Here is a 144,179-nt window from a genome sequence, read left to right as displayed (position 1 = left end):
AGATTTTGTCCCCAAGGGTGGGAACAAAGGAATTGCTAAAAGCATCAGCAAGCCCTCTGTGCATTAGGCTGGGCCAGGAGACCCCAGCAAGCTGGCCCAGCTCCCCTTGACTCAGCAGCAGGTCACCAAAGGCAAGTCCAAGTCAGTAAACAGACTTTGGCTAAACAAGAGCTTCTGGCTTGCTCAGTGTCAGCTAGAGGATGCATGCATGTGTCGAGTCCCGAAAATATCAGCAGAGAGGCCAAGTGCAGAAATCTGTGCCGGAGAGTTTCTTCTTTTACAAGAAGAATGAGCGTTTGAGGCACTCGGCCAAGGTCAACCTGGGACTGGAAGGCTGCAGCTATGCTCGGAGGAGCCAGGGCCAGGGTGGAAAGCTGCAGGCGCTGGGAGGACACGGACAGGGCAGCTTGAGGAAAGGGCCAAGTGTGGGAATGTTTATTGGAAAGAACGTGCTGGGGAGAACCCAGCCCTCACACCTCGGGAATCTGGGAACTGGCCGGCCTTCTGCATTGGAACGCCCTGCCAGATGAGTTCAGCCATTTCCACTCCATAAAGTTCTTGGTGCAAAAGTGAATGCAAAGCCACCTATGAACGCAATTTCTCAACGAAAACAATCGAAACCAATCTGTTCTGGCGGTCTGAAGGGAAAACGCTGGTGCAAAGATCTCTGGGCACTTGCAAACATCCCTGTCCCGCTCAAAGAGCCACTGTGTTTTAAGGGAAGGGCAAGCAACGGAGAGCCATACTTGCTAAATCTTTTCACCAGAAAGAGAAGGCAGAAATGGAAGCCTAAATTAACCCAAGAGTTTGGATCTGGTTGCCAGGAGACACGGGAAGACTGGCACGGATAGCAAAAAAGGAAGGAACATTTATTCATGATCCTGAAACAGCATGACGGGACTGCCCCTGGGTGATGGAACTTCAAGCAGACATTAGACAGTAGCTCCAGGACGGACGAGACATGCTGATTACCTATCTAATTGGCTGTCATTGTCTTCCTGACGTCACACACATCACTGTGGTTTTCCGGACCCCTCTTGACTCCAGATTCTAGAGTCTATTTCCCTCAAGGACTCAGTTTGAATTATTTCCTGGCACTGGTCCTGTTTCCTTGCTTCCTGTGGGCACTTGATTTATTTTTATTTTACAGATGCCCATAGTTTTGTGTTTTGTTTTTAATTTTATACACTTTATTATGAAAACCTTGCAAATCAATGACAACATCACACATGTACACTAGACAGCCCCAAAGCTGATACAACCCAGTGAACCTCTATACAGTTAGAGATGGCAATTGGGCAGAAGCTGTGATGTTTCACACCAAATTCCACATTTTCAGTGTTGAATATATTGTACGCACTTATCCACCACCCAAAACAGAAACTCCATAACAGAATTAGCATCCAGAAAAACAATTATCTTTAGATCCTTATTCATAACTTGTGTCCATATCTGTGCTCAGTCCTTCCTCACGCCCTAGTATTAGCCTTTCTGTTGTCTCTTCTTCATGTTATACGGTACCTACACATGCATTTGTTTACCTATACACACACACACACATATATATATATATTTGTGTGTGTGTGTGTGTGTGTGTGTGTGTGTGTGTGTGTATTTTCCTCATATGAGATAGAAAATGTGTTTTGGTTTCTTTCTGAGTTTTTTTTTTTTTGCTTAATAGTATTCATTCTATGTCCTTTCTTTTACTTTCCTATAAATTCTTTAATCTCATTTTTTTTTAGTGCTGAATAGTATTCACACACACACACACACACACACTTTTCACTATCCATTCATCTGTTGATGAACTATTAGACTGATTCCAACTCTTCCATATGGTTAACAGAGCAGCATTAAACATGGGGTGCAAATATCTCTATGACATGCAAGGGGCCCTCTGGGCACCTGTGCAGAAAAGAAATAGCTGGGTCATATAGTGGTTCTATTTTTAATTTTTTAAAGAAACTTCCAAAGTGATTTCCACAATGGCTATCTTAATCTGCACCCCTCAACAGAGAATGGGGTTCCTTTTCTCCACATCCTCTCCAACATTTATTGTCAGGTTTCTTGATCACAGCCATTCTGACTTGGGGAGTTGCTATCTCAAAGTAATTTTAATTTGCATGTCCCTGATGGATAATGATATTGAACACTTTTTAAAATAGTTATTAGCCATATATATATATATATATATATATATATATATATATATACTTTTTTTTTTTTTTACGTATTTGCACATCCAGGTTATTTGCCCATTGGTAGTTTTAGAATCTCTGTGAGTAGCAGAATGTAAGAGTTTGGGTAGGAGTGCTATGAGACCATCCCCCCAACATGACCTGGCTGTTTCACATGTGAACTCACAAGAGCTCTGGTTACCTACACAGCTCTAGCAAGGTTGTTGGGGCTAACCCTGCTGGGATGGACACCCTTGGGGGAGCACCAACAACACAGGCCCTGGGAGTCAGCGAGGAGCAGAGTGTGCTGCAGACTCGTTTATTAAGGACGTTAGAGCTGCCTTTATCCCCCCTTCCCAAGGTCCTATTGGCTCAGGCGGCTGACTCTGCTGCATGTCCTTTCCTCCAGGTCAGGTACCTCTCCATCAGCATCTCTGCATGTTGAGGCAGGCTTGGTGGCTTGGGTCAGGGAGGAAGTACCTGCCATGCATATGCATGCTCGTGGGGGCTGGCCTGGGCACCAGAGGCAGAGCAATTGCAGCTTGGGTAGGCTGGCTGCAGTCTCTTCTATATCTAGTAGACTCAATAGGGTCTCTGAGTAAACAATTACATAATCTACAATTGGAGATAGTGTGAATTCTTCCCTTCCTAATGTTATCCTTTAATGTCTTTCTCTTGTCTAATTGCTATAGTAAGACTTCCAGCTCAATACTAGATACTGGAGGGCAGACCGTCCTATCTAGTTCTTGATTTAGAGGAAGTGCTTTCGGCATGCCTTCATTTAATATAATGTTGGCTATAGCTTTGCTGTATGCAGTCTTTATTTTGAAGTATGTCCCATCCATTCCAAAAGTCTGAAGCTCTTTAATTTATTTTTTTTTTTTATCATGAAAGTGTGTCCCAGACGTCTTGAGAAATTATTCATGCTCCTTATTTTTTCCATATGCATGTATATGGGATATATATAGTCTTGACTTTGTCCTCCAAACCTGAAATTCATTTTTCTGCATGGTCTTGTCTGTTGTGGTTTTTATATGATTGGCCATAGTGATTGGCCATACCTTTCATTTTAAATATTCCTTCTTGGCTATTTTTCTATGCTTCAATCTCCTTGTTAAATGTTTTTCTAATTTCCTCCAGTTTATTAGCAATTGTTCACTCACTTCAGAGACTGTCTTGTCAAGGTCTTGGATGTCTTTCTTAGTCTATACATCTGCTCATTCTACATGATCCTTGCCTCTTCGGAAAAGTGAGACTCTAAATTCTCTCTCAGGCACTTTGGCTATTTCTGTAATTTGGGCTCCCTTGTGTAGGAGTTAGACGGCTGGTGTTGACTCCAAGCTGGTGTCATGTGCTTTCTACCACTGCATCACGTTTAGGGAATCTGTTGGAGTAGGTATGTTTAGACTTCCTCTTCTTCCAAGCCTGTGACTCTTCTTAGAGAAATATCTACATGAAGTGAGCTTCAGGGAGGAGGATTGATAAACTTGGGTAGTCATTATTGAATTACTGAATGAGTTACTGAGGTGATCCAGACTAGGCTATGTGCCAAGGTTATTAAGAGTCAAAATTCTGGTCACCCCTGGAGTCTATGAGCCTTCTTGAGGCAGAGGACCAAATTTCAGACCCAGGGGAGCCTTTGTGTTATCAGAGGGCTGTGGTTATAGCCACAGACCCAAAGTAACCTCTGAGACTTCAGAAATAGAGACTCTGGGCCCTGGAGTAGTCTTAGCACTCTAGATATCAGAACCCCACATCCCTAATGCCCACAGAAACCCCTGGAACAAAAGTGCCACCTCTCAGGCTATCCTAGACACACCAGAGCCACCATACTGGGGATCTACTCACACAATGTTCTCTAGTCCTGCAGAAGCCAGGGGCCTAGTTGCCCACAGCTCTCTCTTCTATTGGCATGGATTCCCACATTATTTCCAGGTTGTCTGCCTCCTTCCTGACAAAACTTCCAAATCTACTGGAGTTTTTTGTTTGTTTGTTTGTTTTTGTTTTTTTTTTTCTAGACAATGGGGACCTCTGGCCTTCTTCTCTCCTGGTCATTCGAAATGATATCACCAACTTGCCTGGCCTTACTGCTTCTGGGGTATACAGCTATAACCCAGCCTTTACTCCTTGATGTTTCTTGCTGCTTTGGGGGTTAAGATGAATGAAGTCATCATGATTGCTCCTCCAAGTGTAAACAATTTGAGAAATGAAGTTGTATGGGGTCTTGGCAGGCAATCCATTTGAACAAGAAGTACAGTGGCCATCTGGGGGCCAGTCTTTTTATCCCCCCCTTAAATAGATATATATTCAAGTTGCTTTGTTAGACTTGTGTGTGTGTGTGTCTTCCTAGATTTCAGCTTTATCCAATTACTCCCCAATCTTCCAAACTGACACCGAGGAAGAGCAACTCAAAAGGAACTGCTTTGAAGATTCATTGTATCCACATCATTGCATTTTTTGCACTTTCTGGAATCCACTCGGTCCTCCTAGACATTATGTAGCAATCTTGCTACATAAAATAAAATTAAATACATTATAAAAAGTCTTGAGTAGATGATACTATCAGCATCCCTAGACAATCTTACTGGACTTTCTGCCTTGTATGTTTTTCACTGTGAAATTTATTTAGTATCAATCAGTGTCCCAAAAGGAGGACAGGGCAATGCCATGGATCTAATTAGGGACAGGGGATGGGCGTAGGCTTGTAAGTTGTTCATAAATACAAGGGTGATCTCTGGAGGGAAAAAAGAAAGTTGATAAATTAATTATCACTACAATTATGAAGAAGTTAGGAACACTCGCTGCAGGGAACTCACAGGCATCTGTAGCTCCAGGCCACGAGAATCCAAAACCCTTTTCTGGCCTTCTTGGGTACTTTCAAGGTTGCAAAACACACACAGACACACACACACACACACACACACACACACACACACTTTTTAAATCTCTTAAAAATTTGCCCATTTCTTCAACTTTGAAAATAAAATCATTTGCGCATTTCCAAATCTTTCACCAAATAAAAAGCCTCATCTTGCTAACAATAAGCAGCATTTCATTCTCCTTCCCTGATGCCTTTCTCACACTGCAGGAGATGGCAGACCGAGTCTGCTGCTGCCTGTGAGGGCTGTGCTAAGGAGTACTTTCATCACTGAGGGGGCTCCTCCTCTGTTGGAGGTTCAGTGCCTCTGAAACAGTGAGTGCCCAACACTCCATCACACAGCCAGTGTGTCAGAGAGGATGAGCGTTCATCTCTAGTACAACCGTGGCTGCAGTGTAGTGACCCTAGTGACAAGCCAGCTCTGCCACTTTTCCCAAAAAGCTCCGGTAGCTCCGATGCTGTTTGTTGTTGCCCTAGGAATCATCTTATTTTGAACCAGATTTCAGTGAGTGAACATTAATTGAGGGAGAGTCAACACTTTTCCAGTGTTGAGTCTTTCTATGAAAGACTCCCAGTTCATTCAGGATTTCAGTTATAGCAGTTAATAAAGGTTGGGCTTTCCTAATACAAAATTCCACAACATGTTCCTATCACTGACTTGAAGCTGCAAGTGAAAAATCCCCTCACTTCATGTGATAGGTCACATTCAAAATGCAGGTGCATTAAAAATGTTGTATGAACTTACCTTCAGGCTCCCCTTTGAGGTGCATATGATACACAAATGAATGTTACATTGAGAGTTATAACTCAGTATTTCACATTCCAACATGTTTCTGAGATCTGAAAACATCTGGTCCTAGGCATTTCTGATAGGGGTGCTCAACCTGTATTATAGTTTTCTGCAGACAGATCTTGATAGATTCATCCCAGTCTTGCAAAGAGGGTCTGTTCCCCTCTATGGCTTCCCATCACCACTGCACAGTCCAGACACTCAATGCCGGGTGCCTTCTTCAACGGCTTTGCCTACTCAAATGCTTTTCTCACTTTGTTTCCTTGTGGAGTGTCTAGGTACACAGGGGTCTCTCACTTTCCAGTCATTACCATTTCTGTCTTTTCTTATCTTATTGGAGCATCTAAGCCTGGCTGCAGAGTAGCACGGTTATAGGGCTGCTGACATCACTGATGTCACTGCTCCTGTTTCCCAGGCTGTCCCTATCTCATGTTTACCAGCAGCTCCTCTGTGTGGAGTAAAGAGAGAACTTCTTCATCCTAGTATTACTGGGATTTCATCATAGTAAAGTTGCTGGATTTTTAGCAAGTGTAAAATCCATCACATTAACGTCATGACGACCATTGCGAACTCAGAATAAAGTTCTTTTCTTTTTTAACCACAGCCTTTATGCTTCTGCTGCATTTCCAAAGTATCTATGCTATCTATGCTCCTTGGAGAAAATGAGCCTTCACCTTAGCATGTTGGTATCTCATTTTTATGATTATGAATTATGAAACTTGAGAATGAATTTTACATAAAGTCAACAACAACAAAGTTAGCAATGAAAGTATGAGAGCCCTAACCCAAGATACATGCTTAATTTTATGTACTGTTAAAGAGAAGAAAAATATCAGATTGTTTTTTAAATTATTACATTTATCCACCCGTGTGTGTGTGTGTGTGTGTGGTGTGTGTGTGTGTGTGTGTGTGTGTGTGTGTGGTGTGTGTGTGTGTGTGTGTGTGTGTGTGTGTGTGTGTGTGTGTGTGTGTGTGTGGTGTGTGTGTGTGTTGTGTGTGTGTGGTGTGTGTGTGTGTGTGTGGTGTGTGTGGTGTGTGTGTGTGTGTGTGGTGTGTGTGTGTGTGGTGTGTGTGTGTGTGTGGTGTGTGTGTGTGGTGTGCGTGTATGTGTGTGTGTGTGTGTGTGTGTGTGTGTGTACATGCACAAACCATGGTATATGTGGAAATCAGAAGACAACTTTTGGGGTTTGCTTCCCTCTTTCTATCATGTGGGTTCTAGAGGAGGAACTTAGGTCATCAGGTTTTCAGGCAAGTGCCTTTACTGACTCTAAAATCTTTGAGTCCTACTTTTAGAGATGTGTTGGTGTAGACCAGTGCTAGAGCTCTTGCTTCTCACATGTGACATCTTGGGTTCAATCTGAAACACGCCCCCCCCCAAAAAAAAATTTCCCACTTGTGTAAGTGCAATGCAACTTTCTCATCCACCCTCTCCTCGCAGTATTGTTTCCTTCAGGCTCCTCCCTTCTGAGCTGTAGACCAGGCAGAAATAAACACTGCGGTTCTCTTCCACAGCCAGGAGTCATACTTCACTTAAAACAAACAGTTGGTAAAACTCCAGACCCAACAGGACAGGACACTCGACAGCTCTGCCTTCATGTGGAGAAGGGGGTGGATGGGTTGTTGTAGAGTGGGGACCAATATTGGCCGATGTCTGGAAATGTCAAAATGATTAACATGAAATGTTAAACTCACTGGAAATCAGGGTTCCAATGGTGTGACTCCCAGGACTAAGAAAACAGCCCTCACGTGTTTTACAACAGTGCCCTCTTCCCAGCTGACCCTGTGTGTTTTCCAAAGTCCTTAAGCCTGCCACTTTCAGCGTCCCTGTCCCTGCAGATTTATGATGTGTTGCTAATATTATTACTTTGCCTGCCCCCACCCCTCCCATCCCCAGTATCTTAGGCATTGTAAGGAACACGTTTCCACATAAGGGTGCTGAAAACCCTAAAAGCAACATCTCTCGACCAGAGGAACTGTAGGTAAAGTTCCTACTCGCAGCCTAACTTGTACCTAGGGAACCATGAATACCGATGGCGAGGGTATGGTGGGGGAAACAAGGAGCTGCAAAGACAAGGGAAGAGTACTTTCCCGAGGAGAATAGCCTGTTTCCACCGACATGGTCAGCAACATGATTGGTGCCACATAGCTCTGACTGTAAGAGAACTTTTCCTACTTTGTCAGCCTGGGCTACAGAGAGACAGCCTTTTGGAAAGTCTTTCCATCAGTTGAAAGAAAGATACAGGTTACAGGAAGGCATGCCCTTAGAGGGGACAGAAAGACTCGATCTTCCTCCTCCACATGCTCCTGTGACTGATATTCATCAGGTAACAGTGTCAAGGGGTCCCTTTGCTGATCTATGACATACTAAGTCCCAAAACTGTGAACTAAATAAGCTGGACTGCCTCTGTTATTTTGTTACAGAATTTGAAAACAGACCAATACAAGGGTTTATTTATTTCTATTTGTTAGCCTTTATGCTGCCATGATACCTCCACTCTAAAAGAATTTATCTACACTAGCTATTGTCACAATAATGTTGCCTAGCCAGCAATGAGACATTCAAAAATACCTGCCCCTCACACACACACACACACACACACCTATAGAGATCTAATGGCAGTTGGACTTAATCACAGCCTTTGGGGGAGCTGCATAAGTTGGGCTTTGAATGGCTTCGCTTCACATAAGCTCCCTGTAAGTCTGGTCCTCGGTGTAGGTTGGGGGTTCGCTTTGTGATCAACTGAGAAACGAGGACTTTCCCTAGGGAGGTCTTCTTATCGCCAGTGTGGAAACAGTAGACTAAGCTCTACAGTGTAAGTGCATTTCAAGGTTCTGCTTGGGCTATATCTGCTAACATGTCACTGGCCAAAGTGAGTCACATGGCCAACCCTAGACTTCAGGGCTTCTCATTATAAGGTATGCCATTTTCCAGGTCTACACCAGAGTGGTTAAGTGATGGACCCCTCCCCCCCCCCACAGATGTAGGAAGGAAGGAAATGGTGGCTGAGTCATGTGTCTAATAGGAACCTTCCTCCATCTAGTCCCAACGGGGACACACATAGCTTGAGGATTCACTTTTTAGCTTCTACCTCAAGGGAAATATGTGTTTCAAGTCCTACCAAGTCCAGTTGTTTCTCTCTGTCACTGGGACACCCCAGCCTCCATCTTGTACTTGTCCTTGTGGCAGACAAGACCACAATAAATGACTAGAGCTGCACAGGTAGATCGCTTTATTCAAATTAGTTAAATTCCACAGACAGAAGCCAGAATACAGGTAAATGAATCAAACCCACCGGGGCCAGAGGGATCCACACCTGCCTGCTGTGTGAATCCCCCCCACACACACACACCCTGCATCTACCCTCTCCTGTTTCTTGTGCCCAGCTGTTTCTCAAGATTTGCCTTCAGCCTACCACTGAAACCTCTCCAGTTCACACAGGACAGCCCTGCCTGGGTGACCTCTGTGAGAAGGCACACTAGCAGCCATCCACTCTTCCACTCAGGGTTCCTTCTGCTGTGGACCAACCTCACGGTACCTATTTCCCTCTGGTATCTAGTCATTGGCCTCTCTGATATCACTCTAGCTTTCCATCACACACACACACACACACACACACACACACACGCACGCACGCACGCACGCACGCATGCACGCATGCGCGCGCGCACACACACACATAACTTTTGACTTGACCAAGAGCCATAGCCACCCAGGCCACACACTGGCCACTCTGGCAGCCAAGCTGCTGGCTCTGACAGATGTCACGCAGGCTGCCCTGGGGCCTCTCCCGGGTCTGTTCTCTAGAAGAGAGATTTATTTCCCTGATGTTTTAGGACAGGAAAAGGCTCGTTTCTTGGAGGCTTGCCAGGGAGGGGGTGATCCACCCAGGAAATAAACAAGACCCCTTCCTCTCTCTCTCTCCGCCTTTCGTCTTCCCTGCTTCCCCGTGTCAAGTCCTCCCAGGACAGCTCCCCCTGAATGCAAGGAAAGCTGTCAGGATGAAAGGGCCTTGCTTGTGATGAACAACTGCTGGCAGGACCCATGCAGGCAGACCAAGAAGCAACTTAACTCCTTGTTCCCAGCCAGCCAGGGGAAGACTGCGTCCAGACTTCCGAGGTCACATCTCTGAATGAAGCAGCTTTTTGTGAACAGAGAGCCATGCTGATAGACTCAAAAGGCCACAGAATTTCCCCAGAGCAGCTCCTCACCTCCTCCAGGCTGCACAATAGATGACCTAACAGGTCGACCCCAGGAAGCAGAAGGCTCAGACCTGGGGTGGGCCGCTCTCTCCGGGCGGGCGGTGTGGCGTGCAGCACTCCCTAACTGGGGGGACCCCCGAACAGCCTGGCTGCAGCTCATTCTCCATCTGTACACAGAGAGAAGGATGGCAGACATCTGTTGGAGGTGTGCAGAGACCTACATGGTGTCAGGCCAGTGTGTGCAATAGCATCCCAGAGCTGCCTTGGCTTGTATGGTCATTTCCATCGTTACTGGGAAGAAACAGACAGTTGCTCCTGTAAAGACATGCTACAGACATGTTGTGTGCAGTCAGAAATCCCACAGGCAGAGTGATTTTAAGGCTTTGGGTTCTGTCCAATTAGTGCAGGAATGAGTCTCCGTCATGTTTTCCCACGAGACAAGAACGTGACCATTTCCTAAAGGGAAAAACGAGGCCCGGTCCAAGCTAACCAGTGGGATGGGCAGAAGTGGGCATAACTTTACACTCTGCTCAGCCCCAGACATCCCCCATAGCATCTACTGAATGCACTGGCTCCATCCTACAACAGGGAACAGGATAAGGGCATCAGCTCATAGGTGAAGCAAATCTACACATTGATAACTGTACATTAATTGCAGGTGGTGCAAAAGCCAGAAAGAACCCTTGTGAACACACCTTACCGGAGAACAGTTTCCTCTTGGCTTACGGTTTGAGGGCTCGGTCCTGTAATCACGGTCCCATTGTCTGTGGGCTGCGGTGAGATGGAGCACGTGATGGCTGTCTCTGATTATCAACTGGACAGGGCTACCCTTAGGGCACATATCTTTGAACATATCTGTGAGACGTTTCCTAGAGAGGACTGACTAAGAGGGCAAGACCTCTGCGTGTAAGACAGACCATCCCCTGATCTGGGGACTTGATCTGAATGAAAATGGGAAAAAAGAAAACCTCCTGGGCTCATCACCTCCTCCTCTTTTCCTGGTCCACTGACATGTAAGCCTTCAGCCTGCTGCTCCTGGCGCCATGCCTATAAGTCACTCCACTGCCTTCCTGGCTGTGACAAACTATACCCTCAGACCATGAGCCAAAACTAAACCTTCTCTTTCTGTTTCTTTCATCATTGCTTAGAAACACTCCACTTATAACACTTTGCATCCTACTTCAAATAAAGCTGGCAATTCCCCTCAGAAGTTTAAGAACTTTAGAGAAAGTCACATGCATTAAAAATAACTCTACCAGTGAGAAAAGCTACATTTTCCGTTCTTAGAGAAGTATCTGACGATGCCTGTTTCATTTCTCCCGTTTCTAGGCTGCTGGTGTAAGGAGCTGAAAGCAGCCACACTTTTTAGAGTTGAATTTTTAGCAACAGAACTCATATGAAAGGGAAAGTAAGAGCACTCTTCTTCCAAGTGTCCCAGGGACCAGGTAAGTAACGTCAGAAAGTTGGGACCCTTAGTGTCACCTAAACGAATAAATAAGGAGCCAAATTTTTACAGTTCTGATGTCCAAAGGAAATTCAAGGATGAAAGAAGATTGATGTAAAATTCGGAAGAAATTGGTACTCAAAAAAAAAAAAAAAAAAAAAAAAAAAAAAAAGGAAGAAAGAAAGAAAAAAATCCATTTAGAATGTAGAAGTGTTCACTCTCATGATGTCTCTCTAGGGTCGAGAAAAGAAGCAGTATCAGAGATTAATAATACAGTAACTTTAGAAGAGTTTCCATGGGGGATATTTGTTCTGGTTCCCTTCGGAAAGCTGTCTCCATGGGCCAGTTAGAGATTGTCCTGGCTGGTTTTATGTTAACCTTCCACAAGGTAGTCATCAAAGGAGAGGGAACCTCAGTGGAGAAAGTATCTCCATGACTTCAGCTGTAAGGCATTTTCTTAATTAGCAATTGATGGGGGAAAACTTGGCCCTTTGAGGGTGGGGCCATCCCTGTGTTTCTGGGCTCTGTAAGAGAGCAGGCTGAGCAAGCCAGGGAAAGCAAGCCAGTAAGCAGCACCCTCCATGGCCTCTGCATCAGCTCCTGCCTCCAGGATCCTGCCCTGCTTGAATTCCTGTCCGTCCTGACTTCTTTCCGTGATGAACCATGATATGAAAGTGTAAGCCAGATAAGCCCTTTCCTCCTCCAGTTGCTTTTATCATGGTGTTCCGTCGCAGCAATGAACACTCTGACTATAAAACACTGGTCCAAAAGTGTACACCCTCACCTAAAGCAAAGATCTCCTTTTATTTCAGCAGTCACTCACCGCTCAGCACAATGGAACCCGAAGTGAAGAGGCTACTCTTTGAGAATGCAAACTATTTAGAGTTGGCTCTATAAGCAATTTTAGGGGTTTTAAATTAAAATATGGGTTTGAAGGTAGCAGAATAATTCACGGTTCACTTCTGCTCCCATTCAAAACTTATCCTGAAATTAAAAGAACAAACAGAGAACCACAGAGCCTATGTTGGAAAGCATGGGTAACCTCAACAGACAACTCAGGTGCAGAGAAGCAAAGCAACGCGGTAGGTCAGAGACCTAAGGTGTCATCCAAGAGCCTTTAGAAGACGGCAGGGCTGAATGGTGGCATAAAGGCTGGTGTGATGGCCAGGGCACTCAAAGGGCAGGGCAGGGAAGGCCACTGCAAGTTAGAGGCCAAGCTGGTCTGCGCGGCTAATGCCATGCGGGCCAGGACTACATAGTAGCCCCCATTTCACCACCGTCAGTAAGTACAATTACATCAGTGGTAGTCTGCAAGAGAAACATGTAATTAGCAGCAGCCAGTTTGCCCCGTAGGATTTTCCTTTCTTGCAGCCAGAAGACAGGTGTTGAAAAAATGTGGGAGACTGGCTAAAAAGACTTAATAAAAGGAACCTCCACCCAGCAGTATGGCAGGCTTGCTGAACTAAAATGTTCTTCCACCAAGAAGCAGACGGAGTCAGCAAGATGGTTTTGATGCGTGTGGGGAGGTACCACCATTGCTCCCCTTGTACTCAGATAAGGCCTAGATGAGTTTCAAGCACACAACCATGACAGCAAGCAAATGTCAACAAAAGCCTCCCTAGCTTCGTTGCTGGCGGGGCTGTGTGAGTAAATACATGAATAACTGAACCTATATCGGGAGACTAATCTCAGGTGACCCCAAGAGGAGGACATTAGGGACCAGCCGCCCTGCTGCCCAGCGGCCCAGCCACACAGATACCCAGCCAGTCACAGAGTAAGAGGGAAAGTAAGGTATGCATAAGTAACAAAGATAAAAGCCCAGAGGAAAAAGGTACATGGGATAATTTAAAGTTAAGAAAAACTGGTTAGCAACAAGCCAAGCTAAGGCCGGGCATTCATAACTAAGGTAACTAAGAATGAGCCTTTCTGTGTTTGATTCATTTGGGAGCTGGGTGGTGGACCCTCAAAGGGACAAAAGGGTAAAACATGGAACAGAACAGCACAAGGGAGAGGGAATGGGGTGGGGGAGGTAGGGGGTGGGGGGTTGCCTGTGAGGATTATGTTGATTACATTGATTGACTGAAGACCTATCTTAATTGTGGGGCTGGACCATTCCCTGGGAAGAGGATCCTTAACTATTTAAAATGGAGAAAGTGAGTACCAGTTTGTATTCATTGCGACATGAAGTATATCTACTAAGCCAGATTTTCTTGAAAACGTGGAATTGAATAATTCTAATGAATACTATGAGAAGCTCACATGCAGAGGGAAAAGAGGCCGTGTACAAAGGAGCAGAGTAAAGATAACCAGAAAGGAAAGACCGGTGTGAGAAGTGCTGGGAGAAAATATCAATCAAGTAAGAATTACACATTAACAGTGAAAACTGCTTTTAAGAATGAGAATAAATGAAAGGTGTTTGTTTGTTTGTTTGTTTTTTAAATGTAAAAAGGAACAACAAAAAGGAAATAGAGGATTTATCCGTGTCTTAGTTAGGGTTCCTATTGCAATGAAGAGACACCATGACCACAGCCACTCTTGTAAAGAAAATGGTTTACTTGGGGCTGGCTAACGGTTCGAAGGTCAGGTCCATCGTCATCGTGGGGGAAGTACAGCAGTGTGCAGGCAGACACGGTGCTGGAGAGGAGCCGAGAGCTCCACATTCAGATCCACAGGCAGCAGGAAGAGACTCTGGGTCCTGCTTGAGCATCTGAAACCTCAAAACCCACCCCCCAGTGACACTCTACCTCCAACAAGGCCACACCTCCTGCCAGTGCCGTTCCCTATGGGCCTAGGGGGGCCATTTTCTTCAAACCACCACAGTCTTCAAGAAGTGACAGACCAAAGAAACTTCCAAAATAAATAATAAATAACATTTAAGATTAAGAAAAAAGCCCTAGTGGGTGGGTGGGCGGGGGATAAGAAACAAAGGGATTAATGAACACCAAAATTAGTGAACATGTAGAATATGCCATCATTGTCTCTCTGTGCAATCAGTATGATTAATAATATTCATGCTTTAGGATAAGGAAATCAGGAGAACTCAATTTCCATCATTAGACTAAAGTGAGAGGAAGATGGTCAATGTCAACGCACTTAGATTGTAAAGTCATTCAGATGTGAAATGTTAGGTATTAGTCATTCATGGTAAATTCCAAGAGAGAGAGGTCGTGACTTCCAGATTAGAGAGAAAAGGAAGTAAAAGAAAATCATCTTTGAAAAAAGAAAGCATCTAAAGAGCAAGAAAAATAGGAAGTATGAAACAAAATGGTTAAGGCAAATAACAATTAAACAAATAATCCATATAAGTGTAACCCATATAGACACACACACACACACACACAGTAAAGTTCAATGCAAAAGATGAATTAAAAATACCTATCTATGATCATGGGTTAGAAAAAATTAGTACTGTTTAAATGTCCAAACTACTCAAAGAAATCTTTACTTTCAATATTACCTCTATCAAAATTACATCAAGGTTTTTCAAACCTCAATCAAAACTACAATGGTGTTTTCAAAGAAATAGCAAAAAAAAAAAAAAAAAAAAATCCAAAAATTCATATGGATCCACAAAATTGCAAAGCAGTCTGAGCAAAAAGAGCTAAGTTGGAAATGGTGAATATTAAACATTAATATATCCTACATGGTATTAGAAGTAGAGTATTGCATACATATCAAAACACTGTACTGATATTAAAAACAAACATTTAACTCAATGGGATGGATCAACAGTCCACAGTAAGCCCAAATACTTATGGTCAATTATTTTAAGATAATGCTGTGGTAAATCAAAGCCTTTCAACAAATGATGGTCAGTGATGACTATCCACATGGAGAAGAACAAAACTGATCTGATAACATTTTGTCATGACATAAAAATCTGAGGCAAGAAAAACAAAAATAGACAGAGAATATTTGCATCAAACTAATTCATTGCTGCACAGTTAAGAAAACACTCAAGGTCGTCGTTAGTGGCCCACAACTTTAATTCCAGCTAGGTAGGCAGAGGCAGGAGGATCTCTGTGAGTTCGTGGCTAGCCTGGTCTAAAGAGTGAATTCCAGGACAGCCACGGCTACATAGAGAAACCCTGTTTTGAAAAACAACAACAAACACTCAAGATAATCAGAAACTAACTTATAGAACGGTGAAGAATATTTGCAAACTACAACTTCCATGAGGAATTATTACACAAAACATGCAAGACACTCAGCTTAATAAAAGCAAACCAATGGCCACTCTAGCTTTCATGGGGGGACTTTCTCAAAACAGTCATGAAAACACACTCTTAAGGGAAGGCGTATAAAGAGTGAATGGATGAGTGAATTAACCAGTTGACCTCAGGGGTTGGAAATAGGGCTTGTAGTTAAAAGAACTTGCTACTTTTGCAGAGAACCTGGGTTTGTTCTCAGCATTCACATGGTGGTTCAGCTCCAGGACACCTGACACCCAGTTGTGGCCTCTGTGGGAACTGCATGCACACGGTACATTTACATATATGCAGGCACATACAACCCAAATCATTAAAGCAAATGTGTCTCACATTGCTACTCTTTAGAGAGATAGAAGTGAAAACCACAGTGTAGCAAGAGCTCCTGTCCGCTAACATGGCTACTACCCAACAAGGTAGACGACAGCGATCATCAGTGAGGACGAATAAAAAGAGAACAAGTCACACGATTCATACTGTTATGGGAAACAGTATGTAATTCTCTCTAAAGTTTAAAAACAGACTCACCAAGTGGCCCAGCAATTCTACTTCAGCAAAGGAAGCCTAATCAGTTCATCTAAGATGCTGTAGTCCCAGTGTTAGTATTCAGGCATCTGCACTGGCCTGCCCTCGGGGTCCTGACAGGATGCGCCCTCAGCTGCAGCCATTGAGAGCACCACCTGTGCACATTCACTACGTTCCCTTTCAAAAGGGCTCCGCCCACCTCCCATCCTCCTCTCCCTCTCTGTCTGTTTCTCTCTCTCTGTCTCTCTCTCTGTCTCTCCCCCCCCCCCACTGCTCCCTGTCCCCAGAGGCCTTTCCCCTTAATTAAAACAAAACAATGCAAACAAAAACCCTCCACTTGAATTCTGTGGCATGGTGTCTTTCTGTCTCGAGCCACTCATTTAAAATTATAGCTCCCATATCACTATAGTATCACGCACAAGAATCAAGTCACAGAATCAGTCTAATGTCACCGTCAGGTAAACTCGAAAGTTACATGTGTTTAACACACAAAAAACAATACTATTCAACCCTTAAAAAAAAAAAAAAAAGGATAAACTCTGCCTTTTCCAACAACAAGTAGATGAATCAGGATGGTGTTATGTGACAGACACAAAATGACAAATGTGATGTGATCTCCCTTAGAAAATCTAAAAGTGTTGGGCTCATAGGAACAGCGGTTGGCAGGGATTGATGGGGGTAGGGAGCAGGACACAGGTTGAACGGCATGACGTTTAGGCTTCATACCATTATAGAAACCAACCGAACCACACAGGGGCTACAATTGCTAATACACTGTGTACTTGAAAGTTGCGAAGAAAGAAGATTTCTGTCTGTGTGTAGTTAATACACACACAAATTGTATCAGGTGGCAGATAATAACTTTTGTATATACCATTATTAAGCAATATAGATCATATAATTAGATACAAAATATTTGAATTATATATCACATAAAGTCATGGGCAAAGATACTCCTGTTGAAGTAAAAGTAACCTATACTTAGAATACCAGAAGAAAGAGAGGGGGCTAAAAGAAAGGGTATTTAGTCTTTCTAAGCCCAAATACATTGGACATCAAAATTCCCTCAGATGGATCAGCAGTCCTGTGTTCCCTCTTTCAGGACTTGGGGGGCCAAGCACCAGGGGATCTTGAGGGAAACCCTTGTAGGAACAGGTACCAGAAAAGGAAGTCACAGAAGCAGAATGCTACCATGCAACAGAGTGAAAGAACAGCAAGTTTCCGGGCATAACTAGTCCTCACAGAGTTCTACTCACAACTATGCACAGACAAAAATAAACAAAAGCAAGCTCAGTCTAAACTAAGATTAGAATTCCACCCGAGTCATCCATGTGGTCCATAGAGCTGGATGATAATCGCACGGAGTGAGAGATGCTATCTGGATTGACTCATTGCTTCTTCCTCTCCTTCAAGAAGTCAGTGAGTGAGACAAGGTTTTCCAGAGACTGTGGGGCCTACAGAGGGCAAAGGAACTGGAGGACAGCACCCAGCCTCCCAAGCACCTCCTGTTCTTCACAGGAAGGCGACTCCATCTCATCTCAAATGAACCTGGTGGGAAAGCCAAGGCTAGACCATCTGGGGTCCAACAACAACAACAAAAACATTCAAGGACCTTAAAAGACAAACAGGTCTTGATGCCTACTCTCTATGTCTACCTGTGTTGGTGCCTGGCCGGGGCTACCCAGGAACAGGGTATCCCAACTGCACATCCAGGCTTTCTGCTCCCCCAAAGTGCTGAAGGAAGTCCCGCATAGCTCAAATTGCCTACAGGACAAGCATTGAACTTACACAAAGACCCCACCCAAAGAGAAGAATGACCTCCGAAATTAATTCTGGCAGAGACTAAGAGGTGATTGTGCCTTATCTGGGAGTTTAACGGAGCTCTGTGCAGCATCCACTCCCGTTGCTAGATTCTGCTCAGGAAGGGAGACAATGGCCGATGAAGCTCAATTCTCTCAGACACCAGAAAGTGGCTGCATCATTCCCAGAAGATGAAGAGCACTTCATAGACCTTAAACTCACACCAAGGAGGCTCTGCCTCTGCAGGAAGTAAGCCTCCGTTATACTTTTCTACTGATCGAAGCAGCTGCTGTCATCGATCATGAGAACTTCATCTGCCCTTGGAGCATTGCTGCAAATCTGTCCACTTGAATGAAAATAGTGCCACTAGTTGGCCATGGAGTATGTTAGTAGCCAGCTTGATCAGACTAGATGGGACTTCAGCACTCATCAGGCAGTTCAGCCTGATGGTAGAGCCAGGTCAGTGATCTTTCTAGATAGCAGCTTCTAGTCAGATGCCCCTCTAAATCCTAATCATAAGCAGCAACCCAACCACCCACCTGTCTATGGCCGCCATCAGCTGGCCCGCCCATATTCAAGCTAGATTAATGATGAACACTCCCACTCAGAAGAACACCCATTAAAGCCAAAACAGGTGTCTTTTTTTTTTTTTTTTTTTTTTTCCCTTACAGGCATCAATGTAAGGATGGAGGAATATGAAGACTTAGATCACCATGGCAACTCCAAAAAGAACTAACAGAGTTCTGACAATGGCCCTGAAGGAAAGAGAGATGCTTGAAAGGACACACAATTCAGAATAATGTTCCGGAGGCAGGTGGATCTCTGTGAGTTCAAGGCCAGCCTGGCCTACAGAGTGAAGTCTAGGACAGCCAGGGCTACACAGAGAAACTCTGTCCAAGCAAACAACAATGCAAAATAGTGTCTTAAAGAAGTTCAGAAAGCTAGCAGAATATACATGTTAAAAAAAAAAACTAAATGAACTTTGTAAAACATGAACATCCTAGAGATAAAAATAAAGATCCTGGATAAATTTAATGAAATAAAAAAAGAAGCAACAGAAATGTCAGTAATAGACTCAAGTTGAAAAAGATAGACCAATTGAAAATGTCCAGTTTTAGACTCAAATAAAATGGAATAAACAAGAATGGAAAAACTCTATGAGGATAATGAGGAACCGCCAGGAGACCTAATCTATGCATCACAGGGGCTCTGCCACAGTGGGTTGACCTCACCTCCTTTGGAGTTAGCAGGAAGGGAGGAGCCTGGAACAGGAGCCAGTGTGACAGCCCACATAAACTCAGAGTTAAGGCAAGGACTAACAGGAATGGCCCTACCGAGGCTGCCTTCTCCTTGGCTGTGTGGGCACACCAACAAAAGACAAAGGGGGCTGCTGAAGCCTCTCCAAGGTTCTTCTCTTCCTCCTCCTCCTTTTGGATCTCCCTTAATTTATAAAATAAAAATGGAAAGTGTAAATTGCAGGAGCTGGGGATGAAGCTCAGGAGGTAGTGTTTACCTCAAATGCACGAAGCCCGGTTCAGCCCCAGCTGCAGCCTACACTGATGGTGGGAGCACTTTGCTTGTAGTCCCCACCCCTGGGAAAGGGGAGGCAGGAGAATGGTTCAGTGGCACTCTTTGGTGCATCGTCAGTCTGAGGCCATCGTGTCTGAAAGAAGGAAAAACAAGAAGAATAATAAGTCAACAGATAAATACTGTGCACATCCCTCTCTGAAGACCTTGGAAAACTTGCCAAAATAAGGGGTCTATTTGAAAAAAGATAAGGACCACACAAATCCCTAGCAACATTCCTGGATCACCTTCTTTTCCGCATCGCTCTCCATTTCTATCCTATCTCAAAGTGGAACCTTCCATCTGCCACTCTCTCTGCTCCATCCTTTTCTTAGAGACGCCATAAGTCCTTCTTCCCACTAAGCTGTCCTGTGGACTCACACATCTTCCCAGCCTCTTGGGACACACTGAGGTATGTGCAGTGAGCTGCACGGCTGTTTACTCAGATAACGAAGTCTTGGTCTGTCTCCCTGTGCTTAGCACTGTTCGGTTCCCAGTAAGTGTTCAAGACTGGTGCATTGAGTGGATGGATGTTGCCCATCCAAGGTGAATAAACAGGAGATGGGCAGCAGTTGATTTGTTCACAGATTTTGTTTTGTTTTGATATGTTTCACTGCTAATGTGAAGCTCAGGGTTGTACCTGGGGTGGGGGGAAGCCTAGCCTTTGTAAAATGTTGGTATGTTGTGTAATCCATATTAGAAATTTGAGACTTGGTACTGGAAAAACTGGTGGTAACTCCAAAAGATCTCTATTTCCACCCTAAAGTCTAGTGTCTTTTCCCCCAGGGCATAAATAGGAGCCCCGGGCAAAGAGCATCGGGAATCCCTGCCCGTGCTTAGGGAAGAGACCCCTCCTATGTAATTGGATGTTAAAAAAAGAAAATCTCTTTAAGTCAGACACAGGATTTTGGCTGAAGTTCAGCCACATACCTAGTCTAAGCTGAATTTGGGTATAGCCCTAATAATTACAGTTACTCTTTAGAGAAACAGCCCAAGAGGTTTACCTGGAGATTCGTTCCAGATGTAAGCAGGTATGTGAGGAGCTTGGTAATGAAGATGTAAACCGGATGAGGCCATTCTGTGCCCCACAGCCTTCTCTGCAATCGCTCGAATGCTAGGAGATGTTCCACAGCCATCTAACAAACACCAGATGCCTGGCCAGTCTCACAGGCTGGAGTGTTAAGGAGAAGGGGGGGTGTGGGGGAAGAACCCCAAATCTGGATGCCTTCGCAGTTATCAATCTGTTACAAATTGTAATCAGACACAATTAATTCTCTTTAGCCCATCGTTCCTGGGATGGACCTTGGTGTGTCCCATACTCTCAAACTCTCTCTCTTGTGGCAGATTAAGATTGATCTAGCAGCACTGGTAAGGGTACCCATCCTTACTCCATCACCAGGAAAGATTACTGGGCCAGCTTTCACAGGAAGGGAATGTTTTGGTCATATGTATTTCCGGCGTCACCTCTGTTCTTCCTCTTTTCCATTTATGTTCATATGTGGCTCACTGTTTCCTGTAGCAGTCAGAATTACAAGACATACTCAAGATGCCCCTGGGGCAGGGGACACAGGGTTTGCTACCAAAGCGCAAAACTGCAGTGTACCTAATGAGCTTCCTCTGAACTAACTGTCACACCACAGGACATGCTTGGGAGGGAAAAGCTTTTCACATAAATAAATGGCTTAAAATTTCCAACTGTGGGTCAGGTCTACTGACAACTGAGCACTATGAAAAATTAGTAAACTGGGCTTTGAGGTCACGTGAACTTGAGCTCCATTTGTGATTGGCGATGAGTGATGTATCTTGGCCATGAATTATTGAGTGATGTATCTTGGCCAGGTATTATGATGAGTGATGTATCTTGACCATGGATTATGATGAGTGATGTCATGTGTTTTGCTCTGATATCTAGTGGAACAACTTTAAGGGGACCACACATGTCCTGTTGGAGGTAATGAAGCAAACAGTTATTTACCATTTGGTACCGTTAAGGTGAAGAAGCACTCCTACATTGACACTGAAGTCCTTAGGATGAAAACCTCAAGCGGACCTTTCTCATCCTTACAATTCCATTGAGCTATGTAAGACATGGAAACTTTCTTGCCTTACTTTGTTACACCCATTTCTGTATCTTCACCCTTCACCCCGTCATGAGTGCTGAATTGAGCACTAATAATTAGTCCCTGCATGAACTGCTCTTGTTTATTCATGCTTGTGTTTGCTACGGGTATCACATTGGACACAGCAGGAGAGGCCTTGCAAGCCTTCAGATAACAGAGGCCCCACGGCTTCTGTTCCCCAATCTGACACCCTTATTGTCTATAATTGGATGAAAAGTCTGGAAAACTGCATGTGGGGTGAGGCTCCAACTTGGTGTCTATGCTGGTGAGTTTTATGTCAGCTTGACACGGACTAGAGTCATCTGGGAAGAGGGCCCGTGGGCAAGTCTGGGATGTGTTTTCTTAATTAGTGAGTGATGTTAATTAGTAAGTGCTGTTAAAGCCCACTTTTACAGTCCACTGCTGGTGGTCTCACCCCTAGACAGGACATAAACCCTTTCCTCCCCAAGTTGCTTTTCATCATGGTGTTTTATCACAGCAATAGAATCCCTAAATAAGCTCCCAACTCGAAGGTCTCTATGGCTTTGACCCATAACTATTCCAGAAGTTTTCATGGTCACATGATAACCTTTGTGATATTTGGGGTTGGGAGGCCTCAGAGCTGCCAGTAAAGGGCTGGTAGTCATCACCCAGCTGATCCCTTTCAAGACTGGCCTAGGGCAAGACCAGCCTCTGAACGAAGAAAACCAGAGTTCATATCAGAATATTCTTTGGTAGCACATGGCACTTCTTCAAGCCCCACGTCAAAATGATGAACTATCCATCAGCTTTGACCAATACAAGAAGCAATGCCTAGGATCAGTACCAGGTACCTTTGCGACTGTCCTGTGGTCAGCTTGTAAATTTAATCTTCAAGGGACACCAATTGTCTTAGTTATGGCTTCTATTGCTGTGAAGGTGCACCATGACCATGGCAACTCTTGTAAGGAAAGCATTTAATTGGGATGGTTCACTTACAGTTTCAGAGGCTCAGTCCGTTATCATCATGGTGGGAAGGATGGCGGCATGCAGGAAAACGTGATGGTGGAGCTGAGAGTCCATTATCTTGCAGGCAACAGGAAGTTGACTGAGACACTGGGTGGTGCCCTGACACAGGAAACCTCAAAGTCCACCCCAACATTGACACACTTCCTCCAACAAGGAAGACCTCACCCACTCCAACAAAGCCACGGCTCATAATAGTGTCACTCCCTACGAGATTATGGGGGCCAATTATATTCAAAATCCCACACCAATATTGTCTATAATTAGTCATTTTGTTACTAAACTATGAAAAATGTTATCTATATATGACATTTGAATAAGAATGGCTCCATTGGCTCATATGCTTGAATATCTGTTTCCCAGTTGGTGGACTGATTAGGAAGGACTAGCAGGTGAACCCTTGTTGGAGCAGGTATGTCACTGTGGGAGATTGAGGCTTAAAAAGCCCTTGTCATGAGCTCCCCCCCCATCTGCCTGTAAATCAGGATGTAACTGCTCATCTACTGCTCTGACAACATGTCTGCCTGCCACATGGAGCATGGTCTAAACCCTCTGAAACTGTAAGCCAGCCCCCAACTAAATGCTTTCTTTTAGGGTTGGGGGTTTAGCTCAGTAGTAGAGCACTTGCCTAGGGAGCACAAGGCCCTGAGTTTGTTCTTCAGCTCTGGAAAAAAAAAAAAACCAACAACTTTCTTTTATAAGCTGCCTTGATCACAGCAACAGAACAGTAACTAAGACGATATACGCATATACATGTGTATGTGTTTATATATACATACATATACATACATACATGCATGCATACATACATAGAACCTTTGAAGGACTCTCACACTGTAGCCCGGGCTATATTGGAACTCACGAGGTAGTCTAGACTGACTTCAGTGATTCTCCTGCCTCAGTGTCCTAAATTCTGGGATTGCACAATGCACCGCTACTGTCCCATGACTTTTAAATGTGAAAACTAATCTGTGAGCTTGGGGACCTCTGTCCTTCTTTTTCTGGGGACCGCCCCTAGCCTGTGTAAGTGTTGGGCATCTCACCAGAGCCCAGGCAGCATGACAACAGCCTGCAATCTCACATCTGCAGTTACCACAGTGGCAATTTCCGAAGCATGTTTTAGCACAAGCCTTGAGGACTCTCAAGGCCTTCCCTGTGACTTGGGGTACAAGGACCCCCCAAGTTCCAAAGGCTGGAGCGGAGGAGAAACCTTTTAGGGCGCAAAGAGCAGATGGCTGGTAGGGGTAGTCTACTTCGTCATTGTGCATGGTGGGCAGCCATGCTGGAAGGTAGCCAGGTCTTCAGGAGTCAGAGAAGAGAGACACTCTTATAAAGAAACTTTATTACCTAATTTCTGTATACAACAAATATAGGAAAAGGCCTTTCAATGAAGGTTTCATGTCACTTTCCAAAAGTTTTAAATTACTGGGAGAAAAGTTGTTAAAAAGCGCTCTAAGTCAAGAGTCATACACAGCCTTCAAAACAAATGGTACTAGCTCTCTTGGCTTCTCATATTGAAAGCAAGGCATTTTAAACAACACAGGGAGGCTCTGTCCCCCATTGCTACGTCATTTGCGTTGAGAGTTTAAATACACAAAAGTGAAAAGTTTGAGTACATGAATACAACTTATGCTGCCGCCTCCTTCCAGTCTCTTCGGCATGCTCATATGGAGACACTTCCTGCCTTCCAGCACATCTCTGCATTGCCCTGCATTGCAGTGGGAGCTGGGAATGGGGACAGAGAAGCCAGTGTGTCCCTTGTGTTAAAGCACAGAATTCCCATGGATCACATGCACCTCGCCATACTGCCTCTGTTCCCTGCACGTCATATCCTTTGACAGTAGATCTGGCGCTTGATGGCTGATATTATTGCTCACTGACATTTTAGCAATATATTTCTTTAACATAAGACAGAAATATAATGAAATCTGATACCACTTAAGCCCAAAAAGCAATCTGGAATTAAACCAAGTGCACATATCTTTCTTCTTTCCTTTCTTTTCTCTTTCAATGGATATTATATATATTTTTTAAAAGTTGGTGCTGGAAAAAGCTGGATTTTATTTAAAAAGCAAAACAGTAAAAGTTAGAAAGCAGGGTTCCTGTGTGTGTGTGTGTGTGTGTGTGTGTGTGTGTTTAATGCTATAGTACTGTAAAAATGAAGGAAGAGCAACAGCCCAAGTCTCTGGGGAGGAAGAAACTCCTGAATTATTTTCTTTGTCTCCTCCAACACTAGGGCTCATATCCAAGGAGCCCTGGGGAGGCCACCACACAGATGGGAGTGTGCAGGAAGGGATGTGTGTGTCTCTGAAGGATGGATGTCATGCTGTACCAATGCCACGTGAGACCCGTGTCTGTCCTTAGCCACCGCACATGGGATCATTCACGGTGCTGCAAAGACTCCTACAGTGGTCTGGATGCCCTGGGTTAAAATTTCCTCTTGTTTCTAGAGAAGAGCAAAGCCTGTGAAATCCAAAGTGGTCCCAGGCTTGGTTGGGTGGGGACTAATATTCCTTCACTTTCCTGTGTGTCCATGTTAAGAGCATGGGTGTCTCTAGAACCGTGTGGTGATGAAGACTCACCAGAATGCCAGGATCTCCGGGAGGAACCCTGGAGAAGCCCAGAAGCTTCCAGACATGGTTCTCACCTTCGCTTGTCCAGCTCTCTGTGCTCACTCCCCATTGTGTCTACAAGTGTTGAATGTCCCTTCTCACCATTTGTCTTTAGCGCTTATGAGGAAAGATGCCAGTCTTCATTAAAAAAAAAAAATTAGAGACATAAATATCTTTTAAAGGTGAATTTCAGGATCAGTGTTCAAAATCACGATGCTTATTTGTGAGACACGATACTCACCCTGGTTACAGCGCTATTAACGACTATCTCCCTTGTTCAGCTCTGTGAAAATCTCAGGCAACCACGCAGAGCCTCACAAGCAAAACCTGCCATTTTGCTACGAGAAAAAAGTCTGGCTTTTGGTCCCTCTGCGTCTTCCCTTTGAGGACACCTGCTCTGTGGCCTCTGAGGTGATTAAACCAGAGCAGTGTGATTTTACAGCACTGATCTAAATTGTATAGTGATATAGTAATTTTGCCCTGAGAATACCAATATATCTTATAAGAGTCCTATTGTGTATATGAAGATATAGGCACAGTGAGGTTAAATGGCTTGTCCCTTGTACACACAGTGAAGTGTGGAACTTGACCTTGACTCTTCTGTCTGAATGCCCAATCTTTCCACAGGCATCCTGTTGCTGTGTAGGAATTAGGGTTAGGTGTGATACCTGTAAGATTTTTCACAGCATGGGATTATTTAGTATTTGAGACTTCAAGAAGACTTGGTCTTCTCTGATCTTTCTCTTTTCTGCCCCATTGATGAAGTATGTTGTCCCTAATATTTTATTTTGCACTGGGGAATCTTCCAAAATGCTCACCCAGATGTAGTTCTCACAAGGTGTAGAGAGAAAGGCTCACAAAGGCAACAGGCAGGCGGTCTTCCTTGTGAGCTTTGGACATGAGGGGGGGGCAGCATTTTACAGTTGTCTTACATTCCACTGTTTTCAATGGAAAGTAATATAAAATAAAGACCTGCCCACGAGGTAATGTTTACGTCTCTGCGGCAACCCTCAGAGAGCCCTCTCAGATCTGGTAACAATCTAACATAAGGAACAACTTTAAACCTTCACACCCTTTCAGTGAGAAAAAAACCTTAGCTCAGACTTTCGGCAGAGACCAGAAATCTAAGACATCACTCCATCTTTATCATAAGGCCACATGTCTGGATGCCCTGCCTTCTCCAGCTCTGCTCCCTGCCCCTGGGCACCAGCTCTCTGATTCCCCCTTAGGAGATCAAACAGCTTCCAGCTCTTAGTCAAAAGGGGAGAGAGAACCCACAACAAAATTGAAGGGAGGTCTGTGCCCAGAGAAAACAACACCAAGGCTACTTAGAAGCTTGTGAAAGAAGGCCACAGAGCTGCCTCCATTTGCAAGGCCTACACACAGTTCTTTACCTAGTCAACAGTAGAATACATGAATGGGCAGAACTCCTGGGAGAGAGAGAGAGAGAGAGAGAGAGAGAGAGAGAGAGAGAGAGAGAGAGAGAGAACGATTTCAATAGCACAAGCTGCCCTTATAGCTTCTGAAAATATACCTCTGTTAAGAAAAACCTTTTTTTTTTTGGTTTGAATTTTTTGTTTGTTTTTGTTTTCAATCAGCTGTGCATTAAGAACACTTGGTTTCCCCCACTCTCCCCGATTCTACAGCTCTGCTCTGTCCGCTGATGCTGGGCTGCTGCTCGGTCTGCCACCGCCTCCTTCTGCCTCACCGCTGTCTGTGGGGGTGAAAGACAAGGAGGCCGAATTGATGCAGTATCTTTTGCCGGTCGGGCGAGGTCCATCGTCAAAGATGTGCCCAAGATGAGCACCACACTGCAAGAGGAAAAGAGCGTTTAAGGCAGACACTCGCACAGAGGAGGCTCTGAAGGGGAATGCGTGCTAGGCAGTTCAAATGGATGACAGAAGGCATCCTGGACCATTTCTAATCTGTCTGTCAATAGTTGCTGAGATGGTTCCAGGCAGGCTTTGTACCACATGCCGAGAATGAAAAACACTGGGACTGTGCACTTCAGAAATCATTTAGGAGACACTGCGTGTTTTGATATGCGAGCTCTCAGCCAGCTGGAGGACCACTACAGGAATTTCTTGTATGGAATTGACCCTTGATCTCCCCTTGTAACAAACAGGGCAGAGTGAAATCTCTTCCCTGCCTGGCATGACTTTTGGCTTTGGATGGGTGAGTCTCAGATATGCAGAAGTCCACTGTAAAAGATACTGTTTAACTGGCCATGACGGGGGCCATGGTTGTTTTCATGGGCGGTAAAACTTAACATCAGCACCGGATGTGCTTGGAACCCAAAGAAGCAGTGGCAAGACTCTGGGGATTTATGTCATGGTCACCAGAGCTGCAAGTGTAGTAAGTGGAAAGTTCCCAGCCCACACAGTTGCTTTTTCCTAGCTTCCAATAGGTAGAGTGACACACTGCCCCCCCATGCCCCACCCAAATGAACTAAATATGTGGACAAGAAAGAGGCTATTCATCAAAATGCCAAGGAAGGAGAGAGGCAGAAGGAAGGACAGTTGTGAGTATAAAAGACTGGATGAATGGATGCTGTGGCTGGATGCAGTAGCTGCATGCTGTGGCTGCATGCTGTGACTGGATGCAGTGGCTGGATGCTGTGGCTGAATGCTATGGCTGGATGCAGTGGCTGGATGCTGTGGCTGCATGCAGTGGCTGGATGCTGTGGCTGCATGCTGTGACTGGATGCAGTAGCTGCATGCTGTGGCTGAATGCTATGGCTGGATGCAGTGGCTGCATGCTGTGGCTGCATGCTGTGACTAGATGCAGTGGCTGGATGCTGTAGCTGGATGCAATGGCTGGATGCAGTGGCTGCATTCTATGGCTGCATGCCGGATGCAGCTTCTTCACAAAGGCTAGCTACTGAATAAATGCTCGTGTTGTTTTTGAAGCTGAGTATATTTATAGTCGGTGACATGTGTCACATGTATACATCTCCAACTTCTCAGCCGGGTCAGGGGAGGTAACAGAGGTATCAGATACCATCTCCAACAGGCTTTGGGAGCAAAGAAGCCAATGGTTGGACTCAGTGGTTTCACAGACTTGGTTTCACAGACTTGTTTAGTTGGTAATGACGGAGTACCTGTTACATGCCAGGTGCTGTAATTTAAAAAAGTGGCGTGAGAGAAAGAGATGCCAGGTGATAGAGCTCAATGTGGAGGGTCTTTTCTTTTCCTTTTTTTTTTTTTTTCCAATCGGGAAAGGGAATGGGAAAGGGGGAGCGAGGATGGGGAAACAGGGACAACAGAAGAGAAGAGAGAGGCAAGATGGGGGGGTACGGGGGACAGAAAGGCAGGCTGAGAAGCAGAGAGAGAGGGAGAGGAACAGGCAGGGCCCTTTTGAAAGGGAACGTAGTGAATGTGCACAGGCGGTGCTCTTAGTGGCTGCAGATGAGGGCGCATCCTGTCAGGACCCCAAGGGCAGGCCAGTGCAGATGCCTGAACACTAACAAGAGACACTATCCTACTTTCAGAAGATTTGGGCAAGAATCCTGGCCTCAGAGCACTTTCCTGCCAGTAGGAAACACAGACAATACGCAAGAAAGTCAGTGGCGCAATAGAACGCAGCTAAGAAGAGAGAGGACAGAGAAAGCATCACGATTTCCGGAGACACGAGCGAGGAAGTGACCAAGGGAGGGAAGAGGGAGATGCGGGCACTTCCATACAACGTCTCTACTCCAGTCATGGAGCTGCTCGCGAAACTCTTACAAATTAAGAGGGCCATATGGACTGGCGAGGGACTGGGGTTACCCTACACCTGCAGACGGTGAGACAGAAAGCATGGAGGATGCTTATCACAACAGGAATGCCTCTAGATGCCTGGGGTCTCGCGTTCTTTTGGAAGGTGCTAAGCTCCACATGGGTGTGTTCTCTAGTTACTAACAAACAGCACCACAGCAGTGTTGGCTCCGCAGCACGTCCATGCTAAAGGTGCATCCTTGCATCATGCTATGTCCATTCACTGAAGAACAGAAAACGGACCCCAAACTGATTAGATCAGTTGCCTGGAAAATATGAAACAGGCCTACAAAACAAATCTTGCATTATTATTATTATTTTTTTTTTTTTACCACTTTCTATGCAAGTTTGGGTGATACCAAAGATGACAGCTCAGATTGCTTTTCCTTTCTATAAACAACCGTGGCCAAATGTGCAGGGATCAGCAGCTGAGATGCACTAAGAAAGCGCCCCACACACTGGCCCTGCGAACACAGGAAAACACTGCTCTCTGCCCGCCAAAGCATTCGAGGAGCAGGCAGACAGGAGCTAGCATTCCCAGTGACTGGTGCACAGTTACTGATCTCATGTGCAGACCTGATACTTGGATCACTCAGCATCTGAGAGGGGAATTGTGCGTATAAAAGCCTGAAGTGGGGTGTGTGCGTGCGCATGCGTGCGCGAGCACTTCCGCATGCATACACAGACAGTAGTTATTGAGAGAACACAGCTTGCTGGGCAAAATAAGTGAAGAGAAGAAAAGAGTGATAAGGATAGATTGTTAGAAGTTACGTGGTCTTCACTTCCTATATCATGTTTTCAGAAAAACAAATGATGGTAATTCAATCTGTTGGACCAAGTTGACTTTTCAACTTAGTCCTTTTATTTGCTAATTAGGAACCCGCCCTCTGATTAACCAGAAAGGGAAGTTCCGCCTCAAAAAAGTAAACGACAAAGGTGACATCATGGTACCTAGCACAAGATGCTCTAGCGCAGTGGTTCTCAACCTGTGGGTCACAACCCCTTTTGGGGTTCAATACCAAATATCCTGCCTATCAGATGTTTACAATTATGGTTTATTACAGTAGCAACAAAAATGATTGGATGTTTGGGGGTCACCACAACATGAGGCGTGGCAGCTTTGGAAAGGTTGAGAACCACTGCAAGGCCCACAGGACGCTGGTTCCCTGAGAGTAGCATAGGTGATCATGTCCATCTCTGCCACCGCATTGGTGTCTGCTATGCATCGCCTGTTGCTTCTATGAAAGACTAACCACCCGGCAGGCTTCCTTTCAGGGTTAGGGGCCTGGGCTTGAGAGTACACAAGACAAAGGGAGAGAGCGCACATGGAGCCCATTCCCGCCAGCTTCTAGCCAGGCCAGAGGCTGGGATGATGGATGGAAGTTGTCAGTGATGCATTGCTTCCTTAGCGGCCTGCGAGCTCTGCCTCCCTAGCCCCAGCCAATTGGCAATGCGCTGGGATCGCTCGGCACACCTGGTAGTAACTGAAACAAACTGGTTGCCTGATGAAGAAATCTCCGAAACCTGCTGTTAGTGATTTCATCCCCGATAGAATCTCTCCTGTGTGCTTCCAGAGTTTTGGTGCCTATGCTGCTCTTTATTTTACAGGGAAACACTGCACCTGAGCACTCTAGGCTTCACTCCGTAGGTGCACGTGGAAACAGTTCAAAAGGAAAGAAACAATTCTCACGGGAGTCCTTCCTCCTGTAGGCTTCCCTTCAGGAATGTTCAGGGAGAGAGCCTGTGGAGAACTCAGAGAAAGGGCATCCTAGACAAGAGACCAAGACCCAATTTAACTTGAGTCCTTAAAGACTCGCTGCAGGTCTGAACCATGGGTCTAAGGAACACAAACAGTGCATTCCCCACAGCGGTACAGCGCTGCAGTGATGGATTTCCCACTGTCCTAGAGGCCTTTCTCTCCTCTGCTACAGGACTCTTGCCCTTTTTTTAACTGTCAGTTTCCCTGAAGGGTTTGATCTACAGCATGAAGCACTTTCAAAGCTAAGCTTTTATACTTGGGCACGGAGGGAAAGGGAAAAGAGTTTTCAAAAGGAAAGCAATTTACTTTGCCATTTAGTACTGTTTCCTCCCGTGGTTCCTCAGGACACCTGTGTGCAAGTAGGGGCCCTGTTTCCTCTGCGCTTGCAATATTAATCTTTTGTCAAGGAAACGATTGTGAAGTCACCAGGTTAATGCTATGCTTTTACTGAAAGATCAGGAAGAAGAGAGATGGGTGCCTGAAGCCCCACTGTGAGTCATGGGTGTCTTTAATCTTAGGCAATATAGGAGTTGTCTGCAGAAGATTAATAAGGCTTGGAGTTTTACTAAAAATTGCTCAACTTTTGAAACATTCTTCATGTCCATTGGTATCACCTTTCTGTTGATTTGGTTAATGAGATAAATTAATAATGTTCTAAAACAAATTTGAGGGACTCTACAAGAGGGCTCGGCAGTGAGGTCAGCACTACAAACAGACTGTCACTTGAGCAATCTTGGATCTGACGGTTTCCTTCAAGATTATGAAACAAAGCGAAGTCATTTACTAGGCCTGCACTCACTCCAGATGTAGAATTCTGACCTGAATTTTTTCTGATATTACCAGGAAAGCCTGACTTCATTGGACTATCTGTTGCTAACCATGAACGCTTACCTCTTTGACTGTCTTTAAGCCCCTAGCAGAAAGCGGCTTACCAGCTGGTGGGTTGTGTGTGTGTGTGTGTGTGTGTGTGTGTGTGTGTGTGTGTGAGAGAGAGAGAGAGAGAGAGAGAGAGAGAGAGAGAGAGAGAGAAGGTGCTACTAGCCTTAAGAGAAGTTTACTGGTTACCATGTACCTACATCACAAATTTCAGAGTATCATCCTGCCTGCCTATAATATAATCTTTTATCAAAAATTTTAGATTCTTGAATAGACAATCTCAGTTGATTCCAACTTAATTAAATTTAATTAAAAATTGAATCACATTAAAGCAAATGCTGGGGAATTATGGGGTTTTTAAACATCTCTTACAACTTGGTCTTTTGTAGTGTCCATCACCCCCCCCCCCACACACACACACACACACACACACACCCCTCTTTAACAGAGTGTTCTGGAATCAGATTACCTAAATGCAAATCTTAGCTCTGCCATTAGAGCTACACAACTTTACCTAAGCAACCGCCTTCTCTGGGACTCCGTTTCCCCAACTGTAAAATGGGGGAGAACAAGGTTATTATGCTCATTAACCAGAAGAACGCTGGGCAATGATGCTGTGTAGGCAAGCAGGACAACTAGAGTTTCTGGGGAGCAAACCCAGCACACTAGAAAGTTCCACTGTCATCTTAGACCTATTTCTCAGAGTTGGGCAAACTGAAAACATGAGTTAAATAAATGATGTCTTACGATTTTCAAGGGCGAGGGGGGGGGTCCTCATACATGAAAGGTGGTATACTTAATAACCAAGAACAAATTTGTAGACAGTATCATCTACATGTATGAAATTGATAAAGCACAAATTCAGTAATAAAGAAACCCAGAAATTCATCAAATAGTCAAGTTCAAACAAATATCCTTCCCTCTTGACAATAAAAACACCACCTACTCTCTGAGAATCTTGCACCTATGGAAGATGAGAAGCTGGGCAAAGGACAGGCAGAGGAGTCCCAAGGAAAGCCCACATGGCCGCCAATCTGCCCCTGAAGATGCACAATGGTACCTTTCTTTACTCCATCCCTACAAGACCATCTTCCAACAAAGCAATCTTGGGTACCAGTAAATGTGAGTACCCCGGCCCTCAGAGCCCTTCTTTCTGGGCAAATACAAACTAGGCTATTTACTGTAGAGTATGGCATGGCTTCCTCCATACTGGCATTTCAGCTGTGGCTCTCGGTTAGCCACAAAATACCAGTGAGTTTCAGTCTCTCGACACATTCACTCCTGTCACTTCACTCTCAAAACATTTCCACTTTCTTCCATAGAGGCATTCGTTTGGGTACAGAACTAAACAGAGCATCCTTGGAAACACGGGCAAATATATGCACCAGCACAAACCCAGAAAGAGCTGCCTTAGCTTGTACTTGCCTTTAACTAGCCTACCACTAGACTTCCACTTCTGACGGCTTCTCTCCAACCTCTCTACCCAGGAAAAAGGCACGTCTGAGACCCTCTCAGACTGTGTTTGGATCACAGCCATTAAAGACATTATGAATAAAGACTGGCTAACAGAACACTGCAGAGGAGAAGCTATGCAAGGCTATATATAATGAAATCACCGTAGACCTTGCAAATGCTGCCTCATTCATCACTATAGGAGGACAAATGTAAAAAAAAAAAAAAAAATGCCCCACCTACCAACCAATGGCTGTTTAATATTGTTGAAGCCAGTGACTGACACAGGGTTAGTCTTGTTAAACACCTAAAGATGGAGGTACGCCAGGCGGTGGTGGCACACACCTTTAGTCCCAGCACTAGGGAGGCAGAGGCAGGCAGATCTCTGAGAGTTCGAAACCATTCCGGTCTACGAGAGCTAGTTCCAGGATCACCTCCAAAACCACAGGGAAACCCTGTCTCGGGGGGAAAAGAAGATGGAGGTATCGTCCAGACTTTAAACATGATCCAGCACAAGTGTCTGTCCCTCTTGTGAGCAGTCCTGTGTTCTTATCACCGCATGTGCATACAGTGAAGAGCCTCTGAAAGTGTTTGCTGCACAGAGCGAGCGAGTGGAGACCCATGCTGGGGATGCAGGTGGGGTCAACTCACCTGAGAACAGCTTGTCTCCACCCTGTGCATCCCATAGGAAAAATCGTCTGTGAGCTCGATGGCCTCAGAGCTGATCACGTCATGAAAGGAAGGCCAACCTGGAGCAGAATGGGCACATGGGCCAAAAGGGAGGAGACAAAAGCTTGGGTTAGATTCCAGTCTCGGAGACGATGAAGCAAATGAAACAAAAGCCTTAGCTGTGACTAATGCTAGGCTTCTTTGACGTGGAAGAAAGGGTCAAAGCCAGGAGATAGGATTGCATAGACGTTTAACCCTTTCGTCACACGGAGACACCGCAGAGCTGAGCTAGCGTGCATTTCCCTAGAAGGCCGGCCTTCCATCACTGGTAGTTTCTGAGAGCATCTCAGCATTTCACAGGCTCTCTGTCACCACCCTCTCTTATCTTCAGAGTCATGGCTTAGATGCGCGGTTAATCTTCCACTGTGGCAATTTCCAAAACAACCGACGGATCTGGATGTTACCTTTTCCAGCCATTCCACAGTTCTTTAGAAAATTACGCTTTTCTGTTCTTAGTTGGATGGTTACCCTGTCAACTATCTAACTTCATTCCTAGTCTAATGAAGTTACCATCTAACTTCATTCCTAGTCTAAAGTGTATCTGGTACCCAGCCTGTGTCTTGTGAGCAAACATCACTTCCTAGGAAAAGCTCAGAGCGCAGCATGCCCAGGCATCTAGAGATCACACTATCTCTCAAATAGTATCTTTCCCTCCAATTTTCATGCATTCTAATCATTTTTAAACCACATTTTAAGAAACTCTTGGTGAGTAGAGCACACTTGGAATACACAGTTGGGTTTGTTTGTTTTGGGTTTTGTAACATTTCTTCCAAAGATGCTTGAGGCCCTTAAGTGAGGAAAGAGGTTAGGAGGCAGCTGAGCGGCTGGCGTAACTGTTATTTCCTCTTTCAGGGGCCATTTGCTCCCACAGAAAGGAAATGCCACTTCAACACGGGGTGTTTCGCTTTAATATACACACTGAAAGAAAGCAGTATGCAGACCCCAACAACAGGATTTTCCCTCGGAAGCTAAACTCCTCATCCCCAGACCCCACATGAGTACAGGCTGCTTTTTACAATCATTGCTAAAACACTTCCAGTTCCTTTATGTGAACCTAGGACTCCTGACCACCAGGAGAGCCTAACCCTGAGCATCTCCACTCTTCACTGTAAGTAACTCATGACTTAGTACACTCAGAACTCAGAAAAGACCTGGACCACATGCTAGGCTGCACCTTTGGCTTTTGCAATGGCTGTTTCACACATTCTTAAATCACCCAAGTGCCGACTGCTAGCCAGGGTAAATTTCATGGTGACATTTAAGGACAGTGATAAATGAAGTCATTTATCCGGAAAAGAAAGAAAGCGTGGTGGGTTGGCCTGTTTAACCCTTCCGCGGCGGGACACATTTGAAAGTAGCTTAAGGTACCTGATACCAGTAGGGGGTGGGGTTAGAGTCTTTGGGACTTGACTCAGTAGTCCAGGGTGACAAGATGAGATGCCACCGTTTCCTGCTTCTAAAAGTCCAGACAGGAATTGAGGCGCGGATGGATGTGCCCCTCCCCCCTCCCATGCCACTCTGCTTCTTATCCACTGTCATCTTTTCTGTTTATCCACTCCTGAGATTGGCCAGCATGCTTCCGTGCCTTCCTCCTGACTAGGTGATAAGTGCTGGCAGGCAGTGTAAGCTCACAGCCTCACAGGTCAGAGTGCAGCGTGGGCACCTAGCGCCCTAGTTTCCAGGAAGCGTACAGTAAGGGAGTGAGTGAGCAAAGCACACTGCGCGCACGCGTGTGTGTGCGCACGCGTGTATGTGTGTCTGTATGTGTCTGTGTGTGTGTGTCTGTGTGTGTGTCTGTGTGTGTCTGTGTGTGTGTGTCTGTGTCTGTATGTGTGTGTGTGTCTCTGTGTGTGTGTGTGTGTGTCTGTGTGTGTGTGTCTGTGTGTGTGTGTGTCTGTGTGTGTGTGTGTGTGCGCGCATGTGTGTCTGTATGTGTGTGTGTCTGTGTGTGTGTGTCTGTGTGTGTGTGTCTGTGTCTGTATTGTGTCTGTGTGTGTGTCTGTATGTGTCTGTGTGTGTGTGTCTGTGTGTGTGTGTGTGTCTGTGTGTGTGTGTCTGTGTGTGTGTGTCTGTGTGTGTGTGTCTGTGTGTGTGTGTCTCTGTGTGTCTGTGTCTATGTGTGTGTGTGTGTGTCTGTGTGTCTGTATGTGTGTGTGTGTGTCTGTATGTGTGTCTGTGTGTGTGTGTCTGTATGTGTGTCTGTGTGTGTGTGTCTGTATGTGTGTCTGTGTGTGTGTGTCTCTGTGTGTGTGTCTCTGTCTATGTGTGTGTGTGTGTGTCTGTGTGTCTGTATGTGTGTGTGTGTGTCTGTATGTGTGTCTGTGTGTGTGTGTCTGTATGTGTGTCTGTGTGTGTGTGTCTGTGTCTGTGTGTGTGTGTGTCTCTGTGTGTCTGTATGTGTGTCTGTGTGTGTATGTGTGTGTGTGTCTGTGTGTGTGTCTGTGTGTGTCTGTGTCTGTATGTGTGTGTGTCTGTGTGTGTGTGTCTCTGTGTGTCTGTATGTGTGTCTGTGTGTGTATGTGTCTGTGTGTGTGTGTCTCTGTGTGTCTGTATGTGTGTCTGTGTGTTTGTGTCTGTGTGTGTGTGTCTCTGTGTGTGTGTATGTATGTCTGTCTGTGTGTCTCTGTGTGTCTGTGTCTGTATGTGTGTGTGTGTGTGTCTGTATGTGTGTCTCTGTGTGTATGTGTGTCTGTGTGTGTGTCTCTGTGTGTCTGTGTCTGTGTCTGTATGTGTGTCTCTGTGTGTATGTGTCTGTGTGTGTGTGTCTGTGTTGTGTGTGTGTGTCTGTGTGTGTGTCTGTGTCTGGGTGTGTGTCTGTGTGTGCACGCACACGCGCGTGTATTCTTGTAGGCCTCTGAGATGTGCCTTAATAATAACACACATACCCTCCCTCTCTCTCTCTCTCTCTCTCTCTCACACACACACAGATACCCAACTTATTTTGCTCACTGCAGGTAGGATTAAGCTCTCTGCACAGAGAGGGACCTGTTTCATTAGGAACATGGGACAGCAGAAACAGGCAGGGCATTTAGGCCACTCATTTAGCAGGACTTTTGGGGAGAGAGCAGACGATACTGACACGAAGAGTAGCAGAACCAAAGGCAGAGTCTGACAACTTGGCATTAGCCAGGGCTCCCTCCCTTTCCACCCCACTTACTCCTCTGCAGGAGGCTGAGAGGTCTTTCATTTGAATTCGCTACTGGGAAGGAGGTCCCATGCTTTATGGAATTGGTTTAATGCCCCCTGTAGATAGTCTGACCATGGCATGGACTTTGCCGCCAAAGCTGATAATGAAGGAATAATAAATACTAATCGTTTTCGAATGTCGAAACTACTCAAATGGAAAAAAAAAAAATCCAAAAGCCATGATGTGAGTCGATCTAGCATGGAAGCTATATAAATTTTTATTCATTTACTTAAACCAGCACAAAGACAGAGCAAACTCAACTTACCCTTATGCAGCAGTGATGAGGGAACTTAATTATATTTGAGTATCTCATTCAAGTGATCTGGTCGGCCATAAAGATATGCGCTTCGTCAACCTGAATTAAAGGTTCACAGAATTTTCCAGAAGGCCATATTTGAGAACAGAGCATGATAAAAGGGGTAAAATGGCATGGAGGCTCTCAAAGAAATTCCAACGGTGCTGGGAAACTAATGATGCTTGTACGGTTCGTTTGTCGTTTACTATGCTATCACATTGTGACGGAGACACTAAAAATAAATCCACAGCAACATTTCAATACTCCTCGCACTGACAGCGCCCTTGTGCCCCGTGGAAGAGATGAAGCTCTAAAAATCGGATGTTCAGTATGCCGTTCAAATCTTAACCAGGGGAAAGCAACAGGAGAAACAATGCCTGTGGTCGGTCACACGTCTAAAGAGGATGGAGGCCACCTTCCCCTAAAGAGGATGGAGGCTCCCTTCCCCTAAAGAGGATGGAGGCTCCCTTCCCCTAAAGAGGATGGAGGCTCCCTTCCCCTAAAGAGGAAGGAGGCTCCCTTCCCCTAAAGAGGGTGGTGGCTACCTTCCCCTAAAGAGGAAGGAGGCTCCCTTCCCCTAAAGAGGATGGAGGCCACCTTCCCCTAAAGAGGAAGGAGGCTCCCTTCCCCTAAAGAGGATGGAGGCCACCTTCCCCTAAAGAGGATGGAGGCCACCTTCCCCTAAAGAGGAAGGAGGCCACCTTCCCCTAAAGAGGATGGAGGCCACCTTCCCCTAAAGAGGAAGGAGGCTCCCTTCCCCTAAAGAGGAAGGAGGCTACCTTAACAAAGGAAAGCATCAGCTGTTCTGTTCTGTTGTGTCTCTCCGAGAAGTGCATTGCACCAGAAAGTGAATCCATCAGGAAGGTACCTACGTCCTTGCAGACAATCAAGCTAAAGAGGACCATCACCCAGGAATAAATTGTCCTATGACAGGGAACCCGGAGTGATGACAGCACTTTGAAAGCGGAATTCCCTCATCATGTGAAAGTATTTAAAGGAGGGACTCTTCAACTGCTGTAAAAATCCTCAAAGGAAGCCCTGCCCCCACTGCTAATAACAAGGAAGGTGCTTCAAAGGACCCTAGCCAAGGACTGAAGCAATCTGCCCCTTGTTGAGAAAATTATCTTGAGCAAGAGGGAGGGGGGAGGGAAGTGTGTTTATGTCAGTTTTGACATTAAAGAAACATCATCTCTCCTCCTTTCTCTAGGCTTTTCTCATCCAACAAAACATCATTTGTTTTGGATGTGTTCCATACACTCTTAAAAAGAAAAGTCGTAGGAAAACCCATATAAACAGTGGGCTCCCTCCACGTACACACACACCCCTCCCAGCCCACCCCTTTGTTTCTATTCGATGAGGCTGGATGTGGGCCTATTATCATTTCATTTCAGAGAACGTAGACTGCACTTTTCAGATCACAGCCTACGCGTGTCAAGAACGTCTTATTTTTAATAAATATATTCTCCCCTGGAGGGCCTCTCATCTCAAGATAGTAAGCAAACGCAGTGACTGCAGGGAAGACGGACAACTTGGAATGCAACAGTTCCGCCTCAATTTCACTGACAATCAGGTCACTTTATCTGAAGTTGTATCTTAATTCTTCTTGTGTATAAAAGGGGCAAATCCGGGACACACTCATTGAGATCTCAGACCCAAAGCAAATGGTCCAAATGATTATCACTAAGCTGTCCCTTGGTGGTTGCTGTCTACACGAGGGCAGATGTCTCAAATGACAGTAAGGCTAATTATTCCACCCGCATCCACGAGGCAGCTCGATGCAGTTGCTTCAAGTCTCTACGGAACATGCAACTCAGCAGCAGCCTGTTAACAGCTCCTCCAGCAGTGTGGACAAAGCTTAGAGTTTTCACTTCCAATTTCTTCCTAGGAAAAACCCTTCTCAATTTCCCAGGCCCATGTCCTCATCTTTCCTTTCAAAGAATTAAAAAAAAAAAAAAAAAAAAAAAAAAAACCTAACTTAAAATTAGCTATAAACAAGTTGAATGGGATGCCTTCTGTGCTGTGTCCACAAATTGTGACCTTAAGTGCGACCTTCAGTTCTCGTCTCTTAGCATGGGTGAGATGCGGCGTCCACCCCCCCCCCCCCTGCACTCTTCTCTTAGTCATCACCCAGGGTTAGACCTCAGAAAGGAGCCTACATGACCGACCAGTCAGTAGACAACACCCAAAACTTGCACAAGAATTTACTGAATTGAAGTGCAATTCCAAAAATGTTATCTGAACTCAGACTAACCTCGAACACACTGAATTCCAGCTGGGCATGGGTGATATTTAGTAATGACGACTTTTATTTGGGCACAATATTAGTTAAGATTCATATTTTTAGTGTCCACCACATCTCACAGCTCTACACGTCTAGATATTTCAAAATTTGCCAAGTTTGGGGTTTTCTATAGCCTGAATCTGGTCACCTCCCTGACCACAGTGTTCCTCCTTTGCTAGACCAAGACAAATAATAACAGGTCTCCCACTGACAAGAATTGTTTGAGGCTTAGGTCCCTAATCCTTGCCAAATTGTTCACTAGAACTGACATTTCCAGTGTAACTTTTATCTCATTGTTTTAAAAGGATAGCTCTCAACTCTCCTTCAAAGACTCCATTTGGCTGCAATCTAGTCTTCCAAAAGTATTAGTAATCAACGGAATAGATGCATGCAGCAGAAAAATCACAACACAGATGGCTCATCATGAAACGTTTCCTTTCAATCCCCCACCTACCTACAGGCATTCATGATTGATAGTTTTCCTCCTCAATTCTTTTTTTAACGGTGCTTATTCTAATATCTTTTGATTTGCCCGCTTCAAACCTGTGCTGTTTAATACAGTAGTTCCTAGCCACTTTAAGGTAGCTACCTGTCAAGTCCTCAGCAGTCAGACATGGCAGATGATGGCTGTTACAGGGGCAGCACAAACACTCACAGAACGTTCTTACCATGGTTTCCCCCAGGATGGAAGACTTCTACCACTAGACAGCGTCATTTTAGATGTTTTGAATTGATTTCTACGATGAAAGATACAGACTTGGTATCCCTGTCTTCACTAACCTGCCCATTTCCAAGTTTATATGTCTACATTATTTTTCCTTTAAAAACTTCATTTGCAGATATCTGCCCCGGGACCAGAGTATGAGTTCAATAACGTCAGGGAATTTGTTTTGTTCACCACTTAATTTCTAACCATCCAGCACAGCACGGTGCCTACTAACACAAACAGTACTCCGGAATACCATGTGATGAATGAGGAAAGGGATGTGTGGAAGATTTGTAATTTGGGGTGATACTGTTCGGTTCCCACTTTTTGAAAGGACCTGAGCACCCTCGCCCTGCACCTGCTCCTCACCCATCCCCATCACCACGTATAACCAAGCCTCCTGTGCTTCTCTTTATATGCTACAAGTTGAAACGGAACAAGCAGTGTCTGTTTGCTCTACATACATCCCCTTGCTTACGATAGAGCTAGAGCAGTAGGCTGGCATTTTCTTCCCCCAGGTTGAACTGTCAAATTCTTTTCCCTCCCATCACTGTAAATGTATGCTCTCCACCATGGAGATACAGGAGCGATACAGGAGTTTTCTATCATTCACCATTTCAATCTTTTAATTTGAAATTTAAAATGTTCTAAGCATAAAAATATGCAGGCTACTAGGTCCCTACTACTCACATGTAACAGAGTCCGGCCCTCTTCATCTGTGCCTCTTGATGGCTTGAAGACAACCATTCTATGGACTACTCCCACATTCCTTTGGATCCATGAGCGCCTACATCCACAGACGATCTCCACCTACTCAAAGTCTACAGAAGTGAGTCACATTGTGGTCTATCTTCTGCTGACTCATTTTTCTTAATATTCCTGGTCTCTGGTTGTTCTTTCTGAACAGTGTCATCTAATTCCATAAATGCAATGCCTTTCAAATATGTCTAAGAATATGAATGACAGGGTTGTCTGATTTTAAATGCCCTGAGATATGGCCCCCCGCGGCCCCGCCCCGCGGCCCCACCCCCCGGAACGACCATAATTCTGGTTTTATGCATTCATGCTCCTGGTTCTCTTCTCAGTTCTCTGTTGATCCTACAGCACAGTTTCTGTTTAAGAATGGGGGTTGGGTAAACTGCCCCACCCGCCTGATGGAGTTGCTTCTGCTCTCAGGCACAGCCTGGGTCTGTTCCGTCAGTGAGTCTTACCTCTGAAGAGAAAGGCTGCTGACAGACAAGGGTTTCATCTGAGGTACCCTCTGTACCTAAAAGGGACCAGAACCTCGGTAGCAGCCCCAACTCACCAACAGCCAGCCTAATGACATCTTCAGAGAACAGTATCCTAGCCGTTTTCCCGTGTAGATAACTGATGACCCGTCGCTTCAGATGTGGAGGTGAGGAAGACATAAAACTGCTCTGTCCACGCTCTAGGCTCTCACTCTCTCCCACCCTGTCATTTTGTTCTTGCCAGTCCTGAGCCCTGAGCTTCTTTGCCCTTCTGCTGGGCATCAACTGTTGTGCACACTGCGGGCTGCAGCTCTCTAAAATGGGGAATATCCACTCATACACATTTCCATCACGTCAGGGTTCCCTCCGTACCCAGAGGGCACCCCAAATGCTTCTCCTTCGCTTCTTCTCCAAACCTAGTTTTAAGGGGTTTCTTGGGAGGGAAAGAAATAAACATTCACCTCACTCTATCTACCTTGTACAAGGAACTGAACATCTTAGGAAATAAAATTGCAGCTTTTAGCCACAATATAATATTTTATATTAAGAAGGAGCAGATTTAAGGCCTCGGATTTTTTTTTTCTACCAACAGGAACTAGGTTTTCGTTTATCTTACTGACAAAAAATACTATCGTCTGCCCTGAGCTTGGTGGAAAAGCATTTGCTGAGTGTGTGAGGGAGCTCTGAGTTGATTCTCAGCACTGTAAAACAAAATGAATAAAGCAAGCTACAGTCAGTATTGTGGTAAGCAGCTTTAACTGGCAAACGTTCCGCCCTGTGGCGAAGAGCCGACTGCAGGCTAAGTGTGTAAGAGTAATCCTTGGAAAGTGTTTGTGTCGCCAGCTCCCTAAGATTCAGCATTCAGGACACTGTCACCGAGGCCGTGAGAGACGTTACTTACACCACTTTTCAAGTTTATGAGCTTTTAACGTTATCTGAGAATCTCTTGCATTCTTTCTTGCCATTGTAAATATAAGAACAAGAAACCCTCAGTGGAGGAACACGGGATTTCATTTCTGCAAACAAGAGTGGTCTCAAGACCCAGGTAAAAGACCCAGGCAGGACAAAGGATTAAAAACGAAGCTATGGTTTTGTCAAGTACCCCTCCCACAGTTCACCTAGCTCTATTAAATATGGTATTTAGAATACACACCTTTGAAGATATTTCTTTTTACTTATGTATCTATGTGTGCCCAAAGAGGGCATCGGATCACCCACAGCTGGTGTCACTGGCAGTTGTAAGCCAGCCAGTGTGGGTGCTGAGAACTGAACCCAGGCCCTCTGCAAGGGCAGCAAGTGCTTGTAACTCCTGGCCCATCTCATCAACCCTGGCCTGCCTGCCTTTCCAACTCTGTATTCTAGGATGACAGGAAAATATAGGGTCTGCTTACAGGCTTTATGGACTATTAACATGGTCCTATTTGTCTTTTTACAAGAAGGTTCTAGGGACATGTTATAAAGTAAGAGGGGTTGTGAAATGAATATTACAGAGGAGACTATACACCGAAACAGGGTCCATGATATTCTAGGACAGGTGGTTCTCAACCTTCCGAATGCTGCCACCATTTCATACAGTTTCTCATGTGGTGATGACCCCCTCCCCAACCACAAAATCATTTCCATTGCTGCTTCATAACTGTAAGTTGCTACTGTTATGAATCGTACTGTTAACATTTTGGAGATAGCGGTTTGCCAAAGGGGTTGAGGCCCACAGGTTGAGAACCAGGTGTCCAGCTGAAGGCAAAGGCACTGGGGATAGGGGAGGGGCCAGGGAGTAGTAAAAGAAAGCATCACTGACATCGGTGGCCATGGTCTCTGTGGGAAGACGAAGGAAGCAAACAGGACTTCAGCCTACATTACCACCTGGATCATAGCAGACGGGCACTTTCGGTACAGATCACAAAACCAGTCTCTCATGGAACTCCCTAGAAGGCAGAGTGTTATGCGGACTTGGAAGCAAAGACTAAGCCAGGGGTAGTCACCAGAACCTAAAAGTGTGGTGTGGGTAAGAACGCAGAGGGAGTGACCATGTAAGAGGAGGGGAAAGGGCCAGGCAGGTGGAAGACAATGAAGACACTTCAAGAGGCTGTGTCAGAACCCAAGGAGGAAATTGTAAGGTTGGAGGGCCTATGGCAATGACATCATCTCCACAAGGTCAAGTTTCTACACTGAACATGCTCACAGAGCCCAGTACTTTACTTTCAAATTGTGTCTCGTGGTTAGTAATGACTTATTTATAGGACTCACTTAAAACGGACAGTGTTATAGAGAGAGACGCGGTCATGGTATTTTCTGGATCCAAGGGAGTGGGAACAACTACTCTTTAATGGTTTGAAGTTTCCATTGTATAATATGAAAGCTATGGAGTTGGGTGGTGATGGTGGCTGTTGCACAACGCATTAATTTACTTCATGACGTGAATTACACACCTACACACACACACACACACACACACACACACGTGAACATGATAAATTTACATTTTACCATAATGAAAAATGTGTGCATGTGCATGCACACACACACGAATGTAGGCTAGAAGTCATTCTTCAGGTTCCACTCACCTTATTTTGTGAGACAGGGGCTGGCCTCAGGTTCACAGAATATTGTTGGGCCCAAGAGATCTGCCTGTTTCTACCTCCAGTGCCTGGTTTACCCAGCTATTTTACGTGTATGTGCCATCCCTACCCATGAAAGAGAACCCTCATCAGGGACAGAACCAGTGTCTGAGCCAATATTGGATTTCCCAGTCTCCACACTGGAAGAAATAGACCTTATTCTTTGGAGCAAGAAAGAGAAGAGGGAAAAGAAAAGGAGGGCTGAGGGGGGAGGGGAGGAAAAGAAACAAGGTGAGGGGTGAGCAAGGGGGAAAAGGAACGTTTGAATGTGTCTGTTACAGAACTGACCGAAGAAACATGGGAAACAGGCATTTTTTTTAAACAAATACCAATTAAGCACGAGTTATCTTTCCTATCAAAAAGAATGCATTTTCCAAACGTGCCCACTGATAATTTTAGATGTAGAATAATGTAGCCTTACCACCTGTAATCATCCCAAACGTTTGAATCTTTTTAAGGACACCATGAGCACAGACTGTTGGGAACACTGAGGTGTCCTTTGGTCAGTGTAAACATCTGGTATCTATTCTCTTTCAAGATTAATGACGGGCTCTGCTGCACGGGTTTCACACTAATTCCTGTAAGCCCTGCACAGCATTTTTAAATGGTTCCAAACACACACCATCTCTAATTGGTATGGATTTCACCCACGGTTTTTCTTACACTCTCAAGCCATATCTAACTCCTAAGCAAGACTCGACAGGGGCTGCCTTCCCTACTTCCCTCAGTGGAGGTAGCTTTTAACGCTATATTTTCCCAACTTCAATAAAATTACTGACCTTAAACAAATGGCTGGAGAAGGAGCCTTTACTTTCCGTGATCTGCACAGCCTCTCTTTTGCTACCTTAGGTCACAGTTAGTGTTTTAAAAGACACATCTTACACGTGTCAGCTGAAGACCTTCAGCATCCAGGGATGTCACCCACATCATATGCCATGGCCCACTTTTGCCACAATTTCTAAGTGCCATTGGGAGGGGGAGTAATGTCTCTAAGCTGGGCTTAAATTTACTGTGGACCTAGTAACCTTGACCCCCAAAACATCCACCTTTAGATGATCATTTCTGCTTTGCTTCCAAAAGCGCTCCAGTCCCGTGAGGCGTCCATTAGGAAGCTCTACAAGGGGTTTGCAGTTTGTTTAGATTTTTATTGGCTGTGCCAGACAGGAAGATGTCGATTTGGGCCGCTCGCTGAGTGAAGGTTATTTACTGTGCTTCACTGACCTCAGAAATTCCAGGAGAGATAAAACAGGGAGACTCAAAGGGATCAGATTCCGTTCCTAACAGCGTGCACTCTCGGCTGAAAGGAGATAATGTTCCCATCGCTCCCATCGAGTGCAGTCGTAAATGGGGACCATTCACTCCAGAGTGTCACCTGGTTGTGTCACACTGGAGCTTACATTCTCCAGCTTGGAGCCCATCAAAATCTCACAGTAATTCCCGCTCTGAATGCAGGGGCCTGGCAAAAATGCTAAAGCTACATTTGTTTTCTGAAAGGCAGCTGAGCAGTGAAATTCTTTTACTCATCTCAAATTTCTCCTGATGTTTCTTTTTAACTGGTCTCTCTAAACATGCAGCTGAGCCTTTGATCTTAACTCAATGATAGGAGCTTAAATACTTCAGGTTAAAATAAAATATCTCCTTGTTTTCATAAGCGCATATGATGCTTTATGAACAGTACCAAGTTTTCACGTGTCACAACGGACTGCGCCTATGGTTATTTGAATTTGTCTGAAAACCCACCTTGGGAAGAAAAAAAAAATTGAAACAGAACAGACCGCTCCAAAAAGCTATTCAAAATAAAAGTTTAGAATAAAATAATATTCTTAAGAGGTTTTATTTTGGCAAGACAAAATACATTTTGCTTCTGTAGCAGACACCTGGCAAAACTACCTGACGCGATTTGTCAAAATACTGAGTGTTTCCTAATCTATAAAAAACTTTAATAGTTTACATCCAAAAGGCATGAAGCAGGCCAGAAGGAAGTTTGCTTATTAAAGTTCCTGCCACGCATGCAGGGAAGCCCAAGGTTGGATTCCCAGCGCCCATGTACAAAGCCTGGTGTGGCAATGTTTGCAGTCCCAATGCATGGGTACCAACCACCTGGTCGAGCTGAACTATGGAGATCCATGTTCAGACAGACACCCAGCCTCAGAGAAACATGGACACAAGTCCACACAACACACAAACATCTACTCAGGCTCGGGGAGAAAGCTATGTCACATCAAGGCACACCCTCATAACTTTTAAAATTCTTCGAGGAATTTTTTTTCAAACATCCATTTCTCCATTATTCTGCTCTCTCTCTCTCCCTCTCTTTCTCCCCCCCTCTCTCTTTCTCTCTCTGTGTGTGTGTGTGATTCCTAAAAGTTATCTCCCTTTCTAATATACCGTATTATATTCCCTTTGACTCCTATTTGCATTTCCTCAATTTGAATATAAACTCAATGAGGGGAGATATAATTACTTTTCTGCCAAAATATTTCAAGCTCCAAAGTGGGTCCTATCATCCAATAATTCTTGATGGAATAAATGAATTTCCTATACATAATCCCATTACTCTGAAAACCTGGGATTTCAAGATAAAGCTTGGTTGAGATTTAAAATACATAAAGTATTTATACTGTGGTAGAATTAATTATAGAACTTCCACCATTTACTAATGTTTATTAACCATTCTGACACCCGAAAACAGTCTCATTCTCTTAGTTCCAAACTCTTGTCAACATTCTACTTGGCCTCTCTGATGGAGACACAACAATACCCCTCATGTCAAGATGCAGGAGTACAAGTGATCCTGGCAGTTCGAAAGTTTCGATGATTTTAATTCTGATCACTGGCAATTGGAAGCTTTAGAAGTAGAATGTATCACATGAAGACGTAACCTTCTTATGCACAGGTTTACCTACATGAGTGGAGCATGCACTATAAAATGGCACTGGACCTCCGAGACCCAAGAGTAAAATTCCATGACGATCTAACCACTCCCAGAATATACTTCACACTCTGCAGGCCGACATATCATTTTGTCAACCACGCAGTAATGCTCAAATTTACCTACTGCCCCAGGTGCAAGACATGGTCACATAGCATTAGTTGAAACCAGAAAAACCAGTGTGTGTGTGTGTGTGTGTGTGTGTGTGTGTGTGTGTGTGTGTGTAGGCAGCTTGTAAAAATCAGTTCTCTCCATCTACTATGTTGGTTCCGAGAATCAAACTCAGGTCACTAGGGTTGGCAGCAAGTCCCTTAGCTCACTGAGCCATCTCACCAGCCCTTATACATGCTCTTAAGCTACAACAACTCAAGGGATGAATAGAGGAACAGAGCAGTGAGACAGAACAGTAACCCAGAAAGAGTCACATGTGTGCATGGAATAAAGATGGTAGGTCAAGACATGCAGACTGCGATGCATATTAACAGTACACCATTAACAGTGGTGACCGTCTTAATATCACAGATATTTTTTGAGAAATCTCATTTCTCAAGCGTCTATACTCTTGTGTCACTAAATGACAGTTACGTTGTGCCATGGAACACTATATCGGTAGCATTCTATAAGAACATGAGAAGTCTCCAGTACTCTTTTAGTGTGTTAGCAAAACTTTCTGAAAGCTTTGGTCAGCACAAATATAAGACAGCATCACAGATACTGGGGATCTTTTTATGAATAAATTAGAATGCGATTAAAATGAATTTTAATTACATTTCCCATCCTGGAAAACTTCCTCACAAAGTTTTACCAAGGTCTGGTGCTATATATGTGTAAGGTTTTTAAAAACGCTATTTATTTAAGTTACCCTTAAGTTACCAAGGGCCAAGAAAATAGCTCTTTGATGTTTAACAGGTTTTTTTTATTCATTTTTATTTGCAATGTTCCTTTCACATAACTTTATACCTGCCAGTTAACCTCAGCTTTTCACTTGGCTCCTAGGCTACCCTGAGTTTCTAGCCTCTGAGACATCACAATGTCGTTACTTTTTAAACACCTTGTTAGCACACTCCCGCTGCTTTTGAAAAAGTCATACACACATTGTTTGTTAACCATGTAGAGATACATAAATGCAAATATAGCAGGCATACTGTATGTATAACTTTTTTCCTGTTTTATTTTCTTGGCTCTTTTCCCTTCCCATAGGAAACCTATGTTAATGACCTCATACTGGTTCTATTGCATATTTGTCTCTGTCCTAGCAGCCATATAAAACCATAAACATCTACACACACACATAAACATAAACACTCTATCAAAAACATACTCCACCGTGCAATCATCTCCCAAGCTGCAGCAATGACTTTGTTTCTAGTTAACATTTGGAATGTGGGAGGGAAACGGTGTGTGGGAGGAAGCCGAGAGAGAGTAATGAGGAGGTGAATACAATCACATTGCATTATATACATGTATTAACATCTTATAATGAAAGAGCTGAAGAGATGGCTCAGTGGTTAGGGGTGCTTGCTGTTCATCCAACTGACCCGAGTTTGGTTCCCAGGACCTACAGGTGTGCCTCACAACTGCCTGTAACTCCAGCTCCACAGAATACAATAGCCCCCATGGGTACCAACCTGCATATGCACACATAGAGACTCACATAAATGACGAAGATTTTAATTGTTATAATGAAACCCACCACTTTATACAATTAATAAGTGCTAATACCTCTTTCCTCTATGTTTTCAACAACCGTAGGGGTCGGTCTTTCTTTTTCTAGTAAATTACTGCCAGAAATTCAATTCATCACACTTTGCATTTCACTCACTGTCCATAAAACAGACAGTTCCTGATGTCTGCTGGCCATTGGAATTTAGGTCTTCCGGGACTTGTAGGTCCATATTCTTTGCTGACATGTAGTCCTTATAAGCATAGCTCTCACTCACCCTCATCAAAAGCACTCTACTTTGTAGCATGAAACCGGAGAGCAATGGGCTGTGTGATACCCTGCACCAACTGATTCACCCACGACACAGCCCTAAGCAATGTACTGTGTGATACCCTGCACCAACTGATTCATCCACCACACAGCCCTAAGCAATGGTCTGTGTGATACACTGCACCAACTGATTCATCCACGACACAGCCCTAAGCAATGTGCTGTGTGATACACTGCACCAACTGATTCATCCACGACACAGCCCTAAGCAATGTGCTGTGTGATACCCTGCACCAACTGATTCATCCACCCCACAGCCCTATGCCCAAAGCTTAGGAAACATCACATAAGGGAGGCAGACAGACTTTTAGAGCCAGGTGACCAGAACGCTGACCTACAGTGTCATCTGTATGTGACAGAAGCTGTAACCAGGAATTCTCAACCATGTGGTTGCCCACATAAGACCAGCACAATGACACCACCAGTTGACATGGTAATGTGGATTGGGGAAAACTTTACAAGGCCCCAGCCCTAGATGAAAAGCTACTGACAAATACTGGCTGCTGGGGGGGGGGGGCGCAGAAGAAGTCAGTGGGTTCCAGGGATTGAACTCAGGTTCTCTTGTTTTTATAATTTTATACATATGCACATGTATTGGGATCACATTCCTCTCTCCTTAATTTCTTTTCTCCCTCCCACGGAATCCTTTGTATAGTTGTACAGAGAATTTCTGTTTTAATTTGCTTTGTATTTAGCTCTGACTCCATCTCAACCTCCTTTCAGTATGGTAAAGCATCCCCATATTGTCTTGCATGTGGAAGAACTATGATCTACTTTGATCAATCCTTTATCTATTAGGTTTCTAGATGATGATGATGAAGATGAAGATGACTGGATTCACTTAGGCTCAGCACTAGTTAGTAAAATAATTTCTAAAAAGGCTTTCACAAGATGGCTGTGCACACCCAGATGAGATATGCCAGTCCCTGCTGAGGGAACAAGAAGATAAAACAATAAAACAAGAGGAGGCGTCCCGTATGAGGAACATGGTCGACTCGGGCACATGTCTGCTTCTCACTGGGAATGAGAAGGTTGGGTACACGAGTGCATACGCCAATCTTTACTTTTGGTGTTCACACATCGCCTTAAGTTAAACTCCTCCCATGGTCCACTATAACCAAAATCTCACCATTGTGGTCTATGACACTACCCTATGGCTCCTCTGTCCACTAAGGAAGAATTGGATTTGAAGAGTTCTTGCAAAGATTCCCACCACTGTTTGGGTCATGGGAGACTGAAACAGATAGTATAAAGATGGTAAGCTACACTCAGGACCATCACCGATGTGTGCTATTTCTTGATACTGGCTAGGTGATATCAAATGTCTTACATGGCTCTATAGTTATGTATATTACTGCTATATATAGTTACAATAGATATTGTACAATAGTTACATATTGCACATAATGTGTATAGGTACATAAAAGTAGATATAAATAAATCTTGTTCTGCTTTACAAGGAAATAGACCAGGGTTTAGAGACTGTCTTCAAGGCCCTGTTCCTAATGCTATAAACTGTTTCTGCATCACCTCAGAGGGTGGTCAAGCTGAGACAATCCGTGATGAAAAAATTAAAACAAAAAACAAACAAACAAACAAACAAAACCAGTAAGAAACTGCCAATATTTCCAGAAATCTGGAAATTAGATAGTCTGCCAGATCACTAGCTTTCTGTATTTTCTCTCCAATGGGCACAGAATAAGTCTTCATCTGTGCCCATGGTCCAGAAGAGTCTCTGTAAATGATGTCACACAGGAAGCAGGGATTATGGAATGCTTTTTGTTTTGTTCTGTTTTGTTTTTGTTGCTTTTATTGTTAATGGGTCTTTAAAGGCAGGTAAAATCTGTGAATCCACTGACAATAATCAGAAATATTTCAAGTCAACACAGTAAGATATCTGTGATGACTATAATGACATGAAAAAAAAAATCTTGTGAACTTCACTTTTTAACATTCAGGAATTTGACACTGTATGAACGTACAATGGTGATCAAAAAAAAAAAAAAAAAAAAAAAAAAAACCTAGCCAGAGCATCCTCAGGGTGGTGCTCACAGGGACAAGACGGAGGAAGTGATGCTTCCCAGCTGACACCAAACTTCAATTTCTTTATCGGTGTGCACAGCTCGCTCTTCTGATTCGGCCTCCCTCTCAGCAGCCATGACACACTGGTTCTGGCCCGTTATTTAAACCCTGTGCATGTGTTCCCTCCATCCCCCACCCCTTGAGAGCACACTCATTTTTCCTTACTGGTGTCCTGCACTAGGAACTGGTTCTTTGCTCAAGGCCCTAACAGTTCGGCCTGTTATAAACAGCATCTGGACGGATGTCGGGTATGTAAAGACAGGATGCACTGCCTTTCTGTATATGTGTAAATAACGAACAATTGCTACTTGACCACTGCTCTAAAAATAGTGTGCTAACACATCAACTAAAACACTAACTTGGTACATGTATTCTTTTGTGATTTTTAGCTATAAAACCCTTTTGTTGATTTGAATTTAAAACCCTGTGCTGAAAAGTGAGAAGATAGCGGTAAAAACAAACCCTATTGGCTTTATGGATATCACACACACACACACACACACACACACACACACACACACACACACACAGACACACACACACACACATACCAACTATACTGAAGTCTAATGAAAGGTTTCCTAGTAATTAAACTCTGAATAGTCTTCTTTGTTGTTGTTACTGTTGATGGTCTTCTAGCCCTTCATTTTCACATTCATCTCATGCTAGATGCCAAACAGCAGACCCAGACCCAGACGGCAGTTTCCTGGGCGCATGTGCCTCTGTCACTGCCCATCAGCACAGAGTGGCATTACTTTTCGAACCCACAAAGACATGCCCAAGCTTCCCCTAAACCAAGCGCCCACATTCCCTGAGCGTTTTACATTGGGAAGCACGAGAGTTTGGCTTTTCTACCTTCAAAAAGAAATAAAACCCGTCAATAAACATCAAAAGGGAGGAGAAAGGATACCCAGTGATTTTTTTCCCCCGTCAATTGCTAAATAGTCCAGTATATTTGCAATTCTGTCTCCTTTTCCACTGTACCAAGTGAGTTTTGCAAACCTGCCTGACAACAGGCGGGTAAGCTCGAGAGTCAAATCTGTGGATTCTCCACAGACAGACAAACAGCCCAAGTCAGCACAGACAGACCAAATGCAGGACTGGCTTCAGCACACGTGGAGGTGCTCTGCCACGAGGGGAACAGCTTAAATGTGTGAGAGAATTTCTGAAGAGAATGACAGGGCAAGGGCAACGTTGAAGAACAGGAATCAATCTGTGACCCGTTGCCCCGGGTATCCCAGACCTGCCCTAAGAATAGTCAGTCATTTAGGAAGCAAGGAGTCTAGCTGGGACTCAAAGACACTCACTGTATTCCAGCCAGACATGGGAAGTTCTTCAGGGAATAAAAGAATTCTATGACTCACAAGACAAAAATCTCCTGAATGCTCACAAAAGGAATCCAATGGGGCACTGTCACTAGGGAAAGAAGTTTGATGAATGTATGTGTCACGCAGGAAAATTTTAGGCAAAAACAGCAAATTGGAAGAAAAAAGAAAAAAACTTGGACGTGTTTTCATTTGTAACTTTTCCTTTCTGAATAAAACTACAGAAACACACTTTCCCACATGGCATGGCACTCTATGGAATGCCACATTGGAGACATCTAGGATCTCCAGCAAGATTTCATATTCATTAAAAATATGGGCAGGTGGTGAGCCATCATAAGATTGCTCCCGGGACTCAGCTTTAAGTCCTTTTGAGGATTCTTAGAATCAAATTATATACATTTTTTTTTTTTTTAAAGGAAAGAGCTACAAGTGAAGGTAGAGACTTGGGGTCAAGGCTGATACACATATAAGAGAGATCTACACATAGGCCGGAAGGGAGTCGGGGTTTTCCTAGGGAAATCCACAACAAAGAATGAGCTGACCGTTCATTGTCTCTGCTTTTAGACAAGGCTTAAACCCATAATCAACACCAAGAGAGCCACCTTGACCTCCAACTAGTCCCGGCTTTTTCTAACAATTCTAATTCAAAATTTTGTCTGTTCTATATTAAATTTCCTTCCTTCTCCTAACAGGTTGTAAAAATAGAGCAAGCAATGGAAACCCTCTGTTTAATCGTTCCCAGGGACAGACACAGTGAAATGTATAATATGTAACTATGAACTGGAAGGCAAATTACTTTTATTTAATTTCGTCTGGTGCTCAACTTCACCTCTGAAATACCAGTCGGCATCCTTCTATTTTGGTTTGCTTCTATAGTCCACTTACAACAGCAAATGTTTACATGGAAAGGACATGAGAATGCATGATGTATTTTAACTGTCAAAGTGTTGTGAACAGCGGCAGCTGGAAGAAGAAGGCTACTCCACTGTTCCCTGCAGCCTTGAGTTTCCACAAAGCAGCGGTTGCTCCCTTTCCTGTCTATATTAAAAGAGAGGCAGGAAAGGAAATTAACGTATTGCCATTTCTGGAAAACACAATACAATTTCTCTCATGTGTGGTCTCTACATTCAATGCAAAATTGAAGTTGGTTAGGGGGTGGACTGGTCACTGGGCTTGACGCTTTTTTGCTTTCTGTTTTGTTGTCTTTTAGAGGTTCTTGGGCCGTCCAGACACACAAGCCTGGAAGGCCCTCATCCAGTAAACTCTGCTTGGCCCCCACCCCCTCCTCTGCGCCTACTTTGGACATCATCCTAAACTCACCAGCATGTGCCTGTGCTGAAGGTCTAGCCTCAACAGACTAAACTCTGTAAACAAGTTGCTCCTTTTGCTGCTCCCAGACACAGTGACCATGCACTAATAAACCTGGAGAGACAGAGACATAACTGTCCTGCTGAGGCGATACCAGGCCCTAGGGGAACACTCTATGGTAAATACTGGATGGTAAGGACACACATGCAAAAATAGACTTCATTGTTTAGCACACTCAATTCAGGAAACATGGAGGGTTGGTCCAGCCTCACATCCCCCAGCCCCCTGTCTACCTCTCTAAGCATATTCTCGAACCACACTCCCATTATTCTGTTTCTCCAATGTATCGAGTGCTTGTGCTTAGAATGCCCATGCTCTGTATATAGTTCAGTTCTCACACTTTAGACCCTAGCTCAAACATCGCACTCACTCAGTGGAGATTTCCCTGAAATTCCAACCCAGATTAGTGTCTCGTCCCATGTTATGTTAGCATTCAGGTCGTTCCAGCCTTCCATAGTTATCAGCTGCCGCCATGTTTCTTTACTGGTTCCACCAACGGAGATTAGAATGTAAACTGTCCTGACTGTTTACCACAGTATCTCCTGGTCCTAAAGAAGTAAATATCTACCATGTGGATGAGCTTAAAATTCTATTAGAAGCTGAGGCCAAAACAAGGTGAACATATGCAGCCCCGCTCCCAGCCCCCCAAAATAGGAACTCGGCTGCTCCTCCAACCAAAGGACCCGTGAGGCAGTTCTCACTGAGCATCCTCACCAACTACTACCACATAGAACCAGAAGTCGGAAACAGAAGGGAGCTCGGAAAACTCGTGAACATGTAAAAAACGGCATGCCCCTAAACAACCAGGAATTTTAAAAAGGGAGCTTTTATTTTTAAAATCTAGGGCAGATGATAATGAAAACACACTCAAGCCTATGGGATACAGCAAACGCAGTTCTAAGTCAGAAGTTTCAGAAGAAACAAGCACCATATTAGAAGAGAAAGTGAAGTATGCTGGTACACACCTGTAATCTCCACGCTTGGGATTCGGTGATACAAAAAAAAAAAAACCACATTTCTTGTCTCAGTGAACCAAAAACACAAAGCAGTATGAATCCAATAAACAGACACCACCATTAAAATAGCATAAGGGTAACAGAACTGTGGGGTAGTTTTCAGTTCTCGCTGTTTCGTGACTCATCTTATGGTATATCTGTATGGTGTGCATTTCCGTGTCCTTAATGAACAGATAAACGCAACACGTATATGAAAAACAAGAAGAACAAACAAATCTATAAGGTAAGATGACAGATACCTTCAGAGCTCTTTCTCCATAATAAAGGTGAAAAGTTTAATAGAAAACTGTGTATTTGTGTACATGGAAAATCTTGTTGAGTAAAAAAAAAGAAAAGAACGCAGTGATATCATTTTACAAGAAGCACAGAGGAACTGTCATGAAATGGCAAAAGAAGGTTACTAAAAATAAAAACAAAAACAGCAAGCTCTACCAGGTAAATGTGGGGAAGCAGGGTTGGCACTAATCCTGTTGACCAAAACAATAAATAAAGTCAATTCTAAAAGCTTCAACTAGCATAAAAGGGGAAGTTTTAACAAAGAGCAATAGTTCACAATCTCATGACCTTCGGTGTCCCTTTACATATATCAGAGCTGAGAACTGAAAAAAACAATACTACACACACACACACACACACACACACACACACACACACACACACACTGGCAATCCTTGCTATAAGGGCTGTAAATGCACAGATTTCAAAACAACAAAGAAGGCAGTCAGTAAGAGGGCTCTTACCTAACATGGACAAGGTCAGAGATTTAATCCCCAGCCCCGGGAAGAAAATAAAGCCTTACTGAATCTCCCTATCCAGTTACCAACTACAACTACTTCTAGAGCAACAGGTCAACCAGGGGACTCCGAAATGGAAGAAACAACACGCTGAGGGGCGGTCTGAGAAATGTGGTATCAAAGAGAGCAGATTGCCAATCAAACTTAAAACCCCTCAGCTTTGGGGCTGAGGTTCAGGAGCAACATTCCAGGCTTTAAAAAATTACTCTGACTTGTGATCTGAGCTCTTGACAGGCTCTTGACAACAAGGACAGAGAAGCAAGGCCCCGGGAGGCGGGGGGGGGGGAGTGCCAAATGGGGGGGGCTCTCAACAATCACACAGAAGACCAGTTGTCTGAATTGAGACCAGGTCAGAAGGAGACTTGCCACTAACGTGACCTGTCGCTGAACTATATAATCCATGGAGTTAGAAACTAATTAACTCCATCCCTTCTCCGTTCTTTGATTCATTCTTGAGTTCAAGCGAATGCTCACCGAACTGCTAGTAAGAGCCAGTCCTTAGAGAAGCAGAGAGAACAGTGAACGAAACAGACGGCGGAGTCCTCCACTCATCTGTGATTACAGCCGCCAGTCCCTCTAGATACACACCCGAGTCGAGTGGGGGCCTTTTAAGGTCACGCTAACCTAAACTCCAACACCAGAGACTTTGGGACAATTGGTCGCCAGTGGGGCAGGGAGCTACATTTTTTAAAAAGTTCATTAGGTGACTCTGACATGTGAACAGGCTTGAGAAACACTGTTCAAATGAAGTAGGGCCTAGCAGGCAGAGTAAGGGTTGGGTAAGATGGTGTAAATCAATCCAGGTGCAGGCAGTAAGATCACCACTGCTGGAAATCTCTGGAGACACTCCTTCCCCAATCTTCAGTCATCCTCTCCTCCCCTCCAGCTGTGGGTCCCTGGGGCACACTCCCATGTTCTTTTAACACTTAGCTCAAATTATCTTTCTAATCCAACCTTTCATGATCTTTCATACACAGTTTACATAGTACTGTTGATAACTCGCCCAGGACCCTGGCTTCCTCAGACTCCACCACATCCATGTTCAATCCGTTGAACAGCTGCTGCAAATCCAATACCAATCACTTTAAACACCGCTCAGAACTCCCAGGGGCTTGGAGCTGAGTGAAGGCCCCTTTCCCTCCCACAAATGAGAAACCGATTCTTCTCATCCCAACCCGACACTCTCAATAAATCGACTACTGAAACTGTTATGTGTTGTCAAGTACAGTAGAGGCTCCAACCCTGGGACATGGGCCTTGAAGACCGCTATTTTTGCACAATGAAAATGTGTTCTAAGCTCCAAGCCGTTGAACTTCCGAGTGGACTTCTGAAGAAAACAACCCATCCGCCTCTTGGAGAGTCTGTGTATCACGTACTGGCCAGTGGGGGAAGTGACACCACTTAACATGAATTATGAACAGAGGGCAGCGTCAGAAGAGGCGCCCAGAAGTTCTAGACTATGTTTATAAAGTCGCTGATTCAAGCCTTCCAGAAGCATGTCCCTGGAAGCTTCGTTTAACCAACAGTGTTTTCTGAAGAATACACTTGTTTTTCATTTTCTGGGGAAAAGGCCAATCTACCTTACTTTCAACTAATCCATGTCTTAGCTGCTAGTTTTAATATTCAGAAAAATCACCATGAGGAAAGCCACCCAACACTGACGTGTGTCTCCCATCCTCTGGCTTGAGATTTTCGGGTTCCTGTTTCCAGCAGGGTCCCCTTCTTTCTGTTTAATGCTTCCACATCCCGATGGTGGTAAGTTCCTCTTCTTCCTCTCACAACGTTCACACAGTCCCAACAAATTCTGGTCACTGCTCCCTTGATGGGAAGCCCTTCCCCTTCCTTTCCATCGTGCACCCCAATGTTTCAAGTACCCCACAAACCAACCACAACATTCTGTGAGCCACTTGCCAGGGGAATAAGTGCTGGCGAAGGGGAGTTAGGAAAGGCTACAGATAGCTAATTGCTTCCCTTCTTTCTCCACTTATAAATGCAATTACTGTTTTTGTAAATTAAACTAGAAAATTACAAGAAACTATAAGATAATAAAGCCACCCATAATCTTACTTCACTGAAGTAACAACCATTAACATTTCGGTGTATTTCTTTTTGGGGTTTTATTATTATTATTCAGAGAAAATGTAGTGACTCGCCCCTATCATGGAAATGTAGAATATTTGGATTTCCTCTCTTCCTCCTCTCCCTGCCTTCCTTTCCTCTTCCTTTCCTTTTTTCTACTGTGATTATGAGTGTTTTGTGGACATTCTTTCACATTTGCCTTTGCATATTTTCTCTATAAAGTTTCTGAAATTAGAATTTCTGCATTAATCAACCTGCAAATTGCTTTTCAGAAAAACACCGCATCAAATTCTGTCCCCATTACTAACATTTGAGCTTTGTTTAACTATACTCTTGAAACCCTAAATTTTGGGGCAGACATTTAATAGATGGTACCATTTATATTTCTATGATTCCCAAATCGGTTAAACTTTGGAAACATTTATTGGTCTCTGGTAATTATTTAGTTCTCTCTTATCTTCTTTTATTTTCTTATTATTGTTTTTTTTTTTTATTTTATTTTAAAACACACTAAAAACCTTGTGTTCAGTGAGAAACAAACGAGACCAAAAGGGTTATGTCTCGGTTTTTGGTATTGTTGCTTTCCCACACCTAAAAACAAAGAAAGGGAGAGAAACGAATGCTTCCTCTTCCCTCGACTGGACTGATAAATCACCATACATAGCTGGTCAGAAAACCGGAAGATAGCAGAGTAATGCTTGTCTTCCAATACCTGCCGGAAATCAACACAGGCTTCCACAGAAACACTCTGCCAGGACTAAGAGGCAAGAAGACATAATGAGAGGCAGGGTAAGGTGGGACAGAACAGACACCAGCAGAAAAATGTAGTGAGACTTACTACCGGGTTGTTTGGTTTGCAACCTATTCCGGCTATAGTCTTATCTACTGTCTCCCTCCCAGCAAACCACCCCTGATCCACATCCTTTCAAAACCAAGGCTCATGGGCTTGTCTAAGGAATGGTTATCTTTAGACAAAACAGACTTCCTTCCATTTGCCATTTTATGGAGTATTTACACATAACCTCCGTGAAGGAGAAAAATGAGGGATTAGGGAAGACTTCCTCTAGGTAAATACGACAGAGAACGAACACACATTATTATCTGGGGATTAAAAAGGCCGAGTAGCGGGAGTCAGCAGGCAAACATCCAACACTCAGATACACTTGTGCCACCTAGTAAGGCACAAGAGATGCTCGGAGATGGCCTGTTTCCACATGGTGAGGATCTGCCGAGCCATAAAAATAACGTTTTTAAATCAAAGCAATCATCCCAGGTTCTTTATGCCAAGCCTAATAAATCTCAACACTTTAATGAATATATTAAAGATATCACAAAAGATGCATTTGAGTTGGAATTCATTCTTAATTTATGCTCTCTGACTAAAAAACAGGCACAATTTGATAAGGTTAAACAACTTCAAGTGGATTATAATTGATATATTTTTCCTGTACTAGCTGTAAATTTTAGGGCAGAAACAAGATAGTGGTCATTAAAAACAGAATGTGAAAATATTTTAATCTCCAGCCATTAATCATGTCAATTTTACTAGATTCTCCCACTAAGCTATTTGAAGCAGATTAAGACATTTTCTAAACCACAGCTTTCCTGTTTTGGATCATTCCATATGAAGTCCTCCTACTGCCTCAGTGACAAATTCAGATAAAAGATAAATACAGAAGCCTTCAATGTTTTGTTACATGGACCCATGGCTTAAATTGTGACACATCACACATCAGGATTCATATGAATTTAAAAAAAAAAAATACTTTAAAAAAAAATAACGCCAAAGGAGAAAAATGACAACTCTAGCAGTAAGAAAAAAAAAATGAAAAAGTTGCTGCCAATCAATTTTACACACAATCCCATTCAACATCAAGACAAATATGTATTTTGGAAAAACCACACAAGATTATTTTCAGAGAGACTAACTTAAAACAGAGTAAAATTACTGCACATTTTTAACCTGTGCCTTTAAACATTTCTGGCAAAAATGTAGTGAACAACAAAGTTGTGGAAACACAGATTCCAATTCCAAGATGCTGCAAATCACCCTGGCCAAGTATCTCTACATCTACCACTTTTGAGGAAAAGCAACCCATCCCACTAAGGAGGTTAGAAAATATTGTTACTGTAACTATCATTGAAACAACCAGATACTGGAATAGGACTCCTGTTCCTTAAGGGTAAGCAAACAGGTACAAAGTAACAAAATGTCTGTCTGGCTCTGCTAAATACAAAATAAATAGCAGGGAGAGGCAAAAATCTTTAAGCTTCACCAGGCAAGAACATCCAACTAAGTGATAGAATTTTGTTCTAAGAGTTACTTTTGTTAGACGCCAAATAAGTCTAAAGCAATTCACAGCTAGCTAAGGCAATGCAAAAACCTTGACGACACAGCTAACGGAGACAATGCAGAAACCTTGACCCTAGCTTGTGTTCAAAGTCCAGGTGGTACCGAACATGTAACTTGAACATTCAAGCTCATGAGGCTTTCGTTTTGACAGTAACATCTCCTTCTTAATTCACTGTCACTTATGAAAATTTCTTTTTCCAAAATATTACAATGTATACTTGCATATACATGAAAGAACTTCTATAGCTCTCGTGCCTATACTTGGTAGTTTACAAATTCTTTCTTTTTTCTTTTTTTTTCCCATGAAGCAATTCATACTTTTGATATAGAAAACATCTTACAAATTCTTAAGTGACATAAAGGCACAACAATATTACAAAGAAAATTTTGAGAAAGTAATTGTAGTTTATCATGACTAAATTTAATATAATTTTAAAACTTTGAGGGAAATTTTGTACTCAAATATATTTCCCGTCAATTGTTTCATATATATGATAACTCTACTAAGAACACATCTTAGCAACAATGGACAGTTCTAAGTTCTAGCCAGGTAAGTCCTCTATACCAGCTGAAAAATCATTTAATCATACAATGAAGAAAATCAATATTCTAGCAGACAATATCAACAACAAAACTCACAGACTCTCTAAAATAAGTCAGTAAAAATCACATGTCCTGACAATGTCTCAAGGAAAACTGATGACCAAAAAGTAAACTGTGATAAAAAAAATACATTGAATTAATTCCTATCCAATTTAGAAAACAAGTATGTAGGTTAATACGGACTTAAATCAAGTCACAATGTATTATGCATTAAATGGATTCCTATAAACTGGGTGGTGGTGGTATACGCCTTTAATCCCAGCACTAGAGAGGCAGAGGCAGGAGGATCCTTGTTAGAGGCCAGCTTGGTCTACAGAGCAAGTTCTAGGACAGCCAGAGCTGTCATGAAAAACAAAAAAACAAAAATAAAATAAAATAAGGTACCAACCCTTTGTCCACCCATGTTCTTAAGAAATAGTATGTGAATCTCATATATGTGTATGTATGTATGTGTGTGTTTATGTGTGTGTGTGTGTGTGTGTGTAGAGAGAGAGAAAGAGAGAAAACTCATAAGACCAGTGATTGTCAAACAAGAATTTACTCAAAATTTGTTCATATTTTAGTTCCTATCATGAGAAATTGGGAAAAGATTTTAAAAAATAGAATATACTTTTATGAAAGACTTATTTATCATTTTTAATTATGTCTATGTGTGCCTATGGAAGCCAGAAGAGGGTGTCAGATCCCCTGGAGCTGGAGTTGCAGGCAGTTGTGAGCCTGGGAATGGCACCTGCGTCCTCTGTAAGGGCAAGAAGCATGCTTAGGCATTGAACTATCTCTAGTCCCCGCAAAGAACCTCCTATAAAATGTTCTTTCCTGTAGAGTAATACATAACATAAAAGAAAAAGGGAAGCTATACACAAGAAGTTTTAAAAGTCTGGCTGAATATGTGGTTCTGTGGCAGTACATTTTCCTGGCAAATACACAGCCTTCAGTTAGAACTCCAGCACGGGGTGGGGGGGGGGGTGGGGGGGAACCTAGAAGAGTATAGTACAACTGTATTCTATATTCTCACACTTGGGACACTGTGGCAAGAAAACAGCCAACTCCACCCTGAGCTATAGTGAGCCCGTCTAAAACAAAGCAAAACCAAAAAGGGTGTTTTAAAAACACGTAGGGGAGAATTTCAGCATTATTGGCAAAAGTAATGCATAGCTTTGTTTGCGTATGCTTGTTCTTTAATGAACATATTCATTTTCATATTAAAACAAGGAACATGTTACACCAGGGTTTCTAGGTCCCATGGCATGATGAAGGTTATGTCTGCCCAGTCATGAGTAAGATGTGTCAAGGATATGAATGTTCCCAGAAAGTTTTTTTGTGCAGTTTCCTCAAGAAAGTGACCTGTATTTCGAGATGAATTCAAAGAACAAACAAAACTTATTTCTGTGGAACCAGTTCTGTCTCAACTACTTCTTTATAGCATATCCTGTGCCAATATTTTTTTCAGCAAGTAATTTTATACTGGAGGGATAATCCATATGTAGAAAATAGGATTCAACATCACTTTCAAAATTCATTCCTCAACAGACTACCAAATCTAAATACTTTCTAAGTTAGGAAAAGGTAAAAAACCATGTGCATCTGTGAAGGGAATTGTGTTATGTAGGAGTAGGAAATACAAGTAAATATATGATATATTTTACCACACTAAATCAAAACTCTAAATTTATATGGTACATAATACTGTATAAAACTGTGAAATCAAACTGCTTGAGCTCTAACCCAAGTCTATCACTGATTGACTCTGCAGTAAATAATCAACATATCTGGGCTAAGAATATGTATCTATTCAAATTAAATAAGCCAGTAATTATTTAAAACAGTATATATAGTCAACCTTACCAAATGCTATTGTTCTCTACAGTATTAGGCCCAAATTCTTTATTCTTTAATACAATACCAATTCTGTAATACAATACCAATACCACCTGGACCTTTCAACAACATTCTCTGATTCTGGTGGGTGACTTACTTACTCACCCTGAAATATATTTGTCACCATGTCTCTGCACTTGGCCCCAAATGGCTATTTAAAGTTTTCTCTCCCTTTACTTTATCAACCCCAGTTCTTGAAGACCTTCCACACTCTAAATTATTTCCCATATAAAGATTCTCCCAGAATGCCACTGTGAAAAATCAACCATGTTGCCTCGAACCTGTAGATATCATTTTTCAATGAAAGTGTAAGGTCCATTGAAAGTAAGAAGAATCACATGTCCTCCTCCATATCATGCAGGCTCTGGTGGTCTGAAAGAAAATGGCCCTCAAAGGAAGGGGCACTATTGGGTGGTGTGCCATGTTGGAGTAGGTATGGTCTTATTGGAGGAAGTGTGTCACTGCAAAGTCGGGCTTTGAGGTTTCAAGAATATGCGCTCAAGCCATGCCCAGTGTCTTAGGCCAGGTCCTGTTGTCTGTGCAAGACGTAGATCTCTCAGGTACCTCTCCAGCACCATGTCTACCTGCATGCCACCGTGTCCCACCATGATGACAATGGTGAACTGGACCTCTGAACTGTAAACCAGCCACCACCATTAAATGATTTTCTTTCTAAGAGCTGCCATGGTCAAGGTGCCTGTTCACATCAATAGAAACCCTAAGACAGAGCTTAGTACTGAGAGTGGGGTATTGCTGTGATAGGACAGACTGTGCTTTTATTTGGAACAATATGGACGTAGGGGGTTTGGGTTAGGAACGCAGTGGAATGGTTTGAGTGCTGTTTGATGTGTCATGCTGGAGGAAGACTGAAAGGCAACGGTGCTAAGAGCGACTTGAACTGTGAGAGGGTGGCTCAGGGGGTCTCGGGAGAGAATTCTAGTATGTAGCTTAGAAATTGTTCTTATGTTATCGTGGTGAAGAATGGGGCTGCTTTTTGCCCTTGTCCAAAAAAATTTGCCTGAGGCTAAAACGAAAAGTTTTGGATTAACTTCCGTGGCACAGGAAATCTCAAAACAGCCTAGGATAGACTCTGCTGTGTGGTTAGTAGTGTTAGCTCTAATGGAGATGTGTAAGGAAAGGAGCAATCTGAGCAAGGACAAATATTTGAGGAGGAAAAAGCACGAGGAAGTGACTGGAGTTAAATCCTGTGCTCAAGGAGATAAACAGATTAAGACGTGGAATAAAGGGGGATGGTGACCTCAGGGCAAGATCCCACCCAACTAAGTTTCCAACTTCCAAAGGAATTAAAGAAAACCTTAGAACCAGGAGTGGTGGTACACATCTTTAATCCCAACTCAGAAGGCAGAGGTAGGCAGAGCTCTGAGTTTGAGGGCAGCCTGGTCTACAGAGCAAGGTCAAGGACAGCCAGGCTTAGGCAGTGAAGGAAACCATGGAAACCAGAAAGCTGGTGAAAATGTAATGAATGTGGGGAGCATGTTCCAGCCCCAGCAAGCAGCAGAACATGGCAGCTGAAGCCTGGTCGTTCTGGCTTTAGGTTCAAGGGGGAGGAACAACTACATCTGTACTAGCAGTAAGAACATTTTCCTAAGCATTAATGTGGCCCCCCCCCCAAAGAACCAAAACTTCAATGTCTAAAAAGATGATATAAAATCCTCCTAGGAGTCATCCACAAGGGAGGAAATCCCTAACTAAAAAAAAAAAAAAAAAAAAAAAACTTAATTCCAAATAAGAAAAAATAAAAAGATATTACAAATTTAAAAGGTGCTAGAAACAAGACAACTTTACTTCACAGAAAGTCTCAGCACTCAGCCCGTGCTTCCTGCCTTAGCTCAGTTCATGAACGCCAGAAGAGGGTATGCTATGCTTGCTTCAACACAACCAGAAGAAGGGTTGTCAACCTTGAAGAGGAGAAGCAAATGAATGGATGAATGCTCAGGGCAGCATTCACAAATAGGCACTACCGTCTCTAGTTAATCTCTCTCCGTGCCCATCCATTGTGTAATATCACTCCTTATGCAGATGTTAGCACCATTGGGCTGTCCTCAAAAGCCAAGGAGGGAACACTTATGGAATGAAGAATGTAAAGTAAAGTAAATCTGTCCAAATTTAAAATACACTGGCTCCAGCTAAAATACCGGAGCGCCTTAAGTTACCACCTGGACCTAAAATTAGACTTGTTAGCCCTTCTCTGCTAAATACACAGAGAAATCCGGGGGATTCGTACACTCAACCCAGCACTATAACAATCTATGAGAGAAGGAATTGTGTCTACCATGTTCACAGCTACTACTACCTCAACGTCTGGGACCTAGCATGCCCAAGGAATCGATGTTGAATGAATGAACTGTTGACTAGCCAGTGTTTTTCTAGTTTTTGTTGAATGATGTAAAAATATGGATTTCAATATTCTTATAGAGAGATTCATATTTTATTTCCTCTTTCTTCATTGTCATTAAAACAAGAAATCTAAATCACAAAATTGTAAAGCTAAACTATATTGCCAACATAGTCATACAAGAATGGAAAATATTTTCCTTATTAGCATCTCTGCAGAGGGAGAAATTGCCTGATTTTTTTTTTTTTTTTTTTTTTAGCAAGTTTGAAACTCCAGCTCTGCTATGTTCAAGTCCTCCATCTAGGTTAGCCTCCTGCCTCTCATAACACTCCATTCTGCATTTCAGTGCCTCTAGGCATCTGTTGATTACATTCTTTGATTTCCTTACCCTACTGTGGAGGAGATTCCTTTTAACTACAGATCATAAAAGTGACACTAGCTGCTTTTTGTTGCTTGGATTTTTTTTTTTCCACCCTTTGGGATAATTATATTCTTTTGCGCCTTCTATTATTGCATCGCTCAGGACCTCCTAGCCTTCCACACTCGGTCTTTATTTAACAGAGTGCTCCTCGCCTCTGCTCTGTACACGAAACCATGCTCATTAGGTTTCTTAATCCTCCATAATTTGCTTCCGTGAAATCGTACGCCTTTGAGACGCTGTGTTCTATGAGCCCGTTTCCTTGGGATGTGTAGCCACCCCAAGAAACTCTGTTTGGAATGCTTGCAGGCCATGAAACTCTCCACCTTTTAACTTAGCATTCCTCTTTTCGCCCAAACATTGCCCGAGATTTTGAAAAGTACAGCATAAGCCCATAAGCAGTCTTTAGCAGAGAGTTATTCATTTGTAAGCATCGGAATAACAGTATCCCACTGCATTGCTGATTAGTCAACTCAAACTATATCTTTGCATTATCCCTAGGATTTGAAAAAGAATAACCCTCCCCCCCCCCCCCCGTTTTTACAGGTGTTCTGCAAGAGCTTGGATGATGCGCATGTCCTGAGACCTCACTGTCCCAGGTCTTGTTCAGCCACTGATCCTAGTTTTTCTCCATTCCATTCACTGACACTTCTGCTAAGGGGTTGACTCAGAACGGCCACAAAAGCACATGCTTCCCATTTTACTTCTAACTCTCTAGGAGCCTTTGTATAGAAAGGTTGCTTTGGTTTGTGGCCTGAAAGAGTTAATGAATTTTCCAAAGGTGCCAAAGCTTTACTCCTGCAAAGCTCACACTTCAACTCTGTCCCTGTTGGTTTCTGGGCCTCCCCATCCAGCTGAGGGAAAGCAAAGCCAGAGTCCTTTATTTAATTGGTTTGCATCCATGCACTGACCTCCAGGGCTCTGTTTATACAGCCTATCGTGCAAAATGCTCCACAGCCCCCTGCCCTTCAAAAGCCTGTCTCTCCTGAGACGTGATATACGACTTTCATGTTTGTCACTGCGGTAAGCTGGATGGCCTGCTTCCTCCAGCATCAACTAACTTCCCTGCTTGGGTGGTGCAGCGGCATGCACAGCTCCTCGCTTCTTCTGAATACAAAAGGAAGTCTGTTTTACACTCTTAGTAAGGTCTGCAAGCTCTTGGGCAAGAGACATCAACTAGGAACTTGTGTTAACATAAAATCAAGTTTCTTTTGAAAGGAAGAAGACAGGCTCACTCTTCTCAACTGGCGAAACCAAACTTCAGGTTGTTGAGTCATAAATCAACATGTTGTTTTCTGGTTTTGTTTTGTTTTGTTTAAGTCACTGTAAAAACCCAGGGCTTAGAAATCACAGAGACAAGCGGGAGCTCAAATCTCGTCCAGAGTCATCATGAGGCAGGACGTTTCTGTGACTCTCAGATCTGGATGAAATCAGAGCCTCTGCTCCGGCTGCGGGGTTTCCTCATTAGATGACTTGCCAGAAGCAGAATTTCACTCTACCTAAGCGTGAACACAGAAGTGAAGCGACCCTCTGATTCCTAATCCATGTGTGGCCCAAACATCTACAACAGGTAAAAGTCCTGAAAACTCAGTTACCCCCATTCAGTAGGGCAAAGCGATCAGCAATTGTCAGACTTTAAATACCATATAAAGTGTACTGTCCCTTAAAATACTGTGAGGAGAAAAAGCAAAATTAATGGGAAATTATTCATAATAGTGAAATTTAGATGATAGTTATGTGGTGCTCTCTGAAGAATACTACACCCCCTACTTTTCAGTGTGATTAAAGCTTTCAGTATAAAAACTTTAATTTTAGGGGCTGGAGAAATGGCTTAGTGGTTTAAGAGCATTTACTATCCTTGCAAAGGACCCAGGTTTGGGTCCCAGCACCAGCGCAGTAGCTCTCAACTGCCTGTAACTCTAGTTCTGGGAGACCCTACACCCTCTTCTGGCCTCTAGGGGCACTGCACACCTATGGTGTACATAATTTCATACAGGCACACATGCACATAAATTAAATAAATTCTTAACTTTAAAAAATTAACTTAAGCAGCTAAGAAGATGGTTCAGACAGTAAAGTTCTTGCCTTACAAACATGAAGACTCCAGAACTCATGCCCTGACCTATGCACACGCACACACACACACTCATGCACATACACACGCACATACACACAGATACATACACATACCCCCACACACTCATACACACAGACACATACACACTCATACACACAGACACACACGCACACGCACACACACACAGATACATACACATACCCCCACACACTCATACACACAGACACATACACACTCATACACACAGACACACACACACACGCACACACACACAGATACATACACACAGATACATACACATACCCCCACACACTCATACACACAGACACATACACACTCATACACACAGACACACACGCACACACACACATACACACAGATACATACACATACCCCCACACACTCATACACACAGACACATACACACTCATACACACATACTACATGTCTAAAAATTAGCAGAAGGTTGTCAGTGGGCTTTTTTTTATAAAAAAATAAATAAAACTAATAAGCAAAACTTGAATATTTCCTTGGTTGATCATTCGATGTGTACTCAACTAATTTTTTTTTAACTATGTGACGGCAATGAAAACCTTTCTTCCTCCTAAATCTTACTGAACAGCCTGAAACTCATCTGTGCAAACTACAAATGTTGTGTAATAAGCTCAGTGCATGAACTGAACACTTTGCTTAACAAACAATGTGTGTGTCTATACAAAATATGTATGCACACACACATATTTATATTCTTTAGAATGGTCATTGACCATCATATTTAATGTCTACTTTTCTTTAGTCAGAGTGGCACCATTCTCCAGTTAAAGATTTTACTTTCTCAAACTGTGTATAACATTACACAGTTCTGTATTCAATGAACAAAGAATCTGAACCTATTAAAGCCTCACACTTAATTGTTCCAATGTTATCTTATTCATAACCAAAATTTTCATGATATAAAATACGGACGAATTGACACCACGTTTCCTTTGTCTGATTCCTCATCAATGGTGAACGCAGAAGGGGGGGGCAAACAAACAAACAAACAAAACTACTTATTTCTTAATTTCTAAATTTACACCATAGTTGAATGCAAAATCAAAGTACAAATAAACTTTTAATTCATATTTCCCAAAGACCTGAGGCATCTCTAACTGTAGTTTTCAAAGATATGCAGATGTTGTCTTAGACAGGCTTTCAAAAACAGATTGAAGGAAAGAGCTGTGGACAAAAGTTTTAGGTGAAAAGAGCCAAATACGAGCCTGTGCAGATGTCACAGCCATTTCCATGATAAACACTAGCCTTCTGTGCATGGATTTACCAGCACACTTTAATTTGTATTAAGAATCTCGCCATAAATTACCTGGCTTTGACAATCACAGCCTAATATTTCAGTTTTATTCACTATTCCCAGCCTTCACTTTCAAAACAAAGCTATTGAACTTTTTCATTTTTAAAAGCCACATGTCGGGTCTCATATCTTAACACTATCTTGTCTGGGGCTTTTTGTTTTTGTTTTTGTTCTTGTTTTTGAGAACTAAACTATATAATCAATAAGCAACAGTTATTACCTTATTACTTGGTGACTGGCAGACAGAGAAATTTTCAAGGCATGTAGTTTTTGTGTAAAGAGTTTACTCTCCATCAGTTTATTTATTATTATATTTAGAGATTTCAACTAATAAATTTGTTTCACCCTGGGTGAGCCAATAGTCAAACAGTTGTTTCAATGTCATTTCATCATCTCCATATTGTTAATATTTTGGTGTTTTTTTTTTTTTTTTTTAATCAAAACTGTTTGTCCGTGACATCAGTGGTACACAGGATGAGAAGCCCAGAACATTCTGATTAGGAAGAGTGGTGGAAACCCCAGCATTTAAATTAGGTGAACTGGTTAGGTCACATCTACAGACTTCATCACTGAGATAAGAAGATGAGAGTCCCTCCAAACTAGAGAAACTCTTAAAGCCACACCCACAAGGACAACAGGTCTCACCAGAAAGGAAGGCAGGCTAGCTCAGTGACACTTATCAAAAGGACTTCACAGCCACAGGTTCCTCTGTGCTCAGCAAACACATTTTAGACTAAGATGAAGTGACTTTGAAATCCAACAAATCATGTAATTTTTCCCCCTGCAAATTATTAGCTCTTAGAATTGAAAACTAATGTTGATGTATTAACAATCCATCAAAGGGTATAATTCCTTGGTACCAACATGAAACAGCTTTGGTTGCAAACACTACCAGGAACTGCGCGGTGCACAGATCTCAGCAAGTTGTGACAGATACAGCCAATGCCAAGGATGATGCAACTACATCCACGATTAATCATAAGAAAGCATCAAATGTGATTGGTAGTGCTGCTGTAAGATGCAAATTCTGTCTCAATAGGTACAAAACAATAGCTTAATATGGTGATTTTAATTTGCTATCAGCCCCCCCCCATAAAACACAAAAAAGCCTATGTTACAGATGAGTTTCCATCTCTATTGTGTACACCCCCCAAAATCACTTGTAGAGACTCTTCAAACATTTGAGATGCTTTGTATAGTTGCAAAGTAATGTTCTGTTGAGGGGGATAAGCCAGTGTAACAGCCTCCCCTGTTTCTGAAAGGGAAGTCTCCAGACACCAACATTTAATGCCTATTTCAAAACCATGAAAGATCCTAAAGTGATCTCAGATCATGACTGGAAGCATCCCATAGCCTTGCTGTGAGGTGGGGCTCATGTTTTGAAGGGAGGTTGCTCAGTCGTTTAAAATCAAAATGGCTCTTGATGTACTGAATCACTTTTCAGACAACAAGGTTAAAAATTAAATAAAACCAACTCAGAATAACACTATTAATGTGAACATACCTGAACCAGAGTCAAATTTGGTTTCTGACCTGCAAAGCAAAAGAAAAAAAAAAAGATAAATAAATAAATAAAATTAAAATTGTAAAAAAAATAGGTCTGAGGTAGAGAGGTACAGTAATGATATATTTGTATATAATGGTCAAGAAATAAAATCATTTCCTTAATATAAAGCTATATTTATGTCAACCTTTTCAATTGAATGCATACATTAATTCAGATTACACAGTAAGAAAAAAAACCTCTCAAAGTTAGTTTTTCAGAGAAGGGGTTCCAGTTTTCAAAATGGCCAATCTTCCTTCACAGATAAACTTTCTCCAATCGTATTATGGAATGATTAAAAAAAAAAAAATCCAGTCCATAATTATGCCTTTTATTATTAAAGATGTTTAATTACTTAACAGCAAGTAGACCCTTAGCGCGCAGCAAGTGAACTGAGTAGCCCTGAACCCTTAATACGTGGGAAGGAGAAGCGGTTCCTTGTGGGAACGTTACGTTTCAGATACAGGTTAACACTGGCTGCAAATCCAGAAGCCTTTGAAGCCGTTGGTCTGGCTGTGGGAAAACTGCTCCTGGTAATTACTCTCAAGATGCCTCTGATGCTCTGTCAAGCAGAATTAACCCCGTGACTGGGCCGATCCACACAGCCCACTATAAGACAGCATTGTCTATATCTAGCTCTCAAACCAATTAGTGGGCATGCTCACTCGGATTCATATCACACATTAGCAATCAATGGCATATACGTTCACAGCTGCCACAGTCAGACACAAGAGCCGAGCAGCAGGGCGCCTGTCAGGGATGTTACGTTGACAGAGGAGATTTTTCCCCCCTCTGTGGAAATGCAGTTAACTAACTGGGTGGGAAAGGGGAGCGCTTTGAAATTAGGCCAGAGTACCAAAGCATTTTGGAAGGAGTGGCTTGCCTCACTTAAACTAGCTTCGGAAGAACTCGAAGAACAAAGCGGGGGAGAAAAAGGGGGCTTCTTTGGTCACAAAAAAATTCATTTTCTCAAGTGCTCTCAAATTTTAGCTTATTTCTAAACAAAATCAACAATTTTCCATATACATATTATATGTAAGCATAAACCATATATACATACACAGATATGTGGATCTGTCTATCTGTATGCATGTATGTATGCATGTGTGTATGTATGTATGTAACTGCAGATCTGGTTTTGCAGGGGTTTTCTCTATGTGGTGGTAGGAATTGAACCTAGGGCTCACACATGCTAAGCAAGCACTGCCCCTAGTTCAACCAATCACGGTTTTTAGCAGCCACCTCAGAATGAAGACCCAGCTTCTTCCCCAAACCCAACCCTCATCTCTGTCTTCCCTTCTATGCCCGCCCCCCATTTCCGGTGCAAACTCACGTCATTCTTTGAGATCCCCGACTCTGGAATGTCTTGCTTCATAATGCACCATCACCCCGCTGACAACCCAAAGTCTCTTGTATGTCTTCCAGCTTCTTGCCTACTTCCTCCCTAGACTCCGTTATGACTTATTAACCCTTGTAGCCACAGCACGTAAATATAACCTGGTGCGTGTACCCAGATGCCTCTCAAGGGAGAGTACAATGACAAAGACCTTGACAAAACATACATTTTGAGATGTGAAAAAGTAGGTCAAAAAAAAAAAAAAAAAAAAAAAAAACCAAGAAACCTTTCCAAGAATCTTACCTTGTCCTGAGACAGCTGGTCAATGTGTAATACATACCAATAAAATGCACATAAAACATTTTCACAAACCAATTAGTCCCCCAGGCATCAATTAAAAAGTAGAAAACATTTTCATAATCCTCAGACACAGTATTAAACATTAAAAAATACATTGTGAACAATTAAAACATGATCATAAAAGTAATATGGTCAGATCTGGGGCTAGGGGAAATTGGTCCTATGACATGTGTTCATTCAAATTCCTATGAGATTTTACACACTCACATAACCAGAGAGCTGTTGCGCCATGCTTTATTCTATCATCTGCTATAATAATATGTCCATCAATGCTCTTTGAGAGCATGAGTGAAGTAGGGACAGGAACAAGCAAGGGCATGCAGTGGCATTCCAAGCACATTCCTTGCAGGCTTACTTCTAGTAGTAGCTATACTAGACACCAGAACAATAATAACAATAACAATAATAATAATAACAACAACAACAATCACAAAGCAGGACATAAAATAGATAACATCACGGTGTTTCCAAAGACACCCATTCTAGTCCTAAAGTCAAAATGTTTGCCTTGGTTCCTTCCTTCAGTAATCACTAAGAGAAAGTGTTTGGTGCTGTTACTGCATTCCAACGTACATTCGTGCCTTTGTACCTTCCAAAGTTTTAAATAGGCACACGGCTGCGCTGTGTAGGTGAGATAATACTTCCGCACCATTCAGCATCTCTCTAGTGGCTCATTGTGACCACGTGACCTAATTACCTTGCACCAGGCTCCATCTCTTAAAGATCCAGCACCTGAGCACATCGCACCGGGGACCAATGTTCCCGCTCATGAACTTTTGGTGGGCACACTGCACCCATAGGCAGACCACAGTCAGGCTTACGCTAGCTAGCTTTTACAAACGTCTGAGTGTGAAAATAAAGGTCTTGTGAATTGGAAGCCAGAGAGAGTGACAGTAGAAAACTCAATTATCATTACAATTTCTAAAACAATTTAAATATATAGCATCTACGTTCTTTTTATAGCAAAATAGCAAGTTTTCAAGAGAGGGAAGATTCGATCGTGGAGAAACAGAAACTACCACTCTTCTATTTACACAGAACATTCGATGTAAGTCAAAATAAGAAGAATTGCAGCAGAGGATGTAGTCTGGTTGATGGAACTGTAAGACCTGGGCTGGATCCCTAACCCTGTATGAACTGATTGTGGCGACACAGGACTTAGGAGGTTGAAGCAGGAAGCCAAGACCTTCCTCAGCTATGTAGAAAGTTCTAGGCCACCCTGAGCTACATGAAAGCCTGACAATACAGAAGAGGAGGGAGGAAGGGGAAGGTAGGGAAGACCAAAGGGAGCCATAGTGTTTCAGGGCAGAAACTGGAGTAACTCAGGGTCCTATCTACTAGCCTCAGAATTTCTTTCTGGCCCTTAGAAGTAAGGCAAAGGCCTTTCTCAGACAGAACGTTAAGAGTAGTGGGCACTCATATGTCCTTTCAAGCAATACGGCTGCAGTATGCTTCCTCCATTGGGATATCCATCCTCCCTGCTACCTAACCCCGGGAGTCTTCTGCACATATTAGCTTCACAGTTAGTCTTCTGAGAAATAAACTGACCCCATGGCATTGCCACTCCTTCCCAGCCCTCAAAGTTATAACTCTACAACATATTTCTCCATACGAAGTTTTCTTATACTGTATCTTGATGGGGTTTTTTATAAACACTTATTAATTGCATATTAATTATGGATACAAGTAGGCTTTACTGGGGCATTTCTACACGCATGTGCACTGTTTTGTAATGGTACCTAGCGATCAACAATGGAAGGGGACATTACTAATTGCCTGTCCGATAGCTAGTCTCTCTTTTTCCCCAATAACAGAACTGCAGTTTCTGGTAGGGGCTAAGACGCACCCGCTGCAGTAACGATCTGTGTGTCCGTTGATAGCTGAGTCAAGGATAGCCCCTTAGCCCAGCTGAGTTCTGAGAGGCAAAGTCTGTCGGTGAGTGTCCTCAGAAAGGCCATTCTTCATTAAAAAAAGGAGAAAGGTTATTGAGAGTGAAACCCTTCCTCAGGCCCTCTGCACCTTTCCTGCCTTCAAAGTTGATTCGTGAAGACGCTGGCTCGGAACTGCCACAGTGTCTTACAATCCCAAGGGAAAGGCCAAGACAGTCATAGAGATGCAGCTCGGAGCCTCAGCATCACTCCATCTAGACCAACTAAGTCAGAGGCATGCCTAGAAGCATGGGCATTGCTTTTATTTGGGAACTTCTATTCGAAATCAAATACATTCTGTTTCTTTTGAATCAAAGCCCTAATAAATTATTCATCCTCTGTCCCTTTGTTTGAAATCTGTATTTTGATAACAACGCTACAGCTATAGACAAGCCACAAAACACACAAAAACAAACCACAGTCAATGTAAATGTTTAAATACACATAGGCTACCACAACCAAATCCCAAGGATGCTGGAAGGTCTACTGGCTGCATAGTTGTTTTGTTTTGTTTTGTTTTGTTAATCAATCACAAATGCCCAGAAACTTAGAAATGAAGATAATCATTAGTAAAAGAACAGAAAGAATTGAGCCAAACCACACTGTAAACAAGATGCACTCCCAACCACTGTGATGAATTGTGCAATTAACAACATTTTGCACTGTACATCTTTCCCTGCCTTATGAAAATCAGATTTGCGGTTACTTAGGAAATATTGCTAAATGACAGCGTGCCAACGTCTTAACATTTTGCAAATACTAATCCCTCGGCGTATATGCTATGGTTGTGTAGCTTGGGGTTCTTCTGGGACCCCTAACAGTGGGGATGGTGGTGTCACTGACCCTTTCGTCTAATCTGGGGACCCTCTTCCTCCTGCTGGATTGCCTAGTCCAGCCTTGATATGAGGGTTCCGGCCTCCTCTTCTTGTACCTTGCTATGCTGTGTTTGGTTGATATCCCTGGGAGGCCTGGGGGGCAGGGGAGGTGGGGTGGGTGAGAGGGGTTGGAGGGAGGGGAGACTGTGGTCAGAATGTAACATATGAGAGAGGAGCAAATTTAGAAATTTGCAAATATTAAAAATGAACAAAACATGTTCCAAAGGTAAGCCTAAGTCCACTACAAAATATTAATATCTGCGAGAACAAATTGAGACATAAAAACAAGATGAAGGCAAGGAATACCACCTACATAACATCTGCTAGGAAGCCTATGGGTATTTCATGAATTCAAGGGACCAGAGATGCTAACAGACCCTTCCTTGCACAGAGGGAACCATGTAGAGGAGACAGTCTGAAGCCACACCCCAGCTCTTCTACCCAATGGCCCCATATGGGTCTGTTACCCTTGCAGGGCTGTTTTACTACCCATAGAATGGAGTAGCAAATTTACTCTTAAAAACTTCTGTGTAGATTAAGATGAGCCTATGCTCATGTCCTGGTATGCTTCCTACGCAATAATCCTACATAGAATTAACCTGGGACAACAAGCTCTTTTAGCCATGTTTCAGCTAAATAAGAACAGTGCTGTATTATATAAACTATTGGTCTAGTTAAGATCTTATATGGGTGCAGTGTGAAATGATACAGGAAAGACACACACAAAAAAGGATAGGAATAAAATAAAAATAACTGGGAAATGGGGCTGTTTAAGAAGACAGGAAGGAAGGCTCTGTGTTAACTTCGGTTTCTGACAAAATACCTCACGGAAGCGACTTGAGGAGAGGTTACTTCAGCTCACCCTTAAGGACATCGTCCATAATGGAGGGAGGTCAGGGCCCCTTTGCCCATGCCAGTGCGAGCTTCCAACTTAGCAGATCAGCAGGTGAATAGGTTTAGCCTATCCCCGGGGATCTTCAATAGTCAGGTGGGCCCCGCCTCTCAAAGCCCCACAAGGTCCTCAGACCATACTGCCAGCTAGAAACGAGGAAGAACTCAACCACATGACCCCATGGAGGGCATTTAACATTTAAACTATAACATTCTGCCCTGATCCCCAGAGGCCATCTCATAATGCAAAATGCATCTGGTTCAACTTCCCTGTTTTTAACCGTCCTAACACTGCTCACAGCCCCAAGTCGGTGGCCTTTCCCGAAACGACAAAGACCTGCGAGTCCCTGTAAAACAATAATATTTAAAGTTACATATTTCTAATTCCCACTGGCACATTCCCTCCCCAAGGAGGAGGAACGGGGCAGAGCAAGGAGACACTGGAACAAAACAAGAGTGAAACCCCCCGTAGGACAAACAGTAAACCCTGTAGCTCTGTGTCCACCACCCACAGTTCTTGGCAGCATCAGTGGAGTGACCGTAGGCTAGGGTGAACCCGCAGCTTTCCCTAGCAGCTTCCGTGCGTTCCTGGCATCACCAACATCCTGGAATCTGCGCCGCAATTTCTCATCTTCACAGCATCCCCAAGCCTGCTCGGATGCGCCACGTAGAGAATTCAACCTCGCTAGCCATTGTCTGTACTCATAAGCTTTTCTTCTGACCTCAGCACAAAGCCCCAGGACCCTGCCAATGTCATATTCTAAATGCCAGCACAGTAAGCGCCATGTAGATGGCAAGGTCTGCTTCCAACTCAAGATGCCATGCCACCTTGAGCCGCACCTGCAGCAGCCTTCAAGGGCCTGCGTGGCTGAACCCAGGGAAGCGCCCCAAGGTGGCTCTGCACAAGTTAAGTACACTGGTTCTTTCTTTGCAATAAAATCCGTCTGTAAGATTGGTCTCTGGGCAAGCCCGTAGGGCGTTTTCTTAATGAGCCATTGATGCGGGAGCGAAACGGAGGTGGGCTGTTTCCTCGCCATCGTTGTTAAGACCTGGTCGAGCGCACTGAACCGCCAGTCCCAAAGTCCTGTGTCAAAGACTCCAGAAGCCACCACGGTCTCCAGCTCACGCATCGGGCTCTTGAAAAGCAGAGCCAAGTATGAAAATGCATGTCTGCCCGTTCTCCAAGCAACCCTGAGACCTGCTAACTGAACTGGCATCCCTTTAACGTGAAGAAAACCTCTCTTATTCACATTTTCAGAGCTTTGGCCTTCCTAACTGTTCCAACCTGTTTATGTTAACTAATTTTCAAAGTAGCTTTTTGCTCAATGGGGAACTAAAGAAGGTCCCCCCACTGCTATATGAAATTGCACATGGAAAATATTTTCCATATCACTGTAATAAAGTTATCTTTATGGGAAGCACTGAAGTAAATGGCAAGCAAGGAGAAATCTGTTGGAAAAGACCCAGTCCCTAGTGCGTGCATGCGTGAGTGTATGTGTGCGTGCATTTGTGTGAGTGTGTGTGTGTGTCTGCGTGTGTGTGCATGTGTGTGCGTGCGTGTGTGAGAGTATGTGTTTGTGCCTGTGTGTGTGCATACATATATATGTATGTATATATGTATATTATATATGCTCACCACTTTCTTAGTGAACTTATTAAAACTATTGTTTTATTGTATAGCTATTGTCTCTGAGAACATGACTCAAACAATGGCATCTTGAAGTACAAGGACCTGCACTGGCCAGCAAACCACCTAGAATGACTTATCAATGAAAAGACAAGTTTCGTGAAGTCAGTAAAATTATATTCCATCAAAGCCCCAAGCAAAAACACATATGAAAGACACAATTCCAGAAGCCTCCCCGCCAATCTGGAAACCAGGCAGAGAAGTTCACTGGAAGGTCGAAAGACACACTAAGTCACAGTTGAGAGCATTTATGGAGTGCTTACTATGTACAAAGCACTCTATTTGAAAGAGGAGGCCTTCGATAAAGTCGCCGTAATTCAACCCGTAAAAGCCCTTTATAGTTTAAGATCAATCGCTTGAGCCTCCTTGAAGAGCAAGCGGGTAGTGGGTTCATACCGAAGGAAGCGGGTGTAATTGGTCAGTCCGTGGTGAGTGGTGTCTCAACTTGAAGGAGACTTCGCAGTCTACGTAAATTCCACATTCTGGGTGGTCCTTCAGAACATTCCCAAAGAAGGCACACCAGAGGTAGCAGAGTTAATTTATGGTTATGCAGACTATGAGTCATGGGACTGCCATTAACACTATACACTTAACTAAATGCACGGAAGTAAAACGTGCAAATCCCTAGCAGTATAATGCCAATTTTCCTTACAGCAGAAACCTTGCAACTGGATGCCACTAAAAACCAAAGCAATCCACGAATTTTTAAAAGTGTGTTTTGTTTCGAGGACCATGCCAGCTAGTAAACATAAAATATGAGCCACAGAAGGGACCGGCCCATTTCCAGCTGACTCATGATCGGGGGAAATCAGCACTGATAAAACAGTGACTGGTTTGAAGTTGCTGCATCTATTCATTCCCTGGTGTATGAGGCAATGGAAACAACAGCAACATTAGCAAGAGCTACCAGGCTCCAAGTCCTGCTCTAGGGCAACACTTGCATGCACACAGCAGGGAAACTAGCTGATATAGAGTAGCCTTCCCGGGATAATACACCCAGCAAGAATGCACATGATAATTGAAAGAGAAAGAAAAACTTTCCACGACATAAAAAACCTACAACAAACTGTGCCCAACAAACCACACGTAAAGAAAATACAGGAAGTATTATTTTAGGCTGAATAGAGGATTGAGCATGGCAGAGGTACTGTGGAAGGAAATACAAAGCCATCATTATCAAAATACAAAATACCATTGAGAACACAGACAATACCCAAAATCAACCATGCCATGACTACAACCACACACACATGCCAATAAAAACCTTAAACAGTAATGGCCTCAGTTTCCCGTTCAAAAGGCCCAGGCTGGCTGAATGGATCAGGGACAAAACCCTACCATCTGTGGTCTACAGGAATCAGATCTGAGCGCTGACACTGGCACCACCTTAGAGTAAAAGGATGGACAAAAGTACCCAATCCAAGGGGACCAGGAAGCAAACAGGTGTCACTACCCTAGTATCTGACAAAATAGATTTCAAACTAGAACTAATCACAAAGAATAAAGAGGGACATCTCATTTGAATGAAGGGAATAGTTGCCCAAGAAGATATAACTATCCTAAATATATGCACACCAAAATCAGGGCACCCAGCCTCATAAAAATGTCCTATTGGGTGTAAAGATGAAGATTAACATCATTCCCCACTATCTCCAACAGACAGGTCATCTGGACCAAAATCAGAGAAACAGCAGAAACTAGTAACACCATGCATCAAATGGACTTAACACATAGTTACAGAGTACTCCACTTAAACACCAAAAAACACACATTCTACCTAGCAACACATGGAAGCGTCTCTAAATAGACCATACCCGAGGACATAAGACAAATCTTTATAAACTCACAAAGGATGAAATAACAGTGTTGTGGAATATTAAACATGTGTTACGTTCTTTTACACCGTGGAATATTTGTTTAATGATGCAGAGATGTGTGGCATTCTTTCAAGTTGCATTTGTTTAACTCTGTGAAGCTGTGTTGCCGTGCCCACCTAAAACACCTGATTGGTCTAATAAAGAGCTGAACAGCCAATAGCTCAGCAAGAGAGGAGTAGGCGGGACCAGCAGACTGAGAGAATACATGGAGAATAAGAGGAGAGAAAGGGAGGACGGAGCAAGGAGAGGAGGAGGGGACACCAGGGGCCAGCCACACAGCCACACAGCCACACAGCCACACAGCCACACAGCCACACAGCCACACAGCCACACAGCCAGCCATGAGTAAGAAGGAGAGAAAGAGATATAGAATAGAGAAAGGCAAAAGCCCAGAGGCAAAAGATAGATGGGATAATTTAAGAAAAGCTGGCTAGCAATAAGCCACGCTAAGGTCAGGCATTCATAAGTAACACTAAGTCTCCACGTTGTTTATTTGGGAGCAGGGTGGCAGGCCCCTCCTCCAAGAGCAAAGAGTAAAAGAAAAAAGAAAAAATCAACTACAATTTGGGGCCCAAACAGGGACATGATCCCTGGCCCAGCTGAGACTCTTAAGCTTAAGGTTGTGGGTTCAAGCCCCATTTGAAAACTCTGTCTGGGACCTGAACAGAGACTTCCCAAAAGAAGAAAACAAATGGCTAAAACATATCTCAAAAAAAAAAAAAAAAAAAAAAAAAAAAAAAAAAAGTTCACCGCCATCCCTGGAAAATAGGGAAATGCAAATCAAAACAACTTTGAGATTTCCTCTCTTTCCTTAGTCAGAACAGCACAGATCCACGAAACAGCTGGCATCAAATGCTGGAGAGCGTGTAGGGAAAAGATAACTTTCATTCACAGTTGGTATGATTGCAAATTACTGCATCCAACCCAGGAAGCAGTGTGGAGAATTCTCGAAAAGCTAAAACTAAACTGCAAGCTACCACGTGGCCCTTGACACATGCCCAAAGGGCTAGACATCCTACTTCACAGATACTTGCTCGGCCAAGTCTATCTATTCAAAATAGCCAGGAGATGGAGACAACCTAAACCCCCTTCAACTCCAGCTAATGAATGGATAATGACAGCGTGGCACTTAGACACTGTGTGAAACTATTCAGATGTTAGGGGACAAAAGTGGAACCATGAACTCTGCAGGTACATGGCTAGAATTAGAAGAGATCATATCGTGTGGGTAGCCCAGACCCAGCAGGACAAACACTGCATGATTTCTCACCAGACTCTAACACTCAGTCTTCAGATGTGATTATATACCCTGGAGGAACTGAAACCAGGACAGCTAAAAGGGACTATCACCTGGGCGGGGCATGGGGGTGTACGAGAAGTTATCTGACCAGAGAAATGGAAGCAAAGGGCCCTGATTAGAAAGGATAGAGAGAGTCAAACACGGAAGCAGGAGGAAGATAAGTAACAGTAAGGGATGCCTGAAAAAACTATTTACCTAAAACATTTACCTAAAAACCCTATAATATGCATAAGTCTGCGTATAAATATGCATATACCGTCCAAATGAAATTTTCTCATCTGGGCTGATATGCTCCCTCCAAGAGCCAAAAACCACATAACAAAATAGCAGACACGAAAAGCCCTCTTTTGAACTGTTGGTCAGGGGTGTCCAAGAGACTCAAGACATACAGGCCATTGTATTGCCCTTGGTTGCCCTCCAAGACATGGTAAAAGTTTAGGACATTAACCTCTATTTCCTGTCCACCACGTTTATTCAAACATGACCATGGGAGGCTTCCACAAAACCCCCAAAGGACTGGGAATGAGGAGCTGGTAAATAGCTTAATATGTAGACCTTCCTGCAAGGCATGCCTAAGAGAGGGCACACCAAAAAAAAAAAAAAAAAAAAAAAAAAAACATGGCATTTTCCACAGGTTGTCCTGGGCAGCTAGTCTATCTGGCAGTTCACTGAGACACTCCGCAATATTTAAAACAAACAGGTTTGCATGAGGCAGGCGTGGTCTTCGCTGCTCTATGAGCCACACTCCATCAAATCAGCTGAGCCTAGGGAGTCTTACAAACCCCAGTTTGTTTGTTTGTTTGTTTGTTTGGTCAGAAAAAGTTGCACAACCTGGAACTGGCAACTGATGTATCTAGAAGGAGCAGTCTTGAGGCATGAGCCTCCTGGCTGTGTGGTCTGACGCTACCTCCAGGTACACTACTGAAAGAAATCCCCATAACCCCAGCTGCCAACCACTGGGGAACTGCTTGTTTAATGTGTGGGGAAAACCTCACACATCTGCTCATGGAAGCAGCCTGTTTTGTGTGTCGTGGAGAGAAAGCAGTAACAGAAAAGCAAAGGGGGAACATGCTGGTGCTTGCTTTGCCCTGGGCCCTCGCATTTATGGCAGGGCAGGCATGAATGTGTTGTTTTAAGTGGCAGAATAGAACAGGAGGGGGACATACAAACAAACAGAAAACCAGTTCTCTGTGTCCTTACAAAGGGCTTTTCAGGTTTGCTGAAACATGCTTCTACTGCTGTTTTTCTTTGTTTGGGGGTTTGGTTTCAGAATTTTCCTTTGGCCTTAGGGATTTCATACGTGCATACAAGGAATATGATCATATCTATTCCTATTTCCCTCGGATTCCAAACTTCCATCGGATCCCCTCGATAAGCAGTTTATCTCCATTCCAGTAGTGTCCTGAACATTAAGAGAACCAACGTACGTTTGGAGAACATTGATAGCTAGTTATCAAATACAAGCATCATCAAAAATAAGCTAGATAAACTTATCTCTCAACAAATTATATTCTCAAAGGTAACACAAGTCATCGTTTCCCAAGTATTTAACTACACATAGCTTTTTTGTGTTTGTCATTTCCAACATATATAGAAATACTATAACAGAAACATGACTCGTGGTGTGTGATGGCTATTGTTGGTGGTCAAATTGACTAACTTCTGGAATTAACTAAAACCCACGCAGCAGGCTGCAGTACCCCTGTCAGGGGCTTGTTTGGATGGATTGTTTGATGTAGAAGACCCATCCTAAATCCAGATCATTTGAATCAGAAAACTCACAGGGAGGCAGAGTTTATGGTGCACAAGGGAACAAATTTAGTTACTCTAGGAAGGAGCTCTGTCTCTAGGGGAGCAGTCTTCATGCAGCGAAAGTCTAGGTGGAGTGTATTGTGGAGATTTCCTGCACACACTATCAACAACTACGCTTGGACCAGGAGGGAAGGCCCATCCTTGTCCCTAAACCTACACTGGGGAAGGCTCTGCCATTTCCCATGGGTCTAAGACTATGAGTCCCTGACATCACTGTCCCTAAGTCAGTTCCAAACATTCAAAAGTCAGGATGTTGCCCACTCAGGGCCTCTGACAATAAAATATGCAGTTTTAATAATGGAATAAAAAAAAAAAAGTTGTATGACTTAATTTTGAGAATGTTACATTTGTACCCTGCTTAGAGTTTATGTCAACTCAAAGCTATGGTTTTTACAAACCTTACTTTATGTTTTTATCGTTCATCTACATAATTTCCGAATTTACTATGGTAAGGCTTTTAAAACAAACAAACAAACAAACAATCCCACCATCGTCTACCCCATTTTTCAAATGGGAGAGCTGAGTGACGTCTTCCCATAGCTGGCTTGTGGCTTTGCTGCTGGCCTGTGCTGGGACAATGCAATGCTGCTTTCAGATGGTGCTCTGCATGGCATTAAGACTTCCACCACAATGTCACCTTGTGGCCAATTACCCACGCAGAAGTAGTCACTGGAGAAATGTGCCTGGATTAAAACTTCTACAATTCTCTTTAAGCACTTTCCGGTGAAAAAATATAAAACAAGGACTGTTCGTTTCAAGAAGAGCCACTTGTGGATTACCTCACAGGTATTTACTTGAGCTTGTATATGTGGTTTTCACCAGACCCCTGATTTCAAAGCCCACGAGGCAGAGTGCTAAGTACTAATTGTCTGGCCCGCGCTTATCTGCATTTACATTGTTCTCACACTTACCCTAAACGCTATAATTGCTGAGATAAACACAGGCTATTTCTACCTACACGTGAAAATTAATATTATAATTAAGTTAATACAAGGTAAAAGAGCTTTCTCCATATTCCTCTCTCCAGTGTGTGTGTGTGTGTGTGTGTGTGTGTGTGCGCGTGCGCACGCGCACGCGCACGCACACACTCCAACACACCTTCATGTATCTTGGCATTTTGTGTGTACTATAGTTTGAGCTTCTTTTTTTGTATGTATATGTATAACTTTTAAAAAGAAAATACTGTAGTTATACTTATGTCACCACACCTTGAATTATGTCTTGCTATAGTTTCTTAGTTTCTAAAATGTGGGTTTTCTCCATCTTCCGAATAATGTGCTCTCCCCTGCCCAGAATGCTTTCGAGCTCAGGTACCAGTAGTAGCTTCTACTCCCCATCCTTCCGGGTAGCCCAAGAAAGTCACTTTCTTCCTTCCCAGCCCTCTGTGGTCCCACCCTGAGCTTTCCAGAGAGATGAAGGTATACAGTGGCCCCTGTTACAAGCACTGCTCCTGCGGGTCACGGTGTGTAAGAGGAAGACAGGAAGGGTCAGTGGGATTCAGGGAGTCGCTTCGACATTCTCTTCAAAAGCATGCGCCTTGTTCAGTTAAACGAGGGTAAAGCCACCGCCATCACCTGCTTCACTTCAGAGCATGCGCACCTCGCTGCAAGGCTTTGGAGAACTTCGATTACAGCAATGGGCAAGCGGGTTCGTTAAAACTTCAAAGCTAAACGCACTTCAGTAGTGGGTAGTACTTTTCTAGAATGACAACCGACTTCCAGCAGTCTTGAAAGTGACCGCATGGGGAATTAACCTGAGCTCACATATCTGACATACTACGTATCCCACGAGTTGCTTTCGGGCAGCCCCTATCTGACTCCCCGGAGAAGACGGAAACACGGAGAAGCCAGCCATTTAGAATTACGCATGCCAGTTGACATCAGTCTCCTCAGAAATACAGCACAAAAAAAATTTAAAGAGGGAATAAATGTGAAATACAGCTACTTGAGAAAAATGAGATGAGAAATCAATATAAGAAAATAATATGCTTCAATTGTCCCAGTCCTACCAGTCAGCGAAGCTCTGCTGCCTGGGGGTTGGGTGGCTACAGCCCCCCGCACATTCAGTACCTCTTCCTGGGTGGCTCCAAGTGTCTTCCAAGCAGAGTCACTCTTGACCATCAGCCACAACAGAGCTCGCCCTTTCTCCTAAGTAGATAAGGGTCTCCGGTTCTCTACACAAGTCTTTGTCAAATACTTCAACAAGCAGACTTTACAAAGAATGTAGATGTGTGTGCTCCATTTGATCTAGTGAAGTTAATTAAAATAACCATGCCTGTTCAGCCAAAATAAAATCTAAAACATTGGACTCTACAATTCTTTAAGCTTTTCTCCCTTTAAATTTAGCATGACCGTTTAAAATGCACTCGCATGCTGTGATCCTCACAGGCTTTCCTTCCTTAGCTCTCTTATCTATGAAATGGGTAGCTGTAGAGATGGCATGATTTTCATATGAAATACTGAGAGCATGCTGGACATATGATAATTGCTGTGTAAGCATTAGATATCATTTTGGTAGCGTTGTTCTTGTTGATGAGCTTGTATTACAAAATGAGCTGTTCAGTGGAGGATTGCTATGTGTACAGAATAGTGAATATTCAGTGTGGATCTTTGAAGTCACAAAGGTACCAGGAGATGACTGACTGCACATAGATGATGCTGCAATTTATCAGCCAACCTGGAAAAGGCTTCCCAATGACTCTACTACAACCCTGTATCCTCCTTTGGACTCCCAGAAATGCACTGTATGTATTGTTATGGCTGACTTCCAGTTTTCAACATGCTATTCCTTTACTCAAATATCTTCAAAATCAACCGGACCACAGTGAGACATGCATGTGATCAACCAATAAATATTCAGTGATTATTACATGCCTGGAGCTGAAAGAAAAATATATTACTAGGGTGTGGTCTTTCCATTGTGAAATTTGATTTGTAGAGGGCAGGTACGTGCACACACACACACACACACACACACACACACACACACACAGAGGCATGCACACACATAGATAATCCAGAACAAAGCAGTAACTGCAATGATGGAGGGACATGCTAGGGAACAGAGGTGTGGGACCACGTTCACTCTACAAAGAGGAAACAAAGACTCTGATGGAGAGGAGCATGCTGGGCCTTACAGGGTTCCAAGTAGGTTAAAAGCCTTTTCTTCAGGGGCATCTCCCGTTGTTCCCAACATGGTCCATCTCTCCCTTCCTATTGGTCCCATTTTCTTGAAAAAAAAAAAAAAAACTAACCCTTTGATCTTATCTCTAAATCCTCTTTCCACATAATATTCTGTCGGGATCCTCCACCAGAGAAAAGCCAAGCCCACTCCCCCTCTCCATCCCTCTCTCCTGCCCCCTTCCCCTTAATCCTCCTCCCTCCCCTTAGTAAAACGTGTCCTCATGTCCCATGAACCCTTGGTAACCTGACACAGTCATATGTAGTCCAATTATACATGAAACCAGCAGCATTGTGACACGGAGAATTGTTTGTCTTTTTTTTCCCCACCCCAACATAGCTTCAGTGAGAAAAATATTTTGTGACATTATTTGATTTATTCCATCGCGCCTGGCAATGTAACAGCCACAGCACAATATAAATGGTCAAAAGTATGTTCTGAATCTAACTGTTTTACCAATTCTCTCTCTGGTCTATCTAATGTGTAATAAATTCACCTTGTGAAATTTTAAAAGTTCAAATAACCGGAGGCGAGAACGTTCTTGCTCCCTGTCAGTAAATTTTCTAACTGAAAGTCGGTAGTGCCGTATGAGAAATAAACTAGCTTGGTAAAGCCTGGGAATGCGAGGAAATCATGAACGGTAGGATAAATCACACGTTGGTGTATAAGCAGGCCGTAACAAGGCAGGAAGAAAGCAGCGTATTGTTCAAAGGAGGAAACGGCTTACATTACAAGTTTGGGAATAAAATGAGAATAATTAAATAGGCGTTTTTGTGAGGAAGTATAATATATGTGTCAGTCAAGTAAAAGAAGATTATGGGCTGGGGAAATAGCTCTGTGGGTACAGTGGCTACCCAAGTGTGAGGACTTGGGTTTAGCTTCCCAGGAACCAGGTTAAAAAAAAAAAAAAAAAAAGCTAGTGTGAAAGTCTGCGCTCCCAGGCCCCTGTGAGAAGTGGGGAGAGACATGAGAATCCAGAAACATACCAGTTTGGCATACATGGCAATGTACAGCTAGACACCTCTCTCAAACAGACAAGACGGAAGAATGATGAACAACCAAGGTTGTCCTCCAGCCGCCACAGAAAAGTAATGGTATGTGCCCTCATTCACATATATTAACAGAGAGAGAGAGAGAGAGAGAGAGAGAGAGAGAGAGAGAGAGTTTTAAAGAGAAGCTTATGCACACACATGCTCTAAGAATGGGCCGGATAGCGGAATAGAAGTCTGGGAAGCATTTAGACATTCCCCAATTCAGTATTTCACTTATGTCTCCTACTGTTTTCTCAGAATATTCCTAGTTAATCTGTTCTCTTCGTCTCTCATTCCATTCCTTAAAAAACAAAAACACAAATACGCATTCACTCATATCACTCGGCAACTGCTTTCCATACTCTGTATTCAAAGCAAGAAGCAAACGGCTCCTCGAGCATCCCACAACCAATCCGCTCGCGTGGTTCTCGACTTTTGATCGGGGATCCCAGAAAAGAATATTGAGATAACTCCCTTTCTAGTTCTTACAATACGGGCAGCCGTTCCAGTGCCCCGCCCGGAGTATAGCTCTTGCTACGCCAAGCTCCCTCTGTGTTCACAGCTTCTCCAGGGCCCCATCCCCTGTGGAAGCAGCTTCTCCTGTACCGTCCCCTCCAGCAAACTCAGGTCCCACGAGTTCAGCCGCTGCAGCCGGAGTAGCAACGCCAGGCGCTCTCAGGGTACTCTGCCCTGCAGTGCCAGTACTGAAAAGCCAGTGGCCTCCCCCTCGCTCCCAACTGCTCCTGCCAACAGCTTTCCCCGCCACCCAACAGGATAGCTTCCCAGAGATCATTTCCCAGCAGGCAAAATTCCAGTGCAAACTTGTATTTCAAGTACACTACACCACAGAGGCACAGCCATGAGTTCTCTGCCATGTGGTAGACGAAATCACACCGTCTCCTTCTCAACCCCAGAGAAAGGAAGTAGAGGGTACTGAGGAGAAGGGTCTTCCTAGGCCTTTCTGTTTCTGCCCTAGAGGTCATACCAAATGCCTGCTGTCTGTACTGGTGATCACCATTCCTGCTGCCTGTACTCATGATCACCCTGCTGTTTTCACGACACACCTGCTGTATTCATCATCACCACTGTGCTGTGTCTGTACCTTTCTGATTTCCTTCCAGTTCTTACTAGCAAATTCCTCCGTATCCCAACCCTATGCTATAGTTTGCAATACTTTAAACTTTCTTGTCAAAACAACTATGTGGGTTTTAAATCTTGCCTTGCTGATTGGTAATTTTCTCCCTTGTATCTTTTAATAATTTACCAGAAATGTAAATACCTGCAAAAGACGGATTTCCAGTTGTTTTGTATTCTGTACACACACTGTGCTTACAGTGTTTCTGTCAAAACCTCAGATCCACATATTTCCATCATAAACAAGTGGAGAAATTAATCACATGATCTAATTTGCAACCCCAGTCCTTAGCAACATAGCCATCAATCAAATCAGACTTTTTTTTTTTTTCTAAAACAACAATGAAGCCCTCAACTTTCATTTTTGAATAAGCACACTGGTACATATTCTCATGACTACCCATTTAAGTCCCTGGGTGGTAAATGGATACACAGATAGGAAGACATACAAAAAAAACATGGGAATTTCACGATACTGATCTCTTCGACCACTGTTTTGTTTGTGTAGTAGTAGAGGTTTTCCCTCAGGGAGCTTGTCTTCAAAAGCAATACATCCTTGAACTATCACTTTGCTTGATGCTTGAGGACTGTAACTGGGGACAATAAATTCCAGCAATATTTGAGACAGATGAAAAGTATGCCACCCCAAGGGAAGTGTGAGGGCAAGGGTCACAAGAGAGGGGGAAGCCGCAGGCCACCGGCCCGAGTGTGGGCGATTGGGAAAATCGATTCCCTCAAAACCACCCATGCCCTGCGGCCCCCGAAGTCTTCGTGGGTACCCAGGACACACATTCTGAACAACTGCAGGCCAAGTACTCCGTCTCCAACAAGGAAAGCTCAGGAGATGCTCCTCTCTCAAGGGTACCCAAGGGAGCCAGAAGAGACAGCAGGAGAACAGCAAAAGTGTGAATGGAAAGTCAAACCCTATTCTCTCCAAGTTTTCAGAAAATGGAGCTGACAGAAACGCTCAGAGAAAGGATGCGGCTCCCCGGAGGACCGCGAATGTGACTCCCGCCTGTTCGCATGCTTGGATAAGGGTCTTGCTTTCTGAGCTCGTGATCCAAACTCTCACAAGGGTTAAATCCGCCCTTTTACAGTGGCTCTGTTTCTTATTTAAAACAGCAAGTTTTCCTTCAGTGAAATCACACGATGGGGGTGGGGGGGCATCTTAAACAAAAAGCAAAGGGGATGTGGGCAGCTTTTACCATTCGGAGTATTAACCAGTTTAGCACGGCTCAGCGGCTATCTGAAGTGTTATGTCAACTATTATGACATAAGCTAAAGGTGTTGAAATACGAGGATGTGTGTATTCTGAGAAAAAATGGGTGACAATTTGAAGGGTCTTTTTTTTTAACATGAAGAAAAAAAATATGTAAGAATTCAGAACAGATTGTCAAGCAACACTAACGTGCAAGAATGTTTATGTAATTGGGGGAAAATTCAAAACTCTTCAAAAATGTTAAGGAAACTACCATTTTCCTGCTATTTCAGAGATATCTGTAAATGCTAGTGTCTTAACAGAGAAACATGGAGCAAATTAAAGTGTATCTCACATGCCATGGCCATCAGATTTTTATTTACTCATTCATCCTATGAAGCTTCATAATCCTGTGTTAGATACACAACACTCATTCTGGTAAGCCTTCTGGATAAGGTTCACCCACCCAGCTAAAGTTCCTTGGTAAAGATTACCCTTCACTGATTAAGATTATGCTATCCAGTCCAAGAATTAACTATGTTGGTCTATGTGGTGTGTACATTATTATGAACTGCTGGGATCTTTTTTAAAAAAGATGATTTTTTTAGACCAATGCAAAAATAATGTTAACCTCAAGTATACAATATTATTACCTATATATTTTAAAAAATTTGTCATATGCCTCATATTTACTCTAAGTACAGGTGTATCCCTTCATTGTGGAAGTATAGACTTCTTGATGAATATGTCTTAACCTGAAGGGTGTGAATGAGTGAGTTGCAAAATGGTCTATGAATGGATCTAAGGGTATCTATCACTTGTAGGTAGAAAAACCAGTAAACATACTAACAGATCTCTGCTCAACAAAATTTCCTTCGTACTTCTGCTAAGGCCAATGGTTGTTAAGGTGAGACAAAATTAATGCTGTTTTTTTTTTTTTTTTAAATGTCCAAACAGTACAATACTAGCCACTCTGTCATAGAGTGATCAACCAGGAAAGCCTGTAATTAGTCTTGTTTTCATGGAGCATGGACACACACACATACACACACACACACACACACACACACATAAATTAGAAAAAGACAGAAACAACTTTGTCAAAGGAAAGATTCTTAGGTAAATGCAGTAAGAGGTCCGCTGTCATGAATGCAGTAAGAGGTCCGCTGTCATGAATGCAGTAAGAGGTCCGCTGTCATGAATGCAGTAGGAGGTCCGCTGTCATGAATGCAGTAAGAGGTCCGCTGTCATGAATGCAGTAAGAGGTCCGCTGTCATGAATGCAGTAAGAGGTCCGCTGTCATGTGACCCAGCCATACCTACCAGCTTTCAGTACACTTACTTGAACAATGGAGTCCCACAGACAACACATTTATATATCCCAGGGTCTTTGTGGTGTGTATATTCCCCTTCAAAGGCACTGATAAAAAAAATAAACAGATCATCAAAAAATATTAACAGAGCTAGTATTACTTCTTACAGAACACGATGGTCTAATATACATTTCTCTAGGAAATCTTTCCAGGGTTTTTGGCCCTAAAATGAGAACAGACCAAACATATGGAAAGCTGAACCATACTAATATACTTCAAATGTATGTGTATATAATAAACGTGCATATAACTACTCCAAACTAGTACAGGTTAAATAAAAAATACCAAGCCATCTAGTGTGTAATACTTAGAATATTTTTCAAATTAAAGGGAATGTTTGAGTCACATAAAGAACGCTATTACTCAAGACTTCTGCTACTCCCCACCATGCGAGAGGGGGCCAGAATATATGTATCAGGGCCCAAGTCTTCAATGGAAGGAGTCTGACTTTCCACTTTTCGTTTTGAAAAGGAATATTGCAGCTTTAAGGGAGTATTTTTCTAAGTTGGCAATCTTAAAGGCGAGGAGGTCATCCAGCTAACACAAATCAGCTGTGGTAGCCCAACAAAAAGTCTGTGTGCTGTGCAGGTTGTTTTCATTACCCTTTCACCTCTTTACGAGGTCCAATTTTTTTTTTTTTTTTTTATAAACAGAATTTTTAAGAATGACCTAATCTCTGGTTGTTTGTGCGCATTAAATCTTTTTTTTTTTTCTTTCTTTTTTTTTTTTTTGCTAGCCACGCACACAACAGAGCAGGCAGAAACCCTGTGAGCTGCAAATCTAGCCCACCACCAGCCCCAGTGGACGACGGGGGCATGCTTTGTCGGAGATTTCTGTTTGGTGAACTCGGCGAATAGTAGATTCTGTGACAAGGGAGAGTGTGCTGCCTATTAACAGGGATCCCCTGTGTGGGAATAAGCTCTTTCAGCTCATGAATGAAAACACTAAGTTACATCATTAATAAATCTGGATCAGGGATACGTTTACAGCCTCGTGCCAAGCTCTGCGGCATAAATTAGACAACAAAATCATTGGGCCTTGGCAAGTTACTTTTGAGCTAGAATCAGCTGAGAAAGACTTGAATCACTACAAACAATCTTGGAAGTGAACAAACCTCTCTCTCTTTCTCTCTCTCTCTCTCTCTCTTTTTTTTTTTTTTTTTTTTTTTTTCCTTCCAGGATGTAGGGCGAACTTCCAAGGACCAAAGCCATGTGAGGGCAGTTATTGAAAATTTTTGACATTCCAACCACAAATGAGCCAATAAATACTTTCTCCACATGTGCTTCAGAAAGAAATTGGAGTGGGGTAGAAAGGAACTAAATTATGCTACCTTCTTTTTACAGCCAAAATGTCTATGCTTACAATGGCCACCTTCACAAATGCCAGCATCCTGGCAAAGCTCCACATCCCTCACGTTTTCCTCGCTGTGATATCTTCCCCCCCCAAAAAAAAAAGCACCTAAATCACTATTACTTCCACACATTTTGTTGTAAACTAAAAACAGGCCCTTACCAAACGCCCCGTGACTTTATGTAAGATAGAATGCTCACTGAGAGGAAAGAAGCAGAAATAAACCTAAACAATGTCCCATCTCCAACCTTTTCAAAGACAGTCATTTGCAGACTTAGCCTTAGCCAGTACTTATAGGATTCTTTAAATGAACTGGCATGGAAGGGGACTCTGAGGAGGAGGGAACAAGGAGGTCCCCGCTTGCTGGCTTTTTAATGAAAGCACACGTTACCTTTCGGTCCCTTTCTCCTGGGTAACATGGTATTGCAGGGGTGTCAGCCGCTTCCTCAGTTCCTGCTGGGAAAAGACCACCTTACAGTTCTTTTTATCCCTACATGACCCTGGAAAGAGAGGACACGGGAGAAAGAGCCTTTTTTAGTCTGAATCCTAAACAATTGCTTTGGCTGGTCGCCTCAGTGCAGCCTCTACGGTCGCTTGTCAAAACAGAATAAAAAAAAAAAAAAAAAAAAAAAAAAATCTTACCTGAGCAGCAGCTGGTGTCCAGGTTCAAAAAGAACACACCTTAAGATTCAACTGACTCCTCTGGAGTAGCGGCAGGATGTCAGAGACAAGGCTGCTAACACATGATACTAAAAACTCACTGGGTACTGTTTCCAGAATGGTGGTACATCTTATATACCACCTGATATGATACCCTGAGACTACTTTTTTAAAAGACGAATTCAATCTCGTGTATGCATTTGTAAGTGCTCACTAAATACATGTATATGTACACAAATACCTGAGAACGGACATACAAAGACCCATTCAATAATTTTGCAAATTGGTAGAATAGCTTGAGACCATCACAATTCCATTTTCATCCAAGATGACTTAATTACCATCCTATTTATTTTCCTGAGAGCCCTAAAGATGTATTGTTTTCTACAGTAGGAACTGTTCTCTGTGAGTCTATCAGTTTCTACGTGGTCTTTAGAAATGCATGTTTTTCTAAAGACCCTATCTTACCACGTTAGCAAGAAACTTTCAGGAGAAGGCATTTATTTATACTGAGGCAGATTCAAAAATTTGGGCGGGGGGGGGGGGGATGGGAAAAGAGAAAAGACAGGGACAGACAGACAGAAGGACGGACAGACCGAAGAGTGAGTGTGACTTCTCTTGCAGGCTTTTGCTGTCCCTGTGCAGCCCAGCTGGAATGACTTCACTCATCGGGGGTCTCTGAATGGTGAGATGATTCTAATGTGGCTAGCAGCAAGGGTAGTTTTTATTTCAATGTATGCAGACTGTAGTAAAACATTCAGACAACACCTATTTATGTGTAGTATTTTATTTTACTTGAGCAAACAAATGAAAAGAAATAGAGCTCTGAGACGGGGCTGCCATGACGCACTGTGGTAAAATGAGTTTTCTTCGCCACCCACCGCAGTGGGACAGAGAGACTTGCAGATGGCTCTCCATGGAAGATTCCCCACCCTGTTTTGCAGTTAGCCTTCTTAGTGTCCTGAGCATTCACTTCAATGTCTTTGATTCGGCACTGGGACTGTTCTCCACTGTTTACTTCTAAGATAGCTAACGTAGAACATGAGATTATTGAATTAAACCCACAAAGATTACCTGACCAGTTGTCCTGGTTGTGGGGTTGAAGGGCTGGCGCCACCGAGGCAGATGGCTCATTCTCCACCAGAAAATGGGGAGCCAGGAAAGGAACAAACTAGAGCCAAACAGAAGATGACCTTGGTGAGGCCTGCAGAAGCCAGACTCTACTTCGGCTGGCCTTTCTGATCCTCTGTTGATCCAGAAGAGACCCCGGAGCAACAGGCACATCAGGGAAGGCACTGAAGGCCTCCCATCTCACTGAGCCCCAGTTAACACCAGGCTCATCCTGGTGTGAAAAGCCCTGTGACAAACCCTATTGCTGTCCAAGGCATACACAGAAATGTCCCCCTGGTTAGTCTGTTCAATTGGAAAGCATTTCTCAAACAGTTGGTGCCCAGAGATGGGTGAGAGTCTATTTACCTCCCTCTAGACTTCTTTTAAAAAGTTATTTTGCTTTTTATTTATTTGTTAGAAGGGTATCTTTGCTAATTTCGTCAAGAAGTTCATTAATTGCAAACTTAATGTGACAAATTATCATGGTTAAAATTATTAGTTCCAATGAGCTTGATAATTAAGATCTGAACAGTTAGAATTAAGCAAATCCGTCTAAAATATTTTGAGTTACTATATGTTCATTCATATAAAAAGACCAATTGTGTTCCCAAAGTTGTGAGAGCTAAGCTAGCCATCTGTATGTCATTTAGTATAAGAGAAGCAACCACAGGTTTAAATTACATGGTATTGGATTGCAATTTCCTAACATTGGATGCTTTTCTGCTTTTTTACCTTGAGTCATTTACCAAGGAGTGTTCATAAAAAGTAGCTTCAAGCACAGATGCTTGCAAACCACTTAGGCAAAGATGGTTTCTCTCTTCTTCTTTCTACCTCTCTCAAACATCTCTTTTCTGAAGAGTCAGTATTGGTGAACCATGCCATGTATTTGTAGGGGAGAAGGGAGAAAGATAGAACTGAAAACATCTGATTGAAGTAAATAATACATAAAAGCTTCACTGGTGAATGAAGGGCCTTATTTCATAGATTAGAAATTACTTTTGATCTAAACATTCTTAAAAACAGATTGCTTTCCGCCATGAGCCATCTCATTAGCTGTGCTACAGAGAGGCCCCGTTTTAATGGTGAACTTTGAAAGGGGCCTGCTGTACTCTTTTGTTAGGCCCCGTCTTATTTGGAAGGGGGGAAGACTTTCCTTCCCGTTTGCTTCCTTTGTCTTTCAAGAACCACGGAAGAAGTGTTCACACAAATTTTGGAGGAATTCACCCTATGTCACAGCCTACAAATTATTTGGTTTTGGTGCACCTAAAGGTCATCTTCCAAATTAGCAAAATTTTTCTACATCCTGGCTTTTCAGCCTTAGATATAAATGTTGCTTCCTAACTGTTAGTGAGGTTTTACTCTCTGAGAAAATGCTGGTGATTATTTAAAGTGGTCAAACTTTGTACATTTTTATTCTTTGGCCATACTATGTTCTCCAAATAAATTTCAAAGGATGCTTAAAAGCAAAAGGAATATATTTTATATATATATATATATATATATATATATATATATATATATGGAATGGTTATTGCGATTTTTGTATCAAACAGCTCAATGAGAAGCCAGTCAGATTTTAATAAAAGTCTCACCTCACAGTGCAATAATAGTAATGTACTTCTTGGACAGCTGACATCTGTACGAATTTATTAATTCTTCTAGTATAACAAAAATTTGGCGGGTACAGAGAAAAGCTTCCCTTCTGTCCCTGAGTCCTCTGCTCCCTACCAGACTGACTTTTCTAAAGTCACAGGGTACCACTGTTAATTCTACAGACGTCATCTCATTTTGAAATCTGAGAGTAATTCATTGGGTGGTTTCCCTTTACTATCTTCACGTAGGTACTGTAATTTTCTTATTACACCGAGTAATTTAACATTAGTGTTATATGACATCTGTCCAATGACTTCTGAATTGGCTTAGAAGTATACTACGGAGAGAGGTATCCCTTTCTTTAAAGGTTTAATAGCGCTACTTTGAAGGCACAAGTCAGTGTATACACACACGCAACCCGGTACATCTGACATCTGAGGGAATAATATTACCCCCTTCGTATCTAATCATAACCCATTCTCTAAAGAGTAATTCTTATGTGGGTCAGATCTATCTTGAACCCAATCCAAAGGTATTCAAATCCTGGAATATGCCCAGTGTCTTTTTTTATTTATGCCAAGGCATCTTTCATGTTGCTGAAGGGAAGAATTGTGATGGAACTCCAAGGGGACGCTCCTCCCTGCATAGACACAAGAGTTGGCGCTCTGAGAGTTGGAGGTGGGACACACCTGGGATCCCAAGGCTTTGTCACCACCACCCCCACACACTTCTTAAAAAAGGGGAGGGGGCTTGCATTCTGGTCCTGCCTGCCTCCAACTGTGACCTGCAGCTGTAGGACTGTAGGATGCCAACGACTGGGATGTTAGCAGGCCCCGGGTGCAAAATCAGGGAGGACACTGGTGCTAAAACTCCCACTAAAGGGTAGCAGCTCACACGTGTCTGTGCACTTCAGTATCAACTAGTAATGATTTTCTATAATAATTCTCTAAGGAAGGCATTTTTCTAACAAGTTATACTTTTTAAATGAAAGTAAACAGGAAATGGGGGGGGGCAGAACTAAAAATTCAGTTCTGCCCTAGACCACACACATTTCTAGACACGTAAGTCTAGAAGGCAGAATCATGCCCACTTCACAGACACAAAAACTGAGGCCCACAGAGTTGGTTATAAGATACCTTATTAAGGAGACATATCAACTCAAACATACCGTTGTTGAATCATAAACCATGCCTATTTTTGCTAGTAAAAAATTATGCTATAACTTTCTTCTCAAGTTACCCAGAAAATTTCAGCAAGGAAAAAAAAAGAACTATCAAGTTAAGACAGTAAGTGGAAGAGAGAAGAAGAAGGTAGTAGTCATGACAGTGCATACAAAAGTAACAACGTATGCCCAATGGCCCGTGTCACCAACATCTACCCTTTCAGCACAGGACCAGTGACAAGTTCATACACAATTCTCACCATGAAGACACCCTTTAATTCCCTGTTAGGAAGTAGGTCAGCTCCGTTACCTGCATGCTGAGGGTACTCATGAGTCATACGTTTCATATTGCAGGGTGAAAAATCAAAATAAAACCAAGCCTAAGGACCTCAGAATTGAATTTCTGCTCTAGGACTGGGGGGGGGAGGGGCAGGATGAAAATATTAACTATTTTCCCAAAATAATAAATGAGAGATATATCTTGTTTGGATTTAACTCCATTAAGTTAAAACAGTAAAGTTCTTGTAGAAATATCTTGCTGCTATATTGACTGATGGCATGTTAATTTTTACTATGATCTTTAATTTCCAAGTACACATTAGTCTGTCACGTTGGACTACTATTTTATTCCAGTAGCTTAGTAGTGTTAGAGTTTCTAAGTGGAAGATTATACAGCTAAATCTAGACCACTTTGAGAGTCAAATGTAAATATATACCACAAACAACTCTTGTTTGTTTGTACTCTTCTTTTTTACAACTCTCTAGTCAGTCAAGAAAAGGCCTTGAGAACAAAATTGCAAGTCACTGAGAGGGGAAGTCAGGCCTGCACCCCTTCCTTGAGAGCGCCACCCCAAGACACTCACTCTTCCGAGTAATGGGAAAGGTTGTGTCGGCTACAGTGTGTCAAGTACCGTGTTAACCAGACTACGCATCCACCAACTGCTTCAGCCGTCAGTTTGTGGGTAGTATGGGGGTACTACATACTGTCACTGTTGTACACACTCAGTACAGAGCCGAGAGCAAAAGGAGACCTCCCACTGTGGCAGAGGTAAGATGCACAGGGCACAGCTAAAGCAAAGACGGCTGTCGTAAGGTCCTTTAGAAGGCGGAAAGCATACGCAACAATGAGCAGAGCATGGGCCATCTTAATGGGATAGGTGGCAGTGGGGTGGGGCCCAGCAGTTTGTGTCCTGCAGAGTTTGTAGTGTTTCCAGGAATGTAGATGCAATGTGTTTGCTTGTGTGGGCACTGTCTCGCTGAGGACACTGGCAGAGGTGAAGCTAACGGGGTGCACGGAGTGGGAGAGAAACCTGGCCTGGAATGTCTTCTGAGTTGAGTTGCCTATTCATCAGCCAGGACAGAACCCTGAGGCCAATTTCATCGTTACAGTGCTGTGGCGGTAAAAAGACACAGCTCGATTTAATTCAAGAAACGTTGTGTTTCACCAAACACATCTACTGATGTATCCTCTTAAACATGGCTTGAGGTTGGGCATGTTGGCCTGGGTTTAAGTGGGATGCCATTATTAGACATCTGCAGTGAGTTGAGACTTGCGATGAGCATGGAGAAATTCAGACCATACCAGGGTAGGTTCCCGGCCCCTGGACAGCACAGCCTGAAGTCTTTAGGGAAGGCATGCGCAGAGCTCTATGTGAAGGGAGTGAACATTTACACTCTAAACTTCTCTCATCGAGATTAACCATGTCTAGCTGTCACTGGAGTATGGGAAGCACAAATACTCATAGAAATCAAATCGCAAGGCCAAGACTGCCAGGGCAGAAAACTCCATGTAGGCAGCTAGCTGACTGATAGACGGGCGGGATTAAATGTGCGTAGCCAAGGCTGTAGGCGTCCATCCTGCTGCAAACTATGCAGAGGGGGCACTTGTAGCTGTACCAGCTAATTTTATGATGTCACCAAACAGGAAAAGGTGTAGGTTCCAATTCAAAAGAGTAAGACTTTGGGATCTGAGAAGTGATGAGTGTTTTGTGTTTCTGAAGGCAAGCTGATAGGATTAAACGCACAGTCAGAGGCCCGCACCAGCTGTTCGGAACCTAAGGCTAATTACCACGGCGGAAGATTCTAGCCACTGTAGTAAAGCCTCCTTCCTGCAGATGCATGATTTTCTTGAGAGGAGACAACGGAGGGGTTTATCCTTTCATTCATCCCACTGAGACCATGGTTAAAAGTACTGAAAGACTGAGAGGTTAAAGACCACCTCTTGCACATCTATATGGTAAATTTTTGATTGCTGCTCTCATATGCAGCCGTCATTTGATCAGCATGGGTCAAAAACCTGAAAGGGAACTAGAAAATGCTTTATCGGGTCCCCAGAACGTAACGGGAACACTGGGAGCAACGATGTTTGCGTTAACGCGGACCATGAAGTTGAGGGTTTAGAGAAGTATTTGAAGCATGTCTTGATCCTGAAAGCATTTTCTTGCTTGCAAAGCAGACGACTAAAAAAGAATCTTTGAACCGCTGCCATCATCAAGTGACAGCAGTGGAACGGAGAGCCACTGAGCTTCAGTTCGATCTGATTGCATGTGAGACTTCTGACGAAGCCGGGGCTCCCTGGTTTTAATTTTTTTTTTTTTTTTTTTTTTTTGCATGGGTCTTCACTTGAACATCATAGCCCATAAAGAAAAAAATTAAAACCAGACAGGCTCATTTCAATTCTACATTTCACATGCAATCAAAAAGATTTGCATGTGCACATCGGCGCGTGCGTGTGCACACACACACACACACACACACACACACACACACACAATACCCTCTACCCATCTCTCCTTCCTCCCATTCCCTTTGTGGATCATAGCCTGCTCAGGAGATAAAGGTAAACCACCCACTGACAGGAGCCCTCTCTTAGACTATCAGGCAGAATGTTCTTTAAATACAACCTTATATACTTCCTTAGAAAGAAAATATAATGTCTGAAGACTCAACTTTGCCCAGCAGTTTCCAAAATTAATTTATGGCATGTAACAAATTTGAGTCTAAATTGAAGTACAATGAAAAATAAATAAATAATAACAACAACAACCAAGCCTGCAACCACCACTAGATGAATAATAGCTAATAGATCATCCCAGAAGAAACTAAGATAGTCTGGATAAAAAGAAGAAAAAAAAAAATCTTTGACACACAGAAAACTCAAGAAAAGGCACACGGCGTACACTCTAGTCTTCTACAAAAATCAAGGGAGAGTGCTTGCATATTAACTACCCATCAGAAAGATGTGCATGCTGTATTTACCTAATACTCCATCTCAATGGCTGGTGTCCCCACCACCACCAAAAAAAAGTGTCTTCTGTGCCTGTGGCAACAACTTTTAGATCTTAGTTTCAAATATACAGCAACATTTGTCTAGTAAGTAAGCATGATAAAAAGTGGTGGTTAATGATAGAGAAAAATTTTCCTTTGAAATTTCTCAGTCTTTTACTGCTTCTCTAGAGGTCTACATCCAAACTCCTCACCGTGACTGACATTTAACAAATCTGTAGCTGTAAAGGCCCAGAAAGCATTATATCCACACCAACTCTTAGAATAAAACATGCTAACATGTCGTTCCTCTTGGAGAGTGAAAAAGCTTCCCACAGTCAGAATCAGGTTAGGAAAACCCAGTTTTCTTGATGCAGCCCATTTCAGATATATATATATATATTAATATATATTATGATACATTATCTAATGCCCCCCAGAAAGGGGAAAGAACACTGCCAAACTATGATGGTATATTCTTATCTCAATGTTTTCAAGATTTCTTTCTTTTTATTTCATGTCTATGGGTGTTTTCCCTGAATGAATGTTTCTGTACTAGGTATGTAGTGCCAGCAGAGGCCAAGAAAGGCCATCAGATCCTCCAGAACTGGAGTTGTAGATGGCTGGGATCCCTCATGTGGGTGCTGGAAATCCAACGCCAATCCCCTGCAAGAGCAGCCAGTGCTCTTAACAACTGAGTTGTCTCTCCAGCTCCCATCACTGTGGGTTGGTTTTTGTTTGTTTGTTTGTTTGTTTGTTTGTCTGGTTGGTTGGTTTTTTATTGTTGTTGTTGTTTTTCCAGATTTATCCTCAAGTGGAAAAAGCTGAGTACTACAAAAAAAAAAAAAAGAATTTGGTTTTCCAATTTCTAAGACAGAGTTTCTCCATGTAGCTTTGGAGCCTGTCCTGGAACTTGCTCTGTAGACCAGGCTGGTCTTGAACTCATAGAGCTCTGCCTGTCTCTGCCTCCAGAGAGCTGGGATAAAAGACAATGAGCCACTAACACCTGGCCTGAGTACTCAAATTTATGAAATACAGCAATATGTAGTTTCATCTGATGACAGGTATGCAGGATAAATAGCAGAACTGGTATCCCTTGCATTATAAACTCGAAAATGGCAAACTTCCAGACACAAACCTCAAGAAGTTAATGCCCGAAGAAGTTACCACCACCTGTTTGACGCGAGCCAGGGTTGACACTGTAGCTTCTCCTCCCATTGGCTTTGAACCCACGCTTTATGCCATCTACTATTAACTCGCGTTCCCATAACACATCCTCACCTCTGCCACCACCACCACCCTCCCCACTAAGCACAGCTACCCAGATCTTCCACACCCTTTACTGCACTGTGTGAAATCCAGTCCTCGGAAGCCATCCTGCCCGAGGCACAGAACCCAGCAAGGCAACTCCTCTCCCTGTTCCTGCCCTGACAGTTACACAACCGGGAAGTGGCTCTGCATCCTCAGGCATCAGTGATGCCATTCTTTTCATCCTATGGTTATAATAAGGCATGCACCCTAGGTGGACTTTTTTTTTTCTTTTTTACCAGGATGTACATTCTGAAAGAACAGAGATCTTGTCACAATGTGGCACTGTTTTGATACACAAGATAATGTTACTTATTTGCTGACACTTATTCATTCCATATATAAACACGTATTGAATGCCCATCACTTGTGACAGACATGGCTGTAGTTGTTACGCAGCAGGCACTTACTGCTTTCAGCCTTTCTGGCGCTTTACAGGGTCCAAATATTTTCTGCAATAAGAAATTCTTTGCCTGGCCAGCTCATCACCTTCCCAAGGCTAGTCTAGTTTTTTCCCATCATTTCTTTTCTCCACTTCCTTCTTGATCGCAAGGAGCTGAGGTTCCACACAACAAGGGTTTGGAAATTCTCAGCTACTATAAGACTTGAGAATTCTAATTATAATGATAACAGTGTTGTATAATTCTCAGTTTTACAGATGAAAAAAAGTGGAATAAAGAGTATAAAGAGAAACTTCTGGGGGCCCAAAGGCAAATGGGTAATAAAAACAATCCGGTAAGTAATAACTTACAATTTGTTTCTTTATCAATACCAATAATGCAGTGAAAGGTTCTAAGACTGAGGTTAATTTATCTAAAACCACACAAGAGATCTTAAAAATTAATCAAATGGAATGAATCCTTCTGAAACAGTATGTATTTTTGGCAATAAAATAAAACCCTATAAAATAAAAGCTGTAGAAATACTTAAAATTGTAGATTTTCTTGGCTTGCTTAAAATTCAAATAATCTATTAATTTAAAATAAGATTCCATTCTCTTCAATCACAATAGTACTGGAGGAAGTATTTATCATAACAGTTAATAAGTTTAAGTATGCAGATATATAGCTTACTAATCTGTTAAAATAACTGGTATAACTGTGAACATATTGAATGCAAATAAAAAGAAAAGTAAGGACTTTCAAACAAATACTAAATTCTTCAATATATAGTTGCTTTCAAATGCAAAGGCACAAAATGTTTACATATAGTCTATCATTTCATCTCAACAATCTAGTTTAAATAACTTTAAATTAAAGTGTATCTAGCAAAAGCAATCATGAAAATTTCATCTCTAAATGTTTTGGTCTAAACTGTGAATTGGGAAAGAGTGATTTAAAATAATTCACCAGGTATGATCAGTATTACCTGGCATGTGAACGTTACGGTTACCTCTGGCTCAGCCCTTCATTATACATCTGTTGAGGGTAAAAGGCCATGTGTTTCAGGAAACCCCTCTCTGATCTTCTCCATAATATCACTGTGAGCATGTTTAGATACAGAAACATATCTACACAGTATCTCCAAGTTCATGTTGTCTTGATTTGTTGAAGTTAGTAATGTTTTACATTCTCTATAGTTATTGTTATACTCAATTTACCAAAAAAAAAAACTAAATTGTGTTTAAGATTTTGTTCGTGCTATCTTAGTTGTTTTATTGTGCTGTGTATTTTATAATTACTAATTTATTTGCCATTTAACACAAAAATTTAATAAAATCCACATTTAATAAGTTATATGCCCAACATATCTTTATACAAATATGTCCTTCTGAGACAAATCACCCTTGGTGAAATATCTATTCTCTACAAACACTATTTAAAACTCATACCACATACCAACCTTTCAGTACTAACTCAAGCTTTATTATAAAGCGCTAAAACATTTTGCCTCAAAAGCATAAATCTGTATCAGAGTACTCTTTAATCAACATTTAAAACATAAATTTTTCTAGTTTTCCTAAAACATTTCATTCATGCAAAAACTGATCAATGCTCCACATTCAACATGGTTAACTAACAACATTTCAAGATTCTATGGCAATCCAGAATATGGCAAAACAAAATGTATAATTTTCTTTAATTCGTGGGTGGTCTGCTGCAGAAAGCTTAGCTACATATAAAGCTATAAATTACTGCACAAGCAGCTCTTTGGTACAAGATAGGTTAATTTATGAAAACTTGTTTTAGTTTGGAGAAAGTCTACATATGAAAGACATTTCCAAGAAATGTACAAGCAGAGAGAGCCAGGGTCCTGTTGAAAACGGAAAACTCTACATACACTGTCAGAACAGAAAAGGCAGGGACAAGTCTGGTTTGTAAATCCATATGTTCTTAACTGGATATCCTTGCATTCTTTCAGATCTTTACAATGCACCTATGTGTTTAAGGCCAGGCTACATCACAAGCTGTGCAAGGATGTAAAACTAGTGCCATCTACTGGGAAGTGTGGATACTATCCAATCAACTGATTTCAAATTGTTTTGTGAACCACATTGAAATTTGTGTCTGTTTTGTTAAAAAATATAAAAAATAAAAATCTCACAGCCCGTTGAAGTCCATAACACATATGAGGCCCTGCATCAGGTCTATAAACTGTTCACACACACACACAGAAACACACACACTCACACACACACCATACACACACACACTCACTCACACACACACACAGTCACTCACACTCACACACACTCACACACACACATACATACACACATACAAACACACAGCATACACACACACACTCACACATACACACACACTCACTCACACATACACCATACACACACACTCACACACACACACACACTCACATACACATATACATACACACATACAAACACACAGCATACACACACTCACTCACACACATACAGAGACACACACATACACAGAGACACACACATACACACACATATCCTTCAAAAATGTTAATAAAAAAGCTACACAAGATGAATATGTAAAACTGGTGAACACACAAGACAGCACTCTACTGGTGACACCAATAACTACCGTGACACAGGACTACTGTGTCCGGATCCATTTCAGATGGGAAACAGTTTCCTGACAAAGAAGAAGCTCTGGAGCTACTCACAGGGTGCACTCTGGGGAGCTTCGGAAGACCTAACAACAGAAAACTTGAACCTACAACATTGTGCTCACAGACACAGGGCACCGAGTCCACCAAAGACTTAAGTAGGAGGTCCACGTTTTAACAAGGGTTCCAACACCACCATAGAGTGTACCTGTCCGGGGGGGGGGGGGGCAGGCTCACTGTTTTTAAAGCAGATATGACATCAGTTGCTACTGATGAACTACTCAGTTTTAACTGACAGTGGTGCTTTTCACTTACAGAGGAGCTGTCAGGCACGTGTGGGAAACTCTGTTTAAAATGTATAAACTAAAGCACAAACATGGTAATTTGCTCCTCGGAGGTGAACAAATGAGCCAGAGTTCTCAGTTCCCATAATGTGCATAAGATGTACTTCTCCACTTCACACAATCAATATTTCAACAAACTCAAATGATCTTAGAGAAAGGGGGCAAAGAAATTCTAGGTGATCTGTGTATGCGTAGTTTACCTGTGTGTCATTTTTTGTTACTGAACTAAAAATTCTACCATCTGTATCTAATATATCCACTATACTGCAAAAATACAGTGAGAATAGGTTGCTTTTGAAAATGAATTTGGAAGGCACTTACTCTATATAACCTTTTCTTCTAATCTTCCCACAAAAACTAATCTCAAATGAGTCTTTACTCTTTGTTATAGTCATGACCTCATATGCATATAAACTTTCCAGATGTTTACTATTGGTTTAAAAAAATACTAGACACCAGACACTGTGTCATGTCCCGGAGTCTCAAGCCTCTGATTCATAGAGTTCCATTCACACAGAGTAGAAATTTCAAGGCCCGTTTCCACAATGTATCTTTGGGAGTTCTAATGTGTTCATTAGAATGTTATGATACATCATCTTTATAAACAACCCGGTAGTCCTGTAGAGGTGTGTCAAACACTCCAAAAGGGAAGTAAAAGCCACAGCTGCATACTGTGTGCATGGTAGGTATTAAGGTTTGGCTATCACTATAACAAGGACCATCTAAACAAGCACCCCTGGCTGGCTAAAAACTACCATGATGTCTGCTCTACACTACCACACCACCTAACTTTTCTCTGGCACCGAAACTACGAGTCAAATTTGCTGCCTGATCTCTCCTGGGATAATCCTTTAGTCTTGATTTAGTGACCAGGAACTCTAACATTCAAGCACTACCCAACCGACTTTTTCTCTAAGTCTGGAAAGCTAATTAACTGTGAGCTTTAAGATTTAATTCACCTCAAGCCAAAAGTTAAAACTGCAGCTTAAGAAAGACAAACACAGAACAAGGCATCTAATGTCACCTCATCTTTTTAAAGGAGAAGAAAATGGAATCTGGAGAGGTTCACAGATGTGTCCAAGGTCACACAAGCAAAGGACAGAAGCTCGGTCAGGGTTTCTGCTTGACAATACTTACAGGGAACTGCTGTGGGAAATTACCACGGAATTCTGAGTGAGAAAAATTGCCTTTAATGACAAACATGAGTAACTCAGATGTGCTTAATCAAGCACTAAGTTAAAACTACCTTTTATTAAAAAGTAAGAAGAAAGGCAAGCCAGAGCTGAAAAATGATAAATCACTTCTGAGATTCAGCCTCCAAGGAGACCAACTCAGCCACAAGCAATTTTAGAAACCTGTTCCGATTATTTTTTTTAACTCTAGAATTATTTCACATTGAATTATTATTCAAAAATAAATTTATAATTTAATATTAAATTATTGTTCAAATTTAATATTCAATTAGTGGGGATAAGGCATCAAAATTTTTTTGATTTACAGAGATTTATGTTGTAACAGGTTTGGGTCAAAGAACAGTGATTTAAAGCAAGAAGTGCAATTTTCATTTTAATTTCCTGTGTCTCCCATTTTACCCTCTTTTCCTCTTTGTAACGAGTTATAAAGGTTAGGGTTCCCATCTCAGTTACACTTTCAGATTTGAAAGTCCAAACAGTTTGTATCATTGCTGTTAAATCGAACAACTTCTTTAGCATTTTTATATCTCTAAGTATAAAATCCCACTTAGAGAAATGGATGATAAATTCATTATACTTCAAACACTAGTGGCCCTTGAAAGTTAGGAAATTAGGGAATATTCTTACCAAGTCACTTTGCCAGGTAAAATGCATCTATGGGCCCCAGGGAAGAAAGACAGAGTTTCTCTGGGCTTTTGTCTATAGTGGGTGGTAAGGGTAAAAGACGTGTATTTACAGAACTTGAATAACATAAAATAAAGAGATCAGGTTTAAATATAATAAAGAGAGGCTGGCTAGATGGTCCAGTAGGTAAAGGTGTGTGCAGCCAAGCCTGACAACCCCAAGGGACCATATGGTAGGAGAGAACAACACCCACAAGTTTTTCTCCTGACCTCTACAAATGCACAGTGGCACACACATGCACACAGAAATAAATCAATGTTTAAAGAAATAATAGATTGAGATGGATATTCCTTAAACAGCATGCATTTGTGGTTCCTGTTAAAGCAGTTAAGTGGATATATATATATATATGTATATATATATATATATATATATGTTTTAAAGGTCTATTTTATGGAAAAATATTAAATCCAAATGTATATAAATATATGGATTTGCATAATAAACCTAGTGTCCTTAGCTTTTTTATATGCTGATCTATTTAATTCTCACAGCAACCATTTTGGGTGGAATCTATTATTATCTTTATTTTGGAAATAAGGGAGCTAAGACACCTAGATAGTTAAGGGCCAAAGCCAGACTCCAACCCCAATGAGGCTGAGTCTCGAATTGCTTGCTGGAAACTGTGCTGGCATGGCTTGGCCCTTCTCAGTTTTGTTGAATTTATCTCTGAATTGCTTTGTTATCAAAAGCTTCAATTAAACAATTTCATTATGAAACGCTTTACTAGCCCATTATGTTTTGAGGAATACACTGCTATTTATAAGTTATTTCTGCCAACACTTAGCCCCCTTTGTGGATAGCAGGCCCACCTTACAGCGCTTTTACGCACAGCGCTGTTCACAGTGAGAAAACAGTTATGCATAAACTTTAGCGCCACAACTGTGGTCTAATTGTTGTACACATTTACAGCAATGGGAAGCTCACACACGGCAGGAGGACTGTAGCGGATGGGGTTTTCCCTCGTGCCCAGGTATAAAGCGAAGGGTGAAGCCTGTCTCTTCTGCAGCCTGCGTCCATCGCCCTGTAGTCTGCCCCCCCCCCCCATCTCTTCACATTTACTCTGACTGCCCTTGTTGAGACGCTCAGCCTCGGTTTCGTCAGTGCAGGGAGGCAGGGAGAGCCATGTCAAGGGCGATGGTGGAGGGTGGGGCCCTGGGCGTTAAGCTGTATTCACTCATGAGTTGTCGTACACACATAGCATAGAGTCTAATTTTTACAGATGCCCTACCCAGCACTTGAAATCACGTTGCTGTCTCATAGTGGTGTGGGAAAACAAAAACAAGACCACGGCACTGGCCTTCCTCCATACTCCACCAACTCCTCCTATAAAATGCCAAGGCCAGCTTACGCACCCTGGGACACATTGCTCACGCTTCACCGGGTGCTATGGCTTGCCCCCTTGCCTTCCCTAGAGACCCACACAAACAGCTTGTATTTCCCGGCCACCCGTGACGGCTCTTTGCTGTCTCCGTGCTTTGCCCAAGCGACTTCATATGGTGGGAATAGTCCCACTGCTTGTCGTGGAGTTAACTGCAGTTCATGGTTTGAGATGCAGCTCCAGAAGCTCCTTTGTGTGGCCGTCTTAAACTCTCGAGACCTACCTCCCTTCCAAAAGGTATTTCCCTACAGAAAACAGGGATGCTCATTCTGCTCTGGGTTCCTATCCTACCCAAGGCACAGATGCACCCAGTCTAGACATGTCCTTATATGGGGAGGGGGTCTCTCGCCTTCACGCTGAAAACCAATCCCTTAGCCTTGTTTATGATCATATCCTTCCTGCTTAGTCAGTGCCTGGCATGCCTTTAACACACTTAGCCAATGTCTAATAGCATAGTTAAATCCTCCACTTAGTGTATATATTGGAATAAAACATTTGACCACTGTGGATTTCATGACAAAATTAAAATATCAACTTGAATGATACAGACACAGTAAAACTTTGAATGGCTATGCTTCATTTCCCAAAAGGACAGTGGTTCCAGCTTCTATACCAGTTTGAAGCATGCTGTAGTAGTCCTGTTTATCTGGTTCTTGTCAAGCAGGGGATCCTTCCCTCTTAACTACAATGTAAGTAACACAATTACCTTAAAGTTGCTCCTTTTAGCTCCTCTGCGCCCCCCCCCACCACCACCACCACTAAGGGAGCAGCCAGCCACATGCGGAGTGAAGAGCATGGTCCTCCCTTTAACAGGATGACAGTTCTGCTCAGTATGGCTGGGGCAGTTTCTTCTCCAGACTGCCAGGTTCTGGTGCACTACGATTTGCAGCTGCGTAGTGTGCACTAGGGAGCAAGAGAGCCCCATGAGACGCCAGTGTTGGGTGTATGCTGGGCAGGAAAGCTGGATGGTGCGTCTAATATTGAGAGAGCTGTGGACATGAGTGTTACTCAGAGCAGAGTGATGACTTATAGCCAATTTCTGCCTTCCAATTAGGCTCCAAATAAAAGAGATGGGATTTAGTAAAACAAGATGGTGTACCATTTTCCTACAGCAGAAATACCCACTCAGCCCAGTGCCCTACTATGGAGAAAGGACAACAAGCAGCAACCTGAGGGAAGCCCACAGGCTCGCAGGGCCACTGGCTGGCTCTTTGTCACCAAGTGCAGCAGGTTGAATGCAGACATCACTGGGATATCTTCAGCGACAAACCCAGAGGCAAAACCAGGCAGGGGCAAGAGCTGAGTGGGAGAAAAAAAAAAGAGAAGAAAACAAGAAAGAACGAATTAAAACATCACAAACATTAGGCACATTCATCAAACAACTAATGGCTTTGGTTTATAGGGCTAAGCACATGCACGGTGCTAATGAAATGCCAATGCCTCATTTTCGGATGGCAAGCTGACTTCCATTGTCATCGTTAATTCTCACAGTCCACTGAGGAGGCAGATTTTATCCACAGCACATCAGTGAGGGAAAAATGGAGGCTCAAAGATCCAAGGACACAAAAAGTACAGTTTGAAAAAGAGTGTGGAGACACCCATATGATGGCACAGTGACATTCTGTCCTTAATGCACACGGCCCTCACTAGATGTGGAAACTCATGCTTTAAGACAAAACAGAACAGAACCTAAGGACAACTAAGAGACGGCACTCCACAGACTGCTAAATTTGAATAGAGCATAAGGGAACACGTACTTCTGTTCGATTTTTATGATTTATGCTTTCTAAATATAATTCTGTGAATAGTACTCATGACCCAACATGGAAAAAAGGTAAAAAATATTTTACTAGTGTCTTTGGAAATGGATCAAGTAGAAGAATCTCAAAGCTATATGATATTAAGCTCCAGACAAACATTCAGCTCACAGGGTTTTCATAAGGGTCTCATGCACTGTTGCAATTGGTAAACATTAATTTCAAATCAAAGTGGAGGCTACTCAGTGATCAGCAAGTTTTGATGTTTTGTTTAAAATTACCATGTTAAGTAACTCTAACTGCCAAATGCCCAAAAATGGGATAAAACTAATGTCTTGCTCATTTCCTGACCTCAACCACCTCCATTCCCCACCCCAAAATAAAAGTCCCTCCCTGGACTCTTGTGACCCCCTTTAAGAGCAAACACATAATAAACAGTAATATATTTGTCCAAATCGCTCTGGACTATATCTGACGGAAACCTGCTTGTATTAACATGCCTGAACTCTGACTTCCACAAACTAAACTCTCTCCAAAACTAAAACATTTCTGTGCCTCCTAACTGGAGGCGAAGTGGATGGAGAGGGAAGGTAAGAATCACAAGGCACAGCCCGAGAGAACCGTTAGACATAAATAAACATGTCATTTGCACAAGTAACTGCAGAGCAGAGGAAGGAATGCATGCCTTTGGAGCAGACTACTGGCTAATAAAAGATCAAAGATCTATACCTCACAACGCCATAAATAAAAATGTAGTTTTGGGTGGGTTTTCCCCCCCCCATGAGACCCTTCCCCGTGAGGGACAAGGTATGTGCGGTAAATGTAATGACTTAGCAAAGCCGCGGCCTCCCTGTGCCCCCACAGATGACCATAAAATGTCTTCCTATTCTATTTCATCGGCCGCTGTACCAGGCGGCCTGGGCGCCTACGGATCACTGTGGCCATCTGGCTTGTGTCAAAGCCGGCACACAGGAAGAAAGGCGGTGACGTCACTCACCAGGTCAGGCAGAGAACAAAGATGCCTTCTACAATTAAAAAGCCAAGGACCGCAAACGTCAGGGGCTCAATGTGGCTGCAATTTAATAGTCCTCCTGGCTGCCTTTTCTCATACCCAAATAGCCAGAGCTCCATCTAGTGGCAAATTGGTTTTGCCCAGTTAGGGGGCTTAAACTGTTTTGCTTTGGTTTGGATTTTTTCAAACTGACCCCTGTAAGGGCTCTTCTGGCGCTAACACAGCGATGCCGCTGGCAGAGTTACGGTCCGAGCCACCTGGCTTTTCCATGCTGAAGCATGAAGAACCACAACCTGTCACAGTGTGGCCCACTGTGGCAGATGTCACCAACAACCTTTTTATAGGTTGGAAATTGGGGTGACCCTAATTGCACTAATGCCCACAAGGATGCTGAAAATGCAGACAAACTCACAGAATGCTTGCCATCGGTACAGCATCTGAGAATATGTCTCTGAGCTGTAGAACGGCAGACCATGCTGAAGAAGACCGCCTGCAGCTCAAACCCACCCACCCCCACCCGCTTACTCGGAATGAAAGAACCCCAGCGCCTCTAGTGCTCCTCCAGAGCACAGGAACACTATTTTTGTGCTGAGTTTTAGGCGAATAGAGTGAGTGTTCTTACACTTGCAGTGACAACAGAGAGAAAAATATATAATCCATTTTCAGAAAGATGCCAGGCAATCCTGTATGGAGCCGGATTGCCTGGCTGGAACCCTGACAGCACCTGTAACCACCTGTATGACCATGGATAAGTGACGTATCTCCTCAGCATCTTGGTTCCCTCAACTCTAGAATAACCACTAAATAGATTCATTAGTGAAAAGCACCTCCAACCATGCCTGGTATGTGGTTTATGTTCAGGAAAAGCTAATAATATTATTTCAACAAGTCAAACCATCGTCGTATTTAATATTGTATGAGTGAGAGAGAGAGGAAAAAAAAAGCCTTGAAAATAAAGTTTTTCACCAGTGCATTCCGATCCCTGTTTCTCCTCCCTAACCATCCTCTAGTCCTGCTGGACCAACTGCTGATAATTTCCCCAAACAAGGCCATTGTTTCCTACCACCTCCAGGTCTTGGCCGTCAGTCACCGTTGCCTGCTACGGCTCCCAATATCTACCCGTCATCACTCAGATTTCCCGAGACTGCTGGAGCGCCCGCCATGCTCTCCCGAGCTCCCACCTCTGCTGCCATGATCTCCTGCCTTCCCTTTTCTACATCGGGCAGCTCCTACGGTCAAGGAGAGAAGCCGTCCCCATTTTCGCATCCCACTGCCCAACACATGACAAGCAACCATCGGCTCACTGCCCATCCACTCACGGCCGGAACAGAAGACTGGGTGTAAATGACGACCTGAGACTGGCTGTTCGGGGCCCTCACTTCCCACACGGTTGCTACTACTTCCCTTTCCGACAGTGCTTAAAGGAATCCAAACTGATTGCGTGTGGATAATTGCTAGCAGTTCCTATGAGGGAGGGTCGGTGGAAGACTCTTCACTTCAGCTCCAAAGATAATTCCAGTGCTCTGTGTTGGTCAAAAGCTCTGCTCTCCTACGTCCCTACTACCTCAGATTCTACCATCCAAATCCGGACTAAAGTCGGTTTGCCAGTGTTTTGGGTGGGGATCCTCCCCACCTCCCCCTTTTCCTTTTTGTACCAAAGTTGAACAATGTACTACACCAAAGAGAGGCCCCTACCAGGGGACCCAGAGGACTCGCCAAGTTGATAATTCCTTCCGGACAGAGCTGACTGTGACAGTGGACTTAAAAGCCATCAGCCCCAAAGGTCGGAGCCCTCTCCAGAAAATGCAAAGAAATGTATACAGGAGTAGGTCTCATGAGCTAGTAAAATGCCCTCCCCAAAACTACACAAGCCAAGAGAATTGGCAAGTGTGAATGTTGCCAAGGACAATTTTTGAAAACCATTAACATTGCAGTCTCACCAGGGTCTCAAGAAAGAAGTGGCATGCTAACAGCAAGAACCATGAAGGCAATTCTAGATGAAGGGCCACCTTTGACAGAAGAGGCTCAGTTGAGGGGAGCAGATTCACGTCTACTGTTCCCATTTCGTGCCAAAGAGTCTTTAACATAGTCAGCACCTTGGACTCATTCATTAAAAGGTCTGCTATAAAATTCTCTTAAATACATGGTTCTCATCGGCACGGGCCTGACACACACTCTACTTGCTGAGTGAATGGATAACTCCTTTAGGGGGCTGTTTGAAGTCAACAGCCAGATGGGGAGTGATGAATACCAACTCCGATAACCAGAGGTGGCTCTGTGATCACACAGAAGGCTGGGTCTTAAGAGTCCTCACTCTTTCTAATCATTTTCAAAGTAAATGATTTTAAGACGTTGTTGTGGGCAATTATTTTAAGATGTGTTACATTTGTTTGACTCTGTGAAGCTGTGTTACTTTGCCTGTCTAAAACAGCTGATGGGTCTAGTGAAGAGCTGAACGGCCAATAGCCAGGCAGGAGCAAGGGTAGGAGGGCCTGGCAGGCAGAGAGTGAGAAAAGGAGGAGCAGAGGACTCCAGGGCCAGCCACCCAGCTACAGAACAAGCCACAGAGTAGGAAGTAAAGAAAGGGTATACAGACACAGGGAAAGGTACAAGTCCAGAGGCGAAAGGTAGACAGGGTAATTAAGAAAAGCTGGCTAGGGGGAAGAAGAAAAAGCCAAGCGAAGGCCAGGCATTCATAGGAAAGAATAAGACTCTGTGATTTATTTGGGGCCTGGGTGGTGCCCCCCCCCAAAAAAAAGAGCTAAGGGAAAAAAAAAAAAAAACAAGACATGGACTGTTTTAGAAAACTGGACGTCCTTTTCCTCCACTTCCTGGCTCACTGTGCCGTGAACTGAGCCGTTCCAGCCTTCCACCAGGAACGACTCCAGTCTTTGAAACCGAGAGCCAAAATAAATCTAACTTTTTTTTTTTTAAACAAGAAGGAGGGACGGAGGGACGGAGGGACAGGAAGAGACATGGAATTTTAAGTTACTCAGAAACAATGTATCAGCTACCAAGTGAGATGCAAAGACTCAAAGCTGGGCACCTTTAATCCCAGCACTTGGGAGGCAGAGGCAGGCGGATCTCTGAGATCCCCGCCAGCCCGCCAGTTCCAGGACAACCTCCAAAGCAATACAGAGAAACCCTGTCTGTATGTATAAATAAATAAATAAATAAATAAATAAATATTCAAAGCTGTTGTATTTCAAATGTGTTGGCCTAAGTGAGTGGGAATATAATATGTGGCCAAACTCTTTGCTCTCCTTTAGAAGACAGAATGACTGGTAAATACTAGGATTTGGAACAATTACAGAGAGGTGCAAAGGAGAACTCCCCTCTCATTTTTATATCTCTATGTACACACATTCCTGAATTTTATTATCTCAAAATTCTTTACACTCCAAAGAATCGCCAAGAAGTCCAAATACCTTGTTTATGTAGTTATATCTATCAATACTTACAATAGAAATTATGGGTGAACAAACTTAAAGTATTGGCTATAATAAAATGAAAATAAATTTTAAAAATTAACTTGTGAAATTACTGTTTTACTTTTTAATTAGAAAGTGTGAATAAATTTACAAAAATGATATTTAGCGAAAAAAAATATTATCCAAAACAAAGGTATACACATAATGGGAAGAGTTTTGCGATTCTGTTTGATATCTGCTTTTATAAATCACCATTTTCTTCTCATTGGGACGTCTGCAGTCACACACACACACACACGCGCGCGCACGCACACACACACACACACACACACACACACACACACACACACACACGGATCCATCCCTTTCTGCCTCTCATTAGAAAAGCTTGAAGAACCCCTGAGGCCATCCTATGAAACACCTTTCATTTCAGGGTTCCTGGTTTGTAAGGTTCACAGTAGAACACGGCAATTTAGTTATATTCTCAAACTGATGCTTTAAAGCAGCGGTTCTCAACCTGTGGGTCACGACCCCTCAGAGGGATGAAGAGCCTTCTCATAAGGGCCACCTAAGACCTTCGGAAAACGTAGATATTATATTAGGGTTCATAACAGTACACAATTATAGTTATGAAGCAGCTTTTATAGAAATAAACTTAAGGTTGGGGTCAGCACAATATGAGGAACCGTATTAAAGGGACACAGACAGCGCTAGGAAGGTTGAGAGTAAGTGCTGTAAAACTCTTTCTACCACATCCACACCTGTGTGTCATTCTAAAATGTCCCCCTACCACATCCACACCTGTGTGTCATTCAAAAATGTCCCCCTACCACATCCACACCTGTGTGTCATTCTAAAATGTCCCCCTACCACATCCACACCTGTGTGTCATTCTGAAATGTCCCCCTACCACATCCACACCTGTGTGTCATTCTAAAATGTCCCCCTACCACATCCACACCTGTGTGTCATTCTGAAATGTCCCCCTCCACACCCACACCTGTGTGCACTAAATGTCCCCCTACCACATCCACACCTGTGTGTCATTCTGAAATGTCCCCCTACCACATCCACACCTGTGTGTCATTCTGAAATGCCCCCGCTATCACCGTTTACACCTTATACTTTATATTTCTCCTGTTTTTTTCTTTCTTTTTACGTGGGTTTTGGAGATATGAACTCAGATCCCCCCCCCCCAGCTGTTTCTCTGAAAACATAAAAAGCATTGTCAAGACAGAAAAACCCCACACAAACCATTTGAATTATCACGTAAAAAACACACTTTCAGGGTTCGGGGGGGGGGGGAGTGACAGGGCCCTGAACTTAGGGCCCTGCACCTTCTAGGCAAAAGTTTATCATCAAGCTTCATCCCGAGGCAGCTTTGTTACTTCTAACTTGAAACGAGGTCTTCCTGGCCTTTAACACAGTCTGCAGCCCAGGCAGGCCTTGAACTTATGAGGCTCGGCCTCCTGCATAGCAGAGATTACAGTTGGGTAGTGCTGCGCCTGTCAGCTCTGCTTAATTGTTTCTTTTCACTGCAGGAAGCTTTGGGCTTTTCTTCTCTGGTCCTCAAGTTCACACTAAAACCCTCATTGGCTACATTTCAAAGAAGGGCTTTTCTCTGAGCTCCGCCAAGTCTCCTCGGTAAACACGCAGCCTGCAATATCGGCCACGAGAGGAGCGCATGGCGCGTCTAAAGTCTAAATTCACGCTACAGACTCCACAGAGCTGAGGAGCAGAGCCTCCTGGCCGCATCCTGTACGGCTGACCTCCCTTGATCCTCTCATCGTCATTTCCTTCCTCCTTTTGCAGAAATTGTGTCTATCCCTGAGGCTGTTGCTTTCTGGTTGTCAAAGTAATTACGTCTTGGTCTAGTCCGTCGGCTTCCTCTGGGTTTCTGGCATGCTCAGTCTCTTCCTTCCAGGCTTTACTTTCCTTACCTACCCTCCAACTCCCAGCTGCTGACGACTTCACCCACCACTTGTTGACGGAGAGCCACAAAGCTCTGGTGCTAACCTCTCTCAAACCTCCAATGCCCTATTTTCTCACAGTTTCGAGATAACAGTAATACCAACCTGCGTTTGCACTGCGCCCTTTTATTTGCAGCCCCTTCCATGGTTTATAACCTGCTCTACTTTGTATGTGTCCCCTATCTGTATGTGCACATTTCACATGACGATAAATGATAACCAGATCCAAGCCCCTGAACTCTGAGTATGAGCACGTGATCCGCTGAAGTCCTTACTCCTACTGCTATTCATTTGTTATTTCTGACCTTCCACCTCCCAAGCTAGGAACGCGGTTCCTGCTCCCGCCCCCTTGTGGCGGAAGGAGACAAGCTCCAAAAAAGAAGTGCCACTTGCAAGCCTCTTAACTGTTGGTGTGAAACCCTGGGGTGCTTGTTTTTCTTCTGTAACAAAACCCAGCAGTGCTCTATAATTAGAGGAGGGTAACTCTGTCAGCCATGGTCCTGGAGTAAGGAGACAAGCAGCAGCCCCTCTATTTGGCCCACAGTGAACATGCAGTGCAAATAAGAACGAAGCCTTCAGCATCTTCAGCCACCGGCATCTGGGATTGTTTGTTCCAGCAAGAGCTAAAGTTCGGGTAATAACTTGTTTCACATTGCATGGCAGCAAGTGATGGTGCCAGAAGCTTATTTTAATATCTTCTGCTTTATTAAAAATCTCTTTGGGCTGGAGAGATAGCCCAGCATGAGGAGAGTGCATTGCCCTTCTAGAGGACTCGAGTTTAGTTCCCGACAGTCAGGTCACAACTTCCTGTAACACAGCTCCTCTGCGGCAATCAGATACCTGCAGCCTCCGTGAGCTCCTGCTCTGGTGTGCACCTGCCCACGTCCACACTTAGCATCATAAATACAAGTTTCTAATCCTCCGAGGCAGGAATTCTGGCGCTCCAGGTCACTGGACCGATTCCAGCAAGCGTAGTTTAAGGACCGGGAAGCAACCCAGAAAGCCCATAGTGGCTCTCCCATTAGTCACCCCCCTGTCCCTAAACGCCACAAAGTGACTCTTGCGTTGACTGGGAGAGAGGGCTCTCCTCTTACAGAAAGACACTGAAGAGCAGATGAATGGGGCTCAGAGTTAACTGAGCCAACTCTTCAAGGAGCAAAGTAGTCACACTGCGACAAAGCTGAGCAATCTGTGGTGAAAGATGGACGGATGAATGAATGAATGACTGGCTGCTCCCTGGGCAAGTCAGAGGAGCCTGCACACAAGTCCATACGGTCACAATGCTCTCATTTTAATCCATCAATTAAAATTATAAAAAAAACTATTTGCCATGATGCTACCAGTGTGTGTGTGTGTGTGTGTGTGTGTGTGTGTGTGTGTGTGTGTCTTCTAGAGTCCCAAAGGTAGTTACTCCAGACCTGAGGCCCATCACCTCCTCCAGGGAGAAGTCCACCAATCTCTCTCTCTTTCGCCACCAATCAGTCTTTTTTTTTTTTTTTTCCCTGCTGCCTGTGGACCTTCACCCCCCCCCCCATACTCTCTGGTACATAGCACACTCCCCAACTCTCTTAGCCTGTACTGTCCCTCATGCGTCACTCAGTGTCTAGCTCTTAGAAGACAGTCAACTATACCAGCGGAATAAATAAATAAATATTATGTCCTGTTTATAAGCAACTGTTCGGTTCCCTCCTAAAATCTTCCCTTTCCTGGAGATCTCCATAGGTCTTTAGCTTCCTTGCCTACCAAATATGGATAATAATAGCTATTAAAGTTTGGGTTAAGGTCAATGTTTACAACCCTGCATAGCACAGAGAAGAGAGCTATGCTGTCCCTGTCCAGAAGGAAAACAACGAGAAGGGAGAGAAGGGAGAGAGTGAGCTGTATAGAATTTGGCTAACTTAGTTTAGGACGTGGAAAGGTGGGATCATTAACACTTAACTTCACAAGGATGGTTTATTTCCACTTCAGGAATTATGCTTTCATGACTTTGGGGGGGGGGATACCATCTTTGACAATAAATAAATAAAAATAAATAAAACTTCAAACTCTGAAGTCCAACTGCTTCCATTTTGAGTGACCCAGCTTTATGTGTGCAAAAATCAAAGGGCAAAGCAGCCCTTATCAAGTCCAACAGAAGCTATAAATTATCGCCATGATGTCACTTGCTGCCATTCAAAGATAAAGCACTCAGGGACCTAAAACTGAGCTCGCACACGACCCTGAGAATTATCCACGCCCCTTGGGATCCTGGATTCCCAGCACTAAAAACCTTGTGACTGGCAGTAATTTTTCATCAAAATGCATATATATATATATATATATATATGCATCTTATCCAATTACAATATCCCAACCTCCTTATTATGACTTTGGATAACCTTATTTCCAATCAAATGTTTTGCAAGGGGTGTGGTTGCTTTTATCAAGTCTCTCGGGGCTTAGGAAGCAAAAGCAATGTATCTTTCCTTGTTTAGACGTGTCGGCTCAAGGATGGATACTAGGCTATTAGTGGTATATAACGAAACGTATTGCCCATAAATCAAATTGCCAGTAATTTAAGGTTGACGAAATTAAGATATATAATAAATGGTGGTGTGGTGTTTTGAATAGGAATGGCCCCCGTAAACTCACAGGCCTGAATGCTTGGTCACAGGGTGGGGGGCACTATTGGGAGGTGTGGCCTTGTTGGAGGAGGTGCGTCTCCTTCAAACGCTCAAGCCAGGCCCAGTGTCTCTCTCCCCTGCTGCCTGCCAATGCACACGTGGGCTCTCAGCTTCCTCTCCAGCACCACGTCTACCACGTCTGCCTGTATCATGACCATAATGGACTGAACCGCTGAACTGTAAGCCAGCCCCAATTAAATGCTTTCCTTTATAAGGGTGGCTGTGGTCACGGTGCCTCTTCACGGCAATAGAACATTGATAATCTGTAAATACAATGAGTGTTGCATGATTAGATGAAAATAGTCCTTAAAAGAAAACTGCAATGTGAAAACAATCACTTTCAATCACAGGCTCCATTTTAATTCATAAAACCAGAACGGGAAAAACCTTCCTAAATTCCTCCCACATAAAAGAGTTAAGTGCTGTTTCACTTCTAGTGTACTGGTTTTTTTTTTTTTAAGTTACGGAAACTAAAATGACCCTATAAAAGTTGAAAGGGATATAAGGTAGGAAGCACACTATGATTAAAAAAAAAAAAAAAAAAAAAAAAAAAACATCGCGAAACAAAAAAGTGATTTTAAATGAGCTTATTAAAGTAGTGAGTAGGAAATGGAGAAATGACCCGGAAGGGTTTTGAAGGGGAGAGAGAGATGTTCTTTCATCTGGTACACGCAGGCACAGATAAAAGACAAGAAGTCTTTCCAAAAGAGCCTTTCATTCCGTCTGTAATCAGATTCGCCACTCCCATCAGAGTGGAGAAAAGAATATAAAAACAGGAAAACCTGCATCCGCCCTCAAAGCAGCACAAACGAGGGTCTTCTAAGAAGCTTCTGGCGGATAAAGTGCAAAGAGGAAGAATGGAAGAAAAAGTCCAGATCCCAGCTGCACTGCACATCACACGGGACCCCTGTCCGCAAGTCGGTGAGAGCCCAGCATATTCCTGTGGGACTCTACAGAGGCCACAACACAGCTAGGCCACCAGGCCCGAAGGCACCAAGGGACAAGTGCTCTGTCTAGATCCAGGGGCTAATTCTGGCAGGTCCTGACACTGGCTGTCATCTCCCAAAGGACTAAGGGGGCGCCAGCGTGCTGATTCTCAAAAGTGACTGGGGGTCCTGGGGCTCCGCCTTGAAGAGTCTGGTCCGTGCCCCCAGATGAAAACAGGAAGCTCCGACAGCAAGACAACCTCTGCTTTCAAGGGCTCTCTTCAGCCCTGGCTCCGCCCTCCTCCTTTCTTCACAGTCTGGTCTGTGAAAGCAAATCCACAGAGGGCCGAAACCCTCTGTCCTCTTTTGTAAGCTTGAAAGATGAACACACGTCACGCTCACAGGTGCTCTCTTTCCCCAAACAAACGGGACAAGCCCGTGTTGCATTCAGTCCTCATTCTATTTGACACCACGGTCCCTGGCAGCTTACCTGTTAGTGTCCTGAAAGCTGAGGTCACACAGAGACACAAAGGGAAAGACAGACCCGCAAAACAGAGGGAGAGAATGCAGTGTGGAGGCAGGAGAAATGTTTGCTTATTTAACATTTAAACTAACAACAAAGGGTAAGGCTGATGCCAGGCTTTCAAAGAAGAAGAAGAAGAAGCGGGGTCAGGAGAGATGCCTTGGTGGGTTGGAGCACTATCTTTTCTCACTTAATAATCTTACTTTCTTCTAACGCCCCCTCCGCTCACCCCCCGCCCCCCTGTATTCACTCCCCTCTGTGTCTTCACTGAGTGGACCCAGTGGCGGGCATGAGTTTCCTTTTCAGAGTCGTTGGTCAGTGGGATCCCATAGATGACCTCACCACCACCAAATATCACAGGTCACTGCACCCCTGTCTGTATTCTCCAGAGGTAAGACCCCTACTGCTAAAGACACCGTGTGTGTACTTGAGTCACAGAGCATGAGAAAAATCAAATCGGTAATTACCTGGGACGTTTATTTCAGCAGGTCTGGGAACTGCTATGTGTGTTGTGCTGGCACTGGGTGAGGTGGGGTGGGGGCAGTTCACTAGTGAGCAGCCTCGCTCTCCTGTGAACCCTGCAGTCTACAACAGCAAGTAGCCTAGAGAGATACTCAGACCTGCAAGTATCAATTGACAGGAGCAAGCTATCTGAAAAATTCCTACTGTGTAACTGATTCAAGGAAGATCATAATAAATGCCTTTGTTTAAAAAGAGAGGATATTTGTATTTGGGATGGCAAATCAGGTAGAGGGTGCTTGCCTGAAGACTGGAGTTCGATCCCTGGAACACATAGTGGAAGGAGAGAGCTGACTCTGTAAAGTTGTCTTCCAGCCTTCACATGTGCACCATGGTGTTTGTATGTCTGTGTGTCTGTCTGTCTGTGTCTATATATGTGTGTGTGTCTGTCTGTATGTATATGTCTGTATGTGTGTGCGTGTGTCTGTCTATGTGTGTGTCTGTATGTGTGTATATGTATGTGTGTGTATGTATGTGTGTGTATCTGTATGTGTGTGTGTGTGTCTGTGTGTGTCTGTCTGTCTATGTGTGTGTGTGTATGTGTTATATGTATGTGTATTTGTGTCTGTGTATGTCTGTATGTGTGTGTCTCTGTGTGTATTGTGTGCACACACACGTGCACATGCACAGAGAAAGATAGGGAGAGACAGAGACAGAGAGAGGATCATGCAAACACAAGCACACACTGTCACCCACACACATAAAACATTTTAAAATGCTGTCTTTTTTTTTTTTTTTTAATGTATGGTACACAGGAATACAAAAACACAGAAATGTTCCAGGACAACAAGCCAGACACACACTATACCCAGCCGACGACAGCATCTGGATGTAAAGTTCCAGAGCATACAGAACTGACCAGTGTAACAGAAGCTGTCTCTGTGCTAGAGGATAAAGACGGCATGAGTTTACACTGTCGCTGGTGAGAAATAAGAAAACCACAAGCCCTGGAGGTAACAGCCAGGCAGAGGAAAATGTGACCGGCGACATCACAGACAGCTGTAACATTCCACTCTTACTCTGGGCGGGAGGCACTCAGACTTTTAAAACAAGACTCTGTTTGCCCTCATGTACATACTCTTCTTGTGTGAAATATTTTCAAATAAAAAAGGAGCAAAGCTTACTAACAAACTGTAGAGTTGAGACACTTTACAACGCTCAAGAGTCACATATAAGCAAAGTGTTTTATTTGTTGTCCCTTTTGTTTTGCTTTCTTTCCTTTAACGACTCTTGAGAGTTCAGTCTGCTTTTAGGATGACCAGAGATACACGCTGCTGTTATAGACACTGTTAAAGGAATGCTTTCTCCTTCGAGATAAACTCTCAAGTATAACCAAGCACCCTGGCTGCTGCCGTTTCCAACACAGGCATCGTTTCTAAGGCTTAAATCTGTCACTGCCGTCAGGACACTCCCGTGAGTGATACTTGGAATATGCTTGCAATCTATCTTTTGAATAAACACTAAATCTTTTAAAATGTTATGTAACGTTAGCTATAGATCAAATTACTGGGCACACTAGGATGCAACGTTCAAACACAAGGTCTCAGAGCCTGTTTGCAGATAGTGCAACAAGAGAGTGAAGCGTGAAGAATAACAAGAAAAACCCGATTCTATACAATTTATTGTCCATGCTACTTCCATTAGAAGCTCCTGGAAGAACTTCCAGACAAGCCACAGACTATAGACGCATGAAAGCCACATCACAGGGTAGCAGGTAAGCTCAGTCACTCTGCAGAAATGGAAGCAGAAGCCAGGTAAACAGCTTCAGTGAAAACAAGCAGGGATAGTCTCCCAGCGGCCACCCCTGGTCCTCTCAGGCCACTGTGTGACTGCCTCTCAACACCCCTGTGTTGATACAAAATAAAGAGCCTGCAATGTTTCACATGGCTCTTCTTACAGGTGAGCATCCTCTGCCTCCAACCCATTCCCTCCTTGGAACATGGAGACAGTCTGACACACTCACACCAAGAACTCAGGGCTGGAGAGACAGCTCAGCGGTTGAGAGCATTGGATACCCTTCCAGAGGAGCCAGATCCAGTTCCCAGCACTCACTCGGCTGTAACTCCAGTTCCAGGGGATGCATTACCCTCTTCTGGCCTCCAAGGACACTGTGCAAACCTGGCACACACGTATATGCAGGCAAAATGCTAATACACATGAAACAAAATGAAAAGAAAAAATTCAAAGACCTAACAGTTTTCGAAAAATCAGAAGCAAAGATGGCAGTGAGCTTCCTCCTGTTCAGCTGCTGTGAAACTAGAGCTACGAGAGTGTTTGTGGCATCTCACGCACTGTCATACCTAATCTGGGCTGGGTCCCAGGAGACATGGCCCCCACTTTTCCTCATGAACACATTGCTAATCTCTCCAACTCCAACCAAGCCCAGATCCTGTAGTCACCGAACGAAACAAAAACAAAAGAATAAACATAAAAACTTAAGATGGATTTCTACAAGGATTACCTTACATTTCCCACGAAGCATAGGCTTATTCCCAATAAAGACTTAAGCTTGACATATGTACTAAAGTACTTTTTCTTTAGTCACTAAATAAAATAGCCAATCCAACAAACTATAAGAGTTCAATATATTATGAATAGCAACGGCAGGCAGCTATGATTAAAACCATGTGCACTATAAGGGTGTTATGCAAATTTCACCTTAAAAGTCATATTGTAGACCCAGGATCGATGCCTGAAAACACAGTTTTTGAAGTATATTGTCGCTGTCTCCTCATCCTTGAGACTATTTCATAACCCAACCCAGTCAGTACATCTCCTGGTCAAAAGTAAGAAGAAAAAGAAAAAAAGACAAAGAAAGATGGATGTGAGAGGGTTTTGAGGAATTTCCTTTTGTGCAAAAATCTCAGTGATTTAAAAAAAAAAAAAAAAGGCAAAGAGAGACAATGACCCAGGGGATACTGAATCTAGAATGTCCCTGCAAATGCCTGCGAAGCCAGGAAAGCAAGTACGGTCCACAGGCTCTGTAGGTCGTAATTTGACATGTGTACTCCACAAGCACATGGGTATGCTTTTATATCCCAAGTTGAATTTCAAAATTTTATAGCAGCTTTCTGATGTTTCGCATTTTCTCAGTCAACAGCTACTAAAAGTGTAGCTGTTAGCATACGGGGGTGTCCTCCTTTTTATTTAGAGAGGAAGAAATTACTCTTAATACTACATTCCACACATAAACCTCCGCCTGCGTTGTCCTTGAGAACTCAGAATTAGCATATACTCTGAGTCTGGAAGCTGGACCCTGAGAGCACACATCCCTGGCCCCTTTCTCTCTCTGGTTCACCTTTAGTAGAATCTAGGTGTCGTCAATCTCTGCAGCCCACATGAGCAAAGCCTCACATGAAGGGTATTATTCCCTGAGCTTTGCTCCAGACACAGGTGCATTGTCCTAAGCCTTCTGTTACCCCATGGTTGAATACAATGAGTAGACATGCCAGGTAGCCGTGACAACTGGCAACACAGGCAGGGCGTTCATGTTTTAGGGTGTTTCTGTTTTTGTACAAAGCGGGGTGATGTGCTTGCCAGCTTCGCTGTGTATTTTAGACTAGGAGGATGTCGGAAGAGAGACCAGGGTGTGGAAAGCGCTCCTAAAGCAGACTCCACAGAGAAAGGGGAATATGCCATTCTGTCTCCGCTGCCTGCACGTTCTTGGGGGAAGATAAGAGGAGGACCGAGGAGGAGGGATGTGAGACAGAACACGTGTCCAGAACTAACTGAATAACAGTCTGAATCATTGAGGAAGTAGCAGCCTCCACCGTGCAGGCTAAGGGCATCCTAGAAGCAGTATCTTGTATTCGGTGTTTCTTGTATTACATGAGGAATCGGAAAAGCGACAGTCCTTCAGCAAAGCAGCTCCGACAGAATGCCAAGTGCCAGGTGAACGTCTCTGAAAGCCTTACCAAATCTGTCCTCTCTAGGGTGCTTTCCCGTACCCCCCCCCCCTTGCTTGCAAGCCTACCAGTGCTCTCCTCTTACGTGTCTTATCAGCCCTCCTCACTCATACATGTTTTATTTCTAGCCCCGCCTGCTCTCTCCTCCCCCAGCCCTCAGGCACACAGGACTCTGCTACACACTTCCATGGGAAGATATCTGAAACTAATGCTTGTGTTGTTCCATTTATAAACCTCTCCTGAGTTCACATTCCCTCCATCATTGAGGCTTGGGGCTTAACGAATTACTTACGTTGTAATTTTAAAAAGCGGCGGGAGAGAGAAAGATGCCATGTAACAAAGCTGGCAGGAAGGGCTTTTTCTTTTCTTTTTAGGAGAAAGGGAATGGGAAAAGGGAGAGGCTGGCCTCTTGGGAGCGGCAGAAGAGAAAAGAGAGGCGGGGGGGTGGGGGGGATGACAGAGAGACAGGTGGAGGGAGGAGGGAGGAGAGGAGAGGAGAGGAGAAGAGAGAGAGAGAGAGAGAGAGAGAGAGAGAGAGAGAGAGGAACGGGCAGAGAAAGGAAAATGGGCGGTGGGCAGGACCCTTTTGAAAGGGAACATTGTGAATGTGCACAGGTGGTGCTCTTAGTGGCTGCAGCTGGCGGAAAATCTTGTCAGGACCCCAAGGGCAGGCCAGTACAGATGCCTGAACACTAACAACCCACAGCCTTTATCTACCCCTTTCTCAATACCCCGTTGAAGGTTTCAGCCCCAATGCACCCCAGCAAGTCTCCTCCCACCCCGTGGCCACTCCCTCGTTCAGGTCTATTTCTTGAAAAACCTCTCAGAGTTGCTTCTCAGTCAGCGCCATGGTTTCTGGGTCAATGTGACTCATCCTGTGAACTGTTAGAAATGCAACCTACAGTTCAACTCCGATTGTGACATTTCAGGGATCAAGAAACTCCCATTTCACAGCTTACTAGGCCCGCCCACATCTCCGGGCCCAGCATTAAGGGTCTTGCAGGTTCTGAGCCAAAGCAAATTCACCACCTCTTTACCCTCACATTCTTCCCCTTCATATCTGCTCCATTTCTCCTGCGTTTGCTGTCTGAGGTAACATGACCTCCTGCGTTTGCTATCTGAGGTAACATGACCTCCTGCGTTTGCTGTCTGAGGTAACATGACCTCCTGTGTTTGCTGTCTGAGGTAACATGACCTCCTGCATCCCTCCAGGTGACAGGAAAACTTCCCTTCTTCCTCGTATTCGATCTTCACACAGGACGTTGCAGTGCTCCAGGCAAAGCTTATAAAACACAACAGACCAACAAAGACTAAGAAAGAATAGTGCAGCCTCTTTCCGGTGTCAAGGAGGAAGGCGGCTGTGGGTGTGGGGGTTTCAGGGTGCCGGAAGTCAGCATCAGCAACTGAGGCCATGCATGCCAGAGTAACAAGACCCCTCCTCAGAGCTGCAGGCGACCCACGTCTGCCACACAGCGAGTACAAACGGTCTTAGGTGGTGCAAGCCTTTATAGAAGCTAAAGACTTGGACCACTGTGAAGAGGAAAGGTCAGGGCAGCCAGCCAAACCCCATGAACTTCTCTTTTGGGTGTTTGTATCATTTGCATACTCCTAATGAATTTACATAGGATTTACATAAGGAGCTACTTGGACTCAGTGTTCTAGTTCATGGAATCTGGAAAATATGCCGATGATGGCCTACAGAAAGGATGCGTGGCCGCCACACAGGGCTCTCACCACTCTGTCACATGCTGAGTCACAGTTCCCGAGTGTGACAGGCACGCAATTGAGTCCCCATAGGTGTCCTTCTTGGCACTCCTGCAGGAGAAGGAACTGCACAGGTCTGGTGCCTGCTTTACACACTGCAGTGAAAAAGAAAGTATGCAGAGTGAAGACTAATTGCCATGCCCTGGCAGTACTGGGGACACGTCTGTGGCCCCGGCGCTCAGGAGGCAGAGGCAGGGGGATCTCTGGGAGTTCAGGCCAGCCTGGTCTACAGTTAGAGTTCCAGGACAGCCAGGGCTACACAGAGAAACCCTGTCTCAATATATACAGGTATATAGAAGATGATAGATGATTGACAGAGAGATAGATGTGTATGTATATGTGTGTGTGATACATGTGATACATATATATTGCATGAAAATATCAACTCAAACTCTCTATATGGCTACACTACATAACAGAGACTTTGGGGGACATCTAGACCAGCCATGTGACCCAAACTGTGTGTATCAGGATCCTCTCCTGGGGAAAGAGGATTGAGCACACATTTAGTTGGCTTTGTGTTTGTGGGCAAAAAAAAAAAAAAAAAACCCCACAGAAATAGAGTAAGAGTTGCTGAGCAGCGTTGTATAACTATAAAGAGCAAAGAGTAGACAGGAAAACAGAAGCCAACACGGCCAGGGAAGAGGGAAGCAAATGAAGGCAGGGACAGGGAACGCTCCAGGCTTTCCTTACCGTTCATAATTGTAATTCCTAATAAGGGCTGTCTGCACTTGGCTCCCAATGGCCTTCCAGTACATTCCTTCCCCCATTCCTTCCTTCCTTTTCACTAAAACTAGTTCAGGTTTATTTCTGTCACTTGAAACAAGTAGTAATCAAAATCTTCCACAGTCAACTGACTCATCGTTGTTCTACATTTTCTACATTCTCTTCAAGGCTTCCGGAAGGAGAAAAAAAAAAAAAACTCAGAAGGTTAAACAACTGGATACACGAACAGGGCAAGGTCCACAGTGAACATTCCACGAGGAGAGTGAATTATGACCAAGAAAAGAGAAGATAAAGGGTGTTCGAGGCAAAGCCATGACAGCCATGCACAGCAATAAGAAATTCTAGTAAAGAGTCCATTGAAGAGTTCCCCGTGCACCTGTCCGCAGGAGCTTTAACTGGGAAGACATCAGACTGGTAGACCGGACCAAGTCTTTAGAGAGGCAGGATTATAAAGCAATGCCTCTATCCAGGGGTTCCATTTGGAAGGTTCCCCCAGGTAACTAACAACAGGCTTTCCAAGGGCAGGAAGTATTGAGTGTACTCCGATATATCTTCCTTGACCCAAATACCGACACCAAGTTATCAGACTGCGCCAGAGGCTTTGGTTTACCTACTGAAGGGCAGGCAGGCATTTATTTCTCAGTGACAAAAACAGCGGCTTGTTCTCAAGGGGGAGAACGCATATACAACTGAATTTTAAGGCGCTCTGGTCAGGCATGTACCTTCTGTCAAGCCAATCCTGAGGGCAGATGGCTCCCCAAAGATGAGGCCACGCCCATCGGCCCCGACTACCTGTAGACCAGTTTAACACGTGTAGCAAGTCCAAGACTGACAGGCAGGCAGATAAGGAATGAAGAGGGTGGCTCTGCAGGGTTGTGCAAACAAAACGAGTAATTTAGGCTCCCGCAGTTAGAAGGCATTTACAGAAAACGCAGCTAAACTTCTAGAATCAAAACAAACCTGCAATGTTACAAATATACATATATATGTATGTATGTATATTAAATATATACAAGATATAATAAATATAAAATACATATGAGAATAAAAATCAAAGGGCTCTAGTTATGATGGAGCTCAAAAGCATGTTTACTAAGATTATTTTCTGATGGTTTAAAAATCTATGCTTACTAAGTGAAAAAAACTACATCAGAAAAACTGATGAATTTTATAATTCTATTTGGGAAATAGATTTTAGCCTTTTTTGGGGGGGCAGGCCTGGAACTTGCTATCTAAACCAGGCTGACCTTGAACTCACAAAAACCTGCCTGCCTGCCTGCCCCTGCCTCTGAGTGCAAAGATGAGGGGTATCCCACCATGCTGGGTGTTAGGCATTCTTACTACTGTAGTGAATGAGCAAGGACTTCTGCCCAAACCTTTGGAACAAGTAACTTTAAAAGTTGAAGACAGTGCTTTGGTTCAAAATCTAAAAGGCACTGTATGCTGATTGATATATATTTTCCAGACATACACATAGGGAACTATTAAAAGCATCCGAAATTTGACTGGCACATCGGGTAGGAACAAATTTTTAAAACTATATGTAAATAGTCCAAATATAAACTCGGTGCTCCTAAACTGGCAGCAGGTCACAGTACAAGTTGATTTTGGTCTTCAGAGTCAGCTCAGCCACAGGCATTAAGTCAACATGTCAGACATCAAAAATAATCAGTCATATATTCCCTTCAGAACAGTCGGTCCCTTATCCAGCCCAGAAGTTTTTTTTAGAAACCCATTGATAAAGTGAGAAGTCAGAATCTGCTGATTCCAAGCACTACTATAAAGCGGCTCCTGGATTACAAATCTATTAAAAGGAGGGCCCCTCCCTTTCTGAAGAACAACATTCATGAACAAACATAAAAGTGCTTCTAAAGTGGGTTTTACAAACCGCACCTTCAGTGCTTTTAACTATCTGCCGTTGGCTCTGAGAAACAACTGTGTAAACTCTATTTCCCTGAGAATCTTTTCTGGGTAAAATTTCACACGTATGATTACCCTTTTTAAATCTACTTTGTCCCTCACGCTGCACAGGGTGAAGTGAACTGCCAGCCAACGTGTGTCCCGGTTAACCAAATCTCATGTTGACAGTCCCATCCATTGATTGTAAAAACAGCGACCATCTAACATCCCCCAAGTTATCCCAGTTTTCAATAACTACAATGTTTTCCCGCGCCAGGCAAAATAAAAGAATCAATCCTTAATTAGTTGACCCCATCCGAATTCAAGAGCCCCTACAACTTCACATTTCCCCTAAAATCCCCCCCTCGCGCTTCAAATAATTGGTTTTTTGACACTCGGGGGAGGGAAAACAAAAACTCCCGAATACTTTCCACATGATCCAAAGCAATTCTTTTAAAACCTCATTGTTCCGCCTTCAGAATTATGGCGCTTATCGCATAACCTACAAAGGCAGGAACAGCACTTCACATTCGGGTAATTTGACTTGAAATAGCCCAGTGGAAAAGTTTTAGTTTGGTTTGATTAAAAAAAAAAAAAAAAAAAAAAAGGCTCAGATGCTTGTTTCCACTTAAAAACTGAACTAAACTGGTACCTGCTCCACTGGGTTTGGGCCTATGAGATGCCAGCTGAGCCCCGGGTGCACCTCCTCTCCCCGGGACGGGGGGGGGGGGGACAGGATGTGGCAAGGGTCGCGGGCTGGTGGCGTCTCCCACGTTCCCACGCCCCCGCCCGTTATCCCGGGCATCCCGGGCCAGGGCTGCAGGGGAGGCCCGAGCGGAGCGGGGCGGGGCGGGGCGCGCCCGGGGTGCAGCCCCACACGCCCCGGGCCACCCCGCGGAGTCACCCTGGGCCCGCTGGGGGGGAGGGGGCAGTGGCTCCCGCGGCTCAGGTCCGCGGCAGGGGACGGGTAAGGTGTCAGCACCGAGGCTGGCGGGGCGCGGGGCTCCAGCCTGACCTGGCTCCGCGCTGTCCCTGGGTGGGTCACATCCCTGGGACCCGCCCCGGCTCTGCGGCCGGGGGATGACGCTGGGGGCGGAGGAGCGGCTCGGGCGCTCCCGGGATGGGGAAGGGGGGTGGGGGTTCGGGTCCCAAGCCTGACTTGGCAGGGTCGCAGGGCCGGATGGGACAGGCGGGGTTGGCGGACTCACCGGGCAGCGTGGTGGCCGCGGCCGTAGCCAGGCAGAGACCGAGGCAGAGCGCGAGAGGGCGCGGGAGGGTCCGCCGCACACTCCGGGGCAGACGAGCAGCCGCCGCTGTCCGCCTCCCTCCTCCCTCCCGGCTCCGGGCGACAGACGGGGCGGCGGGAGGCATGACGGGAAATTCCTGGGCACGGGCGGCCGAGTCCAAATATGAGCATAGGAGCCGAGCGAGGGAGGACCGCGGAGCGCGCCGGCCGCGGACGGGGCCCGCTGCCCGGACCACGGCGGGCGCCAACTCCCGCCTCCTGCGCCGCCTCCGCCGCCCCGACTGCCAGCCCTGCGGGGACCCGGGGGAGCATCCTGGCAGCCTCCACCTGAGACCCCTGCGGGGTCAGGACGCCAGAGAGCCAAGGACCTGTGAAGCCATGTCCGGGTGGTGACGGGATTCACAGTTCTGGCCTGTTCCGACGATTGCAGGGTGCCGGTTAAGGTGTGACATGAGCGCGCCCCTAAGCGTACTGAACACCCATGCGACAGGGAAGCTCAGTCTGCGTCCCAGGGGGGCCCAGCGCCCACTGTGTGTATGCACAGGTGAGAGGGTCCCCTCCACTCCCACTTCGACTGTGTGTGTGTGTTTGGGTGAGACCAGCAAAAGGGCATCCCCTGAACTTTTATTTGAACACCATAAATGGCATGAAATCAGGCTGACTGAGAGTCTCCACACCAACTAAATGCTGGTTTACACCAACCTTTATTCATAATCGTACAGTCACACACACACACACACACACACTTTTGTATTTATTGCAGACTGCCCAAAGTGCAACGTTGAAAGGCATTCAAAAAGGTAATGCCTCTGATGACCAAAATGTCCCAGATGATTAATTCCAGGTCAAACACATGACTACCCGACTTTCCTTTGGCGCTAATTCTACAATTAATCAGATCCAAATGACCCCTCGACTCTCAAGACAATGTAATTATGTCTTACCATAATATATATTTCCCCCAAACAAATTTTTGACAGGATCTGGCAATGTGGAATGTTATACAATTACTTCTCAACATATTAACATGCTGAAGAGGTGTGATTAATTGATGCAAAACACTTAAGGGGTAAATGTCAAACAGATTTAGAGGGTGGATTATTTTAGCATGAACTAAAGAGAGATAATTTGTACATCACACTGAGCTTAAAAGAGGTTTTATTTGAAAGTTAGTAAACGGCATTTCCAAACAAATGCAGTTCTGGCAAAGTATGAAGGCCCATGAGCCAAAACCCCAGTGCATTTGCAACCAGCAGCCCCCAAAACATCTGGCACTAAAAAACATTACGTCCCATGAATTACACCCTCCAGATGAGCAGTTTTCACTTCACATACTAGCAAAGGACAAATGGCCTAAGGAAACTATGAGTGAATTCACTGTAATAAAGCAAAGGAGATCTTTGAAGAACCCTTTTATATTAATATTTGGCTATGTACCCGGAACATGAACAGTTAGAATAGAAGGGGAAACCTGAATATTCCTCTTTCTCTATTCTCTCTCTCTCTGTCTCTTTGCCTCTGTTTCTCTCACACACACACACACACACATACACACACACACATACACATAGACACACACATACACACTCATACACACACATATACACACATACACACGCACATACACACACACATACACACACCATTGAAGCTTGTATTACATAAGCAGCTGATTTTCTCCTGTTTTCACAGCAACAACCAGCACAGTCCTTTCCCCATAATCTAAATGTTTAAAACTAAAAAGAACACAGCCATTTATAAACTGAAGACAGGAACCCTCTGCATAAAGGAAAAAGCATGTTTCAAAGGACTGTGGTGATTGTGGCTCTGCTCAAAATATTTCTGTGCAATGATGGTAAGATGCAAAGACATAAGAAAGCGATGACATTACAGAGCGATTTGTGTTCATTGAGATGAGGAATTAATGATCAGTTTGCAGATTTTACCTACCAAGAGTTACTTTAAAAGCCTGAATTAAGTATGTTGAGGGAGAAAAGACTCAAAGTAATGGGTGTATAGTAAACAACAGATATTAAGCTAGATACTTTATACCTGATGTCTCAATTGAATCCCGCCAAATATCCTTAAACCTAGTATTTCTGTCTGTTCTAAAATTATGTAGACTGAGGCATAGGAACAGAATCTACTCCAGAAGCAGAAATTGTGTTGGAATTCAAGCCCCAATCCACAGTGTCTATACACCTTTTTACCATGCTGGTATGGTCTGTTTTCTCGACATTAAAAACGTGAATAAATAAACGAGGTAGCTTCACAGAGTGCGTTCCTTTGGGGTCTTAAGGTTTTAAGGATCTGGCAGGCACAACGGTTGTCTCAGGAGGTGAAGACTCACATAAAAATTCAACCCGAGGCTTAACTGGGCCTCAGCTCCTTCTAGAGCTTTGATGGCTCAGGGAAAAGGGATGGCACTAAGCATAGACTATGCTGTAAGTGCCATGATTTGATCAAGAATCTCCACAAGGTTTCTAAAAGCCCTGAATTAGGGTTCCTATGGCTGTGAAGAGACGCCATGACCACACAACTCTTATAAACAAAGGAAAAACATTTCATTGGGGTGACTTACATTTTCAGAAGCTGGCGCGAAAGCAGAGGTGGTTCTGGAGAGGGGCTGAGAGTCCCACCACTCCCGCTTGTAGGCAACAGGAAGTGGTCTGTCTCAGTGGGCGTGGCCTGAGCGTATCTGAACCCTCAAAGCCCGCCTCCACAGTGACACACTTCCTCCAAGACCACACCTACTTCAACAAGGCCACGCCTCCTAACAATGGCACTGCCTTCGGGGGCCATTTCCTTCCAAACCACCACTTGACTTTCACCAGACTTCGCAGCGATAGTCTTACCTGTTACCTTGAGCATTGCCGATGTTAAGAAAAAAAGGGATTACTTCCCTGTTTCCTATGCCATCTCTCCCCCGCCCCAATGGCACACTGGCAGACATTTACATCACACCAGGCATGTAGGGGGACCGGGCCAGTTGTATTTTCTAACTCACATACTGTAACTGCTTCTTCTAACCTAATGTGTCTGAGGTCAGACACACACCATCAATGCTCGGGTAATAGAGCCAGGCGTGCCATGCTACAGCTCTAACGCCTCATGCTTTTCAGAATGCAAGAATAATTTGTACAATTGTGGCTCCTTGTCCCTTTATCTGCCTTCCCAGCCCTTGCCCTACAGGGAAAAGTCTGAGTCTTTCACCGTTCTTGCCAGAGTCTATGTCACAAGGAACTGGTCACCTGAGCCAGTCACCATCTGTTAACGTGATATGGTCACATGCTACAGAAGGGTACCGGTAGCTGTGCTGAAGACATAAATAGGAAGTGGATGAGCTTCTAATCCTAGCACACTGGAGAGCTGGAACAGTGCTACAAGTTCAAGGCCAGCCTGGACCATTTTCCAAAAAAAAAAAAGAAAAATGATAAAAAGGCCAAAACCAACCAAACAAACAAATAAACAAAACAAACAACCGAACTCCCTAAACAAGCAAAACACAAGAAAAGTTAGAAGCAGAGTGTAATCTTTTCATGGGGTTGTGCTACAGACAATTCATTCTCAGAGTGTGAGCCTGACAACCGCCCAAGCTATACATGCCTTCTCACCTCCCTAATAAAACCTCCCAGCCACTTCACACGCTTTGAGATGCCCCACCCCCCCATACACAGGCGCCCACAGGAACTGGATGGATGCCAACTTGTCCTACAAGTGAAGAATGGACACATCAGGACTTGCTACTGTTCAGAAGCTCCCAGCCAGAGCAAGAAACCAAGTCAGCACTTAACATTCGATGACCTTTTACCAAATGCCACTGCTTTAAGCCAGTTAGTTATCGGCCAGAGAGGATGAGTAATACTTTGGGGAGGTTGCACCACTCCAGGGGAAGATTTTCCAAGCTCCTCGGATCCCGTGTTCCTGTCTCAGGGAAGAGATTGCACTGGCTCTCACTCCCGGCGAAAAGAGGATTTTACACTGAAGGACGTGCATCCCCTCCTCAGTGCACTGTACCAGGCTTTTGCTTTTGGGCTACCAACCAACTCCCAAATCATGACACAGAGCATTCGTTTTGAATGCTCCTTTCAGGCTAGCTCTTTCAACTTAACCTGTTTGTCTTTATCTACCTTTTGCCTTGGAGCTTATTACCTTTTCTGACTTCTTGTCTGCCTTGGCTGACTCCTGTCTGCCTTCTGGCCCCAGGCATGTCCCTTGTCCGTTCCTCTTCGCTCTTCTCAAATTCCTTCTTCTCTTGAGTCTAGATTTCTCCTTCTCTTTATTCTCTCTCCCCGCTAATCCCGCCCATCCTTTCTCTGCCTAGCTATTGGCTGTTCAGTTTTTTATTAGACCAAACAGGTGCCTTAGACAGGCAAAGTGAAACAGAGGCAACACATCTTTACATAAATGCAGCATAAATAAAAGTAACACACCTTTGCCTAGTTAATATTCCACAACAGGACACTGCAGTGGCAACAGACCTAAGAACCAAGTCAATACTGAACACTATGGTAGACCATTAAATCTTTATTTCAAATCTTCAAAACGAATGCCATGGTTTCTGGCCTCTAGCCACCATATGCTCTGACTGGGAACAGTATGTCACAAAATCCAGGGAATTCCTAACTGGACAGAGACGGCTGGATGAATATGAGCATTTTCCTTCTTTTCTAGATAAAATGGTTTGTCTGTGTCTAGAATAAAATTTTAAATTTATACAGATGAGGCCCTGCTCTCTCTCTCTCTTTCTCTCTCTCTCTCTCTCTCTTTCTCTCTCTCTCTCTCTCTCTCTCTCTCTCTCTCTCTCTCTGTGTGTGTGTGTGTGTGTGTGTGGTGTTAATGCTGGAGCAATTTGAAGTGATTGGCATACTGTCTGATTCTTCCAGCTTTGATTATTTGGATGTACAACAGTAAATAATAAATATTTAGCAAGAGTTTCATATTATAAAGAAATAAGTAATTGTCCCTCAAGCTGCAAAGCTGCTTGGTGTTGGCAGATTCTACAATGGGAAGAGAGATGTGAGAGCAGCTAGCCACCAGTACAAACAGACCATGTAGGTCAACTCTTGGAGATGGTACACACAGGTACTGATGGGAAACGTCATGTGACCCTTCTTCCACTTTGGCTGGGCCTGCGTGCTTTCTGCATTTGGTCCATCTCGACTCTTCTATGATATCGAATGTCTAAGGGTGTAAGCTGTTTTTCACACCTGCCCTTAGCTCCTCAGTACCATGGCTATCTGCATGGCTTCCATGATGATAATGGACTAAACCTCTGAACATGTAAGCAAGCCCCAATTAAATGATTTCACACGGTTTCTCCTTAGCTGCAAATCAACCCTGGGGTCTGCTGTCTATCAAAGTGGCTTCAATCTGAGCCAGTGTCCGTGTTATAGGCAGCTGCTCTCAGAGTCAGTGATGCAAACTTTGCCATCATTCGATGGAAATTCAAGCATGGCTTCTACCACTTCTAACGCATGGGACACTGGACAAGTAACCCGGTCTCCAAGCCTCGGTATTTTTAATCGATAAAATGGAACCCAAAGGTTTGTACCTTGCATGATGCTTAGCAATTAGTCCCTTGTTAGCACAGGTTAAGACTACAACAGTCAGCATTAGACACCAACTCTTATAGAGGGAAACATTTAATTGGGGCTGGCTCAGAGGCTTAGGTTCAGAGGTTTAGTCCATTATTATCCTCATGGCTGGAAACCCTGCAGGTAGCCATGGTGCTGAGGAGCTAAGGGCAGGTGTGAGCCTTTGGGCCTGGCTTGAGTGCCTGAATCTCAAAGCCTACCCCCAGTGACACACTTCCACCAACAAGGCCACCCCTACTCCAGCAAGGCCACGCCTCCTAATCCTTCCAGATAGTGCTTTTCCTCATGAGCCTGTGGGAGTCATTTTCATTCAAACCACAAATGTCAATACATGAATATTATTAATTTTTAGTCCTTATTACCAACATGTAACCATCACAAAACTCACTTTACCTTTAAACCTCATCTGATTGGACTTTTGTCTTAAGTGATTTTAGTTTAGTTTAATTTTGTTTTCCATAGCCCATGGGCCTACATTTGTATATCCAAAATTATTGATATTTTTGAAATATTTCAACTTCTTCATAGTAATCGGAAACCTATGCTCATATTTGAATACTCAAGCTAGTTTGTGAAAATTGCCATCAAACCATATGGTATAATTTTTTTAAAAAAAAAAAGTGTCTCCAACAAAGGAAATTTATTCTTACAGTCCTTCCTTTAGATATTTGTCAAATGCTTGCTAATGTACAACACATACCGTAAACATGATAAATTGGCAAAAATGTTTGGTATGTTAAATAAGAAATAACAAGGCAGGGAAGGCTGCTAAAAGTGTTTGGGGAGGCATGTCAAAGACCCCAAAGAAGTAAGAAATCAAGCCATGCAGATGTTGGGAGAGGGGGGCTGCAGAGGATGGCCCCCCTCAAAAGCACACGTGGCAAAGGTCTGGAACGAGCTGGTTCCTGGCAAGGGATGTCAGGGATGATAGAAAGCCAGTGCTGACACTGGACAGCTTTAGGGTCTGAACAAGCGCTCACCAGAAGTGTCAGAGCGCTAGAGGTTAAACTTGTCCTAAAGATGGGTACCCTGCGTACACTTCTCCCCGACAGAAGAGTATTCTGGGGTGTGTGGAGATATTCCCCCAACCCAGATGTTGTTGGTGGAGAAGCGATGGCCACGGTACCTGCCTTGAGTCTATAGACCCTGGGAGTCAACTGGCAAGCAGAGTCCATCAGCCCAGGCCCCTAGCAGTGTGTGCCAGCCCCACTAAGCCCATTGGGGGTAGGGAGGTGAGTGACAGTACGATGGCTCAGTGCCCCACGATGAGGAAACAGGATGGCTCATGAAGAATGACTGTAGGTTATGGAAAGCTAGATGGGTACATCCTATATCCATGCCACTGTTCACAACACTGCTCTTTGAGGAATCAAATGATAATAGCTAATTTTTTTTTTGCTTAAATCTCCTCAGCTCCTCACTCCAAGACCAATTGGTACTTATTTGAAGTGTATGGTGGTGGTGGGCCTTCAGAGACTGTCAACCCTCTGGTTTTTTGTTTGGTTGTTTGTTTTGGTTTTTTTGTTTTGTTTTTTTAGTTTCATTAATGAATATTGTTGCATGAAAAAAATCTTAATACCAGGAGCAGGGCACCTTCCTGCAAGGTGTTGGCCAGGGGGGACCTTGATGTCTGTCACATAACTGAAGTTATTAAAATGTGCCAGAAATGATGGTGAGTCCCTGTTGCTAATGATACCACATGCTTCAGCAGCAGAATTGAGAGCTGCCAGACAGGGAATGAAACAGAAGCTCCATCCCTGCCTGACGGCCTTTGTGATGCTGGATGTGCTAGGCAGGATGATGGGGAAGAATATTCACTGACGGCCCCGCTACATACGACACGACTTTCTTATGTCCTTTCTGTTGCCCTGATAGGGCGCTGTGACCAGTGCAACTTACAGAAGGAAGAGTTTATTTTGGACTTCCAGTTTCAGAAGGTTCAAGTCTGTGATGGCTGAGCAGAGGTAGCAGATAGTATGTGGTGGGCTCAGCAGCTGGGAGCTCACCTAACAAACTGCAAGGAAGAAAACAGAACTAACTTGAAATAGCACGAGTCCTTTGACATCTCAAAGTCTGATGACAGTGGTGTACTTCCAAGTTGGGAAGAAAGTATTCAAATGCTGGACATGTATGGGGGATATCTCATTTAAACAACCACAACTTCTCGTTGACTGGTAGGTACACTCTAGGAGAGGGTACTCATGGCTAGTACCGTAAGTCAGGGCAATTACCTGAAGCTGAAGTAACAGGCTCCTGTGGGGAAAGCAATTGCTATTGTTATGTCAAACGCATACGATATGCTTTTGTGTTTATGGACACGTATGTCTATACTCATTTGTGTTTTATTTACTGCAGCTGTCAGCCTAGGTCATGGAGGGAAGCTGTCTTTGTTTTTAGTAGACAATGGTTACTGTTGGGACCCAACTAGTCACATTGTGGATAAGGGGCTTGCTGTGGGGTGGTATCTCGGTGTTCAGCCATAAATGATTAGATACCTGTGTCACTCCACTGGGCAGGGAGAATGTAAGAGCCCGAAGGGTGGGATGTTGTCCTGCTCCCCATTTCCTACAAACTGAAATATCCCATCTTGGAAGGAATCATGTAAGACTCAGAAGCTAACAGACGCTCAGAGGCTGATTGAGGTTTTGGATTGTTTGCCTTTGGAGACAAGAGTCTCACGAAGCCTGGGCTTCAGCTGAGGATGGCTTCAAACTCCCGACCCTTCAGCCTCTGAACCCCAAGTTCTGGGATTACTGATGTGTGTTGCCATATCTAGTAACCAAGTTATTGTCTTAAAGATTTAAGTGTATGAATGTGTGCCTGTGTGTGTATGCATGACTGTGTGTGTGTGTGTGTGTGTGTGTGTGTGTGTGTGTGTATGCGCGCGTGCGCGCCTGTGTGGGTACACACAAGCAAGCATGCATCAGGAACCTTGGGACTGGAGTTGCATATGATTGTGCATCTCCTGACATGGGACCTGGGAGATGAACTCTCGTCCTCTGCAAGAACAGTTGGTGCTCTTTATCATGGAGCTATTTCTCCAGCTACAAAGAAACACTGAACTATTGCTGAGGGAGAGGAGAGGTGACCTCAGCGGAGCCGCAGGGAGAGGAGGCGACCTCAGCGGAGCCGCCTGCATGCTGGGCAGATGCGTCACAGATTGTAACCGTCCTGACCCTTCACCCATTCCTCCTGCTGTTCTGTGATGCAGCTGCCTCTGAGTCATCCGTGTTCCTGTTCGTAATCTCAACAAACATATTTGTTCACCAAACTCAACTCAGGAAGAGCCATTTCTCCGGTCTGTCAGTGCTTTGTCTGGGCCGAATAGACATCCATTCATGTCTCCCCCAGAAGAGTCCATTACATGAACGTTTGTTATCTCTTAAAGCCGGCTGTCATAAAAGTAGAGCAATCAACTCCTGAGTAAGCAGGCGTCTATTCAAGCTTCACGCCATGTGACAGTGGTGCCTGACTTTGCAATTCATTTTATTTCTCTGAGACTTAGCTAATGTCTTAAAGTAAATTAATACTTGCCTTGTAAGTATTCTGTAAGGTGCCGGAAATGAAGTTAAATAATGGGGCCTTTAAAACTACTGATAACCTGAAGGAAGTCATGTTTGAGGCTGGTTGCGTTTTTCTAAACTTGACCTTTCTTTGAAAAAGCCAATGTTCTTTGCACATCTTGACGATGCTTCCCTAAGAGCTTGATACAAACTAAATTACACATTCATGAATGCATGGATAATGTAAGATACAAAGCCCAGTGACCAAAAATCACTTTGTTGGCTGGAGCTATAGCTCAGTCCATAAAATGCCTGTGTGCAAACATGAAGACATGAGTTCAGATCCCTAGAATCCACATAAGAGCCAGGGCCAGAGGCATGCATTTGAAACCCCAGTGCTGGGGGTAGGGTGGGGTGGGGTGCTGGACAGACGGAAATCCAGATCTGGCATCCACTAGCCAGCCAGTCTAGTTGAATCAAGTTCCAAGATCTCGAGGCCCTATCTCAAAGGTAAGGTGGGCGCGCAGCATGGTTGACAACTGGCACGGATGTCTGACCTCCACATGTGCACATACACAGAGAAAACCATTCTGTAAAGGAGAGATCATGAATTCTTCTTGTGGGAGAGAAATGTAAAGGAAATAGCTTCTAAGAAGCTGGAGCGTGCACCTCTTCTCAGCACTTGAGAGGCAGGAATGGAAGGGTCTCTCCTGTACAGTGTGTTTGAGGCCAGCCCGGGCTACACGGGACCTGTCTTAAAAAAAATAATCCTTATCTCTTTAATGTGTCCATTATGTCGTAAGTCCCTGCCATTTTTCCAGGGACTGGCTGTCTGGAATACTCTCTTGTTATCTGTTGTAATACTACCCATTAGGATGTATACACTTTCTCTGGTTTTCTTCACCTTCAAAAAGGAATCTGTACTTGTCTAGTTTGAATTGAAATATATGAATGCACTGCCCCCCCTGGAAAAAGCTGGATCCTGCTGCAGGCAATGGGGGAATGTTGGGAAGGCTGCCTAAGCCGGTGTCGAAGAAACCTGAGGCCTAAAACGTGAAACTGGAGTTGAACAATAGCAGGTCTGTAGAAATTGCAGATGTAATGTGGAATATGCAAATATTAGCTAGAGAAAATCATTCTATGGCATGAATATGTCTGAACTATTGTATGGAGCATCCTCAAACATTGGTGGTTTCTCTGAAACCAGTTTTAGGTACTGTTCTTGGCTTTTATTGGCTAAATCTGCAGTCAATGAGATACCCAGGAAATGCACTGCCACTCCCATGCCCATGTGTCTACCAGGTACATTCATTTCCTTTAAAGGCCCATCTACTTTCCAGTCAGGGTATGCGATTCAGTAATGTTATGCTTTTTTTGGTTTTTTTTTTTTTTTTTGAGATGGGGGTCTTAGTCCAGACTCATTGGAACCATGTGCGCACGCAGTCTTGCCTCAACTTCCCAGTTCTGTGATTACAGCTTTATTCCACTGAAAACCATTCTGGTCCTGCACTATGTAGTCTATAAGAATGTGTATGTGTGCATGAGCATCCTCAGTGTGTGGGTTAGTTAGCAGAGGAACGAGGGACCCGGCTTCCACAGGGGAGACACAACATTGGAAACGCGGATCCAAAGACCCAAAGTCTTCTCCCTCCCTTACCCTCCACTTATGCATAGGAAGGGACACAAGTATAGGAGACATTCGCAGGAAGGTCTCCCTCCCCCTACCCAAAAGTCTATGCAGCCTCTGCCTCAGGCTTTGATTGGAGAGTGTGTGGTGTTTGCCAAAAAAGAGAAAGTTCCAGGCTATGAGGCCCTTTCAGTGGGGGAGTAGGAGCCACTAAGATCAAAGGGAATCCATCTGGTATGACAATGTGAGCATGTAGGCAGGGTAGGCAGGTCAAAAGCAGGAGCCCTCCCCCAGAAGGCAGAATCTCCAAAGAAAAAACATGGCCCTTGAAAACTTAGGCGGGACAAAGGAAAACCCAAGCCACAGTGGTAGAACTCTAATCTCTGTCTCTCTGCTTTGTAATTCTGAAATACAGTGTAAGATGTGGCAGGACTTGGATCCTGGATGACTCTCGTTAGCAACAGACGAGCTTGGAAATCACCCTCCAAGTGACTGTTCCAAGTACAATGAATATGTTAAAAATGCTGTTGGCGCTTTAACTGGGTTGGAGCGATTACACAGAATCTATGAAAAACTCACCAATATGTTCAGGAGAAAGAACCCTTAGAGATGCTTCAGTAGTGATCCAACATGAGACAAAATATAAGGAGAGAAAAGAAAGGTAAGAGGGAAAAAAAAAAAAGGTAAGAGAAATGTGTTTCACATGAGTGAAATGTGCTCAGGTAATTTCATGTTACTTCATGTTTGTATAAATAGAAAAATATAATGGGATACACACACACACATATACACACACACACACACACACACACACACACACACACACACACATATATATATATATTAAGTAGGGGTACTATCAACAGACTGAAAAACCATTGAATAATTTCCAACTTTGCCTTTACAATCCCTTTTGGTCATTGCTGTTTGAACACAGCAGTAGAAAGCCAACTAAAGAGAGTGACCAGATTTTTTTTTAGAAAGTTTCAGAAAAGAACTTCAGAGCATTCAAAGTTGTTAGGTCCAACAGGAAGCCAGTCAGGGCTAAAAGAGAACCCCACAAGGTTTTTTACAGTAAGGTTTGAAAGATTCGATAAACTAGAATTCTAGTTCAGTTGCCCTTATCTGGGAAAGCGAGTATGTACGCTGAACGTGACCAGGTATTTAGGACAGTCATATTGCTATTCTGTCAAATTTGATGAATTGGACTCATAATGCAAACTGACCCTATGCTGGGATTAACTTGACTCGGCCGTGATGTGTAATTTATACTATATAATTTGATGAATTAGTGATGCACACTAACCGCCTGCTTCCGGGTTAACCTAACTTGTGCATTGCCCGTTGCTTGATTCATTCACGGACCAATGTGGGGCTTCTATTCGTGAGAGTGACTTGCAAATGTCCCCCTTCTATCCTGCAGCTTCCTACTCGCAGATTTAATCCCTTTCCTCTTTGTTGCAAGTGAGAGTTCATGTTAAAACAAAGCACCAGAGAGCAGTTTCAAGGACCACACTGGAAAAAATTTTAAGTTATTGCCAAGGAGCTTCAGCTTAGAAACGGTAAAAGCAATACTCTGCAGTAGGCAATTTTTAAAAATTGTTTTATTGCCTTGTCCAAAGTACAAACAACTGTAACACTATTTAACTTGCCTGAAGTCTCAGGGCCAAAGCTGGGATAGGAAGACTCATCTAACTCGGGAGGCCACGCCCTCCATTGTCTCCCTCTTCCCAGACAGGGACCAGGCCACTGTTGGAAGACTGCACATATATACCTGCTAGCGCTACCAACTCATGCCAAAGTAAACACGGCCCTTTCCCAATGTGCCGAGACGATTAAACTCTGAATGTCTGAAGTTCATTACCAAAGGTTGGCAGGGATTCAAAATAAACTAGCAGAGGAGCCCAGTTTTAACGAGTGAAGACAATTACAGGAATGATCATAAGGAACGCACACCAGCTTTTGTCAATAAACATGTAACTCAACAGACTGCAACCCCGAGCTAATTTTGAAGTCCTCTCTGCCCAGTGTTACGTGAGTATGCCATTCACTCTTGACAGTTTCTCGCCTTTTAACAACTGTGATAAAGAATTACACTTTGAAGTCAACAGTGTTGTCAGTAACAAAAATAAATTGTATTGCCTGTTCTAAGGACTGTTCCTGCCAGGGTGCTGATGCCCATGCTTACTTCCAAGTGCCAGCACGTCCAAGCACATCCTGAAGGCTTCTGGAGAACACTGAGTGGGAACCGAAGCCTTAGCATGGATAAGGAGCGTTCCTTTCTTCCTGTCCCCTCCTAGAGGATCTTTTACAGTGATACAGAGCCTGTTCTGTTCTAGTATTCAAAGTGTCAGAGAAAATAATGGAGCCACTTCCAACGACAATGTCATACATGGCGTGCATTTGAGATAAAGTGAGTACAAACTTCTAAATACTCTGCAAAACATATCCAGACTCTTCCTGTCATCTGGTAATTCCTTAAAATTTCCCAGGTGCTAGAGAAGATGTGTCCGTGGTTAAGGACTCTTAAGTAGAGGACCCAAGTTTGGTTCCCAATTTCTGTATCAGGCAGCTTACAACTAACTATCTGTAACTTCAGCTCCAGGAGACCCAACGCCCTCTCCTGGCTACCTCTGAAAACTGCACGCATTCAACATACATTGACACTGATATTCACATATACACAGACTGAAAACATTACACATAAGCTATGGCTAAGACACATAAATGGAACTCCCGGATAGATCCACCACCACACCCCTTCCCCACCCCCTACCCCGAGCATTTACTAATACCTATGCTTAAATGTTAAAGAACGTCTTGATAAATTCCAATTCTTCATACTGGTACATTCTGGAATTCTCTGCCACAGTCAAGAATGTAGGCTTCACTGAATAGAAAAGTCTGCAAAGAGCTCCCCAGGCTGCCACAGGAGCAGTGAGGACCTGTGTCTCCAGCCACCACGACTGACAACTCCCACACCACAGAGTTATCAGGGTAAGACCATCTAAGTACAACAAACCGAAGGGTCGGAGCCACGTCTAAAGAGACAGCATCAAGAGACACAGACCCTGACATTAATCATACCACAGCTCTAACATTAAGGCCTTGCTTTTATTTTCTTTTTGTTGTTTTTAAGTAAAAACTTAAAAAGAAAAGAAAAACTTAACTTTTCTCAGTAGTTTCACAAGACACCATCATAAATTGAATTCTTTTTAAAAATTACTTATTTTTTAATTTTTAAAAATGTGCTTTGGTGTTTTGACACGGTTGTCAGGTCCCCTGGAAATGGGGTTACAGACACTTGTCAGCTGCCATGGAGGTACTGGGAATTGAACCTGGGTCCTCTGGAAGAGCAGTCAGTGCTCTTAACCGCTGAGGCATCTCTTCAGCCCCCATATGTTGAACTTTTATGTGCCAGAATGTCTTTAAAGCTCACATGTTTATCACCTGTATTACCTCACTTACTTGACCATTACTTGGTTATCATCACATTAAATATTCTTAATGAAGCTACTTTTCAGAAGTTGGTGTCACTGGATATTTGCCGCTTCCCAGGCTCTGCCATCTATCTGCCCACTGTTAAAATGTGCTTTCTCACATCATGCAGACGGTCATTCAACAATATGATGCAATGAAAACACCCTATAAGATGGACTTCCGAGCCTCTCAAAATGTTTAAG

The 144,179-nt window shown here is 43.6% G+C and overlaps 1 protein-coding gene across 1 annotated transcript; it reads right to left on the bottom strand.

The window, feature by feature from the left end:
- Positions 1 to 24,017: 24,017 nt before the first annotated feature.
- On the bottom strand, positions 24,018 to 129,871 carry Msrb3 (methionine sulfoxide reductase B3). The gene is made up of 7 exons (XM_051176177.1): positions 129,732 to 129,871; positions 108,598 to 108,727; positions 92,082 to 92,190; positions 90,310 to 90,387; positions 70,321 to 70,349; positions 33,798 to 33,895; positions 24,018 to 27,115 (listed from the first exon to the last, which is right to left on the bottom strand). Exons 2-7 carry the CDS (start codon positions 108,671 to 108,673, stop codon positions 26,945 to 26,947), a joined length of 561 nt encoding a protein of 186 aa, XP_051032134.1. The 5' UTR covers positions 108,674 to 108,727; positions 129,732 to 129,871; the 3' UTR covers positions 24,018 to 26,944.
- Between the last annotated feature and the right edge of the window lie 14,308 nt (positions 129,872 to 144,179).

The sequence above is a fragment of the Phodopus roborovskii genome, unplaced genomic scaffold, assembly GCF_943737965.1.
Source record: "Phodopus roborovskii unplaced genomic scaffold, PHOROB, whole genome shotgun sequence".
Lineage (NCBI taxonomy): Eukaryota > Metazoa > Chordata > Mammalia > Rodentia > Cricetidae > Phodopus > Phodopus roborovskii.
Note: the sequence above shows the minus strand (reverse complement) of the source record. Positions and strands in the feature narration are given on the sequence as shown.

Excerpts from the sequence above, each read along its gene's own strand:
- Msrb3 (XM_051176177.1), bottom strand. The coding sequence starts at position 108,673 with ATGTCTGCATTCAACCTGCTGCACTTGGTGACAAAGAGCCAGCCAGTG. Across the intron at positions 90,388-92,081 it reads CAGGAGAAAGGGACCGAAAG|TGCCTTTGAAGGGGAATATA; the intron begins GTAACGTGTGCT and ends TTTTTTTATCAG. Across the intron at positions 27,116-33,797 it reads TGGAGACAAGCTGTTCTCAG|TGTGGTGCTCATCTTGGGCA; the intron begins GTGAGTTGACCC and ends TTCCTCTTGCAG.